Genomic DNA, 113,109 nt, shown 5'->3' with positions numbered 1-113,109 from the left:
CCAGACCAGACCCTCCCTTGTTGCCTTGGGTCGTGCTATTTGACTTTTTAGTCCATCGGAGGTACGTACTAGTATGCTCACTTGTTGATAATTTCCCTCCCTTCGCCTATCCGTCACAAATAGTCGACCTTTCTTCTCTAATACTACCACAACCCGCTACTACTCCCTTTCCACCACTACTACTTTCATCATCCTGTCCTGTCCTGTCCTGTCCTGGCCGCCCGCCCACGCAAACCCCCCGGCCTCAACCCACACCTCACCTCACCTCACCACGCTCGAACTACCAAGGCTCGTCTGCGTTGCGCGCACCAACACATGCGCATACACAGCATTCGTCGCATCCGTCGCTAACATCACCCATCATATCAGAACCGCACGCACGCTGCGATCTGGACAGAACCAACGCCCCTTCTTGCATGCACCGCCATCAACGTGTTATGATCGCGTTGACGTGCGTCGCCTGAAGGCCAAAAAGCCCCAAAGACGTAGTAGGTAATCGAATTTCCTTGCTGTCCTATCTCTATCTCGACCGGTCGCAATTACGGGACACACCGTATCGCGTTGGCTGCGACGCGCTCCCTCTGCCTATCTATACTGCTTTTTTTTCTTCCTACTCTCTTTCCCCTCGGCCTATCTTACTCCAAGCTGCACCCCTTGCCTTGCAGCCCACGCTCACCACACACTCCCCGTCGCTTCATCTCGCCACCTTGACACCCATTTCCCAATCCGGCCAGCACGATTATATCGCATCGCAACGGCGCTACCTAGCTATGCGCCTGCGAGGCGGTGACTGTTGCGCCCCACATACACCTATACATTATTACACATCCCATTCCATCATCCGTCCCAGCCCAAGCAGACAGGCGTGCTGTATTCACTCACTCACATCGCCCATCGGCCGGTGTCCACTGCGTCTTTGAATAAGCACCTCTCTGGTCAATACTGCAGCAGCAAATTTTTGTTTTCTCCCACCGCCCACCACCCACGTCCCACGTCCCACGTCACCCCACTCCCCCAACATTCACCTCACTGCATCTGTATCGCGTGCGCATCCATATACTCCGTCACGGATTATAGATGTCGACACTGCAGCACTTTGCGCACCCACCCCTGGACGATTACTCTTCCCACCTTCGCACCAAGTCACGGTCCTCCTCCTCCGGCAGCACACCCCCGCGCGAACAAGCCCTCTCCTTCCCTCTGTTGGTGGTGAGTCCGCGGCCACTCACTTTTGCGTCATTGCCTGCCGACTATTTGCCTGTCCTTCATTGCTCTTTTCTGCGCAGCCGCTTCTAGTGAGGTGGGGCGCGCTGGAGCTTCGAGTTCAGGCTACTGCATCCCCTCCAAAAAAGGACTCGCTGCCGCATGTCATCCAACTCTAAAAAAAAAAACATAAGGACCCGCTGACTGACCCAAACCTTGCAGGCAGACGTGAGGAGGCCGTGGAAGAAAGAGAGATCGTATCTGAGTCAGCCTGAGCCATGTCGACCAAGCAGGAGTCGGGCCAGGCCAGCCCTTGGACTGAGGCCGACTACGACGAGGCGCTGAGACAGAGACGCGAGCTGGAGGACCGCGAGATCCAGCACGAGTTCACCTCCAAATGGGAGCAGCTCCGAGGCCGCCTGGTCGGACTCTATCAGCGCAAGGCAGCACTGCAGAACGACCTGGACGGCATCGCCAAAGCTATCAGGTTCCACGAGGACGACCAGGAGCGTCTCGGCAAGACCTGGGACAGCGCCGTAGCCGAGATTAACACCCAACGCCAGCGCGAGGACCAGCAGCGCGACATGCTCGTCTCGCAGGAACGCGAGCGCCGCGCCAACAACGCCAACGGCACGCCGACCCCCAAGGCCAACGGCCACCACCCCGCCGACATGGCCAACCAGCCGACGGGTGGCTGGACAAGCATCAATGGCTCCCGAGGCCGCAAGGGCGCTGCCCGGGACGACGACGACGAGCTGCCCACCGACCCTGGCAACTTGCTGTCGAGCGGCTACCAGCCCACAGAGGATGGCGAGCCCAACGGCAAGCCCAACGTCTACCGTCCCAACGGCATCGACGTGGACATGGACGACTCCGAGGCCGCCTTGGCTGTTAGAACCAGACCACTGAAGCCCAAGCAGCAACAGCAGCAGCGCCACAGCCTTCCTGGCTTTCACTCGGAGGCCGGTCGAGGTATGTTCCCAGGCTCACCACCACCACCACCACTCACGGCTTCCGCGTACTGACAAGCTCTAGACTCGCCCGTGGATTCCAAGGGCCGATCGCCCTCGGGTCGCAGATCGCTCCCCGGCGCACGAGCCGGCTCCCACGCAGCAGAGCCCAACCCGCAAGATCAGATCGAGATCAACCGCGATACCTTGGTCCTCAAGCACAACGGTACCCACTACACCGAGCCGGCCATGTATGCCGGGGTTCCACTCAAGAAGATTTCCCCCGGTGACGATTACTGGGACGTGGAATGGATCCCCCTCGAGGACCACCTCAAGCCCCAGCTGGAGCAGTGGCAGGAGAAGCTCGACAAGCTCCGCCAGGACAAGACGGCCGTGCGACATACAGTATTCCTTGCAAACCGCCAGGTCAACCGTGGCCAAGCTGTCATGGACTTCCTGGCTGGCGCGGACCCGGAGTTCCACCCTTACCAGTATGTCGGTAAGGAAATGATGATCAAGTTCTACAAAACCTTTATCAACTACGATACCATGTTTCGCTTGATCAATGTCCACGAGGAGCTCAAGAAGTTTGACCTCGACGTTACTCCCCTGGAGTGGCTCCGCCACCGTATGTACGAGGTTGCGACGGCCCAGGGCGACAAGTTCAACCTGTCCAAGTATACCCACGACCTCTACCACGACGCCAAACTCAAGATCCTCCGCGAGAAGCACGGTTTTGGCAACATCGGTCGACCCTCGGGCTACAAGGTTGGCGAGAAGAACCCGGACAAGGGCAAGGCAAAGATCAAGCGCGAGCAGCTGGGCCTCGCCGGCCGTCGCAAGGTACGACGCTCTATCGGACAGGTTGACATGGACGATACCCAGAGCTTGGATGGTTTCCCTCAGCAGCAGCAGCCGCCTCAGGAGTTCCTGGACCCCGTCACGCCCCGAATGCAGAAGCGACAGCGCCTCGAGGCTGTCCCGCCCATGGTCATGATGCCTCCGCCGCAGCAGCAACAGCAGCAGCAGCAGCAGCAGCAGCAGCAGCAACCCGAACCGGCGCCTCCTGCTCCCGAGGTGGATGACCTAGAGTTCGATGGCTGGACCTCTAGCGATTCGTTCTCCGCGGGCCGTATATCCGTCTGTGACTTCCGAGTCCACCAGATCAAGACATCGCAGCTCACGACTAGCACCGAGGTGACGCAGTACTGGACATGGAAGCAGAACGGCGTTTTCGAGCACCAGGTTCTCCGTGACGTCCACCCCAAGGTTACCTGGGGATACTACCAGAAGCCGATCAATTTCGACATCAACCTGGCCGAGGTCATCGAGGTCCTGTACGCCCGCAGCAGCCAGAAGGTAGTCGTCCGCTTCAAGGACTCGGAACGAGGCGATGTGCTCGCGTTCTTTAAGCGCGAGCGCACTCGAAACCGCTTCTTGAGCTTTCTCCGTAAGAGGAACATTGTCCTGACCAAGTCCACTCCGTAAGTTTCCGGCTCTATTTGCGTGTTCTAGGTGGGGTCGCAGCTAACAATCAGCGCAGTGAGCAGCTCGAGGACGCTTGGAATAGCGTGAAGAGCGACACGCTGCCTGGCGACGAGTAAGAGCGCTCTCACCGATACGGTCGCGATGTGGCCAGCACTTCGGGATCGCTTGGCTTCTCCGGTCTTTCGGTGGCTGTTGCGTGGGATGGCGTTCGACTATACTATACAGCCGCGAAACCGTCCCAGCCCTCCTGGACAGGACGTCCTGTTCCCCGCCTTGTTTTTCTCCTCCCGGTTCATTATTTTTCTCGGCATTTTTCACTTCGGTCAGGCACGGAAATCAAAAAAGCGGTGTTTATGGATTCCTCTCATGGTAGACGAGAGGTCACGGCAGGGATTAGAGCTTCGATGTCGACACCGCAATACCCCATACCCTGTTTCGCAACGTCGACTTTACATACTTTGTAATAAGGGCCACGCTGGGCCTGCACACCCAGAACAAGCTCAGCCGTGTCACCCGAGGACTGTGATTGTCACGACTAGGCAACACTGGTCCTTTTCCCGGCACTCTTTCCCCACTGTGATTCTTCTGTTTTCCTCTCTTTTTTCCTTTTCCCTCTCAGTGATATCCCACCGGGGCGACCCACACACGGTTTCAGTGGAGCGCCAAAGGGTTTTTTCATCTTTCGAGCATGGACGGTGGACAATTGCGTTTTTGGTCTGTACGGTCAGTTGATTCGGCCGACCAGACAGAGAAAAGCTCAGGTCTGGATTGGCAAGGAAGTGCTTTCGCCGTGGGCCTGAGCCAGTACTCGAGCCCAGCATTCATATATGAGGTGCCGAGGTAGTAAATGAGTCGAGGATCGTGGAGATGGCTCGTAGCCCAGTAGATGCAACATGGCTAAGAGGAACGTTGCTGTACTATAGAGGAGAAACATGACATCTTTGATTTCGGAAGCCATATTTTGTACTTGCTTGCTTGACATGATTCATGACTGGATATCGGACAGTACACATACGTGCTTCAGCGAGCGTTCTTCGGACCAGGCTCCAGTTTCTGGTCCTTGGTGGCGCCAGCGATGTGGGCGACCGGAATGGGGATCAAGGACGCCGTCAGTTACGATTCAGAACACGCTGCCTGTCGTCATCCCGGGAGGTCATCATCAACCGTACTCGTATCAGTAGAATTGCCTACGAACCTCGAAGCAGCTTATAGAGGTAAAAAAAAATGAAAAATTAAATAAATAAATAGCTATAAGAAAGTATACAAGTTACGAATTGCATGCGAGAAGGCCTAGGGATGCCAGAGGGTGCCCAGCTGGAGTGCATCCAATGGCCAGCCATCCCCCCACTTTTACCCGTGGCCGTGGCCCCCGACGGGGGGAGCAGACGGGCGGAGGATCCGGACACCCCTGCAACCGCCGAAGAATCTTTTGCGCTTCAGCCGCCCAGCGCCGTCACACTCTCCATCGGATCGCGACGGACAGAAAGAACACACGGACGGACGGCCGCCTCGAAAACGAGAAACGAACGACGAGCAGTGCCAACCCTCTGCCATCGCATCACCATCGACGGCCGGAGAGACACCCACCAGACCGGCATTCGAGCAGCTGACCGACCGACCGATCACAAGAGCGCGACGCAAGCCGATGCGGCAGCCGCGACGCCACCATGCTGTATGAGTTGATTGGAATCGTGAGTGCTTCCCCTCCACTCCCCCTTTTCTCGTGCTCTACCGAGAGAGTGAGAAAGTGCGAAGACTGGGCTCGGGGCGGAGGGCGGAGGGCGAGATCGAGACGGGCGCCTCTGAGGCTCAACTCGGATACAAGGGCCGCAGGGACAAGAGCTGAGATGCTTGGGATTTACTACCCAGAGGATGGATGCCACGCCATCAAACGGACACAAATCTGCGTGCAACAGCTGGCTGACAATTGTTCTCTCCAATACAGGCTAGACCCGGCAACCTGGCCGAGGTGAAAGAGTACGTCTACATGCATCCCTATGCCGAGTCACACGCATTGCAGCCTTGCCCATCCATCTTGCTGTATCCTCACGAACCGCGGCGAATCCATGTCAGACCACAGGTGGTCACGGAGACTCTCCCCCCCACCGACATGCTGTTCTTTGCTACACTGCCTCTCTTCTGGACACAGAGCACGACTCCCTCCGCCATTCACTCCCCCCCCTTTACCTCGAATCCTCCCCTCCCCTTTTCCGCCCACACCCCATTCCAACATGTGCACGTCAGGAGGAGATTCCAGAACCCCGAGGCTGACCCTTGGCTCCTCGCCGTCCAACAGAATCGTCATGGCCGCCGGCAACCTGATCCTGCAGCAGCGCGGCGTGATCCGCGGCGTCAGCAACTGGGGCGTCTTCAGCCTGCCCAAGCCGACGTCGGTCCACCAGATGCGCCACAAGACGGGCCACTACTTTGCCCTGCGCTTCGACGCCTCCATCGCCACCCAGGAGGCCGTCCGCCGCGTCCTGGCCAACGACCCCCGCATGATCCGCTACTCGAGCGTCAAGCTCGGCGACGGCAAGCTCACCACCCTCAGCAAGTTCGGCGCCGACGGCGCGAGGGGCCCCGAGGGCTGGTGAGAGGCGTGTGAGGAGGAGGAGGGGGGCTTTTTCGTGTTGGTTACATAGGATAGAGGGACTGGTGACGGAGATGGGGAATCATCGACATGGTTCACAGACACCGGACCTTGTGGGACAAGTCCTCGAGGCCGAGCATTGACATGGGAACGTGTACTATATACATACATACAGAGGAGAGGAGAGGGGAAGAATCCAGCGCGGTGGTGTATGATACAGGAGGGTCGGCCTTGTACACTACAGCAATTGGCAGCTGCTGAAGACCCGGAACGGGCCTCGGGGGCATAGCGCTGGGCGGACAGAAGCCGCAAGGCATCAGCATTCGAGGGAAATTACCTCCATGAACTGCAAAGTAGAATTTCCAGAGATATATCTGTCACGCCTGCTGCATCTACTACGTGAGAGTGAGGGCGCGTGGGAGTCTTATCGAAATATGTCCCAGTGGTATCAGCCGCTGGTCACGAAACCGTTCCCCCTCAGCTCTAGCAAACGCGGCAACATTCATTTGGCGTCGGGCTGCATACCTAGTCTTACTGTCCGTAGATGGGCTTGGCAGGGCCGACAGGGAAGGGGGAGGTGCGGTTCCGACGCGTAGAGATTCCACTCTCCTCCCCGAGCCCACGGCGTCATTCTCCACGGACCCATGTTGCGGGATTGCAGAGCGGGAATAGCGAAAGACTGTCTTGTCCACAACAACAAAGCGAGACGCGCCATCTACCGCGATGTACAGAAGTTTAGCATCACGTGTTCAAGTCACGGCAGATAGAGGTCGAGCGGGTTCATTCGTGATGCAGCGGGCCGTCCTTGATTTATCGCCCATCCTTCTCGCGGGCTTCAGTGTCTAATCTAGTCTTGCCGACCTGGTTACTGAAGTTCATGCTTCCATCCATGCAGCAAGCTCTGGCCGCGGAAGACGCGATCGTCAGATACAGAGAGACTGTCTTGTCGGCAGTCTGGTACCATGTTCCCTATGTCGCCTTGCAAAAGAGCAGGTATGCTTGCCTTCCTGCCAGCCAGTCATTGTGCTCGCGTATCCATATCCATATCCATGATTCATGTGCTTCTCTTGTGCACATGTCGTTCCGCTCCTCGTATCCTGTCCGCAAGGTTCTTGCCAAGGCTGGCATGTCAAACGGACAAGATACCGCGCCGCGCCGCGCCGCGCCAGCCAAACGTCACTGCTACTTAATAATCGTAAGGCCAAGTGGACGAGGCCAATCCCTAAGAGTCCACGTCCATAGCAGTGCCGCTGGCCCGCTTCTCGCGGTACCAGGCGACAAAGTCGTCGATGACGCCGGGCCAGGCGCCGTCCTCGCTCCAGAACGATAGAGTCTCGTCGTCGCGGCTCTTGAGGGCAAACTCCAGCGTCATGTTCCACATGTCCTTGCTCACGGTGCGGGTCCACTTCTCCTTGAGGAAGGAGATCCACAGCGACAACCAGTTGATGCCGGTCTGCTTGCCCACCCACGGCAGGCCAGGGTCCTTGAAGATGACCTCCCAGAACGTGATGGCGGCCTCCACCGGGAGAGCTCGCGCATCGGGTTCCTTGCCGGCAACGAAGGCATGGCGGTACACGTCCCTGAACAGAGGCATCTGGTAGGCCAGGAACTTGGTCTGGACCGCCATGTGCGTCTGCTGGTCCTCGAGTTTGGGTTGGACTCTGTACAGATAGAGAGAGCGGTCAGTCTGGCAGATCCACGTGCCACCCCGGGGATAACAAGAGACAGGAGGTGAGAGAGGAGATAGCAAGGATGTTGCTCACGTACCCGAATTTCTTCCAAGCTCGGACAAAGTCATCCTTCTTCAGCTCGCCAATACGCGACTCGAGAACCCACAAGGCGACGAACATGGAGGCGTCCTCGAAGTTGATGCCGAGAGACGAGAGGTACTCCATGGAGCCATTGGTGCCGATGGTGTCAACCGGGTCTTCGGAAGGATCTGCGTATGTGTGAGTCTGGCGTTGACCACATGTGTATATAACTGGGGGAAGATATTACTTCTGAGGGACTCAAACTGGTTTTTGAGAGCAGTCTCAGACACGTTGACAGCTGGAGCATTGAAACTGTATGTATAGAGAGCGTCAGCCGGGGCAGATCCGTTTGCGTGTTGGGTGGTCAAGAAATCATCAAATCAGCAAATAACAAAGGGGGTGCGACGGGTCCATGCTGGGTATGCAGGAGCTTGACGCACTGGACAAGTCGGGGTCTGGGGTCAGGGAGATTGTCCAGATGGGACGCAGTGCTCGCATAGGGCTCCGACAGATTTGTCTTCAAGTTCTGCTGCCAGTCTTCCTCGTTGGGGGTGAAGCTGCCGCGGTAGAAGACTTGCACACCGGGCATTCTCTGGTTTCCCGGGTGTCCCTGGTTTCCCTGGCCAGACATGGTGCTTGGTGGGCCTGGGATGGCGGTGGTGACGAAGACGGATTCTGATGAGGGAACACAAAAGAATGTGATGCAGAGTTGAACGGGAGCGGTGCCTGGAGCGAGGATCGTGAGGTTTTGAGGGCACCGTCCGGTGAATCACAACAAAGCGAGGTGACTGGCCGACCAGAGGTTCTGAAGACCCGCGACGTTTCGACTGCTGGCGACTGGCAGGTCCGCAGCCTCACGATGTACGTCTTCCCAGGAGATCCGGACCCTGACACGGCGCTCTCCCCTGTGATGAACATTCACCCCGGCAGGCCGTGGAACGGGTCATATACACCCTCACTCCTCACTCGAGCTCTCCCCTGAAGGCGGCACGCAACAGACAGCAGAGAGCAGACTCGGCACACGCACTCTGAGTCCATGCCAGCTAATTGGTGTATGGCAGACCGGGTCCATGGGGTATCCTCAAGCCACTTGGTCTCTAAATCGACACGACCGAAAGACCGAATACCAAACCGGACACCTAGCCGGTCCTGAGATGAGGCGCCGGCGACCCGTTGCAATCAACATGCGGAGGAGAAAGCACCACTTACGCTCTGATGGCGGCATCGAAGTCGAAATTGGCATTCTTAAGAAACTGGGGAGGCACAATATCAGCACCTGTGCTTCGGCCCGCAACGGTGTAGAGGGACGGAGGCCGACACTTACCCTCTCGGCCTTCTTCTTGTCGGCGCCGGTCCTAGCGGCGAACCGGTCGACCAGGGCTTTCTGAGCCGACGACAGCGGCATCGCGGCGGTAGGGTGAAGATGCTGTCGGTGAAGATGCTCTTCTAACCTCTGATGGGGGCTTGGATCTGTCTCTGCCACTGGCGAGGGGGCGGGGGCCGCCGTGGGTTTCGCAGGTGAGGCCGGGCGTTGGTGGTGACCAGGCTTACGGCAAGTCTAGCACCGGCTCCTTCTGGTGCTGCTCCTTCCCGTTCACCAGTGGTATCCGGGGTGGGTTGTCGCGAGAATGAGCACCTGGGCGATGACGTCGTGGGATGGGACCGCAAGCCGAGCCGAGAAGGAGGACGCTCGCTACGGCAGGAGATGGATACAGCGGGGGGAATCGGCGTTCGGGGTCGGCCTGCGTGGTCACGGCAGCAGCTTCTCGCGGTCTGCTGAAGAGAGGAGGGAGGTCCTGGCACCGTCGGGGTGGAGGAGGGAGCGAGGAAGATGGTCGCGGTCGTTGAGAACGAGCTGGGCGTTCGCAGGGCTGAAGTTGGTAGTGCCCCGTTGGTGGGGGTTGAGTGTATCTCGCGCTCCACGGGTCGCTGCCTTTGGTGGGGTCGACGTTGGACCTGGGGGGTTGCCTGTGGCGTGGCTTGGCGCCGGTGGTCGTGGTGGTGGTTGTCGTCGTCGACGACGATACCTGAGTAACAAACCAGTAAAGTCAAGGCACTTATCTAACTTGGTCACGTACTTGAGTGTGACTATGTAAACAGTTAACCTAGCTAGGTATGTCGATTTCAGTGTGTAGTTACAAGTAACTTAATTGCTGGAATGCCGAAGTCGTCGTCGTCGTCGTTGAGTTGCCGCAAAGCGCATTGCAAAACACTCAAGCTGGAATCGACCACATTGACAATTGCGGAATGGAGAAAGGAGGGTAATGTCAGAGTATATTGCATTGAAAGGGTATCGCAGCTCCAATTTCCTCTCACACGTATACGTCCACACACGACTCGTTGAACCCATCCTCCCGGGTCAACCACATGTGTTTCCCCCGATGAACGCAGAGCAATATGCACTATGCAGGTGGGTATGCCACCCCAGGTTTAAACAATTCGTCTGGCACAGAACAAAAGCAAATGGGTGTAACAGAACCACCAAAACCAAAACCAAAACCAAAACCAATACAAAAGACAGTCTGCGGATGGGTATTTCAACCCAAACGCAGCACCTATCGGACTATACCCCCCTCCCTTGACATTTCGACTCCTTTCCAGATTCTCCACACCAGGTCCAAGGGATCAAAACCACCCTCCCGATCCAAGGTCCTCAGAGCACACGGCACGCCCCAGTAGTACTCTCCTGGCCTTGGTTGCGTCAATCTTCTTGGCCAACCCGTCCTCTGGGGCGTTGCCGTCCACATCTCCCTCGGCAGATACACCATCCAGCCCACCAGGCCCGCCACGCCCAGCAGAGATAGTAGACGAGCCCGATGAGGAGTAGGAGGCGGACCGGTCTGTCGGGCTACGACCACCACCACGCACACCAGAACAGCTGCTACGAGAACTCTACTCCCCAAGCGGCATCCCCTCCAGCTCATCGAGCAGGCGGCGCCAGTTGTCAGACAGCATCTCGGCGTACTTGACTCGCTCCTGCGCCCAGTCCTGGTTCCACCGGCTGACGTTGTATTGCGTCTGCTGGAAGTAGATGAGCTCGTCCCGGACACACTCGCGGACGAAGACGGAGCGGTTGTGCTGCGTGACTATGCTTTCCTTGTCCTGTTTTCTCGGGTGTTAGTGGGATCACATAGCAGAAATATCCAACGGAGCCTCGGCCGCTCCAGGGAGAAGCCCGATGCGTAGAGAGGTATACTTGCCTTGATAATGTTCTCCACCACCCGCTCAATCTCTCCGGGCTTGACCAGTCCGTCCGGTTTGGCTCGCAGGCTCGCGAGCTTGGTCTCGTTGTTCTGAATGCGCCGCTCCAGGGACGGTATGTTGTCCTTGTCCAGTCGTTCCCGGCGGTCGAACATTTCCCTCACCGATACCAGGGCGTCGCGCTGCCTCTTCAGGTCTTCCAACACGCCCGCCTCCCAGGCCTTGCTCTCGTCTTCGAGCAGGCTCTGTGCCGTCTTCAGGCGCTTGGACATGGCGACCAAGCCGTCGTTGAGGAGCGGTACGTCGTTCGTGTCGGTCGCGTAGGTATCCTTGCTTGTTTCCGTCAGAGAAGCGAGGGCGACGGCCATGCGCGCGTGGTCAGCCGCTACGCCCTCGGACCGTTTCGCCAGACGATCCATGAGATTGCAGACGCTGATATACAGCTCGGCGGATCTGCGAACACCGGACCTCGTGCGGTCAAATAGCTCATCGAGAGGTCCAATGGGCAGTGAGTCCTCCAAGCCCGGGGGAAGGGCTCGGCCTGCGAACTCGTCCTGCACGGATATAGTGGCTTGCTTGCGCCACACGGCGATTTCCTGACCATGGTGAGCCTCGTGACTATGGCGTTGATTTGGTTTTTACTTACCGTTGGCACGGTCAAAAACATGACTACCAGCTGCTCCTGCCCCAGAATCGGATGCCGGACGACAGCAGTCAGGAACCGGGCCAGACCACGTCTCCGCTTCTCAATGAAACCCCCGTCATTGCTGAGGTGGTTCCCGTTGAGAGCGACCCTCTTGGGTGGCAACAGGGGCAGCACACGGAACGGATACCGCTTGTGCAGGCAGTCCAGCAGCCAGACAAAGTCGCTGTATCGCCTAATGACCTTGCTCCCGCGGCGTGAACTGGCAACCTCGTAGTTATGATGCTGGAACATGAACATGCCCTCCTTCTCCGGCATCAGTGTAACCAGAATGTTCTCCTCGCCGCCGGTCCCTATCCGACTACCACTAATGGTACGCGAGTGGGTGTTGGCAGGCGGGTTTGCGCCAGGCTCTCGGCTTCCGCCCGGGGCTCCGCCGAACGGGCTCGTGGGTTGATTCGAGGGCGCGACACCAAAGCCTTGGTCCGGATTCGTGTTGGCACCATCGAAGTAGTTCCAGCCGCCGGCAGGGCTCTCGGGCACGGCGCCGGACGCAGCGGACTGGCGGCCGGAAGGTGCGGCGGATCCCACAGAGGTGGTGGTGAAGTTGGACGTCGTCCGCTCGTGCAGGTCGGGAGAACCGAAGCTCGCGTAGCTGTGGCCGTTCACGGGCCGGTTGGCGCTCGGGCGCGGCACATTGGCGTGGTTGTGGTTCCTGTGCAGGTCCGGGGTGTTCCAGGGGTCGTCTTCGGGGTCGTTCATGGAGGGCTTCCGTGCTCGCTGGGCAGGCCGCGGCGGCGAGTTCTTTCTCGGGGTCTCGGGCGCCTGCGGGGGCTTGGCGGCAAGCTCGGAGGCGTCAAAGGCCGGCTGCTCGATCTTCTTGGGGAGGTTGGACAGCTGCGGCTGCGGGAGATCTGTCGGTTGGTGAGTATCTATCGCGAAGGTATTACATGACAATTTACGGCGATAGCGTCACGGGACCCGCTTGTCGCCCATGGGCCATGGGCCATAGCTGATGTGCTTGTCCTGTGCTTCGGCCTGCGATAAGAGCCCCATCGGAACATGGGGACCAATGGGGTCGCATACGACGGCGGGATTCGTGCAATATTATAGGCACAGCTGTGAATCGGACTTACTTCGTCTCCTCTCGTCAACCCCATCCAGGCTGATCGTCTCGCCCTCCTGCGCCAGCCCGACAAGCGCCAACAGCACGCTGAAGGCGTCCCGCGTAAGCTCCGCCTCCTCGCCGCCGGGCGCCAGGATGCTCATGATGCGGGCCTGGCTGTCGGCATCGAGCTTGGCCGCGGCCAGCGTCTTGGATATGCCGGCCGGCGAGACCCTGCCGCCTCGGCCGTCCTCGCGCAGCGCGTGGTCGAAGGCTTCCACATAGCTCTCGGGCACCTCGGCGCCGGCGAGCAGGCCGCGGATCAGCTCGGCGCGCGATTGCGGCTTGCGCGGCGTGGGCAGGTCCCACGGCGACGCTGCACCGCTGCCGGACAGGTCGTCGTCGTCGTTGAAGAGGTTGGTCGTGCTCGACCGGGTCATTGGCCCCTCGTCGTCGAAGAGGGAATTGGTCGACCGGCCCATGGCAGAGTCGCCGCGCGACGGCGTGTCTTCGGGCGGCGATGTGCCAAAGAGCGACATAATGGCAGGCCTGAAGGAGGTTTGATAGTCCTCGGGTATCAATAGCGACCCGAACCACAGCCGATGTTTTGTAGACAGCTACCTAGGTATCGCAGTAGACCGAGACTGGGCGCGGCAGTTGTGATGTGGGTGCGCTTATGCTGGCTGCCTATGCGTCGTAATGCAGTTCGCAATGACGATATCGAGCTGTCCGGAGGGGTCTTGGACGCTGCAGCCGCCAACAGCAACTGACGAAGCAACACGCGTGGTGTACTATACGACGCCGACAGATGCACAATGGGTGGTTTTGCGAGCGATCAATGACACCGTACTCGCACTCGAAGCGACTCGTGATGAAGGGAGTACAAACAAGGTGCGTGCAATATGACGCCGGGGAGTTCTGGGGACTGGGGTGAGCTTCCAGCGACGAGTCGGCGCCGCCGCCCCTGCGCCCGCGCTGAAACCAGGCCGAAGAGCTCTTGTGGACCCAGCGCCTATCGCCTAACCTGGTCCACAGCTGCCCAATCACGTTCGCCTATAGCGCTACTCTGCTGCTGCATTTATCATAAGCAGGGTGCAAAGCACGCCAGATACCTAGGTTTGGTCAAATACATAATCTGATGTCAGTCGTTGCCGCGAAATAAGCATATATAAGGCACTAATCAGCTCATTCGACTCAGCTATACGAACGGTTGCCAGCGCTCACAGACACGAGGTCACTGGACTAGACGGATTAGCCAACCCGATACTGCAGCGTAATAGACTTGGTGATATAGGATGAGACGAGACCTCGACCGTACTTGTCTTTGTTTCCATCGCTAGTATAAGAAGATAGGACTAGACTAGCCATTCCATCAATCAGAGTATTTGTGATCACCACTGGTGCTTTCCGGTCTGGTTAAACCCAGAACTAGACATATCATGTCAGTCTGCCTTTGCTGTGATTCATATCACGCATGTCCTAGATTGTCCCATCCACAGTTGAGCCGACCCATGGTTTCTGCTTCTGATATAGTCGCATTGGAGCGAGTGAGACCGACTTACAGAAATTCGTTATGAAGATAGATTGGAAAGTACCACCACATTGCTTGCTCTGCTGCCTCTTTGAATTGAAATCGTGGTATTCTCTCCTTTGTCTTCGTGGGGAGCTACGCAGTATCACGCTTAATTGCATTTGCCTGTCTCCAAATCACGAGCTCGTCAGAGTTGTGCACTATATACCTTAGACTGTCCAATTCGTGAATAACCTAACTCCAAGAAGCTGACACGCAGAGAAAAAACTCCATCGGTTCCCATGATCAATAATGATTTTATTTCGTAAGCCTGGTAGAAGATGCAGAATCATTGGTCATCCATTCATTCGTGAGGTCCTGCGAAACTATCCACTTAGTCAAGCGGGAAAACATCGGTGTCGTCCGCCTCTTTCAAACTATGTGATATAAGTTCCGATAAGCCGTCAAATGAATATCAGCCCAGAACTGCTAAAAGCATCTTGGCGCAGCGGAAGCGCGCCGGGCTCATAACCCGGAGGACGCTGGATCGAAACCAGCAGATGCTAAGTTCTCTTTTTGTTATCGAACAAACACTCCATCCGTCTATAGCTTTTCGGGTGGGAGTTTTTATTTTAATCCTTTTAACCCACCACGGTATAAGAGGCAACTGACTATAGGACTCACTTTGTTTTATCTTGAGATTTGGCCGGCTTCTAGCCTCTATGGGAGCACGAGGGTTGTCTATCGCTTGTGCTGTTAGCTACCAGAGAACTCTCCACATTAATTACACTCACACTGGATTGCCGCTGGCTCTTGCTGATTTCTGGCTGATACACAACGTTGATTAGTCGGCGGTACCCCTGCAGAAATTAATGGTGAGCGCATGTGAAGAGTTCATCTGCGATTACTTGTAACGGTGAGCGGTCAGGCGATGTGGCCAGGTGAATGTTGGCGCTAGGTGTGGTGGCAGAATACCCTACTTTTAAAAGGGTACCTATGCACAAGCGCATTAGATCTTTAGGCTATTACTACATTAATTTTGAACCGCATACATGAGCACTGCCTTTTGTAGCACGCAGGGCCGTGACATTACTTCTGTGAAGAGCAAGAAGTCTCTGCTGGGCTCAAGCGAAAGCTGAAAACTGCACAGAAATCTTGATTGGTGCGATGCACGTCGTTGGAGCAGAGGATGAACCTGTTGGCATCTCGTCATACGAGTAGTTAATTGATGGTGGCACAGATAAATCGCAAGGGTTGCCAAAAGAAAGACAAGTGAGAATAAGAATATGGACATGGAATAACAGTTGAAACACAAGGGATGGCAAGAAGGAAGGCATAGAATAATGAGGGTGGGCTATTAGGATAACATGAATGATAGGGTATGAATAAGAGGGGATGGCAAGAAAGAGACATGGAATAACGAGGACAGGTTACTAGAATAACATGAATGATAGGGTATGAATAAGAGGGGATGGCAAGAAAGAGACATGGAATAACGAGGACAGGCTACTAGAATAACATGAATGATAGGGTATGAATAAGAGGGGATGGCAAGAAAGAGACATGGAATAACGAGGACAGGCTACTAGAATAACATATGAATAATCAGGGATGATAAGATAGAGACATGGAATAACGAGGATAGGCTACTAGAATAACATATGAATAATCAGGGATGATAAGATAGAGACATGGAATAACGAGGATAGGCTACTAGAATAACATATAAATAATCAGGGATGATAAAAAAGAGACATGGAATAACAAGGATGGGCTACTAGAATAACATATGAATAATAAGAGAGGACACGAAGGAGACATATAACAATAAGGCCAATCTAATAACATAGCTAGTCACTTCCAAGCAATGATAGTGGTAAAAAAAAAGGATAACAAAAGGGAACACTATGTACACCTACAGTTTATACAACCCAGGGGGGCGAGGAATCAGTAGAACAATAGTAAAGCGTATGGAATACAACTGGGTGAATTGTGCTGATGCTACTAATATGCATTTTCCCTGCTTACGTGCTCTGATGATAATGATGCTATGGTTACCCTTGGACCAAAAGTCCCAAATCCAAGTGTAATGACCTAAGATGCCCATATAATGCCGTCTACCTCATCGAGGTACTCCTCGTAGAAGTGGCCATCGTCTTCCGATGTTTCTGGAGAGCCAGCACCACCGCCGAAGAGGACCCCAAAATCTGCGTATACATCATCCAGCTCTTCATCACTTATCTCTGCATATCTGTCGAGGTCGGATGTTGGGAAGGAAGCCTCATCCTCGTCTGCCCCGGCCAGCGGTGTCATGATGGAAGTAGCCATTGGAGCATGCTCTGCTATTGTGGGATGCTGTACCGGGTCCAGACGCGAAACGTTTGAGTCGTGGACCTCACTGAATTGAGTCATGGTTGACCCCGTCGAGTTGTCCACTATTGTCGTGGTTGTATGCGGCCGCCAGGCACGAGGCACTATGGGTCCCGGAACCTGTTCACCTGAACGGCCAGGAAACATTGCACCGGTACTGTCGGTAACCAACTGGAACCCATGAGACATGCTCCCCATTCCAGTCATTTTCCACAGCCGCTCAAGCCCTCTGTTGATCGCCGCCTTCCTGGCAGTCAGCCGTACACGGTTCATTATGGCAGCTTTCCGTACCAAAGCTGTTTGATGGCCGGCTCTCTTTGCAGCCAGCGCTGCATACTTGACGAACCTGGAGATCACGGGAGTATCTTCGTCGGACTCGCGATTCAATATATGCGTTGCGGGCAGGGAGAATGGCAGGGAAAGTCTAGAAGTGATGAGCTGGAGACGCAAGCGGCGTTTCTTGCAAGGGAGATGGCCAGTATGGGGTCCATCAACATCATGGGAGGCACGAACGCGCTTCTGTAATAGTGAATTTCTGTGGGGCTCGACAGATTGGATAGTTGAATATAGACCCTGTGGTGTGGTGGCAATGACGGTGTCTAGTAACGAAGGCTGATGGCTTGGGTGGCTTTGGCTGGTGCATACTTCAGCTCGATCCTCCTGGAAGACCGAGGGTGAAGTAGACATATTGCCGTCTGGACGACTAACAACAGTCGGGGAAGTATAGAGCAACCCCTCATGTACAGTGGGCGTGGAATTATGACCTGAAACTATGTCAAAGGTCTTGCTCAGGTGGCCATGCAGAGCATTCTCGACGCCAGTGCCTTTGATTTGCGGCTTTGATCGTTTTGCCGTGGACGATGGTGGAGAGGGCGGAAGTAACCCGTATGATTGAGGCTGGGCTGCCGTTATGGTGTCCAGGCGTTGCTCGAAGTGTGGTCGCCATTTGGTATACGAACCCAGGCCAGATGGACGAGAGTCTACATCCAGAACCATTTTTATCGGCGATATTCAATGGTCCCTGAAAAGACCCGGGTAGCGTCTGGAGGAGTCAGAGAGGTCGCCGACTCAAAAGATGGTCCACAATCATATACGCAGCTCTGCCATTGTTGTCAAATGGGTATCGAACCTTGGGGTCCGGCGCGTTGAAGACTGGGGCTTCTTAGTTGTATATACGTCTAGGACTCAGAAGGGTTGACATGCGATTTTGGCAGCCAAACAGTTAGACTTGTTGGCGTGGTCGACACTGTAAGGGCAGAGGTAGGCTTCCAACGACAAGATGATCGGTAATCACGATTCCTATGGAAGTGCCAATTGTGATGGAAACCTAGAGTGGTGATATGTGGGGTAAATGTATGCTCGGTAGAAAAAGCCAAGTAGAAAGGAGTGGTCGGTGTCCACGGGTCCAAGGGCTCCAGGGTCCCTGTTGTTCGGCACACAGAGTTGGTGATTCGCGCAGTACCTTGTATGAGTCTAGCAGGGGACGTTGGTCACCACGTCCACTGCGGCAACAAATTTGTCGATATAGTCTTGGAGTCACTAGAGACAAGGTCAACCAAATGAGAAATCCCGTAGTTGTTGTACACTTGAGGAGTTCGGGGCAAAGCCGAGGTGAAAGAACGAAGAGAGTATCTGGGTGGTTTCCGTGTACGTAAGTTAGAACACAGAAGGTCTGGGCAAGCAGCTATGTGGCTTGTATGTATACCGAGAAGCCGGAACAGTATTAGATGAGGAGAGGGTGGCATCAGGCTAGGCTAGTAGGTCGTAGACAGGAGTACACGTACCATCCACACCTTGCCGCATCCGATGGCACTAGAGAACCACATTGAGATCCCGTAGGCAACGATGTGCCGCTAGCAGACAGAGACAGGGGATGCTGCTGGGGGAAGATCCAGAGCCAACATGACCAGAGAAGAATTGGCGCCGGCAAGTTGGAAGCGTGCGAGGTTCAGACTCTCCGTGATGGCGAGGTCGGGACTTGTGAGCTGCCCAACTTGTGCCTATGCAAGAATCACAAAACTTGAACCGCGGACCAGGAAACGGCGCTGTGGTGCGAATCGTCGCATTTCCTGTTTCCTTTTTTTGGGTGGGCTGCTGAAGAAGCCCCCGGTCTCTGCATGAGGTGGCAGATTTTCGAGAGAAAAAAAAACCCCTGGCCATGTGGTCAATTCAAGCCCCTCATCTAAAGCACCCCAGACAGACCTGGTCAGATCCCCGGACTTCCAGAGCAGGCCCTGCAAAAGCCTCATGCTTGTCACGGGCCCCGTCGCAGCCATTCGGCTGCGCTTCCCCACACGCACCTCGCCTCGCCCCGGCCAGCAGCCAAATTCCTCTCAGTCCAGGCTGTCATCATCAAGGGGCAGCTGGGCGTTGGAGTACCCTTGGCGCAGACGCAGAGACGGCCTAAGGCCGGCTCTTTGCGCTGTGAATGGTGGGCAAGCCCGTGTTCGAGCGAGAAGTTAATGATGCGTTGGGAAGATGGAGAGCCGTCTACGCGGACACTCTATAGATGAACTCCGAATGCATCACGACACCCCATTCGTCTACTGCCTGCCCAACAGAGCATTGGAGGCCCAGAGGGCAGATCGTATGGTCCAGCGCAAACATTTGGATGCTAGACACTGGTTCAATGTCACTTTGGAGAAGCGAATGAGCGGCACGATGAATCTTCGGTCAGCTGCGATGTGTACAGTTGATTTGGTACCTGTTGCTGTGAGGCATGCCGGGTGCCCTACCTGCGAGAGAAAAACTTGCTGACGGCGCAAAGGTTGGAACTTTCAGATGGCACAGCATCTGCCCATCTTCGTATCAACGCCTGGCAGGTGGTTGGGACCAATCGCGGCGCGAGCTGCAAGGGTCACGAGCCCAAGAAGAAAAAAAATGACTACCCTCCCCAGCTGCGGCGAATAATTGCTGTCCGACCTGGGTGAAGCTGAACGACGCCTGTCCGTTGGCCGGCCCTTTCCGTGTGCTGCTAGTTGCGGTTGACGGCGACATTAGAACATGAGACACCCCTGAAAAGCCGAGTTCCCGTCAGGGTCTTGTGCCGATATTCGCATTTGATCCATGCGGGATCGATCACAGGGCGGGGGTGGCATTGGACCTCTTGCTCCCCCTGGGTGCCTTTCAAACTGAATACGACGATGTCGGGCGCACTCAAGGTAATGAGGTGATCCGCAGACAGGCAGTTGGTGAGATGCGATGTTCATTCAAACGAGACTCGTTGACGTGTAGTGCAACACAGGACCTATAGCATCTCGTCAGTAAAAATCCAAGTCGCCTGCCAGGACCATGGCTCTTTGGGAACAACGCTTGGTAATAGGGCACATGCTGCCACATTCGTCACTCATGCTAGGGTTGGTCATATCATATCGGAAAATCAAATCGCATTGGGAATCTTGCGCACTAATGTGAGACAACCGGACCATTGCCATAAATGGTCCCCAGGTAACGCCTTCTCCATGACTGCCATCCTTCTATCCGTTCACACAGCCCACGCCTCACCATCTGGGCCGTCTGCGTTAGCCCTGGACGTTCCCCCACTGCGGAACTCCATCCACCCACTGGGCTGGAATCTGATGGGTATACATTGGGATCTCCTGGACGAACTGTGGTCCAAGATTGGTGCCCTGTGCACTGATCTCTGAGTTGCTCAAAGCGGCCAGGGCTGACAGCGTTCCATCTTCCATATTCCGTTGGAATGCCACCAACCCACTATCTCCGCCTTGGTTGGTACCAAAGACGAATGACTCCTCGGTGCTGAAGCTGAGCTGTCTCGGGATGGACCCGCCGCTGGAGATCTGGTCGGCAAACTGAAGCTTTCCGTCCTTGACGACGAAGTGCGAGATGCTGTCTGTTGCGTTGCCGGTCAGACGGTTCGAGACATAGATGTCCCGCTCGTTGTGCGACGCGATTAGTTCGCCAGCAGCTGCGCTGGTGGCGTTGGCAGGAGGGAAAGCGTCGCCATAGGTGCTGAGGGTTTGAGGGTTCTTCAGCTCAATCTTGCCATCGTCGGTCTGCGAAAGCTCGTAGAGGATAATGAGGCTCTTCAACTCGCAGGCGACGACGTAGTACTTGGGCAAGCACATGTCCTCGCCGCCGATGAACGCACCGTGGCGGGGTCCGGCGCCGGCAGGCTTAACTACAGCACTGTTGGTGATCTCCCAGCTCGAGGTATCCAGGAAGTGGATCGCGTCGCCACCGAGGTCTGCGATGGCGAAAAACTGTCCAGTAGGGTCAAGCACAGCTTGGTGAGCTCGGTGGACGGCTTGGGCGGCTGCAGGGCCGGTCGGACCGGGAAGCGGGACCTGCTTCAGCAGCTTGAGGCTGCCGTCTGTGGGCGAGATGTCCCAAACATCAACCTGGCCCTGGCTGTAGGATGCTCCGACGAGGTGAGTCTGATTCTTGTCGAACGCAAGCGAGACCACGCCAGAAGACCCATTGGCGGCTGAGACAGGTTCCGCAGAGAGGGTGCTGTCAACTGGGTTGAAATTGAAGACGCGGGTGCTGTTTGAATTCTCATCCACGGCATACAGGAGGTTCGGGTACTTGAAGATCATCCAGCTGGCAGAAGTACCGGCCTCGGTGACGTTGGCGTGGTTTGCGAAGACCTTGCCGTCGAAACTGTAGGAAAGAATCTGGCCGGGAGCTCCCACAATGAGGTTTCGAGACGTGCCTACCGACTGGTCGCGCGTGGTAAGCATCTGGCCTGCTGAGGCTAGGCCCAGCGGAAGCAAAAGCGTTAATAATCGTACCATCTTCGTTGATTCGTTTTTCAATGGTGATGGTTTGACGGATTGGTGGTGTGTTGGTGATGGCAATGGCGCACGGCAGGACGGACACGCCTCGGTACGGTCGACCTAGGACTTCAAATAGGCTGCCGCCAGGGATGACCTTTGATCAAACGGGAGCCAGAAGACAATCGGGACTGCGGGCGTTTTGTCTTTGGTGGTGACAATAAATTCGTCGGGGTGTGTACAGAATGACTCGTAACAAGAGGCGTTGCCTTGGTGGACAAAGAAATTGAGTTTGAGGCACCAGGGATTTTACGTCAAGGTCACTCGCGAATTCTTTGTGGTAATTCACAACCTCGAAACCGTGCAGCTGGTCAAAGAGAGTGTGGTTGGGTCAATCAGAATATTCGGACCTGATTCATCTGGAGCGCTGCTTATTCACACCCGGATGGGCAGTCGATAGGTAAACGCTGCACAGCCCCCACGCTGTGTTTGGGAAGAGAGCTCTCGGGTATGCCAGAGGAGAGCCAATGTGATGGCCTCGAGCGTTTACTGAGACGATTGAGGCTGCGATCTCACCTCGGAAACGCAGTGCAAGCCTGTCTGTTTCGAGAAATGATGATACTCTGTCATGTGCAGCAGGACTTATCTATTTATTGTGGTCGCCACGGCAGGTAACTTATTCATGGGTGTATCTAAGGGGCTCTCTGCCGGGTTTGATGTTGGTGCTGCCAGGGGGCCCGCCACTGGACGGCGGTGCAACCTTAAAATAAATTCGGCTGGCGTCGTCTGATCGGCCGGGGTAGTTTAAGCCCGACCGGAAACGATCCTCTCCATGCCGCTGGCTGGGAGCCCACCTTGGCCGTCCGCGCCCCCGAATCCTGCGAGAAGATTGGCAGGTGGGCTCTCCATCCCAATCTCATCGGATGCGACCTGTCGATCGCTACCTAGGTAGTTGGGATGAATGGACTGAATGCAGTACGAAGGTGACTGCAGTGCAACCAGCCAGAGCCTTCCAGGGCCTCCTTGCCTCACTGAGGCCTCTTTGCACGGCGCCCACGGGGCAGCCAGCAGCAGCCCGGGGGCTAAACTTCAACCCCACGGGCGCTACGGGCCACTGGGCACGCTCTTCACTAGTACACCGCCCCTGAAGATCTGAGCCGCCCACCTGCAGGCTGTTGGATGTTGCTCGAAACATGAAACAAACGCACGTCGACGACCGCCAATCGATCAGATACATCTGGGGGCAGGCAAGGCAGGGTTGTTTGCGTGCACCTTCACTGGTGGCTAGCGGTTTACCGAATTCAAGCAAACACTCTTGAACGGTGTTGGCACTGTTGGCTGCTTACTATGGCACAAGTCCTCCTCAACTTCTGGACATCTGAACGTCAGCCTCACGGACCGGGTCCCACCCGGGTGTGCTCAGCGGGAGCCACAGAGTTGAGGTGGAGCTTTCAACATGTCGTGGAATCTACGGTTGGCGGCTTTACACACCAAGACATTATCTAACCTGATCCTATTATATCTGTGATGCGAGTGCAGGGCCTACTTGGTACACTCGCCTTTCTAGACATTGCGATTCCGGCTGCGGAAGGCAAAGCCACGGAGTGAGCATACGCCGCCAGACGGTGCCCAGAACAACTACTCATATCTCATCACATGCCTGCATCGTATACAACTGCTCATTTCAGGCACTTCCTACTTGGTATCTGATGAGTAGAGCTACACAGGGAGGCTCAGATGCCCTTGCAACGCTAGTTTCCACGCCTCGAGGTATTTTTTATTGAATTGTGTTGACTATGTACCAGGGTAATAGTCGATAATCCATACCGAGTCTTCACATAAGCTGCATCTTCTACTCTGCAGCTGGCTGGATAACGATGAACATCAAGCACCCGTTCTCACTGTAGAAGGGCCCATGTTCCATGCCGGGTTTTCGGTACGCGTAGGAGCCTGCTTGCCACTTCCCACCGCGCTTCATGTCCGCCAAGTCGCCCTCCACAATGAAGATCTCCTCTACGTACTCGTGGATGAAATTCTGCTGCACGTTGGCCGTCCTCGGCTGCCATCGCTGGAGCACCGTCCTGCGGCCTGCGGCTAGATCCTCGTTGAGAGTCATCTGATGGATATTGGGCTCGAGCTCAACCCAGACTCTGTCTGTGCCGCTGATCGGGTGCCGGGGGTAAGGATGGAATTCATATTGCTCCATTGTGGCGTGGCGACTAGTAGACAATGACAAACGTTTGCTCAACATGAGGTCGCAGAACACGGCTCTCCCGGGGGCGGGGTCAACGATCTTTGAGTTGAACGGTTTATATGCTACGCGATTGTTGATTAGTAAATTCCCGATAACGCAGCATGCATCGGAAAATGCAGCAGAGTCGGCTTTTTTGGGGCTGGAGACTATCCTTGTAGGGAGGACAATTGGAGCTCAACAGCAAGAGTAGAATGACATGACGGTTTGCAAAGCTCCGCCGTGCAGACCAGGTCTTAGTCTAAGCTTTCAGTGACTTTTTTTATTCTGTCTTAGATGAATATTCATTACATCCTCCGCCTGGTTTACCCAGGTCTCCATCCTTGCTGAACTTCTTCTCCGCATACTCCCAACCCTGTGAGATATTGTGTCTCGCCTCTTAGTGTTCAAAAGGAGTGGACGGCAATTGCCATTACCAACCGTGGCACGGTACATAGAAGGTGCCCATTCCTGGTGATCGTACTCCAAAAAGAGTACCAGATTCGCAAACCCAAATCCCAGTCCCAGAAAACAAAGAGCCGGTGCGCATATACGCCGAATGCCATGCGAGCGAGAGCCGCAGGTTCCAGGGTTCCTGAAGCGATAAATATCTATATATAAATTGCAGACCAGTGAATAGGGGCCGCTGATCATAGGTAGAGCATGCCCGCGACGGCAATGAGCGCAGCGAATGCACTCGCTCCGAGTGCGTGCTCCTGTCTGGCACCCTCATTAGTACTGCCAGAGCTGCTGCTACCGCTCCCACAGTCCTGCTGCCAACCGCTAGACGAGCTGCACTTGGGTGTAGAGCCAGCGTTGCCACTTGATCCAGAGCCAGAGCCAGAGCTTCCACTCGAGCCAGAACCATTGGCATCACCGGCTGCCTGGCCGTTGGTACCAGGCCCACCACCTGTTAGGCCAGGGATGACTTCGGAAGGGTCTGAGTCGGGTGATAGCTCCTTGTCCATGTCTAGACCAGTACCCAGGAGTGACTTGAGAACCGGGTTCTTATCGCCGTCCTCGACTGTGTCGTTTGTGCCCTTGGCGTCCGTGAACGTGTAACTCTTCCCAGAATTGGTGCCAGGGGCCGTCTTCGTTTGGTAACACTCGATGCTGACATCGCTGAATGTGGCGTAGTAATAACCGTCGCGCTTGATGTCCTCGCTGTTCCAATCGATGGGGCCGCCCGCCCAGCTGACGGTTCCTTCAGCATTAGTGCTGGCACCGCCGGGCCAGATGGAAAGCTGCAGACGCGACGGTGTTTGGGGGAAGTCCCATTGGTTGGCGGTGGCGTTCCATGTGTCTGATTTCTTCTGGACACGACCGACCTTGCCATCTACCAGCCAAGTGATGTCGTCGGGCGTCCAACGGATCTCATACTCGTGGAAGTTCTCGTTCGTGTTGGACACATCGGTAATGTTACCCGAATGCGTGTCTTGCAGAAATGAGCTAATGATGCACGCCAAAAAGCTTGGGACACGGGTACTCACAGTCAGGGATGCCCTGGAAATAGTAATTGGTCTGGGCAGTATCCAGCTCGGTGCCAACCCACTCGTAGTCGATCTCGTCCTTGACATCACTCAAGAGGATGAAGGCCGTCACGACACCCGCCCCTCTGCCGGTCCTGATCTTGGCCTTGACGTTTCCATACCACAAATAGACGGTTGAGGCGAGCACGGTGCCCGCTGTGTTCGGCGGCATCGTCAAAATAGTGTTGCCCTCGAAGGGAAGCGGCGTCCCTTGTGCGACCCAGTCGGCTTTTGTCGCGTCGCCGAGGTATTTCGACACGTCGACTATGTTGTCCGTGTTGTCCATCTTCATGGTCTTGCTGGCGCACACCGGTTCCGGTACGCAGGCATCGAGGGAGAACGACATCCGAGGGTCACATCCTCCGAGACAGTATGCGCCGACTCCACACTGGCCGTATTCTAGCAATCCATGTTAGATAGACTCACTAACACAGCCAGCAGAGACGGTCGGGTCGAAGGCAGGGGACCCGCTGGGGAGCGACTGATATGACTTACGTGAACAGCACGGTGCCTCCTTTGGACACTTCTGTGTAAGTGAACAGGTAGCTGGTCCCTGGGCGAGCACGGTTGACGCCCCAAGAAAGGCAATGCCCACGGGCAAGAGTGATCGTAGCATGGTCGGGTATGAATCGTTGGATCCGTATTATGAAGCGAATGTCTGATTACCAGGGTGCAGTGAGAAACAAATGCTGGCTCGACAATTCAAAAAGCGCAGATAAAGCGACTCGATGACAGCCAGATTGAATGCGGCGCTTGGCAGGAGATAATCCTCTGCTGAATTCGACGGAGAGAGCGAGAGGGTCGACACTTCCGTCAACGGTCGCGGAACAAGGGAATTATACAAGCTGCGGAAACGAAAGGCGGCCGGCCCGTATCCTGGAATGCCGTTTCCTCAACGAGAGGTTTTGTCGCAGCGTCGGCCTCAACCCAGTCCACAGTCTTCAACAGTAATTGTGTGTTGACTCGTATATACAGAGGTTGTCTTGGAAAACAAGAGATGGGTTAATAGCGGGCGCGAATCGATGGGAGGCTGAGGATTTTTTGGACTCGGGCGAGTGTGGTGAAGAGCGATCGTGGTGAGCAATGGAACTCGGTATTACTAAGTAGATATTATGCAAAGAGGATAGAGGAATTCCGGTATGTAGTCCAGATGTGCAGCGCCGTCTATGGACTGGCCCTGTACCCGGATCTCTGGTGAAGAGATGCTGCCCAACCGTCACACCGGGGGAAGAGTTGCGAATAGAGATGAAAGAACGCTGCAAGAAAACCCTCACAACAAGGCGAGCCTTGACAGACGACAGACGTTACATGGGCGGCGCTCGCTCCATCCTTGGCTTTCCCACCTCTGCCCACCTCCCTTTACACGACCACCTTGACCACCTCCACCGAACCACGACCCCTGGCCTGGGCTGCTCCACTCAATATGGTCATCTTGGTGATGGGGATTCTCTAGTGATTGGCGCTAAGCTTACTGCATTTAACCTTGGTCTCAGGGATGACCAGCTCGTCAACTAGCGGCTCCAAATTCCCGTATTGATTGCCGCTATGCCACGTTAGGGAGTTGGACTCGGCCGGCGATCACCACCATTGTCGCAAGCGTCATGGTCTGCTATGCGCCTCCTGCTCTGCACCATGCGTTGCCAGCCGCTGGCTTGGCCACCAAGACCAAGCTAGCTTGTTTAGCTGCTACAGAGGGAATTGCGACAAATTCTCAGAGCCCCAAGGCCAGCCGGGCAACCGGAGGCGAGAAGCTCTATACACCCGCAAGTCGCGTGCGGTCCGCTCACGAGTTTGACAAGGAGCTCAGGCGTTGAAATTGAAAATTTCAAGTACAGGGAGAAAATCGGGCCAGGCCATCATTGATCCCAGTTCAGCCGGTATCATCCACTCCACTAAAGGTACCGAGTGAGTAAAGGGATCCCTCTGCAGAGCCGCCAGTACCGTTTGGTGCTACGATGCCTGGGGTGGGGTGGCAGGGGTTGGTTCCCTAGAAAGGCTGCCGCCGCCGATGTCGTGTGACCTAATGCAACGACGTTTGGAACCACTAACTGCAGTTTGCCTTGCCCAGAGACACTTGACTGAATATCATGATGCCCCCGTATGATTACAAGCAGTCTTGATCCCATCTACCAGAAGTAACCGCCCAACCCATTGGCCTGTCATGCCTGTCAAGCTACTGTCGGATTCGCCTCTAAATCCCCTGTCCCCTGGCCCCATGCTTACCTCGGTCGCACTAGAGATGCTGCCGATCCACTGCCAAGAGATCTACCCCAGATTCTTCCGAAACAGAGTTCCTTCTTGCAAATCCCTGATATGGAGCGTGCAGAACGTAGTATCATGCTTGTCGACCGTATTGACAGGCCTGGTCAAAAGTTTCATCTGTCTATCTTCAGCGGCATACCAAGCAGTAGAAACAAAGCAACAGGCCCGGGTGGCGCTGATAGTTCCAAGGCCTTCAAACTTCATGTTCCTAGCTTTGACCTCACGTGGCACCCTGGCCTGAGTGAGACATGAAGTAGACTCTATCAGTTGCCAAAAAGAAATCATGGAGTCAAGACGCCAGATATCAATACTTCTCTGCTAACATTTCACCTAAAGTTTTGAGGGGAATACTCCAAGACAGAACTAACAACCGCGAGTGTGAGGCACAAGAGCACCACTTATATGGTTTAACAGCGATCGTGAGGCAACCTTGATGGCTGGGCTTTGTGCAGAAACTCTATCATCCCACGCGAACGGACGGCAGCTCTAGACTACCCGGTGAAGCCAGCAAAGTCAAAGCAGAGCCCGAGAACACGGACCTGGGTTGGTGTAGGCCGGGTCTAACGAGCAGCCAACGGGCTTGATAGCTGTATCACGACACTCGACATCTATCAACCTACACATTGGTTCGTGTACCTAGTCAGTAATTGACGTCAGAACTCCGTACGATCACAAGCCAGGCGTGGTACGCGAATCCTTCAAGTCGTGCCCGCGAACCCCTTATTATGGGCCCGACCTTGACATCAGGCCAAAAGAACATTCTGGCCATGTCCAAAGCCGAGTACCTTACTCAAGTCGATGATTCAGATTCGGGTACCAGGCTTCAGGTAACCGCGGCTATCTTCCGTGTCGACGTCCAATCGTCAAGGCCAACCATTCTTCTCCTGAAGCGGAGGTCCCACGATCTGCATTCTCCGGGCCCGTTCGAGATCCCGAGTGGAAGGGTGGACGACGGCGACTTCTTCATATCCGACTCTATAGCTCGTGCGGTGAAGAAGCAGGCGAGTCTCAAGGTCATTAAGGTCTTGGGGATGCTGCGTGAGGGTCGTTGGGTGGACAGGCATTCGTGGCTGGAAGATGACGACATAAAGCTGACGGTGACGCAGAAGACCGTACAGTTGAACTGGGCAGTATCGGTGGACAGCAGTGACGAGGTTGTAGTCAGAGGAGACGACTTTGAGGAGTTCGTCTGGGCCAACTGGAACGCGTTAGGTGCGCTCAATCTGAAGGACGACGTGCGCGATCTGGCTAAAGAGGCATTGACTTGGGCGGCGAGGTGCTTGTGCTGATGGGCCTTGAATGTCGACGAGGGCCCTAGTTCAGCATTGAGAGTTCCCTTTCAGGATACGTGTTGTAAGGTGGGGTTTCAGTGGCTACTCTCCCGACATGGAAGGTACAGTAGATGGCCATTCCCGAAGCCTGTGAGCTCAGAAGCTTTTAGGCGTCTCTTAGAGTGCGTCTATAATTCGGTAATTCAGTGCAGATGGGACATAACCAAGATTCACTGATGCTGTAGTACAGAAACATATCGTTCTATTCTATTGGTACAAGAAGAACAGGCACATATCACTTTGATTCTGACTACCAAGTCACCACTTGACAGCGAACATGAGGCCGATGAGGATCATGGTGACCAGCGTAGCTTTGATACAATGTCTTCGGTAGTAGTATAGCCACTAGAATATAGCTGATTGAATATACAGGTTGTCTGAAATATGCCAGAACTTTGGGCTATTCATCTCGTACAACGTACTCTAGTCAGCAAAAAGTCGGTAAGTGGCACGTCAAGACCCGGGTCAGTTGCAAGAACGACACTCGGAACCTCGCTGGTAAGCCCGGAGTTGGGACCACCCGTGAATTGAAAAACATCTCTTGAAATAGTTCAGCGTGGTCTAAATCTCTCAAGAATTCCTCCCCGAAACAAACAGGCGCGAGTATTCATGAGGACATTGATCCCCAGGCCTTCCCATACGATGATTCCAAGACGTCGGGCCACGAACATTGCTAGTCGCAACTCCATCGGGATGGAACTATGAGCATGCTTAATATTGCGTCGCTGTCTCATGCCTGAATTCATCTATGAAGAAATGCTTGCAATGCTTGGCAGGCCATGTGTCGTGGTTGGAATAGGTCGATGCCGCCAGACCATTCACCGTTTGACAGGCCAAAGGAAATAGGCACATGTTCAACGAGCATGGAATCTACCAGAACTCCCGATCGACTTCATGCAATCACATGCAAAGTCCCAGCGAGCCCAATGCCAGCAGAATGGCCTTTTTAGCATTCAGCTCGACGTCATCAAACCCCCTCTCGGCCGGTGGAGAGACAACAACAGAGCCGCAACGCCGGGTGCTTCCCTCCGCTCCTCAGCGACAAGGTTCACGACACAATCTTCTCAGTGTACGCCCGAGCAGGATGTCCACAATGGGCGCAACTATCCTCAGGCATCAGTCCCAGTTTCGAGAATTATAAATATCCCCCTTCCCCCGCCCGTTCTCTCCTTCTCTCCTTCTCCGCAAAATATTCGTTCGCAAGTGTACAAGCTCACAGCACCACACCGCACAGCACGCAGAACGCATAAAGAAAAAAGATAAGTGACCCTCTACACCCATCCCCCATCAAACTTGGTAGTCAAGATTGGACAACTGACCAAAATGGCAGGTCTCCCCCCGCGGTTCAAGACGCTGGAGATCGGTCTCTACACCCAGGGATCCAAGGCATGGGTTGGCAAGGCCAAGGAGAAGAAGGGATCATGGGTGGAGAGATGGAAGAAGGTGGCAGATAACTTGGTTTAGGAATTCAAGGAGAAGACCGACACCTTCCTCCACACACCTCACCGTGGTGGGAAGGCGCAGCTGCAGATGCTGCTCGACGAGATGGGCTACCGGCGGTCGCAGGCCCGCAAGGTGATACGGGGGTTACGTCGACAGAAGGAGCAAGAGAAGGAAGACAAGACTGAGGTAGAGGCCCTCGACGACTGGGTGTACCTCCTGCCAACGGTCAAGACGGTTGAGCGGCGCCCGATCTTGAAGACATCGACACCACGGCAGTCGACTTCGGCCAGAGTTTCGTTCGCGGACGACGAAGCGGTCGAGACAAAGTGATTGAGCATCAACCCGGGGCGACCGGTGGGAGAGGATACGGGTTAGTGGTAGTTGGTTATGCAAAGAAGAAAGCACAAAAAAAAATTGGAAAAAGAATTTTATAAAAAAAAAAAAAAAAAAAAAAAAAAAGATTTGGATAGGAGGAGCAGTTGGATCTAGATGTCTCGACTCGCGATCTACTGCGTCCGCGGCTCTACGAAATGCCACCATGCGAACGATCTATAACTCGACGCGACTAACACAGCAGCCACCCCTTTTTCGAATAGACTTGCTAACAGACTGACTTGATAAGGTAAGCACCAACAGTCTCCCTTTCAGCACATACCCCACTTTCACGTTCATTTGCATTCAAGCGTTTGTTTTCATGTATTTTCGTTTCTCTAGCGTTGCTTTCAATTCATCATTACCCAGCGTTGTTTTCAGTTCATCACTACCCAGCGTTGTTTCTTCTTTGTCCTTTTATCATTTTATCCTTTATTCCTGATATATGCTGTCCCAGTCTTGATGAGTTGAGCTAACATTGGTAGAAGCGCGCCCTGGGGGGAGGCTTTGCCTCCCCCCCGTAAGCGGCGCGCGGGCACTGAAGTCGGACTCCTCACCTCCACGTGGTAGTGCCTGGTAACTGGCAGGGAGACACCTGCCAGGCCAACGAGGAGACGCACTAGATAGAGATAGATACACAATATAACCATGGCTTTCAGATGTTCTTCTATAAGTAGACTGCAGTAGATCCCCCGGTATGACGAATGCTTTTGGTGCCAGTTGTACCGTGTGCGCGCCCCCGAGTTGGGTACATTTGTGAAGCTATTCCCAAGTTATGTCCGACACCACCAGGCTGGCAGAATGTGTCAATGTACTCAGTGTGGTCATGACGCCGATTACGGCACGAAGGATTTGCCGCTTCGAGAACCAGCAATCACAATCCTCGTTCACCAAGTGTTGAGGCTCTGCCTTCCATACTTTTGTCGGGATCCCAGCCAATCAGCGCGGGTCTACCCTGTTTATCTGTGGTATCCCTTAGCGAAGGTAGCAGAGGCCCGGCTCCTGGGTCACCGGTGCTAGCAAGCAGTGCTACCTGCCAAAGAAGCACGACACAGGAGCAATACTTGAAGTAGTGGGCCATCAATACATTATCGTTGCAAGTCTAGTACGCTTTCAGTGCTAGCAGAACGATTGGCCAGTAGGATCGGATGACACACTCACGGCAATCGCGAGATCTTAGAGCACAGATTAGGTAAGATGTAGTTTTATGTCATACTCTCAAGGGCGCCCAGCCTGTCGGCATTCTTTGTAGATTCGAGAAGACGCACAGGTTCCTGGTGATTCGTCCAAAGTAATGTTCAACTTGCCGTAGACATGATCAGAGTCAATCCGGCACGGCTGCCCAATAGTAATTCGCGGGAAACAGCGACCAAATGCTCACTGTGGGAGCATTGTAACCTCAGCAGCGTGAGACCCAGCTCTAGGATGACTGCGCTTGAAGGTACGATACAATAAATCACATCTGATTAGACTTTTATTTTTTTTTATTAGTTGAAGAAGTCATTCTATATGAGGCTTTAACACATCATGTTGCGACCTAAGGCTACGGGAAGTGGTTCATTTCCGTGCAGGAGCCCAAATATGATTCACTAGCTAGGTATGTATGAAATGACTCAACAATGTGCAGAAGCCATATATTGGTTTATCTTCGTATGGATGGAAAGATCGTACTTGGCTTTCAGAACTGAAACGTTGCCAGTAGACGGCTTTCCACAGACAGCTTTATAACGTGGTTCGAAGACATAGACAGGTTCCTAGCCGCACCAAAAGCTGTTCCCTGATTGATGGCACCAGATATTAAAACCTTGGCTTCGACAGTCGTAAAGGGTCTGCCAATTGCCACCTGTGTTGCAAACTTGCTAATTGGTATGTATCAGGTATGTTCAATTGAGTATAATAGACGTATGATAGTGGTCAACTCACAAGGTCGCTGCAGTACCAGTTGTCGTCATCCTGGAAGCCACAGCAGGAACATTGGTATGAGCCAGGGTTGCAAGCAACTGCGCCGCCAACAATGACCATAACTAAAGCAGAGACGCTGGGTAAATGCATTATGATAATAATTCCTAGCTACCGACGGTTCACACGTAAGTGAAAGGGAGAAGATGCTGTAGCCGCACCAGCTTGATACAACCTCGTCCTCTTCACGTGGGGGCTGGCTGTCCTTTAATACCTTTTCCAGAACTTGGTACTGAGCAATATTCGGAACTAGTGTTCATGTAAGGAGCTTGTGAACCTTGAGGACGGGTCCTGAGTAAGTCAAATTACCCCTCATCTAACAAAGATCGGTGAAGCTATCGTGAATCCTGTCAGAACGCCACAACAAGCCTTTATAGGCCCGCCAGCCCGATGACAAGGCGTTTAGAGTCAAATGCAACACTTCTTCCAGTAATGAGTGATTCGTCGACCGGCTTTAGAGTTGCATGTGGGAAGACTCGGATTTTATTTGTCATGAAAATACCAACGGTGCCAACGATTGAGCTATTGATGCATCATTCGTGTACTGGAACATCATGCATACACGTGTGTTGCAGCGACAGATCCTTCGAGGCTGCTTACCCCATATCTCATAATGTGGGAAAAGGATGGCCTTGACAATTCCTACCCAAGAGACTGCGCTTTATTCCTACGTTGGTTTCTTGGAATGTACCCATGTTCGATATTTCGCTATTGAATTAATTGGGTAGTATCACGTTCCAGCAATTTGACATGGGTTCAATTGCTTTAAGGAAAGAAAAGGGATCTCATTACTGTCAGATCAAAAGCCGAGGCCGATGGGCTACACAAGTAACATTGAAACGGGTTAGCCCTCAGCCACCTGGATGCACATCAATATATTTAACGACTATCAAGGAAGTACCAATGCCCTGCGCCTTACCCTTACTCGCCATATCGTACGAGCTCAGAATTCTCTAGAGATAGGTACCAAACCCGCTTGAAGGTTCTTACTGAGAACTGTCTCCAGTCCAACGTCAACTCAAGAAGCCAGTAATTCATGTATTCCATGTGTCCTTTCATACCACGGTACAAGCTAAATGAGAGGCAGTTGAGATTGAGATATTGTTCGTTGGATCAATCAGCCATGTCCCTCACAATTTAGCATGCATTTCGCACTTTCCTCCTCCACACACGCCTTCTTCGCCTCGTAATCTTCCACCTCTTTGTCAGCTTTGCGTTGAGCTTCTTCAAGGATTGCATCTTCTTCATTGTATAGATGGTCTAACTCCTCAAAGGCTTCTGGTAGCGCCATGCTAATGAACAGCTTAATGACAATCATGGCTGCGTACTTGGGCTCCAGCCGCAATTCGGTGATCAAAAACATTCTAGTCTTTTCAAGTTTACCCGGCAGCCCCTTAGTAGTTGTCATTGGAAGGCTTTGGATGAGACAGCCACATTTGGCCGCATGGTCCATCAACCCATGATGGAACAGGAATCTGTGGTCGTCAGACGTCCGCTGCGGGTAGTATTGGCCGCGGCACCCAGTCCCCTCATTTGTGACGATAAGCTGCGGGTCTTCGCCGTGTCGCACACGGGGAACATGTCCACAGTCAAGAACGTTGTGTCTGAGTAGATCTTCGATCTGGTCGGGAATCCGCCTAGATGGGACGACCCCATTTCGTATTGCATCTTGCCATAAGAAAAGGTCAAATTTTTCTTCGTGTCTAGATGGACCATCCATTGCTCATTGTAGATTTGGGCCTTTTAATGTCATCATTGCTTGGCAGGCTGGCCCTTCTATATCAAAATAGAGAACAAAGGGGTTTTAGTGAATGTAAGCACAGTCTCATTCGCATTGTCTGAGAGTGTATCAATAGCCAAAAGGATAATACTTGATAAAGAGTACTTCGGGAGTCATCCAATTTGCACGCCATAACTGGAGCATAAAGTACTATGCTGTGGGACTTGCGCCCATCATCTGGATTATTGTTCAGTTGAGTGCAATCCACCTTGTACCAAATAGACATACCCGGCTACCATTTTCAGCTGATCTGCTGGACTTAGTCTGCATACAGGCAACAGAAAAACCGATCCATATATGGCCTGTCTATCCATCAATCCGTTATGCTTGTGCCCATATCGTTCCGCTCGGCGGCCAGGCCAGTGGTTTAGTTCGAGATGCTTCAATGGCACGGCTAACTTCTGATGGCGACAGCGAGATGCTGGATGATACACTGCCCTTCCTCGAAGTCGTATCAAAGTCCTGCAACACAACATGCCCTGTATCGGTGTCACTAACGCCGCCGTAACTACAACATAGTGGCGTCCTTTTGGGGTGAGTAGCAGTCTGCCCGTCCTCCGCGTCCCGTAATCTCTTGGACGTCAGGGTCTTCGTGGTGTCTCGCAGTAGTGTACGCATGACCGGAATCGATTGCACCATAATAGTACCGGTGACTTCTGCAGAGTACCAAACCATTGATAGTCCTTGATGCCCTATCGCGGTTGCGTCAGTGGTTTTGTAATACACACGTCTTGAGCTAAGTGTCCACATACAGAAGTACCAGTCGTCGTAGTGCGAAGTAGTGGGATCATCCATCCATGCCTGTCGAACGGCCGAGATGATAGCAATGATTATTCCAAGACTCATCGTTCCGCATAGTCCGATTTTCTCCCATTTGCTGATGTTCAATCTCCATGTGAGCATCCATGGGAAGAGTGCCAGCACAAAATCCATGATAATATTCCAAATATTGCCCACGCGTTTGGCACTTTTCATGAAGTTGTAGTCAACACAAAATCCTTGCATTCTCCAGTAATTCTGGTAATGACTTTTACCACAATACTCTGCCCAACTCACGAAGATCTTGAGGACCATGAAGACATTCAGTGTAAGTATACCTATCCACAATACTGCACCGCGACATATCAGGTCCCGATCAAGATGAAAGAGGCGCTCCTGCTCAAGCTAGGCAGGAGGCTGATAGCTCTGGTGTTGATCCACGTACCTGTTCGTTGCCATGTGTTGCTCATCCTCAGCAATGTGACGGCAAATGCAGACTTGCTCCACGTCTGACCCATGGTGGTTCCGCAAGATGATATGGAAATCAGAACCAACATGCGGTCATCCCAATCCTTCGAAACGTAGCCTGTAGCCATCTCATAGGTAATCAAGATATCAGTTGCCAGCAACACCAGCTATCGAGCTGTTGATCAGCCAAGTGCCGCATTTACTGACTTTCAGACAGTGGGTCTCTTGATAGGAGTTACTTACCCAACTGACAAGAAGGATCCAGTCGTCATACCAGAGTCCGTAGTGCCTTCTCACCTTGCACCAAATGCGAAAGGAGAGAAATAAGGTCGCGCCAGAAAAGAGAGTCCATATGCCTGCGTCGACTTCTTTCTCAGGCGACACGAATTGGTGAACGGCACGCTGCGAAGCCATCGTCACATCTTGTTACTCATCAAGAAGCAACGTGAGGATAAACAAGCACAAGCGGCAGCGACGAAAGATCTGATTAAACATGGCACACTTCCATGATCCTTTTGTTCTAGACCTCATCGTAAATACCAGCGGGCCTCACCTGCGACTGCGTCACAAATTTCCGATGTGGAACCCGTGACTACCGTGCCATCGGTACCAGCACATGCCATGACTTCGTAAGCCGAAGGCGGCCGGATTCATATAAACTTATCTTTGTGAAACGTAATCCCGGCAGGTTGACTAGGATGTATCGCACCTATAATCATGAAAATGCTACTGTGGAGGCCGTCTAGGACCCGGATCTTGGTGCTCCACCAATCACGACTTGACGAGCCATAGACACGTGCGGGTGGGACACGATGTCTCGCTGTCTCGCTTTAAACGCCGGGCGTCTTCCGGTGCCCCATTATGACATGCGTTTGAGCCGCCTTCGTTGAGGCTCTTCGGGTCTCTCTACTGTGCATACCAACCTGGCACACGAATGCCGACGCTATGGGTATCTGCCGTGCTGGTAATATCCAAGCCGAGCCTAACGACAGCCAAGCTTTCTCTAGATGTTTCTCCACCACATTCTCCCGTCCCGTTGTCGTGCAGTTGGTATTCTCGCATGTATAAGTCGCGCGAACTGGGAAAATTCACGGCACAATCCGGGTCTTCATTGGGCTTGATGGTAATCAATGCAAAAGGCAGATAACCTAGGACTTGGGCAGCCACTCCGGTATCTGCTGATATTTGAGAGAAGTTACTCGCCATGTTCTCTATAGATGGCTATCTTGTCAGGAATAATGTTACAGAACCTCAAGTTCATGATTCAAATACACCCGACGGAATCCGCGTCAAGTTCACACTCGAGATATCGTAAGCTTCACTTCCACTTCTTTGGTCCACGTCAATGCCAAAGGCTAGCCTTTTCCTCGTGCTCGAAGACATTCCTGGATCCGATAGGTTGTGAGATGGACATATAATGAGTTACTCATAGAGTCAATAGCTGCTGCCAACGCACCACCTGTATGCTGTGTCATTCTACCCGATGCGCCATTTCCATCCGAATAGCGACCTATCTGTTCGCCGACATCGTTGCAGCGAACATGGCAAATCGCGATCTGCTCATGGCCACTCGCACGGATAGCTGACACACCCGATGGAAATATATTCCTGGATTCTTTCAGACGGGCGCTTGTACTCGATTCAGCTCATATCGCGGGACAAGATGCATGTACGGTCCAATGCAACAGCTAGAAGGGGAGCGAGGCCATGAGGCGACGCAGACTGGATACATTCGCCAGACTCAAGGCATTCGATTAGACTGAGTAGTAGCATGGCCTCGGACACGAGCGTATCTCGTTGTGACGGCATCGCTCGAGGACATACGCTCAGTCGGTAGCCTGCAGCTTCTTGGCCCGGTCCAGGGCAATGTCAACCATGGCATTGATGGCCTCCAGCTCTTCCTCGTCGATGTCCCCTCTATCTATCCTCTGGCGCATGTTCTCCATGATGACCGGCCTGCTCCTGCCGTTCACAAAGACGACGTATCTCAGCCCCGGGAACTTGGCCTCGTACTCGGCATTCAGCTGGTGCAGCTTCTCGGCCTCGTCGGCAGCGCCGGCGTTGAGCGACGCCTGCTCGGCCTGGCTCTGGGCGCTGTCGACCTTCTTGGCGCCGAGGCGCGGGTGGGAGCCGAGGATGCCGTGGAGCTTCTGCTTGGCGGGGGCGTCTGCGGAGCGGGCGAGCTGCGTCAGGAGGGTGCCGATGTGCTTGATGAGCTGGGCGTAGGAGGTAAAGGCGGGCTCCGGGACGCTGGGGTGCGGCGCGCCGGGGGGCGGCGGCAGGTCGGCGGAGATGCCCGGGTTGGCGGAGACGCGCCTGGGTCTGAGGGCTGGCAGGGCGAGGCCGTGGAGCTCGGTCGAGGGCTCGAAGAGCAGGTCGAGGGCCTGGATCTGGGCTTTGATGGGGGCGGTCGACAGAGACGAGACGGGCGGCAAGTTCGGCACAATGGGGGCAGCCGAGGCGGAGGAGGAGGAAGGGGAGGAAGTGGCCATGTTGTTTCGTGGGATGCGGTCGTGGAGGGGGATGTGCGGGGGACGGTCTACGTTCACGGGGTACTTGGAGACGAGGTTGAAGCCGAGGTCATGGTGGTCTCTTATATGTAGTTTGAGCTGCAGGGGAGTGAATTGAGGCATGGCCCAGCCCGGCGGTGGATTCCAGCTATCGTGAAAGGGTGCAGACGACGGCCGGCGACTTGCGACGTCGGGGGCTGGCTGTATGCAGGTGGTGGTGGGTAGTGGTGGGCAGTGGTGGGTGCTGCTGGGTGGTGGTGTAGCTCGCAGCAAAGTGACTCGCCAATACAGCCCTGGAGGAAGAGAGGCACAGTCAGGTCTACAGTGCCATAGACGTCCCTACTGTGCCACAGCGATCCATTCCTAGGCACTAGGGGTTAGGTACTAGGTACGGTACTGGTGCTCTATCTACAGTGACTGTACAGCACAGGAGCTGGAGCTGGAGCGCTGTTTTACTGTTACAGGTACCGTGCTGCAACGGTAACGAAACAGCCGGTCTTGCGCTGACCCAGGTGCCGATTACTCACTGCAGTGCCTGAGCATTCAGAGGTCCTTGGCGCTGGCCAGGTGCGCGCCGGGCTGGCACGCGGCTGGTGCCCACTTGGCGGCTCATCCGCCGACAAGGCTGCCAGCCTGCCAGCCTGCCAGCCTCCGAGAAAGATTTCCCATATTCACCCAGCTCGATGCGCCAGCAGTAGTTGCGCGACACCACATCCCCTCGTCATCATGTTGTGCGCAAGTGAGTGCTTCTCGTCGTGCTGTCCCGTGCCCCTGCGCATCTAACGCGTTCATAGTCTCTGGCGAAGCTCCCCAGGAGCCCGTCATCTCAAAGCTCTCAGGTAAGTCAACAGCCATCACCACCAAGCTCCTCGCGCACGAGGCACCGTAGCTCACCGCCATCGCAGGCAATGTCTTCGAGAAGCGCTTGATCGAGAAGTACATCGAAGAGAACGCCAAGGACCCCGTCACCGGCGACGATCTGACCCTGGACGACCTCCTCCCCGTCAAGACAGCCCGCACAGTCCGGCCTCGACCGCCCAAGCTCACCTCGATCCCCGCGCTTCTGTCCACCTTCCAGAACGAATGGGACGCACTGGCCCTGGAGACCTTCAACCTGCGTGAGCAGCTGACGCGCACGAGGGAGGAGCTGGCCACTGCGCTCTACCAGCACGACGCAGCCGTCAGGGTCATCACCAGACTGACCCAGGAGCGGGACGAGGCACGGGATGCGCTGTCGAGGGTGACGGTATCGGGCTCGGCGGCGGCTAATGGCGATGCCATGGCCGTCGACGCCGAGGCCCTGCCCGAGGAACTGGTAGCCAAGGTGGAGGAGACCCAGGCCAAGCTATCCAAGAGCCGCAAGAAGCGACCTGTGCCCGAGGGGTGGGCCACCGCCGAGGACGTTTCATCCTTCGCCGTCGCCACCGAGAGCGCCGTACCCGTGGAGCAGCCGACGACGCTGGCGCTGGAGGAAGGGTATGCGGCCGTCGGCGGGCTCAAGGGCGACGTGGCCATCTACTCGGTCGCGGCAGACAAGGTCGAGCGGTCATTGCAGGTCAACGAGCCGGTGACGGACTCCATCTGGACGGGCGCCAAGGTCGTCTTCTCAACAACCAAGGGCTCCGTCAAGGTGTTCGAGAGCGGCAGCGAGGTGGCATCCTTCTCGGACCATGCCGGTCCTGCCACCGGCCTCGCCATCCATCCCAGCGGCGATATCTTGGCGTCAGTCGGCGCCGACAAGAGCTTTGCCTTTTACGACCTGGTGAATCTGAAGCGCGTCTCGCGCGCCTTCACAGACTCCTGTAAGTTGCAACGCCCATGGGGTGCCTCCTGGGCCCTGGACCCCTGAACCAGTCGCTGACCCCCGTCCCAGCCCTCATGACCTGTGCCTTCCACCCCGATGGCCACCTCTTCGCGGCAGGTACCTCGACGGGCGACATCCGGTTCTTCATGACGGCGACGGGCGAGCAGGCCACGTCGTTCTCGCTCGGCGCCCCCGTCCAGAGGATTGTGTTCTCGGAGAACGGGTACTGGTTCGCCGCCACGGCCAAGGGCCAGACCACGGTCACCATTTTCGACATCCGCAAAGAGGGCGACGCGGCGCGGGCCAAGGTGCTGGAGACGGGAGGCGCGGTGCAGGACCTGGCGTGGGACTACAGCCAGCAGTTCCTGGCGACGGCCGGGCCGGCCGGCATCACGGTGCAGCAGTACGCCAAGAGCAGCAAGAAGTGGAGCGAGGTCATGCGGAAGGACTTTGCCGCGGGCCGGGTGCGATGGGGCTCCGAGGCGAGACAGCTCGTCGCCGTGGCACAAGACGGCCGCATTGGTGTCTTGTCGGCACAGGAGTAACTGGCAGGCATGCCGCAAGGCGAAGGGGGGATTGTTCACTTAAGCAGGTCTGCGTGACGCCGCGGGATGTTGGTGCCGAGGAGCGACGAGCAGCTACTGCTATTGCCACCATTGCTATTCGTGACAGGGAAGATGTGTAAAAAGCAGGATGCGCAATCAGAGTGGTCATATGCAGGGCTCGAGGTGGATTGCTTGTATACTAGATGGATGCAGTGAATGATACCATTCCTAGGAGTTTGTTTCATGGCATGGCGTACCATGTGGCTTAACCCAGTGATGCCCGACTGTTTGCATCGGTCGATTGGATACAGCTCCCTTTGATGACTCGCTAGACAGAGAGCTGGACCTGGCGGCTGTCACGTGGAAGGTAACTTTTCTACGTAGTATACCCAATACCCAACTTGGACAAGTATACTAGTTGCCGTATGTCTACTGATGGACATGCGTGATCTGATACTGCCTACTGTGGGCAGCTGGGCCAGATCCGGCATACCAGATCTCAGGTTCCAAGTAAAACAAACAGCCCGCGAATACCACTGGAGGATTGTATTTCGCTGCCTATGCTGCCTCTTACCCCTGCAATTTGACGCAGAACTTTTGGGGGTCTGAGAGGGAAAGGTCCAAGTTAACTTGGGGTCATTAATGGGCAGCATGGCCTCGGGAACCTTCAGTGGCTCGCTCCAGTTGCCGCCTAGACAGCTGGTGCACCGGGACTTGCGACTTGGGTCACTTTAGCCATCGACGACAGCACTGAACGGCCAGGAGGAATCCACGAATACAGGCCCACAAGTACTAGGGACGAAAGTGCCTGAGGGCCTCTCGTGGACTTGCAGGATTACAGTAGTTGGGCACCCTACATACTGTACCTGCTTATAGGTTCCCATGGCACTTTGGACCAGACGTCCAAAGGGACCCCGCTAGCTCCAGGTAGCTTACATTGACACTTTGACTGGCTATCTTACTATCTACCTCCGTAGACTACCTAGGTAAGGTAACAAGTACTTCAGGCTAGTTACCCGTCGACTACTGGATAAGTGACAGGTACCTTGTTGCAGTCAAGTATCTTGCCTACAGGATACAGGGGCTGCCTACAGGCTACCTTGCGGTATAAGTATAAGGCAGGTCTCGACGGGTACCCTACCAGATAAGACTTGCGGTTGAAAAGCGTCTGCCATTCATCATCCCGCTTCGGCACGACGTCGACGTTTGGCTTTTTGGCTTTCTTTGGCTTTTGGTCTTGGGTGCACGGCGGGTGCAAGCCGCTCTCGCCTCCCGAGAAATAGGCAGGGCAAGCCAGCAGCAACATTGAATGAATGATGCATGTCATCAAACTTACACAGTACCGCCGCAATACTCGCTCCCACCGACTACAAGCTACAACAAACACCACGCACAAGAAACCCGCGAGCAGTCCCCGAGGACTGGATCTTCTTTTCTCTTGTCCGCACATTGCCACACTTTGTCGCAGCCCGCCGCACCGAGTCTTTTTTGTTTTGTTCTGACCGCAGACGACGCTCCGGCCAACGATAGCAACTGCCCGCCACAACTGCGGACTGGAGACAGTCCGGGCCGCGTCTGACGTCGAGTGAACCGACTGGCAATCGAGACGACACCGCGCTCCGCCTGCGGCTTGCGGCTTGCGGCTTACGAAATGCCATGATCGCGAACCTCCATCCACCTCTGTCGACTCTGCGCGCTGGTGCAACCTGACGGCGACCAAGCGACGGCCTGCCCGCCTGCCTGCCTGCCTGCCTGCCCTCCTGCTTGCCGTCTCTTCCCACCTCGCTTTGCCGCACGCATCCCGCATCCCGCCTCCCGCCTCCCGGAACTGACTCTTCTCGGCCCCCTTCCTACGAGAGATCCTGACCGCGGCCGCTTCGCCGCGTCTTCCACTGCGCTCTTGACTGCGTAGTGTTCCGCTGCTATCTCGCCCCCACGGTATGTATCACACCTGTTATTTCCATCGCCCCCTCCGCTCCCAGCTGCACTCCGTCTCCCCCTCCCCCTCTTCCACCTCCACCTCCTCCTCCAACCTTCAGGTCTGGCGAACGCGGTTGTCCTCGGTAGGGTGGCGTCCGTCGCTGTCTTCACTCACGTCTTTCTCGCCTCTCGCCATTCCCATGCCACGTGAGGTATGCACCCGACCTGCCCACCCGCCCGCCTGACTGCCCATTCGCCTCGGCGCACACTTGCAGGGCCGACATGGTCTGGGCGCAATCACCCAAGACCGGTCTCCGAGACACACTTGCCAGAGAAGGGTACTGACCGAGTCTCTCCAGAGGTCCCATCACCAGCGCCTAATCCCCAGCCCGAGGCCCGACGACACAGGCTTCCCCGAGACGTCCTGTGCAACCCTTGGTCTGCCCAGCGGAGGTTCTCACTACGTTATGGCCGATTACTCCCTCGGCCCGGCGTCTTTGGCATCATCGGACCCCTCGGACCACTACGACGACGACGGAATCGAGTTCGTGCCAGAGGGAACCGACTCGGACGACGACCTCGCCCTACCAGACCCGGACTCCGATTCCGAGAGCGAAGGAGGCTTGTTCGTCCCGGAGCTTGATCATCGTAACCTCTCCCCTGCCTCGGCCATCACCCTCTCGCCCTTGGTCTCCGAAGCAGACCACGGCCACCACCGAGACCGTCAACAGAACCCCCCCGACCTACCTTTCCCCATCGACCTGGAGGCCGACCCGAGCGAGCCATCGGAGCAGTCGGATATCAACCTCATCTCCAGCGACAGCGAGCAGGACTCGGAACGTGACGAGTTCCTGTCCCCTGCGCCCCAACCCGATCCGCGCGGGTTCCCCTGGGGTCCCCTTGACGCATTCGCCCTCATCCGCGACGATCTCCAGTACGAGACGGACGACCTGTACGACACAGACGAGTTGGACGCCGAGGACGAGGAAGACGAAGCAGGACTGGAAGGCTTTGACTTCGGATTGGACGGTATTCTACTAGACCCCTTCGAGCATCTCAGCGGCGGCCTCGACGGCTTGGGCCGCGACGACAATTTACATCTACCAGCACCCTTGGGGCTGCACCACCTGAATCATATCCACCACCCGAGACTACCGGCCATACACCCGCACTCCCCCAGAGGGCCTGGCGTCCATCCTCTGCACCAGTTGATACCCCAACTTAACTTTCTTCCGCCTCACCTCCACGACCACCTTGGACGCGGTAGTGCGCTTGCAGCATCTCCCAGGGACGACATGGCGAGCCGGCCGAGGAACGGTGGCCACGCCCAACAGCGCGATGAGCTTGTTGGCGTCGAGCTGGCACGAGAAGGCGGCGCAGGCGCGCATCGCGGGACCCTCGGGGCTCCCGAGGGTCGAAACAACCAGCAGCCGTTTGTGATCGACCTGACGGGTGACGATGATGCTGTCGAAGTGCTGGGGTCGCAAAACGCGCGAAGACAGCAGTCGCAGCGCCGGGAAACCGCCCCACGCTTGAACCGGAGCGATAGCAACTACATCGGCCACCAAGCTCCCGTAATTGACATCAGCTCGGACTCCGAGGCAGAAGACGACGTCCTGGTCCAACGCGTCAACGCCAGGCATCCCCATCACCACCGGCGCCATCATCACCATGCCCCGGGACCGGGCGCGGGGGCGGGGCCCCATCATCATCATCACCACCATCACCATCACCACCGGCCGGCAGCAATGGACCGTAGATCGCCGCGTCGCCTGCCTAACATTAACAACGCGAGGGCAGCTGCTGGCGAAAACCGCGGCCTGTTGAACTTTGTTGGCAACGTGATCCACGGCATGGTCAATAGAGGTAACCGAGGCCGGGATGATGACGCTCCCATACTTGGTGGTCCCGGAGGGGGACCGTTCCCTCAGATCCATCTGAACTATGTCGCCCACCCCTTTCACGGCGGCGCGCCGGGCCCTCAGAAACCTCCCCACGTACCACCCCCCAAGCCCCGAGATGGCTTCACAAGGGATACTGGCGAGGAGCAGGTGTTGGTGTGTCCGAGCTGTGATGACGAGCTGGCCTACGATCCTGACGACTCGGATGACAACGGTCCCCCTACCAAGAAGCCAAGGACCAAGAAGGACAAGGCCGAACATCACTTCTGGGCAGTCAAAGACTGCGGCCATGTGAGTTTTCATGCACCAATGCCGTGAATCTTGTCCCATCACGGTTACGCTAACCTCATCAAAGGTCTTCTGCAAGAAATGCTACGACAATCGCAAGCCCGCCGCCAAGAACCCGGTCATGACCGGCTTCAAGCCCGACCCCCTGAATCACAAAAAGATGATCTGTGCTGTGGATGGCTGCACTTCCGACGTCAGCAACAAGACGGCCTGGGTCGGCATCTTCTTGTGATGTGGCCGGCCTGGTGACGTGGATCTTCGCCAGGAGTGATGATCGACCCTGTACTTTAATGAAATCACGAGACACATACCCCATAATGCATGAATTCCACCGGCGTTGGTCACCGGTAGGCAAAAAGCAAAAGGCCACCAGCACTGCGTTCTATCGAGGACAGAGGGATCACTGCAAGCGACGGCCAAGGGAGGACCTGCTCTACTTGCACGGTGATGGTTTCTCGGCGACGACTACGCGCGGAGCATTGCCTTCGAGTATTTTTGAGAGGCTTGGAAGCATAGAGACGTCCATATATGGTAGTGGCTCGCGACGAGCGAGCATGATGCCATGCTGACTGTCCTGGCCTAGACGAGACCGGTGTTGCGCGAGCTACAATATGCAAAAGCCATGTAAAGCAGACAAAGAAGTGCATGCCCAAATTACACTCAGAAAGCATGGCTCCTTTGATTTTCACTGATATGAGCATCGCGACAAGATCGTGCTTTATTGCCTACTTGTCACCAACCCAGTAGACCAGCCCTATGCTAAGGAGCTGAAGCACCTGTACTTCAGGTTCTACATCCCCCAGATTCAGTCGAGCCTGTGTTGACCCCGCCTCCGGCTGGGGCCCCCGTAGCCCACGTTCCCTCGGTTCTCAGGGGAACTCATCTTCGTGACCTGCACAAATCTGACGGATCATACATAGGTCTGAAATAAGCGAATCGAACGAAGTTTGCCGGCCTGGAGGAGATGTCGTACCAAATAGAACCGCCTCCACAGGATCTGCATGCCCCTGCGATTTCATCCGGCTGGCATGATCCCAGGGCGGAGATCCCGCACCAGTAGTCAAACGCCATCCATCCGCTCATATTATTCTAGTCCTAGCGTCCCTTGGGGGAAGCCAACAGTCGTTTCCTCCGGAATGCCACGAAGTAAAACGTCCTCGTACCTCTTGATGCGTGTGCCCACCTTATGGCAAAGCATGATGACACCATTGCTGTTGCTGCTGCTGGAGATCTTGGTCCGGAATCGTTCATATGCTGTGATAGCAGACCGTACCGATCCCCTTGCCTCCTCGTCGAGCTCTACAGCCTCGCTGCAGGCTTCAGCCTCCTTCAGGTCTGCGTGCTTGACATCTATGCTCCAGTCCTGAGGGCGTTGGCTGGTATCAATTGTCGTCACGATACCGCTTGCTCCGATGGGAACAGAGCGGAACCTCTGCTTGAGCAGCCAGTACTCCAGATCCGGCATTGCTGGGCCGCTAGAGAGCCCAAGAATTGCGGGTTGCTGTGCCTTTGCCCGGAGTCTGTTCCACCACTCCCGTGTTCTGCTGGGAACGTTTATTCTCGGGGACAACCGACACCTCCTCTTATCTACGGGATTCGCGTCCGACGCGGTCATCTCGTAGTCGAACGGCTCAAACTCGATCTCAACCTCGATACCAAAGCTCGTCAGGAGCTCTTGTAGCTTCGCGGCCTGCTTCTTGAGCTCCGCTACCAGTGGTGGGAGGATGTGGGCGGCCTTGTATGTCCAGGCGTACAAAACGACCCCGTACGATCTACCCATGGGGCTCAGGCCCTTCAATACCCTGGCCAGCATGTCTATAGCCATGTGGAGGATCCGGACCAAGCTCGACTCCATGTCTTCCACTTGCTCGCCTGGAGCACCGTGGCACTGCTCGGTCTCTTTCCCTCTCCCATCGGCAGCTGCAGACTGGTACGCTGTATCGATCTCTGTGTTCTCAGCTTCCGGACCAACAGGTGCGAGACCTGATGTTCGGTATTGGAGTACGAGGAAGTTGAACTCGTTGACGGCGATGATGAAAGGCTTGATCTGGTGCCAGTTCTCACCAATTGCGTAGTATTTATCCATCCACGTCCGGAGCCGGCAGACAGATTTTCTCATATCGGACCAGCACAGCAAAGCTGTGTTGATAGAGCAAAGTGTACACGCGGGCGCCTCGAGCCCGTTGGCGAGAGCTGGGAGGGCCACAGCTTGTGGTACTTGGCTGCTGTCTGATACTTTGTGTTCCGCACGTATTGTCGAGGATATCTTCTCTTCCGTGTCTGGTATACATGTTCCGGAATCTTGTCGTGATCGGTCTCCTTCCGAATAGCTGGCCCAAGGCAGCAGTAGCTCGGGCAGAGATGCCCCTTCTTCAGCGCAACTCTCCGAACTGTGCTCTGCCTCCCCCGAAGCGGGAGAGTGCGCTCGGAAGGATAATACTTCGTCATGAATACTATATGTTGGATCAACTGCTCCTAGACTCTCACATGAGCCAGTCAGAAGAGTATTATGCGGTTGCGCATATCCATCAGTAGTATACCTGAAGTGGCTTTCGGCTTTTACCTTCTCCCAAGATCTTCGCTTTCTCAAGTCTCTTCGCGACAAAGGAACGAGAGATTTGCGTCTATCGTCTATCTGACTACTTAGTGTTGGGCCGTTGACGCGGATAGACGTTTGCCGGCGTAAGGGACGCAGCCGTAAGCCCTTGGTATCTGGTGGGCTGCCGTTGGATCCAGTTCGCTGGCGCTGCTTGTCCATCGAAATCGATTCTCTCTTGCTTGGGCAATCACAATGAGTCCAGCAGCACCGTGCCGAGTCTTGCCGCTGGAGGAAAGCGTAGAGGACGGTGGCTTGGATGCTGGGGATGGGCGATTACACGACTCACAGCTTCGGATTTCACGCAGTCGACTTTTACAGCCCATGACGGACATGATGGTGAATGGATAGATGCACTGGCATCATCCAGTTACCGGAAAACTGTGTGTGATGCGATGTCATCCTGCTCTAACAGCATTTACATGCTCAGCGCAGCGCCGCTTGCCTCTCGAAGTTTAATTGCAGGTGTGGGTGGGTGTCGAGTTGCATCCATCACCGACGACTTACCAGGCATGCGCTGATAGCCCCTTTTTGGGTCACTATATCATGGCATACGGGTTTCTAAAAGAAAGCGAGAGCAACGCAGGAGCGGGCCGTATTTCACGACAGCATGAAGTAGATAAACCGGTGTGAGAATTATTATGTGCAATTGATATCAACACCTAGATGTATGTATGTCTGTCCATCAACAACCATGTCCGGTTCTGCCGGTCTTCTCTGTATCATCTCTATCAACCCCCGACGACGCTTTTCAACGCGTTCAGTACGTTGGATATGATGAAAACCACCCTTGGATGTATCAGATCAGTACACCTCACATCCGGCCATTCTATAACAAAGCCCAGCCCAGTACCTAGAGACGCCATGGAAACACACAATGCGTGTGCCATTTCCAATGCACGGCGGCGCCGAGGCGGCGGCGGTTGGTGGCTACCACCGCTTCGGGGCATCCGATGAGCACGGAAATATGTGCCGCTTCTACTGCAGATTCGGGTCAGGTTGAGTGTGGAGGAAAGGGATGATGCGCTGGTTCGTGCCTCGTCATTCGGGTGTGATCGTTCAACTCGAAAGGGGTGACAGCCTTATGGGCTTGCCCACCCGCCAGCGACGTCGACCCACTCAGCCAGACAGGAGCCATCCTTGCCTTCGACATCGACAATATCGGTATCGCAACGGCAGCGGCAGCCAACACCGTTCTCCTTCTCGGGATCCCACTGGTCCCAGTACTCGTCTTCCTCCTGGCGCTTCTTCTCGTCAAGAGTCGTCTTCTCGAGGAAGGGATCGCGCGGAAGCTGGCGGGACGGGGCATTGGCGGGACAGTGCTGGATGGTGGTGTGCCGGTATCCGAAATCACGGAAGTAGTGGATGTCCTTAGGGGCGAGAAGAACACCAGCCGCCAACGAGTGGATTGGAGCATCACCCCACTAGATTAGTCGTGTCAGCAGATGCATCCCGGTGTCACTTGGCATCAGAGTTGTCAACTCACTCGCTCCATCCAGAAGCCACCACTGCGGTCCACCATTTCAAAGAAGTCCTCGTACTCCTTGCTGCGGAACCAACTAAGCCTCGCAATCTCAAAGTTGGACCAGAAGTGACACATGTTGTACTTCTCGCCCTCCATGGCCTCCGGGTCGATCTCCGGAAGACTGTTGGCACCGGGGTCGCTGCGGAGTATCTCCTCCGGCAAAGGAGGCTTGTAGTTGGGGTCATCCTCGGGCTTGGACTCCTTGGGCTTCTCCTGGGGTTCGACAAACATCTCCCACAACCCCTGGGACTTGATGTTGTTGAGACGCTTGTAGGCGGATGCGTAGCGGAAGATGTTGGGGACGGTCTCCTTTAGCTCCTTGACGGCGATGGTGAAACCGTACGTCTTGTTGTTCTCAATCATCTTGAGGAAGGGATCGTAGGTAATGTCGCAGAAGTACTTGATCTCTGGCTCCAGGCGCCAGTACCACTCGTATTTGGCAAGCAGGGGGTGCTTGTAGAAGAAGCCAGAGTAGAAGCGGCACATGGCGTGGTACGACTCGAGGCCACCGTACATGACGGCGGCGTCGCCCTGCTTGGCAATACCCTCCTTGGCGATCTTGGGGTCTATCCAGTCGGGGTATCCCCACATCTCGGGACCGACGCGGCCGAACTCAACGGGGGCCGACGTGTAGTTCTGGATGATGTCCTTGAAGGTCTGGTTGAACTCGCCGTCGTTCAGGAAGACGTAGGGGTAGTGGTACCAGCGGTTGAAGTGGCGCTCGATGGACTTGACTGACTGGATGACGCCGTCCAGCTCCTTGTTCCGGGCCAGGACCACGAAGGCGGCGTTGGCACGGGGCTTGGACGTGTCGGGGTCGAGGCATCCGTTGACAAAGACCTTGTCATGTTCTTCGCTGATTTTGCTACACGAGAGGGGGAGAGGGTCAGCTAGGAGTCCGGACAGCAGGCAAGGCGATGGTCAACAAGTCTGGGACGTACCGGATGGCTGGGGGCGCGCCGGCGGGCATCAGTATGCGGCCGGGCGAGCTGGGGTGCCTGACAAACAGCACCAGGATGAGGATAACAACGATGCACGGAAAGAGGACGACGACGCCGAGCGGCACGGAAATGCTCGAGTTGCCCTTTAACCGCAGCGGCCTCTTGAAGATGGCGAGGCGCGACGAGAGGCCCTTGGGGCGCATCTTGTCCTTCTCGTCGGTGGTGGGCAGCTGTGGCACAATGGTAGGCACACGCCGATAGGCGCGGCGGAACAAATCCATCGTCATGGACCGCCGGAGACAGTCTCCCTACTGCAGAATGGGTAGGCAACGACAACGGACGTTGTCGGTGATGAATAGAATATGGATGCGCACGCAGCTGCTGCGGTCTGCTCGGAGTGGGAAGAGAGGTAATTTTTCGGCCGGCTGACTGTCGATCAGATCAGACGCACCCGACCCGAGAAAAGGGGGTGTGAGCTGCCGTGGATGCGAGATACCCAAGGCGATCGATTGAGATTGGTGAGGAATCCAACAGATAAGCCGAAGCCAAGTGATGCTACAGTATGGCTGATGCCCCTATTTCTCCTTTTCCAATGGGGATGCGCCCGCTGTCTATCTCGTGCGTGCTCGGCCGGTGCAGCAGAGCGGGTGCAGGATATGGCGGGTCGAGTAACGAGTGGCAAGGGCAATGGGATCCCTTGATGGGGGGGTGCACAAGCGTGGGTCACAACCGTTCCAGCGAGATAGCAGGAAGGAGGCTGTGATGCTGGACAGACGAGAGCCGCAGGCTGGGTCGCCGGGAGTTGCTGCGGCTGCAGATGAGATGAGTTGAGGTGAGGTGAGTTGAGTTTGAAGCTGACGGCCGACGGGGGCGGCGGGAACGCGTCAGACGGGCGACTCTTGGGTACCTCTCGGTTGTACCCTGAGCTGGTACTGTACCGTAACGCACAACACAGTATCGTGTCTCTTGTCTAGCCAGTTGGCCAGATCTCAATGGGGACGACGCCCAACCGTGGAGCACTGCCGTCAGTGACAAGCTCTGACGCCGGCGAATGTCGAGATGGCCCGCGACAGCAATTGGGCAGACGAGGGCGCTGGTTCGGCCAGCAACGGGGTGTCGTATGGGCTGACGGTGATGGAGAAGGGGGGAAAAAAGTTACGAGAAGCTCAGATAGGAGGACAAGATTTGACCTCGATCGGACGGGCCCTGGGGGTGACACTGGAAATTGCAGGCGGCCTTGCTTTGGGGGGCGCATGGGGTGTGGCCGGGCTTTTGCAGCTTCTGGGGGGGTGTGGGACGGCTCACTGGGCGACCTCTCACTGGGCGACTGGGGCCGACAGGAGGGTCAGCGCTTTGCCAAGGCTCGCCTCCAGTCAAGTCAAGTGTCTGCCAGCGGCGCACAGCACCACCAGCGGGCTGGCTGCCAGCCCACCACGCCCAGTCAGCCCAAAAGTCCAGCGGTCCGGCCATAATTTAAGTGCACCATAGCTAGTTAGTACATACTGTACGTACCATCGTAGGCGCGATAAGCTTGGAGATCGGTTAACTTGGCGCCTCGTGAAAAGGAGGCGCGGCATCCTCCGCGGGCGCGCACAATCGTTTCACCGAGCCCTATCGCTAGTATTCTCGAATGCTGTAAGTTAGTGCATAGTGCAGGTAAAACCACTGTACAGTAACTAATAAGGTAGGTCTTGTGTTGTTGCACCTCCTTGTGGCACGGTCGAGACCGCTGTCGGTTCCGTTGTTCCCCGGCCTTCTGTCTTCTACAGGAGCCCCAAATATAGAAATCTGTACTAGCCAGAGGCGGTGGCTGATGGGGATGTCGGGAACGGGGGTGGGAATTCTTCAATCCAGCGCTGACCAACCCGGAACACGCGCCCCCCTTTTATTGACCCCTTCTCTTTTCTTTCACACTGTCCTCTCCCAACTAAGCAGCCTGTGTACGCTAGACATGGTTGCTGGTTGTCGATGGACGTGCAGCGATTCTTGCCAACTGCGGATGCCGAAGATACTTTTGCGACAAATGCCAGCTATTGCTCGTCGGGGACATGCCGAATGGTTACAGTGACACAGCAAGAATTCACCACTGAACACACACAGTCGTTACCAGTTGATGTGTTCAGGTTTTGCTACAGGCTGGATCCAAGGCTGGATCCACACCAGCGCCTTGACCCTGTTCTGAGTCGCAGTCGCTGGTTGCAGAGGATCGGAATTGGCTGCCTAGCACCGCGTATTCATTCACCTGCTCCACCAAGCCGCATTCGAGAGCTACTCTGTGAGGTGAGCACTGCCAGGGTTGATGCTAGGCAGGCGAGTCTCGAGGCTGATCCTCATTGCCCGGGCGTTGTATCCCTAGCCATGCATTGCACTCGAATGACTCTGCGATATTATAACGTCCCTCCCCCCGCCTGTATAGTCATGGGTACCTGGTGCGAGTCGGGCTGAATCTGCCTGCCAACCTGCTGCGCTGCCAATACCGCTGGTCCCGGTCTCCCTCTTCCTGCGGCCCCTCGACGGCCGAGTGTATAAGTTGGGGACTAGTTGCACTCCTGCTGCATTGCAAGGAGGACCACGCCTCAGCATCCGCTCACCCAGGAGTGTGCTTGCGTGTATAAGGAACCTTATCATGGATAACCAAGAGCACGCCGCCGCAGGCGATAGCCACGAAACCCGCGCTGATGGTGCTGAAGGCGCCAATGCCGATCTTCTCGACTGCAGGCAGCACGACAGCACTCCCGGCGGCCCCGAATATGTATCTGAGGAGATAGTTCGCGGCCGTCACCTCGGCTGACCTAGATGGCATCACGTCTGAACACAGTTAGCAGTGATATGAAAATCGGCTCCGAGGCAGAACCTACCCAGACAGTATGTGCCGACGGAGGGAAAGACCATGAGCTGGCAGAAGCCCTGGAAGAACATGGAAAGAACTATCACTGGGATTCCGCCGCGGTTATACTCCAGGCACCACCCATACACCAACATACAGCTGGGAATCCCAAGACCCATCCACGGGACAGCCGCCCTCAGTCGGTCTGCAGGCCTGCGCTCCCCGTTCCGCTTACGCATCCACTTCTTGACCACGCGGTCGGCCCATCTGCCGCCAAAGAACGTCCCCAGGAGGTAGCCAGAGCCCGGGGCGAGGTAGAACAAGCCAGATTGCAGGGGAGTCGTGAGTCCAAGTCTGGGGTTGATCACGTACACGATGGGGACCAGGAAAGAGTACATGTTCCACACCAGCGCTGAGGAAGCGAGCGCGACCAGCAAGATATTGACGTCCCCAATGAGAGCAAGCAACTTGGCCGGGTTCAGCGCTCTGAAAGTTTCGCGCACGCGTCTATCTTTGGGTATGGCTGCCCATTGTTTCTGGTGAATCGTTTCGGGGATGACAAATATGGCGAGGACAGAGGCAAGACCCGCCATTGCGGTTTGCAGCCAGTAGATGTCTCTCCAGTTGACGTAGGTGACAATGGCACTCCCAAGAAGCGGTCCTGTTGCTTGTATGAGTTTTCTAGGTGTCGTGCTCGATCAAAATGTTCTGCTCACCAAGGGCTGGGCCAACAAGCGTTCCGCTCGAGAACCACCCTATTGCTGTCCCCCTTTCGGTCTGTTCGAGTCAGTCTCGCATCCTTTCCCCTGGCGTCTCCATGACATACAGGCTTATATAGATCTCCGATACATCCTGGCCCAGTAACGAGGAGGCCAGTGCCGCCGAATCCACTCAAGGTGCGAAAGGCAAAGAAGGCCGCCAGGTTGGGGGACAGCGCTGTTCCAAGGGAGAAGGCGAAGAAGGACAGGACGCTGCAGAGTAAGACTAGTCGACGCCCACACAGGGTGCTCAATGACCCCCATATGAAGGCAGATACGCCCATGGCGCCAGTATATAATCCATTGCTGATATTGACCACGCTGCCCGTCGTTTGAAAGGCCGCCGCGATCTCTGGCACCGCCGTCAGGCTTCCTGTGGAAGAAATGGGTGACAAGAGCGCGCAAAACGAGAGTATGGTCACGAACACTGCTTTCCGCCGTCTAGAGAAGCGATTATAAACTTCGTCTTCGTCGGAAACCAGACCTGAATTTCCTGAAGAGTTTTCCTTGACAGGGACGACTTGGCTTTCTACTGGGAATAATCCCGGGAGTAAGGATTCAGAAGTGTCGGCCACAACGCGAGCGGAGTCTGGTTGTGTTGCGTCCATTCCTTCAAGAGTGTCTCAAGGCCCGACATGTTCCCGAGATAAGAAAGAGAAAAGAGTCACACCGATCACTCGACATCAAAGTCTCACCCGGAAACTCCTACCCGCCGGAAGATCACCAGACGAGGACACCCGCAATGTTCTCCACAGTTCGGAGCCCTGCCGATGGCATCCGATTACAAGTCAAACAACTCATTAAGGAACTTCTCTTAAACTATTACGTGCTTTATTAAATATAACATTATTAAACTTTAACTTTTTATAACGTAACAATCGTTAATTGTATTTTTTATTTTATTAAAAAAAATACGATTTATTATTTTATATTATAACCGGGTAAAGAAAGAGGTAAGTATCGTCTTTTTAACTTATACCTTTATAATATTAAAAAGGAAAGTAAGAGGGAAAAAAGAGACTGCACTAGCCGCGAATCGAACGCGGGGCCCATCGATGGCAACGATGGATTTTACCACTAAACCACTAGTGCTCGACTGAACCAAATTCGTCCCATTGGCCAATAAATCCAATATTGACGCCGCTTTAGCGATATCCAATACTCGCTTTCTGGAAATACTTCGTGCGACTTATTGCTAAAAGAAGTACGCAGCACTTCCGTTCTGCTACACCACAGCTCTGCTCAAATACATAGATGCACACCCTGGTGCAAGGATTGCGTCAACTTCAAGAACCAAAAGGAGGAAGGGAAAAGTCTTGCGGTGGTCCCATCACCTCGTGTTCAAATGGCGGAGGCCAATCGCTCTGAAGATTCAAGAATGGCTCTGTTGGGACCGAAGCACGTTTGTTGGATACCTTTCGTCCTACGACAATTCATTCTGCGGTCACTCTTCCATACCCTGACCCCCGAGAAAATCTTTTCGTTCCCTGTACTTAAAGAAAGCATCCACAAAAGGACGTTGTCAAACAACTAGCACAAGCTACACTCCTGCCTCTGCCAAATTTCTCTCTTCTTTTATTCTTACTTTTCTCATTGATACCTTGTTCGGTGGCATACATTGCTAAAAGCAGCTACTCCGCCATCTCAATGAAGACTCCTGCGCCGAGATCCCGAGCTTCTGCCCAAAGTTTCTTGGACAGGAGTGTGAGGATCCAATCTACTGCGAACTCAGAATCCTTACCCCTCAGACCTGACGGAAGTTTCGATACAACGAACTCTTTAGGATTCAAGGCAAAATATATGCGAGAAAGAATTAGTTCGCTCTGGGATGAGTATGTTATCTAGCAAGAGGCGCCCAGCTTGGACTGACATGCAGCTAGATACGTAAAACGATATCCGTGGAGTAGGGCGACTGAGCCCAGGACCCTCATGGAATTCATCAAGTTTCTAGCTTACGGAATCAAGCCCGCGAATTCAACAAGATCAGCCCAGCCAAACGAGCGGCGCAAAGTGCGAGGTCCCAGCATCCAATCTGTTGTTCAATATTACGATGTGTTCCAGAATCTTCTCCTGGATCGAGGCACACCGATTGATCCGAAAGTCTCTACACAAATTCGAAAGGTTCGTCCCTCTTCCCTCTCAAAGCTATGAGAAGGTGTCGAACTCAGCCCAATCATAGTATATCTTCCATAATCTGCGTGTCGAGCTAGATTGCCCCTTCAATGTTCGGCCGCGGAGATGGCCAAAGATTGTGCATTTCATCCACCTTGGACAGCAACTTTTCGTCCAGGACTGGATTAAATTCCCTTCAGCTGCGACACGGGTTTATTTCTGGGCGTGGTTCTCGTGCAATGTGGCTAGTGGCTCTCGTATTGGCGAGCTTGTTGAGTCGAGTGCACGTGGACAGAATTGTGATCGTGGGCTACGGTTCAAGGTAATTATTTTCTCTTGGCCTGGCTCTATCAAGCTAACAATCTGTGTTTAGGATGCTCGACTCATTGTCATTCGTAAGGAGGATGGTCAGCCAGGTTTGGCTTTTGAATTTGAACGAGATGCAAAGGGAATGACACTGACGCCTAATGAGAGGTATTTTCTGGCGCCATTTCTATTTTCATTTGTTCTGACGCTCACATCTTTTCAGGCCACGCCATGCGATCTACGAAGCACCAGAGGGGCAAATGCTACTACTCAATCCCATTTTGCCTATACTTGCCATAATATTGTCGCGCGGAGCACTTCGCGACTACAAAACTATTCAAGACATACTCCGAATCCCTGCGCCGCCGAAAGGTCAAGACATCACACTAACTTGGAGCGATGAGGTACTATCGCAGCCAGTATTTCCCCGTATTCGCGAAGGCAGCGGCTTGACAGACAAGATGGAAACCGCGAACAAAGTCGGAGAATACCTCCGTGCCCTCGGATTTCGAGCTGGTTTCCCAGAACCGCTGACTATACATGATTTCAGAGCCGAGTACCTGCAGCTCCTCGGTTAGTAAAACGTTGTCTTTGAGACAGGGGAGTAGTCGCTAATTTAATGGACCCGAAGATAAAAACTACACCACATCGCAAAGACAAAGGTCCGCTGGTCAAAGAAGTATGGGGGTTTATGCCCAAAGATACCAAGCCAAGAATAGTGGAGCTGACGGATTTGGCCTTTTGTTCTTTGACAAGGCTGTTGACGGTATCAACGAAAACCTACGAGGTTCCGGGATTCGTTTCGAACCAAACCTGATACAGAAATTGTCTGCGGCTATGGAATTACAAATTCACACCGATCACCAGTCCGAAATCAGAAATCTTGAGGCTCGGATGCTTTCGCTCATCCATACGAAAGCATCGAAGGTTGAAAAAAACAAAGTCTGGGACGAAATGAAGAAACTGTACACGAATCGCCTTCGCGACATGCAGGAGGATGGCAGAACAAAGGAGAACGAACCATCGCGTCTTTTCTTCGACCGTGCAAGGCATATGATGCCTGATAGACACAATCTTGCAGAGAACATTCTCAAAGAATTCCCACTACGAAGTTCCGAGGGGATCACTGCTCTTGGTTGTATGATCAATATCTGCAAATCTGAATCTGAAACTGAGATCCCCTCGGCCCTGCATGCAGCCAATTGCCACTGCAGCACACTATCGAAGACATGGAAGCATGTATACACCTGCCATCGATCTTATCTCAAACGTATCTGTGGCTCAGCTGATTATTGCTTCTTTTGCAAAGAATGGTATACAGGAGAAGGTTGGCGAGATCATTGCTTACAACATCTGGCCTCAAAACAGTTCCGGGCTCTTTTGTCCAAAGACGACAGATCCAATCTGTTATGCGACCCTATCATATATGGTGGAGCTCTTGTTTCCCCCGGGCTGTGTCCATTTTGTTTATCCCAGACAAACACAGCACCAGAACAGCAGTTGAAGCAGTTTCAGGAGCCTGGTAGTTGGAGCCAACATCTTCACTTGCATTTCGACCAATTTACCGAGAGCATTCAGCCTGGAGGCATCGAATGCATCCATCCACTCTGTTCTACAGTATGTAACGACTCACAGGACTTTAAATTTCATCTTTTGGATAGCCATTGCCCTCCACACGGGGATTGGGCAGCTATATCAAAGCCATTTGGACCTTCTGGAAACGTGCAGGAGAACGAAAATGCAGAAGACGGGCCACATATGGATGGTAGACAGGATTTTGAGCCTTCTTGCCAAAAAAGGGTAATCCCACCACCGCCACCACCCCGAACCAAGATTTCTCAGTTCGTGATAGCGCAATACGCATTCGACGGCTTAGAAGAAAGAGAGCTTTCTTTTCGTGAAGGAGATCGCATTTTGCTTCTGAAAAAAACGGAATCAGATCAAGACTGGTGGTATGGCGAACTGAAGGGGAAAAGGGGAGATTTTCCTGCAAACTATTGTGTAACTGTGGGGTAATCAAATTGATGGGTAGTTCAAAAGTGTATTTGGAGCCTGAATTACGTTAGATTCTGATTGGTGTGACATGGAGTAGACTGTTGGATCAAGTTTTGATTAAAGGGGATGAATCTTACGTGTACGTGATCGGTTCCAAAAACAATAATTACGCTGCCACGGCGGATTCTGAAGTAAAGCTATTGAAATGATAATTGAAAATCCGTGCCATCACCGAAAGTGCAGAGTTGTAAACAGCTCTAAGCGCTGCAGGTCGTTCAAAAATGAGCATTTGCCCAGCATCATCGACAAACAAGTCTCGCATGGCTGGAGTCTCGATTGAAATCAAACTATTGCTTCAATAACATCTGGCGCAAAGTGGTACAGTAAGTTGGGGCGCAGGTCCCCGATTTATAAATTGCATCCTGTGGAGGTGGCCGATTCTGGAGATCAAAAACCAGCGGCACCAGTGTCCAGCCTAGGACATGTCCCCCGACGGGAACCAACTACATGATCTGAGGTTGAATTATGGCCAGCAGGACTCACGTAGCCCCATGGACATTGGGCCACTTCGTTCATCAGCCTAATCCGACTTCATGCCGTTGTTTGTGCGCGGCAGCAAGTCGATATCTACTTCTGGTCATTTCACAAATAGCCCTTGCCAGTTCTGCGCATACTGGACAGTATGAGCACTTCACACTTTGTCATTGTCCGTTTTGACACTTTTGGTGGCCCAATCCTTTCAGGTCAGCCGTGCGAATTAATTCAGCTCAAACCTACACGAGAGCGTTTGCCGGCCACACCCGAAAGCTGTCGTGTCGTCGTTTTGTGGCGTGGTGAAGCGTTTTCACTCTTTTCATTACTATGCTGCATCGTATATATATTCAATTAACGATGTAATCATTGTAAGACCCAAGGACAACACATCCACGGGCTTGAAGCATGGTGTTGAACAGTACGCCGAGACGCAGAACCAAGAGACCTTCGTGGACCTGCTCGGGGAAGATCAGTTTAACCAGGAGTAGGCGGTATCGTCTTCGTGCAAGGAGAATAGTTCTTTATATGATGGTCGCAAGGATGTATAAAGGATTCCGGCTGAAAGGAATATGCATATGCATTTATAGAGATCAATTCCATGACCCTAACATGAATGGCCATAGCGTAGCTAATGAACCGGCAATGTTAGTGAACTCTTCAGTCCTTGCCGAGGTGTAGAGCCGACGGCATGGGAGAGTACAATATCGGACTCGTCCGTTTTCCGGCGCTGAGTGGAGTGCGACCTGCCGTCGTCCAGTGTTCCGCGCTAGTCACCTGTGTGCCAGGAGAGGAGCCTGGCGCTGCTCTCGGCATTGGCCCTGTATTTTAGCAGCATTGAGGCACCGTGTCGACACGACCACAAACATTCGTAGAAGGGTAAGGAAAAGGTCGCTTGCTTGTGAACGTCGCATCGCCCTTTCGCCGCCATACCAGAACCTGCCCTTCGTGGCCACATCCGTACAACGGCGTCACGCTCGTCTGGCAGCCAAAAATCAACCGGGGATCTTTGACGACTCTGGCTGTCGATCATCTCTTTACACAAAGGATTGATTTGGACACGAAGAGTGAAAAGCCATCACCGAAAGACTTCTATACGTGGGATCAGCGTGCTGCCCACCTTTGAGGATCAGAATGTCGAAAATAGACCAGTTTCCTAGGAAATCTGGAGGCGGAGCTTATCACTGGATTCATCTTTCTAAGTTCCAAGCTATCCACATTAGTGACCAAGAATAACAGCTTTGATCGAACCTCTCTGGCCCATCATTGTGTGTGATTGAAGTGAATAGTGCGTGCCTACAATTGTCTCGCTGTTACGAACATGGCCTCGTGAGTTCCGACCCTGGAAAAGAATCACCAGAACCCACCAGGCAGCGTAGCCATGACTGGAGAGCTCGACGCGATGACTCTCCAACCAGTATACGCCAGCTACCAGCTGTACAACGTCATCATGAGCGTCTCTGTTGCCTGTCCTACGTTTCCCTTGGTGTCAAGGTCTGACGGTCCAATCGTTTGACTACGGAGCCTAGCACCGCCTTCAAGATGCCGTCGCCCGTGAGAGCCAGGGCGTGACAATCGGCACCAACGTTGAAAGACACAGTATCCACAATGTCCCGAACACCTCCTACGACCTGGGCACTGATGAGATCGTCTAACTGGCGCAGCGCAGTGGCGGCACCGTCCTCGTGACCGACCTGAAAGAACTGGATGCCGACTTGGTAAGGGGGCGCGTCGAGGGCGTCCAGCTTCTTGGCGATCTGGATGAGGACGCTCTCGACGTCATCGCCCGGCACACCGTCAGTGATAACAATGACGTTAAGGGGTTTGAGAAGGTCTTTCCATCCGTCTCGCGGAACCTCTGCTCGCAGTGGCGCATGTAGCGGCGAAGAATGAAGTCGAGGCGGGTGCCGGTCGGCGTGCCCTTCCACGGGCGGACAGTCCCGAATATCTCCTCGACGGTGAGCTGCTCGCCTGGCTCTCTGGCTCCCTGGCTTCTGGTCACGTTGCGGTACCCCGTATCGGCCTTCCACGGCTCGGCAGGGTTTCCGGGGTCGTTGGACTTATGGTTCATGAAGTAAATATCTGGGCCGTCTGTGTCGTGTGAGAAAATGATAGGCAGCAGACTACTGAGGGCCCGCTGGGTTTCGCGCCACGATCTTCCTTCCATGCTTCCCGAATCGTCGATCAGGAAGACGGTGTCAAAAATCGATAGGAACGCATAGGGATCCTCTTTTGTCGAGACGTGCTTGACTGATAACGCAGGGTGATCCCCCCCCCTTGGAATGGTTCGTAGCCTGGAGTCAGCCCAGAGGCCGGGCCTGCGGTTGGTGAGTATGCTGGCGGGGGCAATTCACAATTTTCACTACTGGAGGCGATATTCCCGGTCTTACCCTGGCAGAAACGTATTGAGCAGCGGGTGAAAGTTTTCCACAAAGAAGAGCCTGGCATAATGTTGGCTGAATTGAGGATTCCACGTGATTCCCTCGAAGATCGAAACGGGCTAATTGAGAATGCGAGGCGCGGGGAATGAGTTTATATTGGTAACAAAAGAGAAACCATCTTGATTATGGCGTGTGGATCTACTCGTACTTATACAACTTTTAAGTGCGAGCTGGCAAGCCTGGCATCAACATGAGTGGAGTACAGCGTCAATATGTAGTGTTGGAGGCGCACTCGACCAGCCACCAGACCCTTTAGAGTATTCTTAATGAGAAGCAGTACACAAATCAACGTTCATACCGGGGCCATTGTCAAGTCGGATGAAATCACTGCCTCTTTACAGAAGAAGGGATGCAAGGTGCACAGCCAATTACACAGTTTTTTGCCTGCGATGTAAATGGGGCGAGATTCTGATCGGCTTGCTAACGTGTAGGGAACTCTTATCGCCCGAGGGGGCCATTGCTAATCTAAGTTAGGTGCATGGTCCAAGTGTCCATTCAATCCCTAAAATTAGAGGTTGTCAATTGCGCATCGTTCGGAATGCGGTCCTACGCCCCACAGGGGCTAGCACCGGAATCCGGATGACCGTAAGATTTTCGGCTTCAGACTTCGGCTTCAGATTTCGGTAGGAATCGAAAGGCTCAGGCCTCGGTCAATCGATTACAGATGCGGAGCAGCGCAGCAAGCGGTGGTCAGACTTTGTTAGAGCATCTTAAATGAAATGGTCGCTTCGCCAAGCGTTTAGATGGCCAGTAACGGTTCAGCCTTCTGGCGGTGCAGCCATTCCCAAATTTGGAGTGGCTTTCGTACCATAACGGGTGCAGCGTAGGAGGCCAGTCCCATCATTTGCGATCAAGTTTGGATTGTCTTTGGAGTCCATAGGTAATGGCATGATCATAACTCCTGCAGAACACCTTTCTTTGCAGTATTGCACAATCAGGGCAGACAACCTGTCAGTCTTGTGTGAGTCTATATTTAAGAACGGGACTTTGATCACTTACGCATTTACGATGCAGAAATATGCATGCGACATTCGCGTCCACCACGTTGTCGCATACATTGCACCGTATCATCACGCAGGCGCAGTCCTTATCATCACTAGGTTTCGGACAATCAACAAGAGCCTCCTTCGTGCCGAAGGCAACCGCGTTGCAGCCCCATGGACTTGGACCACCATTATAGACCAGCTTCAATCGACTCCAATTCGTGGCAGGAACTCAACATCCAGACAGCGCTCCTTCTGGTCGCTCCTCAGATAAACTTGCGCCACCCTGAAACAGGCCCAGGCCAGTTCATGCGTACGGCCACTTCCTGGTCGACGCGCCATGCTCCGTTTATTCAGCTCCTCCGGTCGCTCATTCTCGACCTGAGGTGCGTCACGTAGTAGACAATGCACGAAGCAGGCTCGACCTTGCACAGGACGATTGCTTACCAAGTCCTGAACCTGCCATGGAGCCACTTCGGCGCGAACAGAAATGCGTCCCTCCCCATCCTCAGGTCGTAACTTGAACACGCAAAACGGACTTTGGGCTGGTTCGTTCCATTGCGTTCAGGTGGGGCAAAGGACGGTTTGATCCCGCCACCTGGGGTCACTTTAGTCCCTAGACACGCCCCGCAGATGACAGCTAAGGGGTGTAAGGGATGGTTCGGTCCGCAGCTGATTGCAGCCAAGGGATGGTTCAATCCCACGACCCAGGATATGCCCGCAGTTGGTTCCAGCCATGGGACGGTTCGGTCCCAAGGATCCGTTTGACCAAGTGCCGCTTGAGCTTAATCTGACATTCCGTGGACCCTTCGGCCAGCACAAGGCGGATATGAGCCTGAACCAACTGGTTGGCACGATATTCATGCTGGCATTATATAGTATAACTAGCATCATCCAAACATATTATCCCGTATGTACCATCACGTCTTATCAGAAATAAGTATACTGATTCAAAGTGGTGGACGGCACACGTGTTTGCAGCCTGAGTCTCCAGGCCATACTTCGAAATTCCCAAAGCACGTATCATCAACCTTTCTCAACTGGAAGCGTTCGTGATAACCCATTTTGCAACTTACATATTTAAAGCCACAACCCTATATCGTCATTTGCGGCACTTTCATCATATCTGAAAATCAAATATTGTTAACTACCAAATTAATATCAAGAACATAACTTATACGCAATACTGATATACTTAAAGTATACAGCGAAAGATTCCATAAAAAAACCTTCGCCCATAAAGAAGATAGACTCACAAACTCAATATGCACGTTTAGTCGCTCGTTAATTTGTCATTATTCTCTAATACTTCTAAGAGTTCTGATGAACTTTTAAGAAGGTGGATACCACTTGTAAAACATATCTAGTAAATATATAATCGTCCAGCCTTGCCTTCTCCAAATCGCCAAGTCCATTCTAGCCATTTAGGAATACCACTGTCCAACGTCCGGCGTCCGGTCCTATCCCTCATGGGTCGCTAGCACCGGAGACCGGACCAGCCTAAGTCTTCGGCTTCAAAGTCCGGCAAGAACGGCAGAGGTCAGGTACAGGTACTGAGCTGCTGTGACCTGCGCGACCACATACCAGGAACAACCGATTACACTAGCACCTGACTTCCCGCTTCCTCTTGTTCTCCGACCTCGCAGCCTGTTCCCGCGCGGTCTTGGGTTTCATTGGTAGTAACGTTTTCCCGGGCTGCACTGGAAAGTGACTGCAAAGACCTTGTATTGAACTGGAGTGGTGCTCCTGGGCCATATTCCCCAAGTAACACAACCTCAGCCAATGCAGTCCTCCTCGTCAGTGTCGACGAATCGAACGTACATTGTTCGTGTGGCTAAAATAGACGTAGAAATCGTCAGTCGCCAAACCAACTAGTCGTAAAAATAAAAACAAGAAGTGCGATGGTGTATTAAAATCTACGGAAAAGAGGGAAATTAAATAAACGAAACGCAAAAAGCACAGCCACATTTTATCAAGCCACAATTCTATACCACGTCCCACCAACCCGAGCTCAATAGGAATACGAGCGTCCTTAGCCTCACGCCCCTGACCGTGCTCTCTCGTCTGTACCGATAGTAGACTCAGCTCCAACCAAGGGAGTTCTCAGTTGTGACTGGGCCCGAGATAAGCCGAGCTGGAGTCAGGGGCATTGCTCCTCCCTTTGGGCCTATGGAGTCCTCGCATTGCTTGTGACCCCGTAGCTCCGGGTGGTGAACCCCTGGCTGAGTAGAGCACGTGTACTGTTGGAGGACGCATCGACTGGTAGAGCCGACAACATGACAATGAGAAATCCACGTCCGGTTTCCGCCGCCAAGTGCAGCGCCATTCGCCATCGTCCGTTCTCCGGCACTAGTTAGAGTGTCATTTGCCGTCGTCCGGTTTCCGACGCTAGTTACTAGTATATTAGGAGTGTAGCGCTGTTCTGGGCATTGTTTCTCCTTTTGGCAGCAATTAGGCATCGTGTCGATATAAACCTACACAGTCGTGGAAGGGGCAAGAAAAGGTCGCTTACTTGTGAGCGTCGCATCGCTCTTTCGACGCTGTGTTAGGTCCTGCTCTTCGTGACCACATCTGTACAGCCGCGTTGACCTCGTCCGGCGGCTAAAAATCAACCGGGGATCTTTGACGACTCTGGCGGTGGACCATCTCTTCATGCAAAGGATTCATTTGGACACCAAGAAAGAGGGGGGCTGGTTTGTCGAGAACGGAAACGTTCCAGCGTTCTCACCGTGGTCCAGCGATGAATATTTAAGACCGATCTCCCACCGATCCCAATTCTTTCTTCTTTTCTTCTTGGCACCCTCTGGCGGTCTCGTACCATCTGAGAGGTCTTCATACCTCCCAACTGGGGGATGCCTTCCACCTGGAGGATGCCTTCCAGATGGAGGATGCCGCCCAAGAGGGGGATGCCTCTCCATGAGGAGACAGCTATTCCACCAGTTACCCACCCTTCGCCCGGTCTACTCCGGAGAAGCCCATGCGAAGGCCGAGGAGACACTGCCATCCACATGTCCATACTAATCCGGCCCAACTTCTGCTCATCTCTCTCTCGCGCATCACGAGGCGCCACAGCGGTGCCTGTCAAACGATATTTACCCAGGCGTGACTTGAAACCCCGCCGTCCGTGTCGTGGCGCCCGCGAGAGAAGTGAGGAGCAGATGCGTCGAGACGGTGTGGCATGTTGGAGACATTGGTCTACCGCCGAACGGCGTGCTTCAGCAGGAGGTCGGGTCAAGGGCTGTGACTCTCTCGTTGATGTAGAATTTTCGACCTGCTCCAGTGCGTGACAGCAGGTCACTATCCTGAACCCGTTGCTGCAGAAGAAATCAATGATTTGGAATGCCATTTCCTTTCTGTCCCCAGAGACTGCTAGGACGGTCATTCGTTCTTCTGCCTTGCCATCTTCCTGCTGCCGGAGCATCATGAATTGGGCGACTTGTCTGCCCCAGAAAAATGCATTGGCCGCGCGCATTGTCTGTCTCAAGTCATATGCTGCTTGCTCTGAATCAACAAAGTGCCTCAGATAAGCGTTAACAGTTCGCCGTCGGTCGACTCGCACCGCTTCTCGTGTTCTCTTATCAACAGATGATAATGCCAGGCTGGTAGCTACATCCATGTATCCTACAACTTGAGAGATGAGTTCATTGGGCAATAGGCTCCACGACATCGTTCGAACTCAAATACGTATAAAGACTTCGTAGGCTAGATACGTTATGAGGAAGATAACGAACTGTTGAAAATATCGTAGGTCAGCCTCATGGCCCGAGGAGAGAACAAGTAGATATAAGAATCGATACTGTACTTGGCCTTACCGCGAAGGATTTTCCCCTTCTGCGCGCCTTGACCTTCTGTTCCCTGGTATGCGTGGCATCAATCAAGCATCGGCCCCAGAGGATGGAATAGAAAAGAGGATATCAGAATGAACGGATAAAACGAGCAGTTACAACTTCTGTCTTAGTTGAATGTAGACCTGTGTCTAGGTCTTATCCTGGGCTAGATACAAGCGGCCATCGAAGGGCTCACGTAGCTGCAGCATACCCGTCAGTGGACTCTTGAATCCGTGCCGAGGTGTAGAGCCGACGGCATGGGAGGGTACAATATCGTACTCGTCCGTTCTCTTGGTATATCATCATATTTGGACATGCTAAGATATCGCTGACGAGAGGCCATTTCCTACCCATAATTATTGTGACCTCAGAATTGTTATTCAGAAGACCGTATTTTGGCCATTCCCATATGTGTTCCAAGAATTGTATGTGCAGTAATTATGTATGGGACGGTTCTGTGCTTGGACACAAATTGTCTTCAATATTCATAACATGCTTCTCGACTACTGTGCAGCGCTGGAATACCGTGTATTAAGCAGGAACAGATGCTTACAGTAGCTCCTGTTTTCTCGCTGTCTCTTAGTTTTCCTATCTCACGTCATCTTCCCGCGCGCTCTTTAGTCTCATCGGGGGGATCTCGTCCCATGCTGCATTGGCGACTGCAAGGCTGCGAGGAAACGCAGTGAGCCTGGAGGTTGCTACTTCTAAGTCAACGACAGAAACCGAGTCGGCGTAGCGAAGTACAAGCAGCTGTATCTTCTCCCCCTTAGGGAAGTCTCCGAAAAGGCTGCGGATATAATGCGGCAGCCAACAAGAAGTTGTTTGAATTTCGATCTTAATTGCTGCTCTCTCTCCCGTTGCAGTGTTTTGTCCACAGTAGGTATCACCGGTCGAGCCAGAGCCGAGCTTGCCAGTCAATACGAAGGTACTGTATCGATGGCCAACGTTTTGTGTCTACTCAACAATTAGCTGCGCATGATCTAGCTATTGGCACAGGCTGTGTTTTATTGCTGGCTGCATTATATCGGATGGCCGCCTCACTGTTAATCCATATAAGAGAAACCCATGCCTCTTTCGAAATGGATCATGATGTACTGAGTCGAAGCAGAAGTATTAATGAGCCTCTGTAGAAGCGTAGGTCGGCTTCCTTATCTCCATAATTTTGTGCATGAATTATTTCGGCTCTACAGTCCAGGTTCGTCAATTTTCCGTCGCGTATCGTGCTGATCCAATAGCTTACTAGTTTGGGCCAGCTATCTTCACCAACCGTGAAGCCTCGAAGCCGCACCACCTCCTCGCCACCGCTGTATGCTACAGCTTGGAGCTTGTTACCAAAGCAGCAGAACTGCAATTGGCTGAATGACGGTGTAGGGCGTCAGGAGAAACCTCCATGTTCCTGCATGACTACAGCAGTGACGAGGATGGCTATGCCGGGCAAAGAGTATGTGTCAAGTGGTACAAGGACCGACAAGAGCAAGGCTGACAAGGCAAGAGCACGGTCCGATGGGCTGACCGGGGGTTTGTATCAGGTGAATATGACGTAGACACCAGGCCATCGATCTGGTCAGGAAGGTAATACGGCAAGTACTCGTTGTGAGGACTAGAGGACGGTGACCTGTACCTAGACGGTCTAAATGGTCAGGCGATCGTGGCTTTGGAGGGGGCAAGGGCGGACAAGATCAGTAGTCTACCGGACATGGTACGCAAATGTAGTACAAGGATTGCAAAACCAAATTGATAGCTGTCTAAGTGGCTAGGAAATCCTTCCCGCTATATATCCATTCATTCCCTCACTGGTGTTGGCTGAATCACCAGTGTCCTTTGTCCTGATCACTGTTGGTCCTTAGTGATCCCGTTCTGGATCACCACCCTATATGTCCACGATCATTTGTCTCCACAGGTGATCGGGTCCTTGATTACGTGACTTCCTTTGTCCCATTGGTCCCGTGGTTTTCCTGTCTTTGTCGTCTGCCCATCAGCTGCCTGGTGGGTTCTAGTTGTTCCTTTCAGGGGTCGCGGTTCGTGAGGCCATGTTCGTACACACAGCAGCGACCCAAGCCGAGAACAAAGATTAAACCTGATCCGTAAGCGATCGTTACCCGCAGATTCGGCTTGACGCTTACACACTAAAGCCCCCACACCAATCGTTTTTCTGCAGCTGACAATCCCGACGCACTGGCCATCAAGCTCTCCACCGCATTCAAAATCATGGGCGGGCCTGATATGCCCCACACTAGGCTGCACCCCTCAACACGAGTGCTCTAGCCAACCTGCTTATCGCCTGAGTCATCTCCAGTAGATTGGGACACCACCGGTCCGCACCTTTATATCCTGGCCCATCTCCCTCAGCTAAATTATGATGGCCATCCATGGCGCGGCTGCAGGCAAGAAAGAGGCCGCGAATAGACAATCATCCGCCAGACCAAGTCCCATCTAAGAGGGCGAAATTGAGCGGCGTCTACCCAGTAGACGGCCCTCCACACGATCAAGCTCCATTCGACAGGACAATCCCAAATGGTGTGTTTCCTAAGCCTTCGCGATCGCCGAACCGAAAGAGACGAACAACCGATCCTTTACAAGACCAACCCCCTTTAAAGAAGCCGAAATCGCGTGGTGCTGTCCACAGGGCTTCGAGCTTCCCTTCCGAATTCTACGATAATCTGTCTAAGGTTTGGCTCACGCGTCGCGCGTTGCAAGAAGTCGACCGCCGGAACGACAGTCTCTCTCTGCCAAAGCTTCCAGCCCACCAAAAACACATTCGAGATTTGGCCCAAACCATAAAGGAGGGTGGTTCTGACCTTGCTCGCTTTGCGAGGACCGGTGGTCCAGATCTCAGCGATCTTCAGGGGGTATGCTCTGTACTGCTCAATACTCAGATGTTGTTGACTGACCAGTCTGCTTAGTGTCCAGAGCCGATAAGTACCGCGCATACGATGGCTTCTATATCGTCCTCTGTGACAAGCAAGCGTGTCTCAGCGGGCAGCGTGCGAACACAGTCAACCGAGGTGACTACTGTTTCCAACAGAAGCAGGCGCTCATCCGCATACGATGCCAATTTCAGGCAACATTGTATCGACTACCACATCTACCCTCCTGTTTACAAGTTTCCCGATGGCACCCGGCCCCCGAAGCCGGCAAACTTTGAAGAGATCCGTCAGGCTTTAAAGACCCCAAGGCGTTCTCTTTCCCCCTCTGTTGTTCCCGATACCGCTTTTGACGATTTTCAAGACAAAAATGCGACCAGATCTGAAGGCACAGTGATGCGCACCGTGGTTCCGCTCATTATTGGCAATAGCGATATCCTGAATGAGGGGCATCTTCCGTTTACTAACTTGGCCTCAATAACGGACAACACTATTGTAAACCCAATACCCGACTTTTTCGATGGTGCTCATCCCGAGGCTGTGAACAAGAAAGTAAGAGAAGATTTGGACGAGATCATAATACCGACGAAAAAGGGGGGAGTTCCCATAGCGCCTAACTTTTTCCTGGAAGCCAAAGGCCCCGGGGGCTCCATCGAGGTAGCGATGGGACAGGCAGTCTTGGACGGCGCGCACGGGGCTCATTCCATGCACGCCTTGCAAAATTATCTCATGGATGAACCCGTCTACGATGGCAACGCCTATGCATTCACTTCAACCTTGCTTGACGGATACCTCAAACTATACGCACACCATCTCACTGCTCCTGCTAAGTGCGGACAAGGGCCGAGCTATCACATTACTTTACTCAAAGCTTATGCTCTGAGTGATGACGAGGTTTATTCACAGGGCAGGGGGGCATTTAGAAATCTTAGGATAAGGGCGAAAGAGTACCGCGACCGATTTATCGGGATCGCCAATGCGAGAGTACGCGATCGAAGCACAGAGGATGCAGACACAGAATGGAATGTTGCAAGCATGGCTGGCGAACAGCAAGATATTGGCTCGAGTCCTCTCGATTTTTATGATTGTCGCATGTTCGCCGAACCAGATGACGAGGAAAAGACCCAGGAGATCCAGGAGACTCAGCAGAGCAACGTGGGGCTGGCAATTCACACATATGGCGATGATGACGTGGACGACGCTGGGGATTCAACATGCTTTGCAACGAGCTTCACATCAAGCTTCACGTCGACCAGCCGGGAAGAACACCTACGTTCCCAGCGTCCGCCTAAGATGCCACGCAGCCCTCCCTCGCCTTCATCTACCCGGCAATCCAAGAGAGCCGGTTGATCATGGCATCAGCCGTTCGTTTGCTGATGGTACGCGCTATGGCGTATGTAAAGTCATTCAGCTTCGAGCTGCAACGGCCAGCTGTGGATACAGTCTTGCAGTATCATAGTTCGAAGGCGTGAGTGTTGTCAGGCTGTGCGCATCATTGCCTTGACTGGAAAACTCGGCGGCCTGAGAGAAAAGGATCTTCAACTAAATTACAACAAGCTATGGTTCGCACTTATGATGAAAGTAACATTATTCTAGCGCTTCATGCGCTTCGTACGACCCCCAAAGTGAGCATGCGACATGTCGCTACGACGCAGAACGTACTGCGTACGACGCTACCGAAAACGTGGTTTAGTAGCAAGACGCGATATCTCCGCAAATTTTCGTGAATTGAGGAATCCGCTATTATTAACAGCCGGCAAGCCGGCGAACCACTTCCGTTGCTGCACGACCCCACCGGCTGCGCCTCCACGCGCGCTTCAAACCTGGTGCAAGATCTCTCAGCAAGTGCCGCATCAATTGATCCCGCCAGGAGTGGTTCGTGGTGCCTACTTAAGTACCCACAACACTTGCTCCCATGCAAAGCGGCAGGCGAAGTAATGTTACTGACTCGGTCACTCTGTCTTGGAGCAACCAGATCATACGGTCTATAGGGCTGATCATCGGGCGTTTTCGAGTATTGCAACTAGTCCTACCGCTATGAGTATCGAAAGTGTGGACGGTCCAGGGCCGAGTCAGAGGATCACGCACAATGACGACTTGGAAATGGTCTACTCCAGGCCCAGCGAGCAGGAGCTTTGCAACCCTGGCTCATGCAACTTGGCCAACCATGCTCTACGGCCGGATCACCGCAAATATGGGCGCAGAGAGGGCAGTAACTCCTCAAACATGTCCTCCCTGCCGCAAAACATGAAATCCAAGACGGCTCTGCAATTTGGGCCATGTCAGGCTTGTGGCTGTGACATGGGACGGTTGCTGCAGCTGGCTGAAAGAATTTTGCAGTTTGATCTTCCCGGAGGTATACCATGGGAAGATCACCTGGCCAGTGCTGCGGTACTGACTGCCCATCAGAAGTCTGCAGCGATGCGCAAGATAAGTCAGTGGGCACTACGAGACTACGTGATAAAGTTGATGTTCCCGTCACTTGGGGCACTAGACAAGGACATGCGGGAAGCTGCGATCTCGTCTGAAAGGACACCTCGCCTGCGCGGTGGGTCCATGCAGGAGATGACCGTCACGCCACACCAGCATGGTACCGGTACCGGGGACGAGCATTTGAACATGGATCTGCTGGGTCTTAGAAGTAGAGACCATCAGACATGGGCGGGAAACCCGGTCAGGCCAAGGGAAAGAATACGCGGTCAGCTACGCAAGCCCTGGACAGATTCCGACGAGCGATATCTCAGACTGTCTATGAGAAGAAAAATCGGTTGGGCTCAAATCGCACAACAGTTGAACCGCACTCCAGGTGCTGTCGAGCAGCATTGGAGATTGATCAATCATGATGACAAGACGCGCCGGCGCAGGTCCCGGGCTACGGCAACATCTGCCTGAGAACCTATCACCAAAATGTGGATAGAAGCTGTTGCAATTGGACAATACGACTTATTTTCATTCATGTCATCTACTTTCCTTACGCAAGATCTCCTCCTGTGCCGCAAAGTTGGCACTTTCATTTTGCAAAGCCCCCTTGATAGCATCCGCGTAAAAGACTACGACAAGAATGGTCTTAAGGGCTACACCTATGGCCAATTAGACACCAAGTCAAAAGTCTAATAATGAACTGCAAGATGGAATGGAAGCCGTAACTGAAATCTGAAATCGGATCACAATGCCTAGTAATGTCCTGAAAATAATATGTCTGCATGTGTCCCGTCTTGACAATTGTCACCAAAATCCCCATTTTGACCGAGTCCACGTCGCCACATTAGGCTCCCAGATCCGGTCATCCATCATCGTATAAAGATGATTGATATATGCTTTTCTTACCTTTTTATATTTGTCGGCTCCATCAACTCAGGATTATATGACAAAAAATGAAGCAGAATGACTCAAGAAACACATCACATTCAACGACAAGCTCCGCTGCAGCTACATCCGTGGAGCAGATGGCTATAGTGCAGACCATTCGCTGCCTACGGTGCGCCAAGGCTGTTGAAATTATGTCCACAGACGACCTCATTTCTACGTCCATGATCCGCATAGGATACAACCTTTACTATTGTGCTCGCTGCGCAAAGCGGGTTGGCTACACAAAGGAAGCCTTTTAATCATATTCTCCATCATGGGTCACGATGGCATGAAGGGATGTCCATCTCAAGGTCGATGCTTCTTGTCGAGCAGTGACTGCTTGAAAACTGGATGTCAAGTACCAGCAGAAAAATCGATGAGAAATGAACAGCCGTTTGACCACGAGCCTCACTGCGCACTAGCCGGCCGTGTGATGGAGAAAACCAGTTGCGACATACCATTCTCGCTGCAATTCCATTTTACAAGCAACGACATGATCAATCTCGTGCAGCCACATCGCAACCTCTTCATCGGAACCTTTGTTCTCGTCCTCCGCGTAGGAAACAGCCTCAAAGCTTCGAGATGATCGTATAAAAACATAATCGTCGTCCTGTATAGTGGGCCCCTAGAGGTACTTTACATATCCCTGTCTTCTTCCTATATAGATAGAGAATAAAACGTCCGTACCATAGCCAATCCGTCCTGACATCGCGTCTTGGTGATCGTGTACTGTACCGGTCCCTGCTTCAAATTAATTTCCTCGGGCAAGTATGCCTGTGGAGTGTCATGATGCTCGCCTGTCTCATTCCTGCCTTTGTGCTCTCTTGTCGCCAAATGCACACGTCCGAGTGCTGTAATGTGACCCAAAATGACTAGGTATGCTTGTGCTGGCTCACCAATGACAGGAAATGTCATCAGGGTATGTCCGTAAGTGGCCGTGCAGTTGGGAATGGCCAAAGGGCAAATTCTTGGTCCACGGAATATAACCATGTGCAGTCGGATTAAGCTCAAGCGGCACTGGTTCAGAATGGATCCTTGGGGCCGAACCGTCCCATGGCTGGAACCGACTGCGGGGCATGTCCTGGGTCATGGGATTGAACCATCCCTTGACTGTCCACTGCGGGGCGTGTCTAGGGACCAAAGCGACTCCAGGTGGCGGGATTAAACCGTTCTTCGCCCCACACGGACGCGATGAACCGAACCGGCCCAAAATCCGTTTCGCGCGTGTGACTTGATGCTGGAAGGGACACTTTGAATAGCGTATTTCTGTTCGCGCACCGAAGTGGCTTCGTGATAGGTTCCGGACTTGGTCAGCAATTGTCTTGTGCAAATCTACAACGTGAGCAGGTCAAGAATGAGAGACCGAAACAGGTGAATAAACGGAGCATGGCACGTCGACGAGGAAGTGGCCGCACGCACGAAATGGCCTGGAGTTGTTTTAGGGTGGCGCACCTACTCGCTGATGAATCCCACAGCTATTCCTCCTGCACAAACACTTCATGGAACCTCCGGACAGCGATTATTGTAAACAGAATCCGCCATCAAGGTGTCCAGGACCACTCGCAGCAACGTAATGAATATTCTACAGGCAAGACCACAGATGCAGACAGATGTAGACAGATGTGGACAGTCGTAGAGGCAACTTTCGATACCCATTAAAAGCATCACTCAGAAGCATTTCTTTACCTTCACATTCATCTCTGCAGACACCTCCTCCAGCCATGCCAGTGCACCGGTATTTCCGAACAATTTGAATCCCAGCTGTGAACCACAACTGTCTATCTACTGAGCGTGGCGACTGAATTAGACATGCCGGCGTTGGTCAGAGCAAGGGTTCAGAAATAAACATTAGGGGACGCTTCGGGCTTTAGGTGTGAGGCACTTCCTGAAAGGCTGGAAGTGGTATATGCCAAAGTCAATGGGATATTGAATGGAACGAGTTTCCATTTACATTCCTGCAGTATATATCTAATAACGAACTGGAAGTATATATACACGCCAGCGCTCTCACTTAGATTTCAGTTCAAGCACCCTCCATCTAGACCTCCCACTTTGTTACATAGAACATCTCTGTCGACCAATCCTGCCATCATTGCAATGAATTTACAGAATCGCCGAGTACAGCCGGCCCAGCAGCCAGGGATGTCAGCGACCCGCGCACGGTCAAACACCAACCTTTCCGTTCCGAGCAATCATGGAACCGCCCCGCGCAATATCCAAACAACAGCCCCATCTAGATCGATCAACCAGCCCATGCGTGCAGGTCAATCAGGCCTCTCGACTCTTCCTGATCTTGCCGAAGACGAGGAATTTGATCCCGCACCCCAGTCAGTGTGCCTCGCCTCATAGAAGGCAAACGCTCGCTGACATGATGGAAGAATCCAGGACCAGCTCGAACAGATAAACGCCAAACTTGATCAACTCTCGACCGCTGTTCAACGGCTTTCAAGTCAATCTGCAGCAGCGTGAGCAGACCGTTACTCTTTTCTGCCAACTTGAGATTACTGACAGGAAGCATTGTAGTACGAAGCGACTGTGAGTTACCCTACGGGGATTGGACAGGCCAATTTTGAAACTAACGTTACCATCTTGGTCAGAGACACAAACATGACTCAAGGGTGAGTTGGTCTGATAAGCAATACTTGAACACGTTTCGATAACTTTACTAGTTTCCGCCAACAAAGCAACGACATGGAGACATGGGTCACGGGCTTGAAGGATGGTCTTGAACAGTATGCCGCGACGCAGAACCAAGAGAGCTTCATGGACCTGCTCGGGGAAGATCAATTTAACCAGGAGTAGACGGTATCGTCTTCGTGCAAGGATAATAGTTCTCTATGCGATGATCGCAAGGATGTAGAATGGATTCCGGCTGACAAGTATATGCATATACATTTATAGAGATCAAGTCCATGATCTTAACATGAACGGCCATAGCGTAGCTAATGAACCGGCAAAGAAGTGACTCCTAAGATGGGATCGAATGCTGGCTCCGAACAGACGACGACCATATACATGTATGAACATACTAATTTTGGTACATGCCTTTGGCTTCGAGAAATCGCAGTAAGTACTACGCCAGTCACAGACTCAGAGACTCAAGCCCGTCTATCATGGCCATTCGACTTTCGACGAGCAAGATTCCTGAGCACATTCAGACAGAACGAGCCCACTACCTGAACCCCACTATCGGTACGTTGGATAACGGTCTGAATGCTCTGCTCGTGCGTGTCAAGTGATGGCCGTAGATATGTTTCAAACAGGTGGCGGTGGCCTCGCGACTCCGGAAGTAGTAGGTAAAGGATTAAGACCAACCTCGAAGTCGAATATAGAGGGATCTGGTCTAGAACCGGCTTGACGAAGAACTCTGCTAAGAGTATGACAGAGAGTACGGACCAGTACATCAACCATTCTTTGAGCGGTGTGGTTCTGGAGGTCTTCAGAGCATTGTATGTGGCAAGTAGGGGATAGAGTAGGGAAACAAGCGCGCTGAGAGTATGGAGTAGGTTGTCAAACATGGCAACAGACGAAGGTGCAATACGTGCAGTATAAGCTGTCAAAGCTGTCAGCCTGTAAGCAAGTGAAGAACTGCATTTGATGGCGGCAGACTGGTTGTATATATCCTGCTAAAATATGGCCAAAGACGTAGAAGTGGACAGGAAATCTCGGTCCATAAGTTACTTGATTGTAGACTGGCCAGAATTTGACTGACGAGCAGTGAGCTGGGAGCCAGAAATTGAAAGGGCCGAACACCTCCAGTGCGCGGCAGTTGAGCCATTTTCCGCTACATGATTTCGTAACCGTCCAGAAATGGAAACGTCCACTACTAAGGCTCGCATAGATAAGGTAGCAGGCTGTTTAGTAGTTGAGCTCAGGCGTTCCCGATGGTGCACGATACTCACAATATGCTTTCGATGACACGGGGCAGGACAATGGTTCGACGAGCTCGATTCCCTTCTCGGGACTCTGATGATTCAGACGGTAAGGCCCCGACTATGGCCGAAGCCTGGGCACAGTATTCACTAAGTTGAACCTTTAGGATCCGAGGAGATTGATTCGGGATCGGAGTATGAGAGTTCAGGCCACAGTACAGACGGATCGGAAAGCACAGGAAGTCTGGATGATTTCGTCGTTTCCGACTCGGACAATGATCTTGGCGACATCCAGGTGTTTGGCGTCGACGGCCATGACGGGATCGACGACACACCATCCGACACGGCAGAAAGAATACCACAGGGTGATTTGAATACTGAGCAGGACATCGGCCCAGATGCATTAGCTTCTCTGTCCAAGGCTTTTGGGAAGCTACAAGATGCACTTGTCTTATTGAAGACAACTATAAACAGTCTGGAAGCCGAGCGCAAGCCATAACAATGACAAGTTGTCATCAATGTATTCTTGTATCTTCTCTATCCCTATACTTCGGTTTGAGGCCTGTTATAATATACAAGATCGCTTTGATTCGTATCTCGAGTGCCGGCCATACCGTGTCGCGGCTTTCTCCCCAGACTATCCAAGAGATGGAGGACCCGACGAATCATGATCTGCTTCTGCATTGGAAGGCGTCTTTTCACTGAAACCCCAGGCGATACGTTGGTTCCTGTGAATGAGGCCTGCCTCCAACTCTTCTCCCGTCCACTCGACTTTTTGACGCCACCAGGCCTGGGCACAACGGAGGATTGCTTGATCTGCTGGTTTCCTTGCCTTAGCTCCTTAGTCTGGCGCACCGTACCTGACCGTCCGTCTCGATAGCACCATAGATCATCAGGCTGCTCGGCTTGGATCTCTAGTGTCTGGCACAAGGCGTCTTCGTCGATGGTGACTTCGGATACTGCTACAGTCCATCAGTTAGCGTTAAGCGGCGCTGTTCGTAATCCAAGAAAGGAACACACTTCTTTGTGGAGAGATTGGCGATGCATGATCTACGCGCCGAGGCGAGTCCCGCACAATGATAGTACCTTCTTCCTCGCCTGGAAAATCATAGATAGAGCTTGCGGCAGCCTGCCCAGCTTCGACTGGCGAGACGAGCGCAGGCTGAGTGCTACCACCTCGATCAGTGTGGATTGCGGGCGATATTTGTTGGGAATTCTCGCTAATTGCCTTCAACGCCTCCAGTTCATGAGTATCCTTCCGGTCTAGGGTGTGCCTTGGTGACTTACAAATGTTTCCAAACTCGGCATCTTTTGGCCTGGAGGTAAATGCACAACTGTTCGCATCTTCTTGTGGACGGGGTCCCAATACATGGCCATACTGAAGACATTTGCCTTCTTTCCTAAGATCCTAGCCTTACCAAGAAGGGACTTTCCGCTTCTGCGCGCCTTGACCTTTTGTTCCCTGGTATGCATAGCATCAATCAAAGATCGACTCCGGAGGATGAAATAGAGAATAGTACATAAGAGGGACAGCTGAAGGACATCTTCTATCTAGTGAACCTGGATCTAGGTCTTATCCTGGGCCAGATACAAGCGGCCATCGAAGGGCTCACGTAGCTGCAGCATACCCGTCAATGGACTCTTGAATCCGTGCCGAAGTGTAGATCCGACGGCATGGGAGGGTACAATATCGTACTCGTCCGTTCTCCGGCGCTGAGTGGAGTGCCATCTGCTGTCGTCCGGTGTCCGACGCTAGTCACCGGTGTGCCAGGAGAGGAGTATGGCGCTGTTCTGGGTATTGTTTCTGTCTTTCGGCAGCAATCAGTTATCGTGTTGCAACGACCCGACACGTTCATAGGAGGAGCACGAAAAGGTCGCTTGCTTGTGAGCGTCGCATGGCCCTTTTAGCGCTGTGCCAGAACCTGCCCTTCGTGACCATATCCGTACAGCCGCGTCAAGCTCGTCTGGCGGCCAAAAATCAACCGTAGATCTTTGACAACTCTCTTGGTCCTCGGCAGTTGTCTTTCTCTATGACACGTCCATTGTGAGATGATGTGCCCATAATGCCCTCGTGGTGTGCCGTGATTCGCCGTACGTCGTGATGCGCCATAATGGGTCTGTAATGCATTATTGGTAAGTCTCGATTCAATCGTCTCGGCCGGACACAAGACTCTTCCCGAACTGCTCCATTTCCTGTGCTGAAGCTGCCTGTCAAGACCAGCTTCATGTCGTGTCGTAAACCAAGGACACTTCTGTCGAACGCGGCCGAAGCATTGGTGGCCAGAAATGTCCATTGACTCCTCGCGCCTCAAGCAGGCCAGTGGGACTACACATGAACAGAAGAGAACACGTCCTGATATGAGGCTGGTCCGTTTCTGCCACGAATTGAAGTCGAATTACGGCCCGCAGGACTTGTGGCCCAAGCTGCCAGTGGACCGATGGCGCCACAGTGGCTGTAATCTGCTGCAGGTAACCTTCCGTGCCTGTGCCAGATCAGGCCCCACAGGCAATTGCGAAAGGTCGGGTATGTGTCTTGGAAAAAAAAAAAAAAAAAAAAAAAAAAAAAAAAAAAAAAAAAAAAAAAAGCAATCGGGAAGGATCGTCCACTAGCGCGCACAGCTAAGAGGCGTGGGGCAATAGCATACTGCTGCAACCGGATGTGGCTGGCTTAAACAGGAACACTTTGAAATGGCAAACACAGCTGGGGGCGCCGCATTTTTGAGTTTAGGGACCCTTGCCGGCTACAAGACCCCGCAGTCAACGCTCCTCTGTGGATCACAAATGTTGTATGAAACTGCTCCACCTCGAAAGCCTGCGGCTTGTACCTGTCTGTAAAGGCAGGGCGTCTTTGGAACGCGTCTTTTCGTCGATGAGCATTTGTTGGCCGACCCGACGGTCAAGTCCAGGAGCCAAATCATGCAGGACCGTCGGCCACGTGGTAGACCACCGCAGGCATTGACCTGGCAAGATAGGGAAGCAATCCGCAGCTTGCGGGTGAAAATGGAGACGCTTGAATATGCTCTACAGAGAGCCGGTCAGATGATTCAAGCGGCGTCGGACATTAGATCTGCAGTCTGCCAAAGCCCCGTTACCACAATGGCTAGGCGGTCAGTGGTCTGTCTCACGACGACGGACCGGGACTTGGAAATTAAGGATGACAGATCAGGTATCAAGGGACACCATTTGCTGCGATATATTCAACCCGGGCTGACCTTGGATAGGAACAGAATGTCTTGCTGAACGACCGGTAGTCCCGATTGACATGTCATTGCACATGACGACAACTTACATTCAGCATGCTCTCATTGAACGCTTCGTTGATTCATACGGCACGCCGTCGGGACCAGAGGCTACGTCGGAATACTGGATCCATGACGGTCGGCCTTGGTGTCTATGGCGCTTGGGCGCAGAGATATGCTCCTTCTCCCCACTCCTCCACACTGCATATCTCTCCGTATCGACAGCATACTCTGGACTGTCGCTGAATGATGACCAGCTCATTTGCGCCGGAGCTCGTTCCTACCCGTCCGTACTTGCACGGTTGCAGGAAGCATTGAACCATGTGGAAAAAAGCAAGTCTGACGCCGTCTTACTTACGGTAGGACTTTGCATGATATATGAGGTATGTCGGACCATTCTACCGGACGTAGTCGCCCGCTAAGCCTGTCCTAGGGCCGGCTATCCCGCGACGCAAAATCTGGATACTCAGTCCACATCAACGGACTGCTAAGACTGCTCGAACATAGGGGGGTAGCCCGACATAAAACTGGGCTTTCGCACTTTCTGTTTATTGACACCCGGCTGTATTGTGTATGTATTTTCTTTGTCTGATGAGTACATACCGCTAACATGATACAGACGTGGGGTGCAATCCTGGCCAGACGGCCCTCCTTTCTCGCCTCTCAGCCCTGGAAAACTATACCTTGGTCTTCTGGAAGCACCGAGAAAGACTTTACCCAACATTTATTCGACGAAATGCTAGAAATTCCGAGGTTACTCTCGTATTATGATCAGTTCAAAAATAATGGTAATCCCCATGAGAGGGAATATCTGCACAAAAAAATAGCGAAATTGGCGACTGACATCAACTCAAGGCTCTGCCAGTGGAAGCAGGATTGGATAGACCGCATACCCCAGCGACGACCTTGGGAGGTGATGTTCACACATCTAAGTCATGGCTTTCCCATCTTCAAATATACGGACCCAAATAACCCCACCAACCTCATAGAACCGCCTTCATTGTTCTATCCGAACTGCGCTGTCTTCTCCGCAGTCTGCAATCACTACGCTGCCATCTTGGTTGTCCTCGAAGTCATACGCCTTCTTGATGGGCAACCAAGGGATCAAAACCAACTTGCCGTGGCCCATGAGATATGTCGATCTTGCAATTACTTTATGCTACACCTGCCGTACAGTATGATGGGGCGGGTGGTGATCGCCGTGACGGCCGCCTACGATATATTGCCGCCAGGTGGCATTGAACGCAGGTACCTGGAAGAACTCTACCCTTGTTGCGTCGGCGGAACCTGGCGTGTGTTTGAAAACTTCGTTGGGGAGTTTTCGGTATTCAGAGACGGTTGGTAGTAGAAACGTACAGGGCACCTTGCCGTTCGCTCGTGCGCCACCTCGGCTTGATTCGACATTGAGGCTATATCCGAAGTTCTTAGGGTTCGAAGAGATCGATGGTGTCCTCTCGGGAACGTAACCGGCCACATCATGGGCGGTATACAGCAGGTCATGCAAGACGATGTATGCAGGCCATGCAAGGCGCCTCCGCTGTCAATGGCGTGGTGCGCAACATGCGGCGCCTGCTCCCGGGCCGAGCCGACAGGAACGTCCTGGAAGACGTGACGCGCTTCTTCGGCGAGGTCGATACGTTCAAGACGAACGTCGAGGAACCGCTAGGGAGCAGGAGCTGGCCGGCGTGGCTATACAAGGCGAAACGAAACAGAAGGAAACCCCCTAGATCGTCCCCTCTCTCTAGGTTTCCAGCCAGACCAGCTCGTCTTTTCCACAGACGTGCCTAGGCCAGAGAGAAAGAAGATGATATCCGTTGTGGATATGCTGAGCCAGATGATGGTGGCCATGGCCGGCTTCTGGTTCGTCGATCACCAGTGCGTCTGGTTCGAGCTCGGCAACACCTCGGCCAATCTCGAGCGCGTACGCATCTGCATCGCCATATTCTCTATCACCGTGCGATTGGCCCAATCCGCCGTGAGGCGCCGGCGCACCATCCGGGGCCGCGATCGGGCCGCCGCCAAGACGGGACCTCTGACCCACAGATGACGCCGGCGAGCAACGACGTTCGTGGCGCCAATGTACTGTGCTGTTAGTAGTGTGGAAGCCACATAATGGCTGTATTCAGTACCAAAATAGGTGATGTCGAAGAAATACATAAAAGTCGAAGAATGGATCTATCCGAGTTACTCAAATGAAGAAAGAAATCGTCTGCTGTTCATACTGTGATCAAAATATCACCCAAGATGCAGATAGAATGCATGTACGTGGAATATTACCATGTGAAGTCAGATTAAGCTCAAGCGGTTCTATGTCAAAACGGATCTATGGGACTGAACTGTCTGTCCCGTGGCTGGAATCGGCTGCGGGGCATGTCCTGGGTCTTAGAAGTGTGTCTCGGGACCAAACGATACGCAGTGGGTTAGAGGCAAGCATCGCCCTCTAAAAGCTTCACACGAATGGCATACTTCCGACATCCTCCTTTTCCACAAGAAACAAGCTCTGCTGGGATATGTATGACCGAAATTCGGGGGGAATACGATTAACTCCATGCTCTGATTATGTCGGATCTTGTAGTTCGCCTGTTGACGAGACATCATCCTCTGCGTTCTTTTTTGGGCGGCCAGATTTTGTTGGCCAACATGACTCGATGTGTTCGTGAAATTCCTCTTTAGATGCACTTCCATAGCCGCAGTGACATTGATACTGCCTATCCACCCTTGGCCGTGTACAGTTTTTGAGGTGGCGACGGAAATTGTCTTTCCGCACAGTTTCATATCCACATGAACAGCCGTATTGCGGCCGGCCAAAGCTATGCATTGAGCTGAGATGTCTACTTAGATTTTTGCTCTTCGTGAATGATTTGTCGCAGCTGCGGCAAGGATAGCGCATCGCCTCCTTCCTGTGAGATTTGGCATCTCTTGCGGCAATGCCCGACACAGAGGAAGCTGAGTACGAGGTGGTTTCGTTAATTACCGGGGAAGGTAAGCCAGGCTCGTACGCGTTGTAGACATTTCATTGATGATTTCCCTGGTATACATCCCCATCTGATACGCCTTGAGCGCCAAAGTCAGGTACAAGCCCCAAGGAACCACACTTCGGCGTCGTGCAGCAACCGTTACAGACATCTCTTAGCTTAGTCTTTAGGTGGGTGATGAGTCTAGGCAGTAACTGCGATATGTGATACGGCTGTTCGCCTGGTGCAGCTGCATGGGCATTGGTATCAAGTTGTAGGATATGCTTAGGGTGGAACCCCTCGACTGCGTTGATTACTTCGAAAACTTCGACGACCATTGGGTTGACAAACTCTGGTAGAAGTTAGCATGAATACCCCAGCACTAGAAAGAGATCGCCTTGTACTAGGTGAGGAGATGTGCGTGTCATTGGGAAATAGGACTTTCCAAAGGGTTTCCCAAGAATCAACCTTGAGGCCACTCTTGCGTTCGGTGAGTAACATGTCAGCCTCATCGGTGATGCCGTCTTCAGGATCTTCTGAGAACTGACAGTCCACGATGCTGCATATTTGGTCTGGTGGTGCTCGCATGTGTTTGACAAGCTCATTTTGGTTTTCGAAGGCCTTAGCACACCGTAAACACTTAAATGGGAGTTGTTGACGTCTATGATAGACCCTTATATGGCGCCTATTCATGATCATTAGAATCAGCCACGCGAACCCCCCTTGTCTCTTTTCTGTGTGTGTTCTTTTTTTCTCTGTTTGGGTTTTCGAGTTCAGGATGCTCCCACATACTTGAGGGTTGCTAGATCAATAAACCCACTTGAGGCGCAATTTTGATACTGTCGAATATTAAATCTTGCCGGATTACGTCTGCGAAACGGACAAGAAAGTCTCTTGTTCTCTGGCTCGGGTCTTGCCGAATCCCTACTGCACATAGTGGTCGAATTATTACCAAAGCCGGTACTCACGCCTTTTGAATCATGGTGTGCACTGAGATAGGGTGTTAGCGAGTCAATAGCACGGTATGTCCAGGTTGGGCAGAACATCAAAATACCTTATTATATCGTAGGCTGCGGCCTCCAGGATGAGAGTGGGTCTTGATTGTCGCCGGCCACATCGACCATCCATTTCCCGTGATAGCTTGTCTCTTGTGTGTTGCGTTGACCGTACACATGAAATTATGCCGGACTCTTGCTCGAGGCAATGTTCAGAACTCTAAGGTGAAATGTTCAGCGCCCATCAAAGCCTTTTACTCGCACACGATTGCAAATAGGAAAATCAACCTGCGCCTATGTTTTTCCAAACGGAAGGGCCTATGGAAGATTCAGCGTCACGTCCTTGGGGCAGTGTTAGTCCACCAACTGCTACTGGCATGAGAACGGCGCCAACATGGGTTTTCCATTACGAGCCACCACCAGTCCAACCGGCAGGGCCGGCCAGTACACCGTGCTTGGCAAGCGTGACGCCTGGTCCGTGGCGGTTACCGAAAGGTGACTCGGCTTGAGGGGGCGTATTATTGTCCTCTGCCATCGGCGTTGAACGTCCCGGCGCTCGCTCCTGGATTCCGGTATAGTGAATGCTGATGGCTTTAAAGTCTTGAGACACCTGCTGCAAGGACCCCTCACTAAAATGACCACCAGCTTGCTTTAGCCTCAGACCAATACCTCGGTTTTTGCCATTAAATCGCTTGCCATCCGTAGACACCATAAGCTGGATACTGTCGTCGCCTTCTGCATTGTTTTCTATGTTGCTGACCTGCGACTCTAAGACCGCGTCGACATCCGAGCAAAAGTTCAGGCATTGCTGTAATGTCTTCTCTTCAGCTTGAAGCTTGTTAAGCGAGGCCTGGTCTTGCGCAGACATAGAGGCTGCCGAGCCAGTACCCAAACTTTCGGTTATCTTCTTTCGGTGCTTTTCGAGTTGATCGAGCGTGAAACGCATGTGATGCATACAACCATCAAGTCCCTCCCCAAGTAGCATTCCAGAGGTTGAATCAGAGCTTGCCAAGTTGGGAAGCCCGCTTTTGCCTCCAAAGAAATCGACCTGGATTTTCTCGATTGCCTGTGAGAGCGTGGCACAGAATTCGAGACCCTTTTCCGTACTGCGCTGTTCTTCTTCCATGCGTTGCTGGGTGACCTTGTCCAGGCCAGGACCGGCAGAGCTGCGTTGAGCCAGGGCCTCAAGCTTTTGCTGGATTGCTTCCAGGTGAGATTGTAAATCGACTGTCGTCGTCGCGATCAACTGTCGACAGGAATTTACGGCTTCGGTAGTAGTAGCAGATGCGCAACTTTGAACACTTCGTTAGCTGGCCCAGGGAGACCAACAGATTTGCAAAGCTCAGGGCGACGGTGATCGTGGACTTGTATCCTATCAGCTGCTGCCGAAAGCCTTCAATGCCATCACCGCCGCTGCACCTGAGTTTGGCCCAGTCACGGAAGCTCGTCCGATCGAGAACAGACCGTGAGCAGTACGTAAGTAGCTCGGCTTCGACCTCGTCACAAGACCGCTTGCACTGTTCTAGTGTGAGCCGAAGAGCCGTGATGTCTACATCAAGGCCGAGATCGCTGATCTTAGAGAGTTTCTGTAGCACCAAAACTAGGCCCGCAAGCTCCGTAAGGAGCTCTCGTACCTGGCGGGGTTGGTTCTGGAATTCTTGGATCGTATCGCGGAGTTTGATGCCGGCCTTGAAAGCGAAGCCTGCTAGGGCCAGGACGCCTGAGGCTAGCCCTACCGGTTCTGCCATCTGACCAGGTGCTTGCTGTGCAGACAGGAGGAAGGAAGCTGAAGGATATGTGAGGAGATGCGAGGCAAGGTCAACATATATGCTGCGAGTAATCCACTGTGAAACATACTGTATCGCCGCGTGGCTGTGGCTGGCGATTCGCCGGCCAATATGATTGGTGCTGATCTGCTGCGCCAGTGCAACAGTTAGCGCGCGGCAGCGAACACTGATCAACCGCAGTAGCTTCGGCACCGGATTATGCTCCGCCGTGGCATGACTGGAGGAAAGTACGACCAGATGATTTCCTATGGACCGTGACACCAATGCCGAGACTGAACAAGAGCTCATCCATCATGGCTTGCAGTCTTACGCCGACCGCGGGGTGCACCTGGTATGTTGTGCTTCAGGCCGACACTCGTGGCATCATGGCAGCTGCATATTGATGCCTAACTTTTCCAAGCCCGTATGGGTGCAAGGCCGTGTTCTCAGGCATGTCAAGCAGCCCGCTGCAGCGCTTCTTACATTGCCTTGGCTTTCCAGCATAGGTGGCCACTTAACATTGACTTGCAGAGATAAATATGGTCCTGCGTTATATTCCTCAACTTTTACCTACCAGGCTAGAGCAGTACTATCAATGGCCTGGCAATATTGTTGGTAAGGGTAGATATGTTGCCTCAGACGCGTTAGGACTTAGCTCCGACAGCGGTGGCTGCGCCACGGACCAAAACGCGAGACTCTTCTGACCCCGCTTTCATGCTCATCTTCGATGCACCGCGGCATGTCCAGATTCAACGCGCCCATATCACTCCCTACGCGGCACTGGGACACCTATAAGGGGATTTCGAAGTAAGTCATTAAAAAGCGGGGCACGTGATCCAATATTTGACAACATCCGTTCCTATTACGCTGCCTATATCTCCACGCACGATATACAATCCCATGGAATCTGCGGAGGCACGAATCGCGGAGTTGCTACGCAAGTTAGAGGAATCCGAACAGAGACTCGAAGAGGAGCAGCGCCGACGCGAAGAGGAGCAGCGCCGACGCGAAGAGGAGCAGCGCCGACGCGAAGAAGAGCAGCGCCGACGCGAAGAAGAGCAGCGCCGACGCGAAGAAGCCGAGGAACTGGCCAAGGAGACCAGGCCACAAGCGCTTGAGCAATATCTCGAGGCGTGTCATTCGCTCAGCCTTGCCATTCAGGTGGTAACCGACCGCTCTCTCACCACCCAAGGGGACACGACTAACCCCACCGGCCGAATATATCCTCGACGCATCATACCGTGGGATGATTTCGCGGCAGGCCAGGAGGCTATTTGGGAAAGACTCACCGGCGGTTCATTCTCCTCACAACCCGTGTTTCCGACCAGCAACCAGCTTGCATACGTCAGGTCCTTGATCCATTCCATTAGTAGTGAGCTTGGACTTCGGGACTTTGAACGCGACACCGTCGAAAATGCCGTGCGCAAGCTATTTGGGGAGGCTTTCCGCGATCCACAAATTCGATCTGGCCTGGGCCTACAAGGGGATATATCCTTCGAAAGCCACACAAATCTTGGTGGTGACGTGAACACCATCTCTGAGTCTCTGGGAAATGTGTCTATCAGCGAGCATAACACCGGCGCGAAGTCGGCAGCACCAAAGACAGCTCGCCGCCGAACCCGGGGGAAGGGTAACCGCGCCGACCAGTTCTGTATATACAGGAACGAGGACGGTCAGAATATACCCGCTGTGGCCATCGAGTACAAGCCTCCACACAAACTCACCCAGGAGGAGATAGTGGTCGGCCTCCGATCGGCGATCCAGCCGCAACGTGACGTGATTCACATGACTGGTGACAGCTTTGAGTTTGCGTCGAGGACCCTCGCTGCTGCCGTCGTCACTCAGTTGTTCTCTTACATGATAGGTAAAGGCGTCCAGTACGGGTACGTTTGCACAGGAGAAGTCTTCATTTTCCTCTTCATTCCCGAGGACCCGGCCACTGTCTACTACTTCGTGTCTGTGCCCAACCTTGACGTCCTGGACGACGACCCCACCAGACTTCACCGTACGGCCGTCGCCCAGGTCTTTGCCTTCATCCTCCAGGCCGTCCGTGCAGAGCCACCTCCTGCATCCTGGCACGATGCAGCTGCTGAGCTGGACACATGGGCCATGGAGTTCGACGACGTGCTGAGAGATATCCCGGCGACGGTACGTAAGGAGCGACCCACGTCTGCGTATAAGCCTCAGCGTTGGAAGAATTTTATGCGGTCGCCTATTCGAACGCGCTCGCGCTGCAAGCCGGTGCAGGATGCGTTTCCCAGCCGGAGCGATGATGAAGATGACGGCGATGGACCCGCTTCCCCAACCCCGGATCGATCAAGCCATTCCACCAAGTCTACACCAACAGCGGAAGTGCAAGCCGCAGGCCAGATCAGAGGTCGCAGAGAGCAGGAGGAGAGGCAAACTGGAAAACACAGGATACAAGATCGGCCCTTCTGTTCTCGGCACTGTCTTTCGGGACTAGCCTCAGGTGGACCAATCGACTCGTCATGTCCCAATGCCAAGGATCACAAGCCTGCGCATATAAGCCGCTCCGAGTTTCTCTGCCGGACCCGGGATCAACTGGCCAAGGATCGTGGCCCGGAAGCCGACTGCACTCCTCTTTATCGGGCCGGCGCAACAGGGGCGCTTTTCAAGGTGCGGCTATCATCTCATGGCTATACACTTGTCGCCAAGGCTATGCAACAGCCGGATTTGCCTCGCTTGCAGCATGAAGAAACAGCGTACAACCACATTAAGCCCATGCAGGGAGACGGTGTTCCAATCTTCCTGGGATTAGTCGACCTCGTCCTGCCGTATTACTACGACTGTGGTGTATTCACCCAATTCATGTTTCTCAGCTGGGAGGGGAAACCGTTATCTGAAAGCATTGGGGAGCTCAACAAGCACGATATTGTTCGCAAGGTTACTGGCATTTACACCAGGCTACATCAACTTGGCGTCCTTCACCGTGATGCGGAGTTACGGAACATACTTTACGACTCTCAACACAGGCGTTTCTGCGTCATCGACTTTGAAAGAGCGTTGCTCCCCAGTCGCGAACCGCTGGCATCGATAAGTACAAATGTCCCAGCACGCAAGAGGAAGAGGGGAAAAAAGGATCGTGTTGTAGACCCCTTTGCGCAAGAACTGAGGCGTCTTTGTGAGAAGTTGTCGAGGTGAATCAGGGACTAGTCCTTACAGCTTGCAGATTAGACATTAGCGAGACGCAGCCTGCGCTATTTCGAGGGATGGCTCGGTATTTCATAGACGGACATCGGCCCCCCTGGCGATCAGCTCCAGAAGCCTTGAAGTGCACTGTACTGCTGATATTGCTAGAAGCTTAATCTGTCTTGTTCTCACCAGCTGACCATGACTCGAGCTGACAGGTTACTGTTGAGATAATAGTCGACAAGTTTGGCCTAGACTCAGTATAAAGGGAGACGATGGGCGCCATGCTGAGAAATCGCTTTAACAATCATGAGTTCTTCCGCTTTAAATTCAAAGTAGGACTCCCGTACATACCCTCATCACCCGAATACTTGGCTGTTTATTATAAAGGAAGCTCAAAGATAATATGCTAGATATACCACATATATTTTAGTCAATGCTAGGTCACACCCGGCAGAAGAGCTTGCATGGTGCTTGGCCCTTGGGAGGCAGTGTTTTGCAAGTACGGCTCATCATCGATCTGAAGGGGTTTTGAACATAGACGGTTTCTAGAAATGGCCTGAATTATTCCAAGCGAGCGTACGTCCGCCATATCTAGGGTGGTGTCTTTGACGTAAGTGCTTCGTGAAGGGTTCGCTTATCGCCTCATCGGAGGCAGATGAGATTGTCGTTTTACACCTCCATATTCCCTCGAGTATCTACCAGCTCTATATTCGAAGAGTCCTGAGGTGCTGTATGTATGTTTCCCAGGTTCTGGGATCTCATTCTTCGAATTACCTGGACTATCTGTACCAGTACGAAGGCAACAGGACGTGAGATGTCGAGCAGAGTGGAAGTTGCGCAGAGTATCTATCACGTCAGTCTAGGACAACAGTCTTGTATTATAGTACGTACAAGTAGTCTTTGGATGGTTGCGATCGAAGCTGAGAGCGCATACCAGTTCAAACCTAGTGTCATCACATACAGCACCGGTCGTATATAGATTGCGCGGTGCCCCTGGGTACGCAGCATTCCGATCTGCCACCACTCCTATATCATCCAAACACGAAAGGTTGTGACGGAACTTAGAAGTGATTGGCCAGAGGGTGCCTCGAATGCTTCGAAAATTCGTCCAACACCTAGAATCAACCCAACCAAGAAGAGCAGGAAACTATAGGTGAAGACACAACCTAAAGGACCAATGACGAACGATCTTTGAACAGGACTCCAGGTTCCGATTGCCAGCCAGAACTTACTTTTGATCAGTGGGTCATTTCTGATGGAGATTTTTGGGCTCACCTCTCGAGCCATACTCCACAGGTTAAGAACGCCTAATGCGGCCCCTAGCCAGGCGACTTCCCGTTGGTACCCAAGTACAATAAATGTGACGGACGGTATCAGTCCTAGACTGGAAATCAAAGCGAAAACCGTTTTAAAAAGACGATTATGCTCCGCAATAAACGGCGGTTGCGTCTGTCCAACGTCGGTAATTCGTTTGAAAACCGCGAAGTAGTCTACCAGCAGGAGAGACGCTTGGCAAACAAGTGCCGTCGAGGCAACAACCTTTGGTAGGAGGGTGTTGAGGGATTCCATGAGAATGTAGATTGGTGGGAGTTTTCACAATGAGCGATAATTTGAGACAATCGTGTTGGACTCGGCATGGCTTCGACACTCCTTGCCAACCCTTAAATACGTAAGTGCCCATAGTCAGGAGCATGGTCTTTCCATAGGATAACTGTGTATCCCTGCCCCCTGAAGTAGGGTTTTCCAGAACAACGACCGGGCCTCTCTCCAAGCTCCTGACAAGATGTATGAGGCCGTGTACCGAGCATCCTTCCAAGCCCCTTATGCGGATGGGTAGAAGCGAAGCTATCTGAATCATCATCCGGAGGGGCACTGTCGGCCAGGGATCTGCATGAAGCGCTTAAGAAGCAAAGGCAACAAGCCGGCCGACACGCTGATCAGGCCGTGAATATCAGCGGTTGATTCTATCATGCTCGTCAAGCCCCTTCGTGCGGCCCAGGATGCTTCCCCCCAGCAACCAAGGCAGGCTCGCTCCATGTTCATGCGATGGCATTGGTAATTCTGCCTGACTTGTAACCTCTCCCACGACCTGAAGCACATATATATACTCAAGCTTTCCACTCACTCACTCGTCGTATTCTCGGACACCCGTCACTGGAATTCCATTCTACCAAGATGACTAGCACGAATGATAGATCCTTGTCTCCCATTGAAGCTCTGCCACTCGAACTTATTCAGATGATCTCCCGATATCTATCATTGCCAGATCAATTCTCCATGTACTGTTGCTCCACGCGGCTACAAGATGCTACGTCCCTTGGCCTTTGTGATGGAGGAGACAAATCGGTCCGCCTCGCCATGCGTTGTACCTATGGCGAAAACTTTGCGATCGCATTTCTGGACCGATATAGCAGATCCAATGGTAGTCTGAACATCAAGGATACCAGTCCCTGTTGGGATGTTGCAATTGAGATGAGATGGGTTCGTCGGAAGGGGACAACCCAATTACTGCCGAATCCGTGGCGCTGCTGGGTGCTGGTAGAAGGCGCCGTAGCTTCGACATCTCTGCAGGTTTTCTGTTCAGAATATTGAGAGCGTGGGCGCGTCAAAAGACTCAAACGTGAGAAAGGTCAAATTTACATAGACTTCGCTGCGAGGGCGGTCCATATTCAGCAGCTCACAACTATGACTACTGGTAACTGGTGGATGCCAAAGTAACGGTGGCACAGAGAGTTTCAAAATGGGCTCATGAATGCCTTGTCTTAGAAATTCTCCGGTACTGCACTGCAGGAGCGGCAATCAAAAACTGATTCCACGGGGCTATAATTGCGATATGTAGAGTAGATTCAGCACTATATGTACTGTACCGTCCAGCGTCGTTCTGATCAAAATTGGTCCAGTTTACAGCTTCATATATGCTCATCTAAACCTCCTGCGATACTTTCGGGTCATGTTACTCGGCCACACTTACGGTCCATATCAATCCAGTATAATGGCAAGCAGTATAAGTTCAGGCTTCAACGACAGAATATTATGAAACAATCTGCTAAATTCATCTCACCTTCGTCTGTGAATGCTGTTGCTCATCGCTGACAATGTGGACAACCCTGGAGCATATACCAGCGCTGGCTGTAACCTTCTTTGTCTTTCAAAAACATACAATACACGTTGTCAAGCGTGCTGCCAAGCGACTGCGAAAACCCTCCAGTGCCATCCTGTTCCTCCATATCATCATACCAAACATCGAGATCCTATACTACTGGGTCTCGATCCTCAAAGATGGGCAGCATGCCGTACCCACGTATGTTGATTTCTCCGTGATGGCTTTCCACTCATGGAGGAGCCATTACCTAGTCAAGGAAGGGCACTACGCTGGTCACAAGAACATTGCGCAGCCCGTTTTCCATGCGCAGATGCTGATCCGCCTGGCTATCTCCTTCTGCTCGGTCTTTCTTGGATTCCCCGCTTTGCATGCAGCAACGATCAAGATTAATGCTGCGGCATCCTACCCGAGGATCCTGATTTGGGCGGCGAGTCAGCTCAAGGCTCTGCCTACATACAGAGACGTATACACCGCCGTTATGTTCATTGGGAGCCTCTTGGCCATGCACGACTCGGGCATCGCGTATGGGCCACAAATCTTCATTGGCTGCTGGGTTGGTGTATACCTGCTGGAGTCGTGGGTGGCTCGGAATATAAGCAGGGGGGAGACGATGATTCCAAAGCAGCACCCCTCGCTGTCAGCACATATGAAGGACTGCGTAGCGAAATTTCTCTACCATGTCAATTTCGTCAACCAGGGCGAACTGCAGAAGCGGAGGATACCTAACGACAGTCGATCGAAGGAACAGAATCGCCACTTCTCCTGCAAGATCGAATAATTATTGTTGATCATCATACGGCGGATTGCCATGTCATGGGCGGTGGATCCCGCTTGAGGCTCACCACTCAGGTGGTGTAGTACTAGATGCTGTAGTAGGAGGGCAAGCGCGAATAGCAAACGTGAGGGTGGGAGACAGGACCATTTGGCCACTTCATACGTGACAATAAAGAGTGATTAAAGAATAACAAGTGTCTTTCAGTCTCGACTTCATTCGGTTATGAAGCTATTGATAGCGACCGCCATCTAGTAACTGTTATGCAGAAGACCAAGTTAATGCCTGCTCAGTATACATGCCGCTCCTGTTCATTGTTTCTGACCATTTCTTGAAGTCCATAGGATATGGCATGATCGCCGACCCTGCAAAATGCATACCGCCTAGTGGCGCACTCTGAGCAGACAACCTAGTATCACATGTCAGTGGAACGAAAATAATGTTGAATGCCAGGAGACTAACACATTGGCAATTTCGATGCGCAAAAGCCAGAAAACAGCCCATCCGCTGCTGACATGCGCAGCACTGGATCAAGTGTTTCGAGGCCAGTTTCCTGGATAGAGGAGAGGCCTGCTCATAGTTCCGCCCAGCGAGCGGCAGCAGTTCCATACGGGCGATAGCCTCATGCCGAGCTTCTAGGCTTCTATGAACGTCGTGAAAGATGTGGCGGATCAGGTTAACCAGAGTGCGCCGAGATTGCCCCAGGGTCCGGCCATAGTTTAACATGATGTCTTGACAGTGGTTGACGTTGCCAGGCTCATGGACTTGGCTCGGACGATGCACCTGCACCGAGTCGAGCTGGCAAAGAAAATAGTTACGGGCCGCTGCTGCCATATATGTGACGTTGTTACTGTTATTATCCATCCTGATTTCTGGTCTAGGTCGATCGAATGGAGTACAGTGTCCCATATCTATGGCGTTTGGGGACATATGTGCGTGTATAGGCTGTTCTTAAAGAGGCTCACCGCGAAAAGAAAAGGGGAGAGATTGCGCTGCAGCATACATACTGTACTGCACCACTGAAATCTTCAGTTCTTGTCGAGGTGTAGAACAAGCGGCATGGCAAGGCCAGATACTGTGCACGTCCGTTCTCCGGCACTAACTTGAGTGTATCTTGCCACCTTCATTCAAATCGTGTTGGTCGGTCACAAAACGGTTCCCGAAGCGCCCCTATTTCCCGTTTGCAGCCTGTCTGTCAAGAACAGCTCCACGTCGTGTCACAAGCCGCCCAAGGACACTTCTGTAAACTAACGCGGCCGAAGCATTCGTGGCTAGAATTGTCTATGGCGCCTCGCGTCAAGCTGGCCGGTGGATCTGCACATGAACAAGAAGGGACGCGTCCTGAACTGAGGTCGGTCCGTCCGGAGAGTGGCAAATAGGAGTTTCGCATCAGATGTCGACTTCCTGCCACGACCGGAAGTCGAAGTACAGCCCGCAGGACTTGTGGCCCAAGCTACCAGTGGACGAATGGCGTCCCAGTGGCTGGAATCTGCTGCAGGCAACCTTGCGTACCTACGCCAGATCATGTCCCCCTCACAGGCAATTGCAGCCCCATAGATTTCTACAGTACCACTTTCTTATGCCAGCCTTACTTCAGATCCCCGCGTGGCAGGAACTCGATATCCAGCCGGCGCTTCTTCTGGTTGCTCGTCAAATGAACTTTCGCCATTTCCAGACACGTGAGGACTGATCTGTCTTGGGGTCAGGCTCCTACTGAGGAAGTACACAAGAAGTTCCAAGCCCGAGTCAGAGGAGCGTGCGCGATGACGACTTGGAAATGGGCTACCCCAGGCCCAGCAAGCAGGAGCCTTGCAACCCTGACTCATGCAACTTGGCCAACCATGCTCTACGGCTGGATCACCGCAGATATGGGCGCATAGAGGGTAGTATCTCTTCAAACATGTTCTCCCTGCCGCAAAACATGGAATCAGAGACGGCTTTGCAATTTGGACCATGTCAGGCTTGTGGCTGTGACATGGGACCGTTGCTGCAGCTGACTGAAAGACTTTCGCACTTTTATCTTCCCGGAAATATACCATGGGAAGCTTATATGGGCAAGGCTGCGGTACTGACTGCCGATCAGAACTCTGCAGCGGTGCGTAAGATACGTCAGTGGGCACTACGAGACTACGGGATAAGCTTGATGTTCCCGTCATATGGGGCACTAGACAAGGACATGTGGGAAGCTGCGATCTCGTCTAAAGGGACAGCTCGTCTGGGCGGTGGGTCCATGCTGATCACACTGTCTTGCAGCCCCTCAGTTTGGACAAGTCCTCCCTCTCTCTCGTTCTCTACTGTGGTTTGGATCCTGTCCTCCCACGGGGCAAGAACGTGTGATCTGATTGTTCCAATTCTGTCTGGCGACACTCTGGCATATCTGCGCGATCTTCTGCGGCAGCAATATGAACCGGCTGAAGGGGCGAGTATGCAGCCGGTGCAGGGGATGCGTCTTCAGCAGCGCGTGCATTGCGATCCATGATTTAAGCGCTCTCTTCCTGAATCTGTCGTGGATCGACAATATGCTCCCCGCTACTTCAAAAGCCCATGAATAACACGCTACTATTTACGTGCTAGCGCAAGATTCTAGACTTACCATTCTTTCTCCACTCCCCAGTGGACTGAAAATACAGCCTATCAGACGATTCATCGCCTAGAAAACACTCCATATCATCGACGGGAGGGGCGGAAAGTCCGTCGATCTCCATGATTTGTGATAGGATTTGGCATTTATTAAGCCCTCTGAATATACATGTCTTTTTTACCCATATTGGGAGACACAGGCATTCCAGAGTTGTTCCTCCCCAGATATTGTCAGTGGTTAACTCATATGGCGCCGTACCGGGTGAGGCATCGCCGAAAGGTCACAAACGCTTTTACTGTCAGCGGGGCCAGCTGTGGGACCCGGTTGCAGAGTTGCGAAATGATCGGCAAATAATTGTGAGTAACTTTGAATTTTGACAATACTGCTAGTAGGTGTGCACGAAGCAAACAGTTCAAGAATGAGGAGGAGGAATGAAGGGAGGTGTAGCTTGTCCATTGGCAAGAACAAGAGGCTCGCTGCCATCTAGATTCTTTTCACGTTGACTCGCCTAGACGTAGCCTTGCGCAGCTAGTGTTCATATGTGCTTGCAGGTAACTCTATCGCCCGATGCCAACCTGGGTGTATGGTCCAAGTACATTCAAATCCCGGGGACTAGCACCGGAGTCCGGACGACCACATTATTTCAGCTTCAAACCTCGGCTTCAGATTTGAGCAAGAATCGAAAAGCTCATGCCTCAGTCAATCCAATTGCAGAGTTCAGATTGTGCTGGGGCATGCATGGAATGGCCACTTGCCAACCGCTTAAAGGGCTAGTGACAGTTCAAACTTCTGGCGTTGCGGCCGTTCTTATAATTGTGTAGCTTTCGTACAATGACGGATACAGCGTAGGAGGCCATCCCGTGACTTGCGACAAAGTTTTGATTGTCCTTAGAGTCCGTAGGCAATGGTATGATCGTAACTTCTGCAGAATACTTTTCTCTGCGGGATCGCACAATCAGGGCAGACGACCTATCAGTCTTGTGTGAGTCTGTCTTTGTTTCAGAACGGGACCTTGATCACATACGCATTTGCAATGCAGACATATGGATGCAACGTTCGCGTCCACCTCCACCAGTCGACAACAAACCGGACTCCAAAGGAGCTGAGCTGTTAGCTCAACGGTGGGACTGAACACGTAATTTTAAACATTCGTCATTCCGGGGAAACGTCCCACCTGCTTAGCACCCCTAGCGACGGGCAGCTGCTAGTTTGGTAGGGGCGTTTTCACTGCCCACCCATGAGTACTAGTGCATGGCTTTGAGTTCAGGCTAAGGCTGGTTAACGGAACAAGTAGGCTAGATTCAGGTGACACTGGTAACTAAACAGTGGGGCAGTCGTTGATCTCTACCTCCAGACACAGCTTAGAATCAAGCCATATCGAGAAGGTTTCGGTACCTGTCAACTTGGTCACGTGTCATTGTCTGTATGCATGACCCGGGCATGAATGAAGGGGGATGTCCGGGGCCAGAGGACCATACCAACCTTTGCAACCTGTAGCCAAGCTGCCAAGTGTCCCAGTCAAGCCGACGCTTGGCTATGATTTGCGCTGGACCCGCGCGATAGCCGCAAGGAATAGATCCACACCGCCGATCGCAGCCGTTATGGAAAGATGACAAGGGTGTTACCGAACGTTCGGTTTGGTACACTTGGAGGAAAGCGCCGTTTAGCGACCAAGGCATGCAAGTCGATTGTGGCGTTCCATAGGTAATCACTACCGTATCTAGGTTCCGCATCTCATGAACCGTATTTGATTTATACTAGATTTCGGAATATTAAGCCCGGACTTGATTAGGGCTTATATTTATTGCTTGATAACTGCTCCTTGTTTCCAACTGTTGGACTTCGAGTCTGTACTACACAGACCTGGTGAAGACCCAGTTCGTAGCAGTCATGTGCCTTCAGCGATCAAGGTCTAGCCAAGTGCGCCGTCTACTCAAGTGGCAAGGGCTTGAGTGGAGCAGACTGGGGCAACGGTTTGAGACTATCTAAATGCCAAGAAATGCGGGATCGGTGTTCTGTAGTCCCCCAAAAATGCCTCAACCAGACTCGCAAGCGAAGAATAGCTACAGTTTGATAAAGTGTCGTTTCGGCTGCCAAACTCCGTCAAAGATTGGTTAGACTGATGTCAACAGGGATCAAGCCATGTCATATGCGCTTTCTTCTGCGTTACTCTTCCGATCGCACTCATCAACACGCTTCGTTGTGTACAACGCAGTCGAGAATTTTGCACTCCTGCTGTCTGTGATGGATGCGCTGTTCAGTCAATAATTGTCTCAAATTATGACTGAGTCATTAGGCGCATGGCTAGCGCGGCTGTGGCGTGTCAGCCTAGCAGCGCGGTTGCGAGCAACGGCATCTCAGATCCATTGAAGAAGGACCATCTGGGGCACCTACAAGACTTTCACCCAGAGCAGATCTGACTCGGCCCTGGCTTATGGAATTGCGTGAGAATAAATGTCGGAAGCCACACTAACAGAAACCAGGAATGGAGGCGAAGTCCGAACTTCGTTCGCTACGCAGTCTGACCTGGCAAACGGCGCTGGCATGTGAGACCACAGCACGTGCTTCGGGCGTGGGTATGACCCTGTCGGCGCTTGGAATGCTAGCGCGCTAGGCTGACCGTTGGGAGTATGAGGGCATTCGCAGCAACTCGCCAAACCTCTGAACTGCGTAAGTCGCACAATATTGCAGGGCATAACGCACAAGCTAGGGGCCTGGAAGCCAACCGATCAGGCAGCATGCATAACTAGGTTTGTACTCAAAATTAAAAACTATGAACCGCAGCTCTATGCCTTGTAGTTCGACTTGGCAAAGCATCGGGGAGGCTGCCTAGCCGTGCAAACGAACTAAGCCCTCGGCCCGGAGGACTAAAACGGCCAACAGGGCAGCAAGTTGGCCGATATTGTTGTGAGCGTTTCATCGAATCTTCTCACTTTTAGAATCTCTTCGTCAGTGTCCACTTGCCGGTCAAAAGCCAGCCAGACTTGAGTCATTCTGTACATATCACGTTGGGAGGTCACAAGTGATCGAGACTCTTTCCAAGTCGACAATTCCTGCGATTCCCATTGCCCATGGATTTGGTATGCAATCACCAGAGGTGATGACCGACCCCCTGTACCTGCATATACTTTGCCAGATATCCTTGCTCATTCTACCATCGCGTATTGAGCCAACATGTCCGGAGACCGGCTGTCATTCCATATGTTTCAAACCTCGTCTGCGAACCCAACATTGACAAACAAGCACGATGCTACGCAGTCTGCAACCGTCAAGGCGCCGGCACACAGACATCCCTAAGTTAGTCAAGCGTGTGATGATCACGTCCAAGCAAGGCTCATTTAGGTAACCAGGACACTGAAGTACGGCAGAATTACCTCCTCCAGCGCCAACTTACTACGAAAGGGTGCGCTTGCACGTCAACCGATATAACAGGGGTTGTCGGAGTGAAGATACCCGAGCTGCTTCAGCTTCCGCAGGGTCGGCATGCCGTAATCATACCCCATAGCTTAGCCGTCTGCGGTATATCTATCTGTCGAACCCGGGATGGTGCGAGTCCGGGGTGTTACGAAAATCATCGTTGAAAAACGTGCCTGACTAGCCTTCGGCGTCCTTCGGTTCTTCCAGTACTACTTGTCGTGGGCTCTCATCGTAATGGGAAAGACACGAGTTCCAAGATCTTGCCAGCCATGTCGTCTGAGAAAGTACGAAACCTTTCAATACTACTGGTGAAGTCGTAGTTGACCGGTTGACATAGAACAAGATGTGACAAGAACGCGCCGTGCACCGAGTGCTTGAAGCGTGGCTACGAATGTGCGTACGTAGGTGGGCTACAGCTCGAGTCTGGTTTGAGCACATGGGGTGCTCCTGGCTTAAACATCGACGAGGTGGGAAACGCAAGCGACATGGAGAGCACGACAGGTGCTGGAAACCCAGCGTCCGACGCCTCGACAGCAGCACACGCGGCAGCCATGCCAAGCCAGACTTCTCATCTACACGCATCATTCTACTCTGACTCCTTGAAACAACTATCAAGGAGTGGTGGGAGCGAAGATTTGGTCGAGCTTCTCTTGTTACGCTTTGTCAGGTCTGGAGATTTTATCGCAGGTATAGTCTTAATGCATGCTTACAGTGTACTCGAAGCTTAGTAGGCAACAGGCATGCTTCATGAAGGTGTTCTTGTGAGGAAGGTATGAACAGGCTCGAGTCATGCTACTCACTGCAGAACAGTTGCTGATATTCTAAAGTGGTTAGCACTCAGAGACCAACCCTACCAGGCAACATTCGAATCTATGGCCCTCATCTATGGTTGCATAACGTTGGCCCTGATCCACTGCGACTTCCTCCAACAGACAGGACCGGGAGGTGTCGAACCGAGCAGAGACAACATTCAGAGCTTCCTGAATTATTGCCGAGAATGCCTACACCACTCCATTTCGGACACCCCTGGCGATGATAAGGTGGAAGCAAAGATCTTGTACTGTGCGGCAATACTCTACTACGAGCATAACCTAGGCCGAGCATTCGCCGCACTTGGCGAGGCTTCAGCTCTAGCCGAAGCCTCAGGCTACCGAGATAGCCCATATTCCAAGACACATGCTGGTCAAATGCGAGCAAGAGCCTGTGGCGTCCTGGACGTCTTGTATTATTATGCAGCTTTCTATCTCGGTAGAAGGCAGACCCCGTCTCTGCATTCGTTCCAAGGATCCACGGCTATTCTCAACATTCCCAACAGTCACTCCACCGAGTCAACGCTGTCGCTCTCTTCCCCGCAGCCACTTGAGCAATGGACGCCAGCGCTTCCAATCATTTTCCTCTGCCGATTGGCCAGAATATCTTCTACTGTTGGGCTAGAGATCTTCAAGGGTGCATCCGTAACACGGCAACTTCTCATGGACTTTGAAGCCCAGATCGAGGATGTGTACCAGAAGATTCCGGAGACGATCGTCGGCGATCAACTCAAAGCCACGTCCCTATCTATGATGGCGCGCATAGTATACTCTGGCGCGATACTGGTCCTGTACCGGAGGTCAATGTTTCCTCCCTACATCGGAAGACCAGGACAAGAGTGGAACCATTTCAGACGCAGATGCATCTTAGCCGCCGTCGACATCGTACATATCCAAGGCGAATTTGTGGAGAACGTGCAAAGCGAAAATCGATGGGATCTGAGCCCGCTTGTGTCATATGATTTTCTTTTGGCTACGACGGTGCTCTGCTTGGAGTTTTCGTTTCTACTCAGCAGTCCCAGCATCGTCGAAGATGGTGATTGGGCTAGACTTGTGATAATAGAGCCGGCAGTCCTCGAAGAGCGGCTTAGGACCTGTCAAGCATTTTGGGATCTTCGGGATCCGAGCAAGATACCGACGGCAGCCACTCGGGTTCTTACATGGGTGAACGAACTTCTGATGAAGTATGGATATACAGAACTTGGCCTTCCCTATATCACGCCGGGAAATACCGATATTTTTTCGATGGACGCATTGTGGTCGATTGAAAGCGCACGGATGGACCCCAACGAGTTTTCTACCGTATCTTCGGACAGCCAGGATTTTCCCGATGTTTTCAGGCCTTGGGCATGTTAGAAAAACTCAAGTGTGCCTACTCGTAGTACTTTCGTGATAGAAGAGGGAGAATTCATCACATCACAGAGCTCACTAGGCTATTAAAAGTGTGAAGTGGCGAGTCGGACATGTTATGTACAGCACGTGGCATCCATTCCCAAAATACCTGCTGAAGTGAGTGCACTAGCTCCCCTATCACGCCTGCAATCAGCTGCGGGGCAAACCCTGGGTTCTGGGACCAAACCATCCCTTGGCTAGCATCTGCGGGGCAACTCCAGACACAAACCCGAACGTGGACGGTGGGATGTCCCTTCCGCGCGCCAACGACCTGAAGGCTTGTAAGTTTTCGCGACGAAACGGCATGCTTCGGAGATTATTCTGGACGGACAAGGCCTCGATGTTGCTTTCCGAGACGCAGCCGGATTCCAGTGCAGGACATCCAGACAGCGCTTCTTGTGCTCACTACTCCACTGAACTTGCGCCACCCCAAACAGCTCCAAGCCATTTCTTGCGTGCGGCCACTTCCTGGTCGCCGTGCCATGGTCCGTTTCTTCTGAGGTGCGTCACGTTGTAGGCGCGCAATACGGACTTTCAAGGCTGATTCGGTGCATCTGGGCAGGGCATGCCATCCACCCACCCAAACCAACCCAATCCCACCCACATCCACAAACAGACCTAATACACCCACCCACGAACGCCTTCTGATTACATAACCAACTAGCCACCCACCCACTTAATATCATGGTGGGTGGCTGACGGTGGGTTAGTGGTTTTACATGTGTAGGTGAATAGCCTAGAGAGTCCCGCGTTGATCATTGCCCTTTGTCGTGGAGACTTACGTCCGTGCCACCCTGGCCAAGTTTACGGCTAAGGATAACGCGTAACGCGGCGTCCTAAACGCGATTAGTGACTTGGACCTTTCCTTGCCTTCTAAGCAAACCGACCAGCAATTGATACAACACTGCGGAAAGACAACTCATCCGATTCTTGACAACATGTCGGCTCGACAAGTTCCAGGCCCCTTCGGAGTTGAAAAAGCGCAGGTAACCCGACTCGAAGACCTGGCTCTACAGCATTTCCCCGGTTGGCTACGGTCTGAACGCAACAGAACAACGTCGAACTTTGTATGGCAATATGGATGCGACATCCAAAACAAGAACAAACGCAGATGGGTCTGTCAACTCTGTTTGGCATGCACCCGATCAAAAGTGGTCTATTACGATGCGGAGGGCCTTCAGAATGTAAAGGACCATCTTTTCAAAGACCACGGGATTTGTGCTCCTCATGGACAGAAAGCCGATGACGCCGAGAAGCGGGCAATCCAGAACATGGTGAAGAAGCGGACCATCACTGAGGCTTTTGGGCTCGATCCCAATAAATCACATGAACAGAAGATTGCTGATACCGTTATCAGAAGTTTTGACAAGTGAGTTTACTCGCAATGCTAGTTGTTTAGTAGACCGACTGGGGATTCTCAACGCAGGACGCACTTTCAACGACTTCTGATCCAGTGGATCGTCTCCAACAACCATGCCTTCTCTGAGACAGATAGAGGAGAGCTGCGAGCGATATTCGATTACTTGAACCCCTGCGTCGCTACCCAAGAAGCCCATATGTCTGGCCACACCACGTGAAGACGTATCATCCAAGAGTTTGATCGTCATAAAGACCACGTCCGTCAGGTCCTACAGAAGGCGCCGGGTCTGATACACATCTCCTTTGATGGCTGGACGGCCCGGAACCAGCTTGGGCTCTACGGGATTGCCTGCTTCTTCCGAGATGAGCGCAGTAGACCTTGCAAGATCGTTCTGGCGATCCCCGAAGCAGTCCGCCACACAGGTAGCTGCATCGGCGCCGAGGTCCTCGACATCATTGATGTCTTTGGGATTAAGCACAAGACGGGATATTTCACGCTGGACAACGCAGCATCTAACGACGTAGCAGCCGAGGTCATTGGAGCTGAATTGGGCTTTGATGGACGGCTACGTAGAGGACGATGCATCGGTCATACCATCAACTTGTCTGCAAAGGCCCTACTATTTGGCAAGACGGATGATGCTGCGTTTGAACAGCAGTTATCGGGCGCTGAAGCGTTGAATGAGGTTGATTGGAAACTTGGGCTATCCAAGGGCCCTGTGGGAAAACTTCATAACCTGGTGGTTGAAGTCAGGAGCTCGAATCGAATCTGGAGTCTATTGAAGGAGATCCAACAAGTAAGCAGGCTCGATCAGTAGCTACCGACCTGAAGCAGCTTGCCATCTCCTATGCTGAGTTATGGTACTGATTGTGGCCAGCAGGATGAGATCGACCAAGCGATATCTAGCCCGGCCAAGGCTCAGCAGAAAAGGCCTCTGAAGCTTGTGGCCGACAACCTAACACGCTGGCTTTCACAGCTGTATATGATTCGTAGAGCTCTCAAGTTGAAGAACGCTCTACGGATCCTGGTGGTAAGGTTCAAAGCACAATGGGAAGACGAGAATAGGTCGAAACGTAGCCTCGAGACCCCGCCAGCTGCGAAGACAAGGATGCCGAAACTCCTTCGCGAAGAGTCGCGCTTGACTGATACCGATTGGGATTCGCTGGAGCAACTCGAGCGTATCTTGACCGTCTATGAGACGGTCGTCAAAGTTCTCGAAGGGGACGGACAGCTACGAAATAGGCAACGAGGATGGGTCGGCTCATATGGCAATGTATGGGACGTTGTACAAGGCTTCGAGACCCTACTAGAGACTCTGGAGCGTTATAAGTCAATGGCAGCGAACCTACCCAATTCAGAGCAGTTCAGGATAGGCATCAATAACGCCTGGTCTAAACTTCACGAATATTACAAGAAACTGGATGAGACGCCGATATACTACGCAGCCTTGGCACTCCACCCAGCCTATCGTTGGGACTATTTCGAGACAATGGTCGGCTGACGGTCTCAAGGGCGGTGGGCTGGTCTGCGTCCTTGGCTGGGGAGGGGGGTTGGTGTCTACGGACCAAAGAATCATGCCGTCTCCAGGCAAGACTACGTCGAACGGACCAAAAGTTCTATCCGGACATCCGAGACATAAGAGTAGGGATTGATGTGAGTCACGAGCAGCCGGGATGATGTTGGATGTGCGTGCGATGAAGGCGGTGCTGGATTCGTCTGGGTTGATCGATATACAAAGAGCCCGCCAGACAAAGAAATAACACTTGTCCTGACTCCATATTCATCTACGCTACCAGACACAGTTGGACGCAATAATCATTATGGCCTGGTCAGAAGATGACGGCCTGAGAAAGCGTTTATGTTCGCGCGCCGAAGTGGCTCCGTAGCAGGTTCCAGAAATGGTCAGCAGTCGTCTTGGCAGACCTCAGGTCAAGAATGAGCGACCGGAGGAGGTGAATAAACGGACCATGGCGCATCGACCGGGAAGTGGCCGCACGCACGAAATGGCCTGGAACCTGTTCAAGGGTGGTGTAAGTTCATTGGCGGACCGAAACTATCCCTTGGCTGGTATCTGCGGGGCGAGTCTAGGGACTAAAAGTGACTCCATGTGGCGGGATCAACCCGCCCTTTGCCCCAGATGCACCGAACCAGCCCAAAGTGCGTATTGCGCGCCTACAACGTGACGCACCTCAGGTCGAGAATGAACGACCGAAAGAGGTGAAGAAACGGACCATGGCACGTCGCCCAGGAAATGACCATACGCAAGAAATTGCCTGAGGTGGTTTAGGGTGGAGCGACCAAAAGGAGCGCTGTCTGGATGTCTAGTTCCTGCCATGACCTGAAGTCGATTGAAGCTGGTCCCGCAATTGTGGTCCAAGTCCGTGGGGCTGCAACTGCCTGCGGGGCATGATCTGGCGCAGGCACGGAAGGTTGCCTGCAGCTGATTACAGCCACTGGGGAGAACAAAGATCCTAGGTGATATCTCCAAATGCAGCAGACTATCCTCTTCATTTCAATGGATTTTCATTTGGCCCTCAATATGATACTGGAACTCCTTACGCTGTGTTCGTTATCTGCCACCGAGTATCGCATTGTCAGGCTGCAGCCACGTCCCCCTCGCCCTATTCCCACGCTTCGACACCATGAGTGGCGAACGCAAGGGATCGCCCATCTCTGGGCACTTAGATACTGGTAAGATGCAGAACCTAGTGCCTTCCGAATCCCATATGGGCGATTCTGGGATCGGTTACATCACTGCAAATAAATTGGCCTCCTTGATCAGACATACTCGATAGAGTCTCTGTTGACCTGCAGCTTTTTCTCTTCTGTTAATCGAAAGTGGTCCTCTTTACGAAGGTATAGATTGCCTCTAGGAACCGCAAGAGGTGCCTGTGTAACCAGCGTGGGGCACAGAACCATCTCCAGGAGGCGAAGGGCATTATGCGCCCATCGTGTTTCGGCCTTGAAGATGGTTGCTTTGCTGTTTTGTCTCTCGGCACTGATACAGTCCGGAATATTTTTGGGTCTTTCACGTTATTGGCTTCATACGGCAAGCGCAAAGCCATTGCGGCCACGCGAATCTGTTTTGTGGAGTGTGCGTTGAGGTCCGCTGCTGAGTCTGGAAAGGTACAGCGCCCCAACTCTGGTGACGTCTATACTGATTTATATCGAGCTAATCTTCAGAATACAAACAAAGCACTACTCCTTGTCATGCGCGTGATATGTGTCTAGTCATGGCAGAATATTCTTGTTATCGTAACTCTCTATCATTACAGAAGTTCAATACCTTTCCTTGCCCAAAGAGGAATCAACCCGCTCTGAACCGATACCGCAACCCGCCCAAGCCTGGACGCTACAAATTGCCTTATTTACATCAAATCATGGTTGATCTAGACTTCTTGGAGCTCCCACCTATTCGAGGCTCAGACCCCTACAGCATGTATCGATATCAAATGATGTTTCTTGAAAGGCAACATCAGCTGAGGTGGCTGAAGAAAGGTACGCATGAGGACCGGTCTGGCTTTGGACAGACCTGAAGCTACTGTCTCGGCAAGGCATTGCCTCGATGTCCAGCTCCGTCGATACTCGGCTCCGTTTGACGACTGCGATCCGTTTCTACTTGCAAAGATGGCTGTGCTTATGTGGGATATTATACGAGGCAAGGGCAATATGGATAAACAAATGGTGTGGGAGGACGGTGGAGATATATCCCGCGTACAGCGGTTATCTCATAATTTCCTGGTACGATAATTCCAATTCTCTAGTCAAGCAAGCGGGATGTATCCCTATCATTTGAAATGTACTGCAATATCTTCGGGACAAGCCGTAAAGCAATCTAGTAACTTTATACCGGAAGCGACGCTGTCTTCATACCCTACGTTGTACTTGATCATGGCACGATGGCATAGATCGTTACACTTTTATGGGTTGTACTGAAGCGCTGACCCAACGTTTTGGCACTCTCGCTTGAGCCACCTCTAGACATTCCTTTCAGCACGCTCGAACTCCAGCGCAAAGACTCGCCTACGAGGGCTGCGTAACCATGACTTTAAGTTCACTAATCGGCCATGATGGACACAGGTACAGGTGCTCACTTGCTGCGGGAATGGTTATGAATTCGGGTACGCAGTCTTCGACAATGCAAAGAACAACAGTGCCGCAAGGGACGAACTTGGGAGAGGGTTCCCCGCTTCGATCCCATCACTTATCACAACGCCTATCTCCAAATAAGAACTTGCCTTGTAGAATGAACGGGGCGAAAAAGGCATCCATTGAATCATTGAAGCATCGGGTTGTATTTCTTCTACCTTATTCCTCACTATGCGGTAAGCTACCTCGGAAGACTTCCATCACGAAGAACATGGAACCGATCTTTGTGTATTGTTGAGCGAACTGGTACAAGTCAACTGCGAGGTGCCGAGGTCGTACATAATCCAGCTATTCATTTGTATGTCGGTAACGCGCGTCGTATATATGTCTGTTCCATTGAGACTTGTCCCGCTTTTGTAGCGACACTGACACCGTAATATGCCGTCGTCAGCGCCCGTTGTATTCAACGAAACTGAACAGTTGCTACAAGTATTTGTGAAGTTTACTCCTTGAGAAAGCGTTCCGCCGTTGTTGCTAAAACACTGGTCGAGGTCCAGTTGGGTACATATGTTCACTGTGTCTGATGAACACTGCGCTTTTAACAAGCCGTCCCTAGGACAGAAGTGTGTGACTTTGCAGTGATCAAGAAATGGCACCTGGCAAGCTTGAACAGACGCGAGATGGATGAAAAGGACAAACAGAATTTTGGTCATTATGGTGAGCTATTTCGAATCAACGTGGAGTGGACCATCCACGTCTGAGTTTGAGGCGCGGGTCCCCGATTTATAGATTCCATCCTATGGAGGGCCGATTCTAGAGGTCAAAGACCAGCGGCACCAGTGTCCACATGTCCCCTGACGAGAACCAACTACATGATCTGAGGTCGAATTATGGCCAGCAGGACTCATGTAGCCCCGTGAACATTGGGCCACTTCGTTCATCAGCCTAATCCGACTTCATGCCGTTGTTTGTACGCGGCAGAAAGTCGATATCTAGTTCTGGTCATTTCACAAATGGCCCTTGTCAGTTCCGCGCATATGAGCACTTCACACTTTGTCATTGTCCGTTTTGATACTTTTTGGTGGCCCAATCCTTTCAGCCGTGCGAATCAATTCAGCTCAAACCTACACGAGAGCGTTTGCTGGCCACACCCGAAAGCTGCCGTGTCGTCATTTTGTGGCGTGGTGAAGCGTTTTCCACTCTCTTGATTAGTATGCTGCATCGTATGTATATGTAATTGACAATGTAATTATTAAAGTGAGTATTATAACCTGGTACGGCTACCTTTGATTGTTTCAGCTTGAGAATTCCGTTATCACTGTACTGCCCTTGAGCGCTTGTGGCCAAATATGGGTTTAGGAGGTAAGCTTGACATACCTCACTCTTGCCCTAGTATCTGCTGTATGACAGACACAACGATTGAGATTGGATCTGACACTATTATAGACTTACCCAATGAAGTTCTCTTTACCATATTAAGAATGGTAGCAGAGAACGACGGCATTGCCTTGGCTCGCACATGTCATGACCTATGTGTACGGGTAATAGCCAAGGTGTACGAACACCACGTAATGCGTTATAAATTCGAAGGAGTTCCACTTTCATTACAGTTTTCTTGCTGGAATGAGCGAGTTGGAACCTTTGAAATGTCTATCACGGCTATTAGGCGAATTGGACAAGATCTGAATAGCATGCTTCGACGAGTCTTCACACTGGTTGAGTTGGACAGATTTGCGTCCCTTCGAGGCCTGCTCACCAGTGAAGAGCACGGTCTTCCGTTGCCACACATCCGGGTCGATCACACAAGTTATACATTACTACATATATGCTCTCTGCGTGGCAGCGTCCTGATAATGACAGAGCTGTTGGGTCTAGGAATGGATGCCAACATTACAGACACGAGGAGAAACACGGCGGTTCATTATGCCAGAAATGGGACTGTAGTAAGTCGTCCTACCACATTCTTACGCAGACTGAGAAACTTGTCTCCCACCGTGTAAGACCTAAGGACAACACATGTTGATTCAAAGCCAGGCTGCGAATCTTGTCTGCCGTGGTGCGGTGGTCAAAGAGCATTACAAGGCCCAGAATTTGCCCCTCGTCTCATTAATACAAATTCATTTCATCCAGACATACCATTATTCTAGGGATCCTTCAAGATGGAATCACGATTGCAGGCAGCAAAATGTGGTATCCAGTGCGGATACCACTGATGCTAGGCCTGAAGTAATCTCGGCGATCAAATACTTAATAGATGCTAGTACAAACAGCTATCCACAAGCAACTGACCCATATGCCACTATCTTACGCAATTAGATGTAAACTCTCTGACGTTGTAGCACTCTTTATCTCTGCGGGAGCTGAGTTGAGCCCCACTTTTGTCGCTGATGGGAACGAGGAAAAATATCTGCTACTCAACGAAGCCTTTAGTTTCGCTACACCGGAATACTTTACCTGCCGACCACCGAGTCCAGCACGAGTAACACTGAGTACACTGCAACGATCAATGTACGAACTCGAGACCATATCATCTGGGAAGAGCTATGACGACGTCGAACTCGCTGTAGACGCCTATGGGCAATGTGGCTGGAACAGTAGATCGCCTTGCCGTTCTGGTTGCTATAATTACTAATGGCGTTTTCTACGATACACGATCCGCAGCAACTTCTTCGAAGAGGACACGATCCTAGCATAAACGTAGATCGGCGCTTCGTTCTGCGGCCATCCGGCGTATTATCTTCACCGTCCAGCCGATCGAGGCCAGGGCTTAGCTGACGCTCGTTCTCGTCACTTCAGCACCAATATCATCGGCAAGGCAATCAAGCATCTCATCTTGATAAATATAAGGATAGTCGAGGAGCTTGTGGCATAGTGCAGATAGCCTGGGGGCGTCACGGCTTTCGGGCGTCCGACTGCATTATGAGGGGCTTTGGTCGAATCGAAACATCGCAGGTTCGCTCGAATCATTCGGATGGACCGCGTGCTACAGCCGATCGCATTGGCAATTGCGACGCTGAAATCATTATTTTCGATCATGCCGGGTGATGGTTGTGTCTCTCGTGATGAGGATAACAGTTGCAAACGAGAGAATAGAAGCGACACCAGAATCCATTGGTGTCAACCCGCAGTTGGGGCGCCTTGACGCCAGCCTGCCTCAGCACAGCCCACAGAGGCGCCTAGCTTTGACTGGCTGCACCAATGGAACTAGCGATTCGGTCTTTCTAGCCACTGCAGGCCGGGCACTTGACCCATATTCGGTGCTGCGATTGGCTGAGGTCCGCCAAGAGTCAGCCTACGCTGCACCAGTCGCCGGCAGGCACACCACGAGAAGGGTGCGGGCAACACTTTCTGCACTTTCTTCGACAACGCCAGCCTCGTCCCAGACTGCTCCCGTATCTGCCTGCCCATCGCAATTCTCGTCGCTTGATTGTTTGACAATGTCAGCTACTTCTACTCGCGCGAGGCCATCGAGAACACCAGTTGGCACTCTCGGAAATCGAAGCCGTTCGAAAGCGGGACCGTGACCATGACCTCTGGAATCAAGATCGTGTACCCTCTAGATGGAGATGCTGGCACTGTCGATACCGTGGTCGAGTATGCGCGTCTTTGGCCGTTCTATCACTCCGCTGACTCCCTGTAGCATCGTCGCGATCCATGGCATCGGTGCCCACCCCGACGACACATGGACCTGGAAGAGGCCGGACGAGAGGACAAATTGGCTGGCAGATCCCAACATGCTCCCGAAGGCAGTCCCCAACGCACGCATAATGCGCTTCGGCTACAAGTCTACATGGTTTGGCAACGAGAAGGACGAACCGAAGAAAACGTATGTTTCTGATGTGGCTGAAATGCTCCTCACAGGGTTACATTCTCATCGTCTTGTGAGCTAGACATTATCCCAACCCAGTCACAATCGACTAAGCAATACAGGGCGCCACTTGGCCGATAGTCTTCATTGCGCACAGCTATGGTGGCCTAGTACTTCTTCAAGCCCTTCGACGCTCTTTCGACAACCCCGAAAAGTGGTCGAAGTCTTTCCACCACACTGCTGGCCTTGTCTTTTTCGGAACGCCTTTCCGAGGACGAGCAGGTCTATCTAGTTCATCAAAAGTTGGGAAACGAAATAGACGACGATGCTGCCACACGGCTTGTCGACTCGTTGGAGTATATGCCATTGGCCATCGTGCAGGCCGCTGCCTATATCGCGCATCGAGCGCCGCGCTGCTCAGCGGAACAGTACTTGGAGAGGTTTGAGAAGAGTGATCGGAAGAGAGCGACTTTGCTGGACTACGAAGGCGGCCAGCTCCGTCGAGATCGCGAAGCCAAGAACTCGATCATCATCACATGGCACATATCTTTCGATCATATTCGGCAAACTAGACCATCAGCAGCAGACCTGCTGGCGCTCATGAGCTACTTCGATCGGCAAGGCATACCTGAATACTTGCTCAAGGTACGGGATGATAATCATGATGCTGAAATGGCCGCAAGCAATGCCAATCCGAGCGGCCTAGAGGATGATGAGAATGGTGAGTGGTCGTCCATCGACTCCACATCCAGTGATGGAGGTGCATTTGAGGATGACGTCATTCTGTTAAGAAACTTTTCATTTGTTTCTGTCACTGAAAATAGCGACGTCTACGAGATGCACCGGCTTGTACAAATAGCGACGCAAAAGTGGCTCGCAAATGACGGCCAGGAAGAAAGGTTGAAGCAGCAGTTTATCGGCAATCTTGTCGCTCATCTTCCTGATGGGCAGTACGAGAATTGGACTTTATGGCAGGCATTGCTACCGCATGCGAGAGCGGCGTCCAGGCACAAAGTGAAGGATGAAGCAGCAATGCAGGATTGGGCTACGATTCTCTACTTGACTGCCTGGTATTTTGAGAGAATAGGTAGCGGTCATGAGGCCGAGGAAGCGTCCGTTCTTGCTATGAAGGCCAGGACGAAGCTTCTCGGAAGAGAGCACCAAGATGCATTAAACAGCATGACCATGGCAGGGTTGGCTTACAAACTTAGAGGTCGGTGGGAGGAAGCGGAGAAGCTGTTTGTGGAAGTGATGGAGTCTCGCAAGCAGAAACTGGGAGCGGATCATCCAGACACGCTGACCAGCATGGGCAACCTGGCGTCGACGTACAGGAATCAAGGTCGGTGGGAGGAAGCGGAGAAGCTGGACGTGGAAGTGATGGAGACGAGCAAGCAGAAACTGGGAGCGGATCATCCTTCCACGCTGACCAGCATGGGCAACCTGGCGTCGACGTTTTGGAATCAAGGTCGGTGGGAGGAAGATGGAGATTCGCAAGCAGAAACTGGGAGCGGGTCATCCAGGCACGCTGACCAGCATGGCCAATCTCGCCCACACCGACTGCGAGGTGCTCCCGGCCTACGGGGAATCGAGCGACGAGTACGACTCCGAGACCTGGGAGGAGATCCAGCAGGAGCAGAACGAGCCCGCGCGAGCTTGCGCCCCAGACAACGCGCCCCAGTCCGAGGAAGAGGTCGGAAGCATACTCGACTCCTGCGTCGAGGCGTACCAGGCGGACTGGTACCACGATAAGCTGCCCAATCGAAAGAGCTTGGCACAGCTCGCGTCGTCGTCCGCGCAAGCACAGCGCCTCCTCCACCAGGAACACGACCACCTGGTCCGCATAATCGCCCAGCTTCGACGCAACCTATTTGCTCCCAGAGCCCCCTGGACCCGCGTGGCGAGGCTGGTGGAGGCCGCCGGCGTCCTGCGACCTAGCGTCAGGGACTTGCTCAAGGTCGAGTGGCGGCTGGGCTACCCCCAGCCGCCCGCGCCCGCGACAGCCTGCGACAGCCTGTGTGCTGCCGGCGACGAACACGATCAGGACGGCGAGGAGATAGAGAGCGACTTGGAGGACTGCGACTGCAGACGACGGCCCGCCATCGCCATCGCCCCCGCGCCCCCGTGCCCTGCCTAGACCCGACCCCATGGTGATCGACTTGACGGGCGACAGCGACGAGGAGGCCCCCCCCGCCCCTAGCCTCCACAGAGCCCAAGGACAGCGCCCCCGACGATACCGAGACGAGCCAGGCGGAAGCCCTAGCCGGGCGTTTCGCGAACCGCGGCATCTCCGACAAGGACTGGGCGAGCCTCTGCCGGCTCTTCCAGATGGACGCCAACGCCGAGGCGCACCAGCCGGCCGGGTTCAGGCTCGCGCTCTCGAGCTACCAGCTGCCTGCCGTCTGGTGGCAGCTTACGCAGTATCCTGTGCGGCAGGTCCCCGGCGGCTGCCTCGGCGACGAGATGGGCCTGGGCAAGTCCTTTGAGGTCATCGCCACCTTTGCCATCTTCGCCACGATCAAGACGAGCTACCAAAAGGTGCGCCGCGCCTGGCGCCGCGCCGACCTGACCGCCGACGGCCAGGAGCACCTCCCGGAGGACCAGCCCGCTACAGTAATGGGGTGCCCCAGCCAGCACCTCTCCCCATACGGTCTACTCTGCCCGTGCGTTAAGTCGGGGGAGTCGTACCTCATAGCGATGCGGCTGCCGTCCCTCCCGATCCTGTGTTTCGCCCCGCCGACCTCGCTGCACAGGACATCGTACATATCGTGACGCGCCTGGGCCAGGGACTAGTGGCCGAAAGAGGTGAGCACAAGAGCAATTGACTCCAGCCACCAGGAGCCCCCGCCCCGCCAGGACCACCAAGCAGATGCGTGGAATCCTCCACAACACGCCAACGTGGAATGTGAAAGCACCCAAAGCCAGGTCCAAGCACCTCAGACTCGGACCAATGGATCCGACAATGCCGTAGAGAAACGAAAACGACCTCTTTTGCCGGAGCCGTCCAGCCAACGCCCGCCGTCTCAGGATACGCCAGAACCATCCGGTATAATAACCCAGGCGGGCGCCGAGCCGCCAGAGCGGAAGCGTCAGAGGAGGTCGATGTCGGAGAGGCCTCTCATCCCGGTTGCAGAATTGCCGACGGGCCCTCGTCCTCGGACAACAGGGGCTCAAAAGGGAAAGACGAAGGGTGTCTCGACGGGCACGGGGATGGCCTTGAGGGGGCGGCATACCCGCATACGTCAGGTTCTGCCCGCCACGCATCTTTTCACGAATGGCCGATTCCACGGGCAGTGCTCAAATGCGTCATGGACAATGGTGGCACAACTTGCCAACTCCAGTTCACATTGGGCCCAGACAAGCCACCATTCTTGTCGTTGGCGAAGCCCCGCCGACGGGCGGCTCCTTGCAGGAAGCCCCGTCCATCTCCGAATACGGCTGCAGTGGACCCAAATGAAGGTAGGATGACAATGCTGCCGTTGACCCTTCTCATGGGCTAATCAATCTCAACCAGATAATGTGTTCGAAGTGAAGCGGCTCCTCGCGCGGCGTTGGAAGCATAAGTTCTTCCTCGAGTGGGCAGATGGCACGTATTCTTGGGAACCTCGCCGAAACATCAGCGAGACGCTTGTTCGTGACTTCGAAGAGTCTTACCGAGGGTTTGATGAGGGGGTAGACGTTCTCAAGCTTCGACACGGGAAAGCAGGGTCGATCCAGTGGCTCTTACACTGGCATGGACGCCCCTGTACGGAGGATGCAAGGGTCGACGAAGGGCTTCTGAGCACGGAACTACGAGAACGCTGCGGGAGCTACATTTTTGATCACGAATGGGTGAACTAGGAGGGCAATTGGACCAAATTTCTTGTTCTCGTCATGACGTGTTTAGCTCCCTAGTTTTTTTTAAGCCAGAGCTTCCTGTGCAAACCTCTTTCGACACGTCGTCTGCGCCTAGGTGGCCTGTGTTGCGAACTTGAGGCCCGTTTCTGATCCCCAAGACACTTGCGAAGCTGCGCCATTTGTTCCGGCTGCAAGACCGCTGTATGTTCTGCCTTCGCGTCGTATATGATATTGCGGTCCCACTCAATGCACCAGTGGACACA

General features: G+C 53.1%; 34 protein-coding genes across 34 annotated transcripts; 19 read left to right on the top strand and 15 right to left on the bottom strand.

Moving 5' to 3' along the window:
- Positions 1-1,481: 1,481 nt before the first annotated feature.
- On the top strand, positions 1,482-3,757 carry JN550_007944 (uncharacterized protein; the record flags this gene model as incomplete). The annotated part of the gene is made up of 3 exons (XM_049319850.1): positions 1,482-2,175; positions 2,239-3,637; positions 3,697-3,757. The coding sequence occupies 3 exons, from the start codon at positions 1,482-1,484 to the stop codon at positions 3,755-3,757; spliced, it is 2,154 nt and encodes a 717-aa protein (XP_049170011.1).
- A 2,115-nt stretch (positions 3,758-5,872) lies between these two features.
- On the top strand, positions 5,873-6,235 carry JN550_007943 (uncharacterized protein; the record flags this gene model as incomplete). The annotated part of the gene is made up of 1 exon (XM_049319849.1): positions 5,873-6,235. The coding sequence occupies one exon, from the start codon at positions 5,873-5,875 to the stop codon at positions 6,233-6,235; it is 363 nt and encodes a 120-aa protein (XP_049170010.1).
- A 1,218-nt stretch (positions 6,236-7,453) lies between these two features.
- On the bottom strand, positions 7,454-9,387 carry JN550_007942 (uncharacterized protein; the record flags this gene model as incomplete). The annotated part of the gene is made up of 7 exons (XM_049319848.1): positions 7,454-7,892; positions 7,999-8,170; positions 8,230-8,294; positions 8,423-8,708; positions 8,772-8,887; positions 9,192-9,235; positions 9,307-9,387. 7 exons carry the CDS (start codon positions 9,385-9,387, stop codon positions 7,454-7,456), a joined length of 1,203 nt encoding a protein of 400 aa, XP_049170009.1.
- Positions 9,388-10,607: 1,220 nt separating this feature from the next.
- Positions 10,608-13,470, bottom strand: JN550_007941 (uncharacterized protein; the record flags this gene model as incomplete). The annotated part of the gene is made up of 5 exons (XM_049319847.1): positions 10,608-10,830; positions 10,879-11,084; positions 11,204-11,779; positions 11,830-12,740; positions 12,963-13,470. The coding sequence occupies 5 exons, from the start codon at positions 13,468-13,470 to the stop codon at positions 10,608-10,610; spliced, it is 2,424 nt and encodes an 807-aa protein (XP_049170008.1).
- A 3,065-nt stretch (positions 13,471-16,535) lies between these two features.
- JN550_007940 (uncharacterized protein) lies at positions 16,536-17,807 on the bottom strand (the record flags this gene model as incomplete). The annotated part of the gene is made up of 1 exon (XM_049319846.1): positions 16,536-17,807. One exon carries the CDS (start codon positions 17,805-17,807, stop codon positions 16,536-16,538), a length of 1,272 nt encoding a protein of 423 aa, XP_049170007.1.
- A 2,525-nt stretch (positions 17,808-20,332) lies between these two features.
- Positions 20,333-21,568, bottom strand: JN550_007939 (uncharacterized protein; the record flags this gene model as incomplete). The annotated part of the gene is made up of 1 exon (XM_049319845.1): positions 20,333-21,568. The coding sequence occupies one exon, from the start codon at positions 21,566-21,568 to the stop codon at positions 20,333-20,335; it is 1,236 nt and encodes a 411-aa protein (XP_049170006.1).
- Positions 21,569-23,399: 1,831 nt separating this feature from the next.
- On the bottom strand, positions 23,400-23,753 carry JN550_007938 (uncharacterized protein; the record flags this gene model as incomplete). Its single annotated transcript, XM_049319843.1, has 1 exon — positions 23,400-23,753. The coding sequence occupies one exon, from the start codon at positions 23,751-23,753 to the stop codon at positions 23,400-23,402; it is 354 nt and encodes a 117-aa protein (XP_049170005.1).
- Positions 23,754-24,427: 674 nt separating this feature from the next.
- JN550_007937 (uncharacterized protein) lies at positions 24,428-25,922 on the bottom strand (the record flags this gene model as incomplete). Its single annotated transcript, XM_049319842.1, has 3 exons — positions 24,428-25,212; positions 25,268-25,705; positions 25,802-25,922. 3 exons carry the CDS (start codon positions 25,920-25,922, stop codon positions 24,428-24,430), a joined length of 1,344 nt encoding a protein of 447 aa, XP_049170004.1.
- A 985-nt stretch (positions 25,923-26,907) lies between these two features.
- On the top strand, positions 26,908-27,120 carry JN550_007936 (uncharacterized protein; the record flags this gene model as incomplete). The annotated part of the gene is made up of 1 exon (XM_049319841.1): positions 26,908-27,120. One exon carries the CDS (start codon positions 26,908-26,910, stop codon positions 27,118-27,120), a length of 213 nt encoding a protein of 70 aa, XP_049170003.1.
- A 1,173-nt stretch (positions 27,121-28,293) lies between these two features.
- Positions 28,294-28,857, top strand: JN550_007935 (uncharacterized protein; the record flags this gene model as incomplete). Its single annotated transcript, XM_049319840.1, has 1 exon — positions 28,294-28,857. One exon carries the CDS (start codon positions 28,294-28,296, stop codon positions 28,855-28,857), a length of 564 nt encoding a protein of 187 aa, XP_049170002.1.
- A 1,365-nt stretch (positions 28,858-30,222) lies between these two features.
- JN550_007934 (uncharacterized protein) lies at positions 30,223-30,672 on the top strand (the record flags this gene model as incomplete). The annotated part of the gene is made up of 2 exons (XM_049319839.1): positions 30,223-30,342; positions 30,418-30,672. The coding sequence occupies 2 exons, from the start codon at positions 30,223-30,225 to the stop codon at positions 30,670-30,672; spliced, it is 375 nt and encodes a 124-aa protein (XP_049170001.1).
- A 4,102-nt stretch (positions 30,673-34,774) lies between these two features.
- On the bottom strand, positions 34,775-36,094 carry JN550_007933 (uncharacterized protein; the record flags this gene model as incomplete). Its single annotated transcript, XM_049319838.1, has 4 exons — positions 34,775-35,145; positions 35,206-35,562; positions 35,658-35,847; positions 35,924-36,094. 4 exons carry the CDS (start codon positions 36,092-36,094, stop codon positions 34,775-34,777), a joined length of 1,089 nt encoding a protein of 362 aa, XP_049170000.1.
- A 1,412-nt stretch (positions 36,095-37,506) lies between these two features.
- On the bottom strand, positions 37,507-38,313 carry JN550_007932 (uncharacterized protein; the record flags this gene model as incomplete). The annotated part of the gene is made up of 1 exon (XM_049319837.1): positions 37,507-38,313. The coding sequence occupies one exon, from the start codon at positions 38,311-38,313 to the stop codon at positions 37,507-37,509; it is 807 nt and encodes a 268-aa protein (XP_049169999.1).
- Positions 38,314-38,916: 603 nt separating this feature from the next.
- On the top strand, positions 38,917-40,539 carry JN550_007931 (uncharacterized protein; the record flags this gene model as incomplete). Its single annotated transcript, XM_049319836.1, has 4 exons — positions 38,917-38,929; positions 38,985-39,029; positions 39,096-39,992; positions 40,064-40,539. 4 exons carry the CDS (start codon positions 38,917-38,919, stop codon positions 40,537-40,539), a joined length of 1,431 nt encoding a protein of 476 aa, XP_049169998.1.
- A 2,120-nt stretch (positions 40,540-42,659) lies between these two features.
- On the top strand, positions 42,660-44,880 carry JN550_007930 (uncharacterized protein; the record flags this gene model as incomplete). Its single annotated transcript, XM_049319835.1, has 3 exons — positions 42,660-42,671; positions 42,819-44,651; positions 44,716-44,880. The coding sequence occupies 3 exons, from the start codon at positions 42,660-42,662 to the stop codon at positions 44,878-44,880; spliced, it is 2,010 nt and encodes a 669-aa protein (XP_049169997.1).
- Positions 44,881-45,732: 852 nt separating this feature from the next.
- Positions 45,733-46,767, bottom strand: JN550_007929 (uncharacterized protein; the record flags this gene model as incomplete). Its single annotated transcript, XM_049319834.1, has 1 exon — positions 45,733-46,767. One exon carries the CDS (start codon positions 46,765-46,767, stop codon positions 45,733-45,735), a length of 1,035 nt encoding a protein of 344 aa, XP_049169996.1.
- Positions 46,768-48,326: 1,559 nt separating this feature from the next.
- JN550_007928 (uncharacterized protein) lies at positions 48,327-49,991 on the bottom strand (the record flags this gene model as incomplete). Its single annotated transcript, XM_049319832.1, has 3 exons — positions 48,327-48,668; positions 48,731-49,634; positions 49,711-49,991. 3 exons carry the CDS (start codon positions 49,989-49,991, stop codon positions 48,327-48,329), a joined length of 1,527 nt encoding a protein of 508 aa, XP_049169995.1.
- Positions 49,992-52,297: 2,306 nt separating this feature from the next.
- Positions 52,298-53,903, bottom strand: JN550_007927 (uncharacterized protein; the record flags this gene model as incomplete). The annotated part of the gene is made up of 4 exons (XM_049319831.1): positions 52,298-52,518; positions 52,569-53,198; positions 53,254-53,314; positions 53,364-53,903. The coding sequence occupies 4 exons, from the start codon at positions 53,901-53,903 to the stop codon at positions 52,298-52,300; spliced, it is 1,452 nt and encodes a 483-aa protein (XP_049169994.1).
- Positions 53,904-55,224: 1,321 nt separating this feature from the next.
- JN550_007926 (uncharacterized protein) lies at positions 55,225-56,291 on the top strand (the record flags this gene model as incomplete). Its single annotated transcript, XM_049319830.1, has 4 exons — positions 55,225-55,416; positions 55,475-55,729; positions 55,781-55,881; positions 55,937-56,291. 4 exons carry the CDS (start codon positions 55,225-55,227, stop codon positions 56,289-56,291), a joined length of 903 nt encoding a protein of 300 aa, XP_049169993.1.
- Positions 56,292-59,711: 3,420 nt separating this feature from the next.
- Positions 59,712-60,987, bottom strand: JN550_007925 (uncharacterized protein; the record flags this gene model as incomplete). Its single annotated transcript, XM_049319829.1, has 4 exons — positions 59,712-59,987; positions 60,035-60,557; positions 60,630-60,739; positions 60,979-60,987. 4 exons carry the CDS (start codon positions 60,985-60,987, stop codon positions 59,712-59,714), a joined length of 918 nt encoding a protein of 305 aa, XP_049169992.1.
- Positions 60,988-63,830: 2,843 nt separating this feature from the next.
- JN550_007924 (uncharacterized protein) lies at positions 63,831-65,330 on the bottom strand (the record flags this gene model as incomplete). The annotated part of the gene is made up of 2 exons (XM_049319828.1): positions 63,831-64,012; positions 64,502-65,330. The coding sequence occupies 2 exons, from the start codon at positions 65,328-65,330 to the stop codon at positions 63,831-63,833; spliced, it is 1,011 nt and encodes a 336-aa protein (XP_049169991.1).
- Positions 65,331-67,859: 2,529 nt separating this feature from the next.
- Positions 67,860-69,704, top strand: JN550_007923 (uncharacterized protein; the record flags this gene model as incomplete). The annotated part of the gene is made up of 2 exons (XM_049319827.1): positions 67,860-68,339; positions 68,394-69,704. The coding sequence occupies 2 exons, from the start codon at positions 67,860-67,862 to the stop codon at positions 69,702-69,704; spliced, it is 1,791 nt and encodes a 596-aa protein (XP_049169990.1).
- A 687-nt stretch (positions 69,705-70,391) lies between these two features.
- Positions 70,392-71,246, top strand: JN550_007922 (uncharacterized protein; the record flags this gene model as incomplete). The annotated part of the gene is made up of 1 exon (XM_049319826.1): positions 70,392-71,246. One exon carries the CDS (start codon positions 70,392-70,394, stop codon positions 71,244-71,246), a length of 855 nt encoding a protein of 284 aa, XP_049169989.1.
- A 2,598-nt stretch (positions 71,247-73,844) lies between these two features.
- Positions 73,845-74,504, top strand: JN550_007921 (uncharacterized protein; the record flags this gene model as incomplete). Its single annotated transcript, XM_049319825.1, has 5 exons — positions 73,845-74,029; positions 74,081-74,167; positions 74,226-74,237; positions 74,300-74,320; positions 74,372-74,504. The coding sequence occupies 5 exons, from the start codon at positions 73,845-73,847 to the stop codon at positions 74,502-74,504; spliced, it is 438 nt and encodes a 145-aa protein (XP_049169988.1).
- A 1,130-nt stretch (positions 74,505-75,634) lies between these two features.
- Positions 75,635-76,073, top strand: JN550_007920 (uncharacterized protein; the record flags this gene model as incomplete). The annotated part of the gene is made up of 2 exons (XM_049319824.1): positions 75,635-75,683; positions 75,742-76,073. The coding sequence occupies 2 exons, from the start codon at positions 75,635-75,637 to the stop codon at positions 76,071-76,073; spliced, it is 381 nt and encodes a 126-aa protein (XP_049169987.1).
- Positions 76,074-76,211: 138 nt separating this feature from the next.
- On the bottom strand, positions 76,212-76,951 carry JN550_007919 (uncharacterized protein; the record flags this gene model as incomplete). The annotated part of the gene is made up of 4 exons (XM_049319823.1): positions 76,212-76,390; positions 76,435-76,536; positions 76,595-76,811; positions 76,862-76,951. 4 exons carry the CDS (start codon positions 76,949-76,951, stop codon positions 76,212-76,214), a joined length of 588 nt encoding a protein of 195 aa, XP_049169986.1.
- Positions 76,952-78,262: 1,311 nt separating this feature from the next.
- JN550_007918 (uncharacterized protein) lies at positions 78,263-80,860 on the top strand (the record flags this gene model as incomplete). Its single annotated transcript, XM_049319821.1, has 8 exons — positions 78,263-78,360; positions 78,412-78,740; positions 78,796-79,196; positions 79,247-79,384; positions 79,433-79,566; positions 79,669-80,150; positions 80,306-80,498; positions 80,602-80,860. 8 exons carry the CDS (start codon positions 78,263-78,265, stop codon positions 80,858-80,860), a joined length of 2,034 nt encoding a protein of 677 aa, XP_049169985.1.
- A 2,308-nt stretch (positions 80,861-83,168) lies between these two features.
- On the bottom strand, positions 83,169-84,844 carry JN550_007917 (uncharacterized protein; the record flags this gene model as incomplete). Its single annotated transcript, XM_049319820.1, has 3 exons — positions 83,169-83,965; positions 84,027-84,678; positions 84,803-84,844. The coding sequence occupies 3 exons, from the start codon at positions 84,842-84,844 to the stop codon at positions 83,169-83,171; spliced, it is 1,491 nt and encodes a 496-aa protein (XP_049169984.1).
- Positions 84,845-85,428: 584 nt separating this feature from the next.
- JN550_007916 (uncharacterized protein) lies at positions 85,429-87,690 on the top strand (the record flags this gene model as incomplete). The annotated part of the gene is made up of 1 exon (XM_049319819.1): positions 85,429-87,690. The coding sequence occupies one exon, from the start codon at positions 85,429-85,431 to the stop codon at positions 87,688-87,690; it is 2,262 nt and encodes a 753-aa protein (XP_049169983.1).
- A 3,086-nt stretch (positions 87,691-90,776) lies between these two features.
- On the top strand, positions 90,777-91,562 carry JN550_007915 (uncharacterized protein; the record flags this gene model as incomplete). The annotated part of the gene is made up of 1 exon (XM_049319818.1): positions 90,777-91,562. One exon carries the CDS (start codon positions 90,777-90,779, stop codon positions 91,560-91,562), a length of 786 nt encoding a protein of 261 aa, XP_049169982.1.
- A 6,261-nt stretch (positions 91,563-97,823) lies between these two features.
- On the top strand, positions 97,824-99,719 carry JN550_007914 (uncharacterized protein; the record flags this gene model as incomplete). The annotated part of the gene is made up of 3 exons (XM_049319817.1): positions 97,824-97,838; positions 97,908-98,241; positions 98,389-99,719. 3 exons carry the CDS (start codon positions 97,824-97,826, stop codon positions 99,717-99,719), a joined length of 1,680 nt encoding a protein of 559 aa, XP_049169981.1.
- Positions 99,720-100,693: 974 nt separating this feature from the next.
- JN550_007913 (uncharacterized protein) lies at positions 100,694-102,616 on the top strand (the record flags this gene model as incomplete). Its single annotated transcript, XM_049319816.1, has 3 exons — positions 100,694-101,124; positions 101,335-101,911; positions 101,993-102,616. The coding sequence occupies 3 exons, from the start codon at positions 100,694-100,696 to the stop codon at positions 102,614-102,616; spliced, it is 1,632 nt and encodes a 543-aa protein (XP_049169980.1).
- A 397-nt stretch (positions 102,617-103,013) lies between these two features.
- JN550_007912 (uncharacterized protein) lies at positions 103,014-103,392 on the top strand (the record flags this gene model as incomplete). Its single annotated transcript, XM_049319815.1, has 2 exons — positions 103,014-103,145; positions 103,204-103,392. The coding sequence occupies 2 exons, from the start codon at positions 103,014-103,016 to the stop codon at positions 103,390-103,392; spliced, it is 321 nt and encodes a 106-aa protein (XP_049169979.1).
- A 4,874-nt stretch (positions 103,393-108,266) lies between these two features.
- On the top strand, positions 108,267-112,849 carry JN550_007911 (uncharacterized protein; the record flags this gene model as incomplete). The annotated part of the gene is made up of 9 exons (XM_049319814.1): positions 108,267-108,580; positions 108,649-108,798; positions 108,845-109,030; positions 109,228-110,477; positions 110,533-111,133; positions 111,193-111,672; positions 111,841-112,250; positions 112,304-112,468; positions 112,524-112,849. The coding sequence occupies 9 exons, from the start codon at positions 108,267-108,269 to the stop codon at positions 112,847-112,849; spliced, it is 3,882 nt and encodes a 1,293-aa protein (XP_049169978.1).
- Between the last annotated feature and the right edge of the window lie 260 nt (positions 112,850-113,109).

The sequence above is a fragment of the Neoarthrinium moseri genome (genome assembly GCF_022829205.1).
Source record: "Neoarthrinium moseri strain CBS 164.80 chromosome Unknown scaffold32_Wmoseri_CBS_16480, whole genome shotgun sequence".
In the NCBI taxonomy this organism is placed as follows: Eukaryota; Fungi; Ascomycota; class Sordariomycetes; order Amphisphaeriales; family Apiosporaceae; genus Neoarthrinium; species Neoarthrinium moseri.
Note: the sequence above shows the minus strand (reverse complement) of the source record. Positions and strands in the feature narration are given on the sequence as shown.